Here is a 119084-nt window from a genome sequence, read left to right on the forward strand (position 1 = left end):
AACTCTAGGATACCATTATACATTATGCTCCACAGAACTGGTCTAAGGACCGAGCCCTGGGGAACACCAATTGAACACCTGTGTAAAATGATGCCGGAAGTCACCCTCCTGTCGCTCAAGTAGTTCTGTATGTATTTCTTTAAGTATGGGCTTATTCCTTTATCATTTAGGGTCTTGACAATTCTATGCAATTTAGCGGTATTGAAAACATTTTTGATGTTTATAGCCACAAATACACCCCATTTGTGGCTAGTATTTTTTACAGTTTCGTACAAATCCTTTATTGCAGACACCGTTGATCTATTGGGTCGGAAGCCATGCTGGTGCGAGGATAGAAGGTTTTTGTTTTCAATCTACTCAGCTAATCTATTAGTTATCATGCGTTCTAATAATTTTCCAAAAGAGTTAATTAGGCATATAGGGCGATAGCTGCCTGACTCGTTTGGATCTTTACCCTCTTTCGGAAGTAGAACCACTTTAGCTGTCTTCCAGCTGTCGGGGAAGGAATGTGCTGGCCATTGTTTTTTACTACCCATTCTGTTTGGTATTCCATAGCGTTTATGTTTGATGAGATATACGTAGCCGTCATGTTGATGCCTTTAGCTTTGATTAGCATGTAATTATCGCCTCGGAGCGTCCTGTCTATTTCTAGGTTTTTGTTCACTATGGCTATCGCCACACCTACTTTCTTATCTACGAACCAACCCGTTTTTATGATGTTCTTGTTAGGTTCGGATATTATCATGATATTGATGTCGTGTTTATTAGCTTCGTCAAAGGCGATGTCGTGTGCCATTTTAAACTTTCCTAGGTTCACTTGTAGTACGTTTATCTGGCTTTTCCCAGCTCTTTTGTTGTTATTTAAGGCGATAGTGTTTAGATGTAGTCCACCTTCTCACCACCACATTGTGCAGCAAAAACGTGACACCGACAGTCACATAGTTTAGGAAATAATATAATTTTACTTTTGAATTTAGGTTTAACTTTTAGACTAAGTTAAAAAAATAAAAACTAAATAAATAAAAAACTTGTTATAAAAATGGTTAAAATCTATAAATATAAATAAATAGTTAAAATTAGTTATCGCCATGATGATTGTATATGGATCACCTCCTAGCGACGCTCTAAAATTTCTATTAAAATAGACCGGTGTATATGACCGGGACCTAACGACAACAACCACAGAAACAGAAATTATTAACATATAAAGGGTTAACACCTGGACATAAAAGTTGTAAAAGGACCTATTTCCCATTTTGGCTAATTAAACCTTATAGATCTACAACATTGGTAGATTTCCTATCTATTTTCCTAAAACCAGTTTTCTAAATTCTGGACACTTCAGAGTGTCCCTTCTATGCCCTTCAACCTTGCATGCCATACACTTGGGCACGGCTTTGCAGTCGCGAGCTCTATGGTTGAGCTCATCACAGTTCAGGTATTGTTTCGTCCTATCCTCCCCTTTACAAGAGGTTAGGCTATGTCCGTACTCCAGACACCTGAAGCACCTAAGAGGGACTATTCGCTCCCTCACCCTACGTGCCGATTATCCTACTTTAATTGTTTTAAGCTCTCTGAGCTTGTCGGCCTTAGTAGTTGGTAAGGAGAGCACTACACATCTGCTCCCCGAATTTAGTTTTCCTTGGTGTTTTTATATCTATTAGGCCTGTTAGGCCAGTCTGTTTTTCGACCGCAGCCTTAACCTCCTCAGAGGTGACCGCTGTATCGAAATCGTTTATGTTAAATACGGTTTCTATACTTCTAGTAGAGACCGTCACCTCCCCCATTTTTTCTTTCATCGTGTTTTTTAGGGTCTGCGCCTGACCCTTACCCTTTAAGCGGATGAGTTGAGTTTCTCAACATTAACGTTTGTCTTCATTTCCTTGATGACTTCAGCGAATGGCCTGTCCCCTGTCCTCACTAACACTGATTCTCACTCGTCGTGTTTTTGTCATTGGTTGTCCTTAAGTGGACAATTATATTATAATTACCATTTTTAAATTTCGAGCATTTTTCTCGTGAGGGCTACCTCCCCACCGAGAATTAAGACATTTGTGACTTCACCAGGGTTCCCTCTGACCACGGCCCTGATCGTTTCGAAGTCATCTTTTTGTTATTCCATGTTTTTTTACGTGTAAGGTCTTTATTGAATTCTCAATAACCTCGTAGTCCCCAGGTTTTAGGTATTCCACCAGCTCCTTCATTTCAGGAGCATAGATGTTTTTTTCTTCTGGATATATTAGGACCATATAGTCTTTTCTATCCAACGCCTCTAGCTCTCTTAGAGGCAGGATCTTAGTTTTGGAGAATATCTGATCCTCCCAAAACTTGTTTACGATTCCTTCGAATTCCTTGAAAGAACCTCCTTTCTCCAACGCCACTTTAATGGCTTTGGCTAATTCCGTTTTCTTTATTTTTTCATTCTCTTTTCGGCACGCTGTACATTTTATGTAGCTGGTGCCGATACTATTACTGGAGGTATTTATCGACCTGTCGAGAGTTTTAGTCATGGTCCTCATTTCCCCCATTCTCCTTTTTATTTCAGGGTCGTTTAATACAGCTTTAGCGATGATTGCCTCAACTTCACTAAGTTTACATCTTAGTGCATCGCTAATGGTTTCTTCGTTTCTGGAGTTTTCCTCCTACCACGCTTTTTTTTCCTGATGTCTATTTGTTGGTGTGTCCGTATTAGCTCATGTTCGAAGAGATCAACTTCGTCGGCTCTGAAATCCTCATCAACACTTTTTTTCCAACATCACTATCGGATGATGTACTACAATCCTTATCATAATTTCTTTTCTTTCTGTCATGAGACAGACTGTCTCAGACGAAAGGTTCCTCCCCCAACGGCGTTATTTATTTTTTTTTTTGAAATTAAAAAATCCATACAATTCCCACGAGTAGGGCCGAAATAAGAGTCCGGCGAGGCAGTGTGCCCTTACCTCGCTAAAGCTAGATACTCTGAGAGGTCGCCTGGTATCCCAGAGGCACCGTTGAAGACTGTCTACGCGCAGCCATTAATCCCATAGCCACGGTGGCTAACAACGTAGGATTGCGGATTCTTTTACCCAGGTTTACTCCTTTAGATATTGAACTGTTTCTTAGCTTCACTCCTCCCTCCTCATCCGTCTTCACGGCCCAGGAAGAGAGGAAGTTACTAAGCCACTCCCCCAACATCAACGTCTTACAGCTCCCAGGAGTGGTATACAGTTAGGTTTTGCGTTTAACAGGTACCGTTTAACCTTCTATTAGTGCCTCTGCCTAATTCCAACCCTATTCGGATTCGGCTTATCCGCCATAAGGGGAATGGTGCCTTACCTAAAATTTTTAGACCTTTATAGGTATATTTGTTTAGTTTAATCAGTATTTGCCGTTAAGCCGTAAATAGTGTTCACAGTATTATAAGATTAGTAATAAAATGGCGACATTTACACCAACGAAAAGATGTTCCAATGATTCTCCACTATCATTGAATGAAAAACTTATTATTTTAAATGTACACGATTGCATAAAATACGATTACTCGAAATTTACTGTACAAGAAACTGTCGACCGATATTCCCGAATGGCTGGAGTTGTAAAGTCCACCGTTTTTAAATTATTGCGGGGGTGGCGGGATAGCAGGCCAAGTGGAACCTCCCAAGAAAAGTCCAGGCAGACCAGTAAAAGTCCTTGATAAAGACACCAGAAGTGTAATTCGAAGAAAAATTCACTCTTTTTATTTAAAAAAAAAATACCCACCCTATATAAGATTTTAATGGAGCTTGGCCAGGATGACAGTATTCCGTTGATAACAAAAAAACTTTTATGGACCACTTTGAGAAATATGGATTTTGCCTGGGAAAAGCATAACCGCAAAGCACTTTTACTGGAAAGCGATGAAATTGTTTGCTAGCGACGAAAATACTTAAGAAGTATAAAGCAGTACAGAACAAAGCAGAAGAAAATCTTTTATATTGATGAGACGTGGATTAATGAAGGTTATACATTATCAAAGACGTGGCAAGACAAAAATATAACCAGTGCTCGCCAAGATTTCACTGAAGGCCATTTAACGGGTATTAAGGTGCCTTCAGGTAAATGGAAAAGACTAATAATCGTCGATATTGGAAGTGAAGAAGGAATTTTAAAAGAAGGTTTGCTAACCTTTCAGTCGTCCATACGAGAAATTACCACGAGGACATGGAATCGGATGTTTTTGAACACTGTTTTGGTGAAATGATAAAATATAAAGTGTTGAATACCTGCACGCCTTTGGCACACTATTTTCAGTGTTTGTGATTGGATAACAATAGGCTAAATCCATATATTGACCGCAAACCGGGTGGTACTACCTGCACTTAATAAAAAGAAAGAGTTTTACAATGAAATCAATACCAAACTATGAAAGTAGCTTCAATATTCGTTGGTTCACTCTGTGGTTCCTTTACATACCTACCATATACCAATGAGGTTTTATTACTCTATACCTTTCTGAAATAAACTATAATGCCAAAGTTTTTGGACTGCAACATAACGTATTTCGACAAAACCAATTACCCGCGAATAGATTACCAAACCTAAACCGATGTCTACAACATCTAGAAATTTCACTTTCAATAATAATACCTCGTAGGAATTTAAATCAACCTAATTATAATAATCAATATTTCCAAAATAATAATCAAAAACTAAATTTCGTATCAGAAGAATTATATGTTAATGATTTTGAAAATTAATCTGAAGATAAAATAGTAGATAATTTTGAACACTTTGCTCATACGGTAGAAAATAATAAACAAAACCAAAATTTTCAGAAAGTTCCTCAAACAAAGAATCGGAAATAATTGAAATGAATATAGCAACAAATAATCCACTTCCATATATAGAATTTAACGAACCAAAAGTAAAACTTCTTATTGACACCGGTAGCAGTAAATCTTTAATTAGGCCATCAATCGCAGAAAAATTTGATCCATAATGTATTTATTATTCAAATGTTGATATAAAGACTTCATTTACTAATAGAATGATAAAATATGAAGCTGAAATACCAGCATTCAAAGAATTTAATTATAAAGTTAATAGTCCTCATGTATTGCATAATTTCCATGCATTTTTTGACGGAATACTAGGTGTAGAAGATATGCTTAAAATGAATTTATATATTATAGACCTCAAAAACAAACGATTAGCCGGTAATCACACTTCTATTCCAATAAAATTCAAGGTACCAACAGATATTTAAATTGAATGTTCAGCAGGCCCAACAAAAAAATTATTAAAATTTATAACTGTTAGTGTAACAAATGGACGAATTTTGATTAATGAAATGTAATTAGGATAATTACATACATATTCCGGAAACTTTAACTATAGTTAAAAACGGCTATGCAATAATAGATATTCCCAACAAAACTGATAAAACAGTTGAATCTTCTCAATTTGAAATTCAGAATTTCAATTTTAGAAATAAACTGAATAAAAAACAGAAAATAATTATGAATAATTTAATGACACTTAGTAATGAAGAATTACATCAAAACGAACTTGAAACTAATAACGACCATATTGATATAGATATTAAAAACAAACATATACCTTGAATGAAGTACACGATTTTACTGTCCCTTAGAACCAAACTAAACAGAAAAGAATTTCGAATATCTTGAGAAAACGATTGTTGACACAATTTTAGAAAACAACTAATCGCGAATTGATAACAACTACAAAAAATTAGAAGATAAATTCTTGGAAAAAATACATATAAATTGTAAAAAATATATGTTGGAGATTTTGAATCAAGATATTGGATTAAGATTTTATAGTTTTTACTCATTTATTATTTTATTTGTATTTTGTGTTAATAAAGCTTGTTATGTGTTTATAAAAATAGTGTTTCATCGCGCAAACACGTAATTAAAAGTGGAATGGTTGCTAGTCGGCCCACGAAAATCATTGCTTTAAGACAGAAGGGATATGATTGAAAGACAATTGAGGATTGAAGATACATTGTAAATCGGCAAAAATGGCTAACGAATGTATCATTGTATAGAAAAACGAAAATTAAATTTCCACCTAATCATTGGAAACTTTTAAAAAGAAGAAGAAATACAAACCAAATCGAAGTTAATTGACGAAATATTCAGTAGATAAGATAATATTCCCTATAAAATGTTATATTAGATTAACAAGATGAGTTACTAAATTTGGATTTGTCACCCAAAAGGGAAAGGCCTAGGTGCTATTCTCAAATAAAAATAAATCCTTTACACGCAATGTTTTATCCTGTTACTTGATTTTATATTATCTTTATATTTATCATCAATATTTTTAAATAAAGTAAAACGTAAACCTAAAACGTAAAGTGCTCAATAAATAGGAGAACAAATGATCAACGTCCACACATAAACTTCTTGAAGTGAAAGACTCAGTAAAACCATGGTCTTAACTACCGAAAAATTGCAGAGATGAAGTTCTTCTAACATGTCTCCGTCTAGGCCATACGCGACTGATCCGTAGCTAATTATTTGATACGAAACCTGAACCAAAATGTAGCAACTGCAATTGCAAATTGACTATAAAACACATAATCGCAGAGTGTCCATCTCTTAACTCAACTTAAAATATTTAGTTTTTACTGAATCGCTAATAACCAGTATACGGTTGATGCGAATTTTGTAATAAACAAAGTAAAACGCAAACCTTCAAACACATCGATTTTGGAACAAAGTGACTTACGTCGCTTTGAAGATAAAGGGGCATTATGATTACGCAATTTAAAAATGTTCTGGAGCGTTTGAAGTACCTAAGAGACTACTATAGATCCAAGGATTGTCTATAAATACTGAAGTGTACATAATTGATAATATTGCTGCTAAAAGCAAAAAAAGGATTCACAACACAACTTGTATTGTATTGTATTAATCTGACTCATGAAACACTATAATCTGAAGTTCTCACAGAATCATTTTGTAGTTTATGTATAAAATACATTCCATATATGATTCAACATTGTCATAATTATTATTGTGCTTCAAGGTATGTTGTGAGCATCGTGTAAGGTCACGTATTTTATTTAATAAGTAATATTGATTTTTTTTAATTTTCCCATACGCAAAATAAAAATGATAGAACAAACCAGTAATTTTTTTGATTGGTCAGATATATTTAACAACAGCTCATTCCCATACTGATCAAGAAGATCTATTTTAATCGCTTGAAAGTTTTTCAAATATTTTGTTTTCATTCAATTTTAGTTAATAAAACAATAGAGATAATATAAACGAGTGAAGACGATTTACAGAAACTGGTTTTATTTATGACGCTAATTAATTGAGTGATTTGTTGATCCTGGTTTTTGTTTTATTCACGTTTATTGTGCTTAAGTGTTGCAACCAAACATGAATAGAAGTACGCTCTTCGTTATTAGTCTTCATTTTTCTGGTAAGTGTTCTAAGCAATGATGTGATAATACAAACATTTGCCATTTATGAACTTTGAACGTTTAAATTTTTAAGATAACTTATTTTCCGGATACAGAGATGAGATCATCTAATTAGTTATCATCCATTTTTTTCTTTTCGTTCGAATAATCTTACGTAACAGAATTATCAACAAGGTAAACAAAAATGTCATTTACAACGTGATAAAATCAATCAATTTAAGTCTAAACAATAGAAAAGAAGCTCCAGCAATAAACTGATGAATGTCTTTATAAAACCTAAAAGTTATTCAAAGAATAGTGATATAATTAAGCACGAGGCAACTTGAATAGTATAAAAAAGAAAGGCAACCTAAGCCAATTCTTGTTAAGAGCTAGTTAGTTTGAAACTGCTTGAATGAATCAATATTTACTCAATCGATAATTATTCTGTGACGTTTATGACATTACGTTAGTTGGCAAATTTATTCCATTGAATATATAGTATGATATATGGCACATGCATTTTAAAATTTTATACTTAACTATCATTCCTCAAATATCAGATATTGTTAGTTATATAGTTTGACACAAGCTACAGAGCGTTTATAATTCTGAACTTAAATATTTCCGATATTCCAAAAATACAGTTTACTTTTCTATTCATGACAGTTAAATAAATATAATATAATCAAACTTTTCAGCTGAAAACATTAAATCTTATGGAAATATTTATGCTTACTTCAGTGTTATACTTTTTTTTGGGTCATATACCTGATGAGGCGTAAGGAACGTCTCACATTTCTACGAGGGATGTGTATTCTCCAATTACCAGATACACGGAACCTACAGTTTAATGACGTATACGAATATCTAAGTTGAGGCAGAATACTATGGATGGTCCATTCTATTCCCACCAATCTGTCGGAAGAGAAAAAATTTCATGACCCCAGTTGTCACATTATTGCCCTAAATTGTTATTTTTGCAAATGAATGAAACAGTGTTATAAAAATCAAAGTAGTTACATAAACGAAACCATCTGATGAACATGGTTGCGAAATCATATGTGTAGTATCAGAATATCCAGTACATGTGGATATATCTGACATACTCGTTACTTATATGTCGCTGTATTTATACCGAATTATTAAGAATGTTTTTTCGGGTGAATGTAAAAAAGATCTCTTAGGGATCTCGACGATACGTATACACCATGCCTTCCAAAAAGTCAACAATTTTGATACAATTTTGTGTCTACTTAAGAACGTTCTAGATACTTTCCGGTTATTGTAGAGTTGCGATAAATGACGAAAAAATTTAACTATTTATTGATTCTATTATAGCAAGAATTTTAACTACCAGAAAAAATTTTGTGACTCACCTGATGTACTAAAGTGGTCTACAAAATATAAATTACCAAAATATGTACAAAATAGTAGCTCTTTGAAATAAGGAACGCAAAAGGTTATATGCGACTTATCATCCAAAAGTAGATCAAACAATCTGCAGAACAATTCTATAGAGAGGTGACTTAATCTACTTAATATTTATTTGACAATAAAATAATATTAAATTCAAATCAGCGGCGTAGATGCAATTTAAATCAATTTAAAAATGCTGCTCAATCTCTGTCGTCGGGGTGAATACCATAACACTCAAATCGCGCTGGTGGCTACTTTTGTGATTTTAAACACCATATACTCTTAAGTTAAAAAGTAGAATAAAACTCACTGATGCCATTCTTGGACCACAAAAAATTTCGTAAACTAGAACTTTCTTGTTAAAACTTTTTCTGGGAAGAAATTACTCCATATAATTATGAAAGAGCAATTTGGTGGAGCAATTGGTTGGATAGATCTATTAATTTCCACGGAGCTTTAAAATGTTAAACACCATATTTTGAGGGATTTTTTTAAATAAAATACAATCATTCATACAATTTATTAGATAATATCTCCAATATGATAGCAATATTAATATATAACTATGATAAAGTATAAAGGTATTTGATTAATATATTTTTCCACAAAACCGAATTACGCTTAGTTTTCTTGTCTATTGTTGAATAAATTATATGCAAGCTTATCACGAAATAACGAATACATGAAGTATGGCCTATATATGAAATGGACATTATCATTTACTGTCCCATTTGTTTCCTAGCTGCAAGGTCAAATTGGATAAACGTTACTAAGTACACAGTTACCGCGCCGACAATCTGTAACAAAAAAACGATGTACGATATGTTATCATTGGATTTAACTTAACATATTGCCATCTTATATAAGTCAAATTACTTACTGATAATAATAAGGAACAATTTATATCAAAGAATCCACAAGCAGTTATATCGAATTTCTTATGCAAAATATGCAAAGAGAAGAAATTGATCTAAAAAATAAATTATTATACGTAAAAGTAAGATAAAATTGAAATATATATATATATATATATATATATATATATATATATATATATATATTTCTAAATATTTTTGATTTTAGGTCTCTTCTGTTTCAAAATTAGTTTTTATTTAATATTTTTTTATCTATCTTTTAAAGAATAGATATAAAATATCGAGGTTGAAACGCTCCGTAATATTTTCTACTCTAGACCAAATTAATAAATGAACTGAAAGGGGGTATTAAACTTCGTTGGTGAAAACGTGCTTAGGAAGCGGTATTAGCAAAAATGACGACTAGTTGGGTCTAGATTGAGTAGCTGTAATATCCTTCAAGCGGAAATCTATAGAGAAGGCTGCCACTGTCCCTTTATTGTCTATGAAGGAACAATGGTGAATCAAGCAGAAATACAACAAAGTACACAGATAGCCAAGCAGCCTTAAAAACAATAGCATCAAAAACAACAAAATCAAAAATGGTGAGTCTCTGCTGGGCACCTGGACACTATGAATGCTAGGGAACTCTATAAAGGGGCTTGCAAAAAGTGTAACGAGGAGAGATGATGCCGAAAAGACAGTTGCAGTGCTACTACCGATGAAATTGTTAAAATATGTTATTGACAAAGGAATCAGGGTCAAGAATAGATGAACAAACAGAAGAGATTGCACGATATTCAGAAGAGAGTACAAAGAGATAATAAGATTCATGTAACCATTAGAGTGATCACAGAATATTGCACTATTGACACAAGTCTCCAAAAATGGAAACCAATTTAGGTCGTGGTAACCTATACCTAGTCTAATGACATCAGACCCAACATATGTCATATTTTTGATTTAATTTTTAATTCCTTTATATATTTTTAAGTAGTTGGAATGATGGTCTTACTCTTTTTATTAATGTCTTGTTAGTTCTGGTGACTGGTATTCTAAAGATGAGTTTTCCGGTCCGTTTACATTCTGATATTGTCAACTGACAAATGATTGTTGTAGCTAGCAGCTGGCCACCAGGATGTATCAATGATAACAGCGGAACTAGTAAATCTTGTATAGAATTTGGTTGTATGAATTCACCGTCGATATAATAACCGAAGAAACAGTTATACAATGAACTGAATATTGAAACAAATTGATTTGTGATAATAAGTAGTAGAGAAAATGAATAGATGCTGCTCAGTTCTTCACCGATATTGAGTATGTCCTCATATAATTCTTTCAGACTCTCTAATGTATTAATTTTTTGTATTTCTTTAAGTGAGCTAAGAGAATTTGGATATGTTATTCTTTCTTTGGATAATTGTGTTATGTTAATATTCACAACACAAAGCTTATGCCAAATTAGACTCATGTGAATTACAAATCTTATCAAATTCACATCAAATATCTTCGTAATACTAAATAGTAATACCCAAGAACCGAAACAAATAAACCATTTCTTGCTACAAATAAGCATATAACTAATTAGAAAGTAAATCCATGAATTAAATGTACAAATTATACAGGCATAAGCAAATCTTCGGATTAAATCATAATTAATCCATCTAGGGTGATTTCTAAGCCGACTATCAATATCATAAAGTTTTTTTATAACCATAGTTATACGATTTTCAAATAGTAATCCTGTTAAAATAGAGCCGACGGCAGCAATTATACTTGATATCCCATTCAATATATCTCCAGCCTGAATAACAACATTCTTTTTTGGATCAATTTCAGTAACAAAATTCATTGCAGATAAAGAGATTGTGATTATAATAGATATGCACCAATATAATAACCTAAAAAATATTCGTTTTTTTCCATAATTATTATTACTTAATTTTGAAGACGCTGAACTGAAACAGAGACCGAAAATTTGACCCAACACCCATACCGAATTTGTGCTGCTCACCACATTGTCATTTTCAGACATTTTTAATACGAAAACTAAGGTAATACTTCTAACAAACACTTATAGCGCAATATTTACATTATAATTGATGCATATAAAATTCAATAGGGTAGCTTCAAAACAAACAAACAGTTTGTCATGTGGTTAGTAATTTATCAGAAAGGTGACATGTGATTGAAAATACATCACCGCCCCCAAAACCACCAAATACAGGTCAGATTTTCATGTTTTATAACTTTTCATTCCATAAATAATTTTATTGTTTTCTATTTATTAAAATTAAATATGCTTGCTTGATTAGCTTCACTCAACAGCAGTTCCTAATTAAAAATCAAAATATTGACAGTACCTTATCGTATACTTTCTTCTTCAATATTCATAGCTCAGAGTTTCGGTGAAGGTTACTCTACTTGTATTACTAAGAAATATTGACCATCATCCTAAGTAATTTTTTCGTAAACCGTTAAATAATATTGCTATTTTTAGTAATATATCAAATAAAGAGCGATGGGTACCGGAAGTGCTTAAGGCTGATTCGTTACTTTCCCTTCTTCCAATAAATTATCATTATACTTACATCTAATTTGCCCAATTGTCATCATAAATGGTTCAAAACTCTTCCTTCTTTCAAGGTTTCTCGTCTTTGTTGGTTTCATTTTCAGTGTGCATTCAATGATATCATATGATTACTAAATGGAATTATGTGGGTGGGATAAATGTCAATATATTCAATTTCTAAGACTGCTTGAAACTTTCAGTACTTAATTTCATTTTTATCATTCTTTTCTCCAGTTTTTCAAAGTTTGGTACCTGAGTGTTACCTGAGTTTGTGTTTTCACTACCACTACATAACATTTTGAAATATTTTTTCTATGGCTATAACACAAAACTGCTGTATCTTAGCTGATCTTGATAGATCAATAAGGTCTTCAATTTAATTTCCTTACCTGACTAAACAATGACTTCATTGTGTTATAGTTGTAATTATACACAATAAATCAAATCTTGTTAATGTTAAATTTCATGTAATGAAAGCTCTATTTACTTTAATTGTATAGTTTTGTTACAATGTAACCATCAATATTGTGAATAATTAAATATTTGTTTAAAAATTTCTAAAAAGAATGAAAACACCGTTTCCTTGTTATTCAATGTGTAATTACTATTTTTATTGTACCTAATTGGAAAATATGAATCACATTATATTGAAAGTTCATTTTATTTGTTACATATAATTTCGCTATTATCTATTAAAGTCGTCGGAAAAAGTATATTGTATAGCTCGCGTGGAATGCTAAGCCTACGGCTCATGCTGTACACTTCACACTATCACTACTTGCTTCTTAAAAAATATCCTATTGATTGTCTCTTGTCACGATTGTCACACAACTTAATAATTGAATTTGAAATGAGCCCCTATGGCCTTGATGTTACTTTGATTTTTTGATTTGTTATAATTTACGGATTATCTATATTATCATCAATGTGATGTTTCCACACAATCTTCTAGTGCCACAATTTATATTGTTTACGTGAAAAAAAAATTGAAGTAACCGAGGAAAAGTTACTTAAATATTATGCTAAAAGTGCTCCCTCCCATGGAATAATTTTTAAGTGATTCTCTACTTTTAAATGTGTCTATATGACCACGGATGATGATGTAGATTCGGGACCGTCATTTATTGCAACTACTCCAGAAATGCTTAATAAAATACATCCACCTGTACTAATCAATTGTCAAATGAAAGTAGAGTAGATATTTAATGATGTAAATATTCGAACTTAACGTGCATGCAATACCTCTCATGAAAAATGAAATATGACAAAAGTATCTATATAAGTGCCGAAATTGCTCAATACTCAACAGATGGCTCGCATCAAAAATATAATAAAAAAACGAATATTTTTATATCTTAAAACATAATCTAAGTGACTTTTCTTATCGACGTATATAGTCTAAAGGAAATTAAGCTGAAAAATAAAAAACTACAGTAAAGTAAATTTTTCATTGCATAGTCCATCTTTCGCGAAACCACCCTCGCACGTATTTGTCCGTACACCTATATATTTACTTATTGATAGCTGTGGTTATTTATTTGATTGTGATTTTTAAAATAATGCCATAGAGATTTAAATGTATTCATATATTCGTATGTTGAATTATTTTATGAAACAAAAATATAATTTTCAAAAATAAGCGTTCCAATCAATATAAATAAAAGATAATATATTATTCACATATTCATGTAAACTAGAACACTGAATCCTATGATAATTTCTGCAGTACAAATTATTGAAATGGCTAAACGTTCCTATTAATTGCATATTTAACATGTTTTTAAAATTTAGTAAGCATCATGTACGAATTATTTTAAATTTATAGCAATATGTACAGTTTCATCCTATATATTTTTTGATATTCCTAAAAATGTACCATCATCCAATATATTTAATATCAATGTTGATTTTTAAAGTAAATATTTCTTTTTCAGTTCTAACATCTATTTATACAGCGTCGATATTCACAGATGGAACAATTATAGAGATAGGATCCAATGAGCCAGAAAAAGCGGACCGAATCAATGTAAATCAAAGATTAAATCCTTTTATTGGTAGTAGAGTACAAGATGGAAGAAAACAATATCAAACAGTAGTGAATGGAAATCCCGTCACTATCGAAGTTATAAGAGAAGATCAGTTAAATATACCTGGGCAAATTGAACAAAATCCAAATTATTGGCAGCAAATGCAAAAACGTTTTCCGATCCAAACCAATCAACGCAGTGTTATTATAACAAAAGAAAATTCACCTTATCCAAACATAGAAATTTATGATGTTTATACCAACCCCGGTACCAACAGTAACCCTTATCCCATGGTTCCCAATCAAAATATTAATAAACTTCCAAATAATATGCCCTATCCTTATCCCTATAATAACTTATATTCTACAAGGCCACATATAAATTTTAATAGAAATTGGGTTCCACCTTATAACTCTAACCAATATCCAAATGGCAATTATTATCCTAATCAAAACCAAAATGAACACAATATTAACAATCATAAAATTGATGGATTTTATAATGACATAAAAGAAGGAGGTGAAGAAAATATCAATTTAAGCAAAGTTAACAAAAATCCATATAATCAGAATGAACAAAACCATAATTCAACAAATAGAGATGATACCAATACAAAAGAACCCGCCGAAGATAATAAAAATAACGTTGCAGGATACATTGACCAATTTCCCATAATTTTATTGAATAAAAATGAAATAAGACGATAATATTGATACAACCGCGAAAATTTTAATTGTCTATTACTTGGATATGATGAAAAATATTCCATAATCTCATCTTTTTTTGTTTTTTTTATTAATAATATGAATAAAATATTTTTTAACAGTTGTTTTAGAATATCACCAAAAGATGGAAACCGTATATGTAAGAAAAAAGGTCTTCGTTGAATATTCAACTTTTATCTATGGAATTACTCAAATGTTTTGAAACTTCTCATACCTAAATGTTTCTCAGTTGTTTAACGTTTCGTTCTCATTTAGTTTAACTTTCTAAAATATTGTCTTATGAATTGAGATATTTCAATATACAGCTTTAGTGTAACGTAAAAGATGTGTATTGAGATTATTATTTTGCTTACTTGAGAGATTATTCTATATAAACTGTTAATAAGCTGAAAATATCCAACATTAACTCTATTATAATTTGATTCACATTTATAACTATAAGCCTTCAAGAGGATCTAATTGGAAATATTATCTAAAGGATATCAGTATTTTCAAATAAAATATATGTCTTTTAATTATTGTAACTCTCTAATTTCTTAGGTTCGTCGGTTGTTTGGATAAAATAATAAAACTTCGATGAAATATCACATTTATATGTATAACTTAACGTTTCGCTCCTTCCTTGGAAGACGATGAATACATAAGTATTCGAAAGCTTGGAAAATATATTAAAGTTAGTCCACTTTGGTGTTTCCTTGCCACGTTCCCAATAAAAAACCGCTCATAATCTAGTTGGCAAAGTCTTCGTTATAATTAATTATTATAATTAATATATATATATATATATATATATATATATATATATATATATATATATATATATATATATATATATATATATATATAATATATATGAATAGGTCGTAAATAGATCTTCATATTCTGGGCTCGATTAAATATAAATTACCTTAATGCAAATGTTTATACTAAAGAAAATTACATTCCTTACTTACCAGGAATTAAATGCATATCTGCCATTCCTGCAAATGTGAAACATTTAAACCAGCGTACAGAAAGTATTTTTCTTAAGACTTTTGACATGCACAATAAGCGAAAGTACCTATTGACAATATGTAATTGCTAAAGAAATTATTTGTTATTTATACATCAAGTTCAATAACGTAATTATGTAATGTTTTTCAGTATCTAACTAATCATGAATTATTCACCTGCATTCACACTTCTTCAATAAGACAATATTGAGAACAATATGTATAATAAAATGGAAAAATAATATGCGACTCGGATCCACACTCATGTTTCGCGATTTGCATGCGATACGCGCGCGAATGCAAAAACGGCTTGAAAATAATACTAATCTATTGAGTAATTTAGTGGATTCAAACTGTAGCAGGGATATTTTGGTAGGGTTACTTTTAAAAATAAACTGAAATTCCACGGCATTAATTCTAAGTAACTATATGTAATTGGTCCAAATTTTTGATAATGATAATCTGCTGAATATTTTGGCGATTTATAGATATCAAATACATGCTTCAATGCATTAATTCAACAATATATCATGAACAAGTTCGAATACGATATAATTGCATGGGATTCACCGTTAAAACTTGTTTTGAAAAAGCATCAAAGTATTTGAAATAGCCAAACATATTCACATTATTCATACATATTATTCTATACACAAAAAAGTACTAACTATCCTCACTATATTTTGAAAGTACCTATATCAGAAAATAAACACATAGCATGTAATATCATAAGATCCACTAAAGAATCATTCATCCTGGCAACATTGATCTACAGATGTTATAAATGTCTAAACAGTATGCGCGCCAAGTGGAAACTACGTTCGAGCTATGTATATAGCCGTTAACATTGTATGTATTAATTTACGTCGTAAATGTACAATAGTTGTCAAATAAGACTCCAATTCAATAATATTTCTGTCTACTTAATACTAGTATTAAAGCTTTTAGTATCAACAGCTACAAATTGATTATCTAATTAATCCATTTTTCTCAATTCTAAAATAGATAGTATATTTATCTACCCTTTGACATTTTAAGATCTTGGTAAGTATAATGTACACTTTTTAACGAATACAAAAAAATTATATAGATACATTTGAACGGGATGCAATTGAATTTACCTGTTCAATAAAACTTGATTTCATAGCTGTATTATAATTGATATCCAAAGAGTAGTTACCAAAAAAATAAATTTAGAGAAGAAAAAATACACAAAAATTCCAATCGTTGAAAGAAGAAGAGGAACACAAAAATTTTTCTAATACTTATTACAATACTGAATTGAATACTAAGTATTAAAAGAATAAGCAACAATTCAAATTTAAATCTAAACTGATTATAATGCAAACTGAATTTTTCACCTGCAAATATTGTGAATGTGACTTAACTTCTAAAGAATATTTGGAGTACCATGAAAGATACTGTAAGTTGAGAATGGAACGAAAACAGAAGTAAGTGAATTAATTAACCTCTTACATACTTGTTAAAACAAAATACCATGTCCTGCAGGAATGTTTGAGTAGGGTCAAACTTCATTTTTCTCTCAGTATCTTGCAATCTTTACTTTTTCTCCACAGATTCATTTGCTATTCTAGTTTATTTGAAAATTTTTCTAAAAATTTCATTTTCATTGCATCTATAGGAATTAATTGTGTTATGTTTAATATACATGTCTCATAACTGTAAAGTCTCATTAATTTTGCACACTTTCAGTTCTTCTGTATTTAGTGTGATCCATTGTATTGAATATTATTTTACTTAGACCAATTTTCCATCTTCACATCAATTTTTTGATTTAGCAATGCAATTAAGTACTCTTTTTATTTCGAATATGTTATAAATTCTTCCCTTCTCAATTTTTCTTTGTGTTTAAGTACTGTGTACTTTATATTCATTTATTGTTACTATACTGACAATTTTAATATTTCATTTCTATATTCATTATTTGCAAATAATATTGAAAATATTGTTATAATTTTGCTTCTCATTCCATATTCATGCTATGTTTATGTATTATGAATAAAGGATTTTTTGTAGGTCAGATGAGGATGTTAAAGTTGAAAAAGTATACAAATGTACATATTGTGAATATTCAAGTAAATTTTCAGGTAATTTAAAGAAGCATATTAGTGGTAAACATGAGAAACAGAACAAAGAAATGTTTAATTGTAAAATATGTGGTTATAAAAGTTACTGGAAATCAAGTCTTCAACAGCATTTTAAAATTCATGAAGAAAGTAAATTTGGATGTGTGAAATGTAATATTATGTATAGTCAGAAACAAAATCTTTATGAACATTATATACAAAAACATCCTGAAAAATATGTTAAGGTAACATCTAGAATACATCAATGCTACTATTGTACTTTTAGAACTGTTTGTAAAAGTAAGTTACATCAACACAAATGTCTCAACATATTTGAAAAACAAAAACAGAATAACAAAAAAGTTTCATGTACTCAAAACAATTATTCTACTAATAAGGAATAATATTTTACTGTATACATACAAATTCTTGATGACAGAAAGATTCCTCTAAAGAACATTATAAATGTTTTCAATTATGTTGAATATAACTGCTACATTTGTTTTAAACAAACCATATTAAATAAATATCTCAATTTGTCAGTTATAAAATACCAATACTGATAATGCCCTTGTACCACAAAACCAACACCAATTCTCGTTTTTTCTTGTAGTTCATTTTTCTGAAAATTTGTTGTCAAAAACCATAAATGAAAATTTACTACATTGTTTTCAGTAGAATTTTTATTTGTTTCTGTTGAGAATTATATTTTAAGTTGTAGAAGTTGGAATACCTATTTTTCAATCAAGTTTTTTTAGTTCCTATTAAGAATACATTATAAATTATAAAAATGTAATTATGAATACATCTTTTTAGTTTATCTGTTCCTAGTCATTTTAAGTTATTATAATATTTAATTAGTTCATATATTTCCATTAGATGTTAAAATATGGCTAAATAAATTGTTAAATAAGAACCATTAGAATTATATTTTCAAAACCTAATGTTGTGTAAATAAATAAACGAAGATCTTATTTCCAAGAGACCACAGCAAAATAAGAAAATATACTCACTCAAAAGATTATTCTATATACTTATAAGCTGAAAATATCCAAGAAAAAATAATTGACCGCAAAATATTCGGTTTACATTTATAATTATGACACCAGTATTTTCAACTATGCCTTTAAAATAATGTAACAGTAAGATATCCATTGCTGTGTTTGGAATCCCGGCATTCTAAAATGGCTATATGATATCACCGATAATACGGCGTATTCGTATAACATTTTAAAGATTCTCGAATCCTGCGTCAGATAGATCGCGTTCGTTTAACCCAGAATTAGATGTTTATATACACAATAATTATTAATGAGCAATTGATAGCGATTTACTCACTTACTTGTTTTTTCTTGTAGCTGGTATATTTTTCTGAAAATTTGGTTTTCACAAACCATAATTGTTCTCAGTTGTATTTTTATTTAATTCTGTTAAGAACTTTATTTTAAGTTTTTATCTGTTTCCAGTCATTTCAAGTTAATATTATAATAATATTTAATCAATTCATATGTTTCTATTAGATGTTAAATAATGGGTAAATAAATTGTTTGGAAGAACCATTAGATTTATATCTTCAAATCCAATATGCAAATAAATGCACGTAAATTTCATTTCCAAGAGACCACATGAAAATAAGATAACTTTGAAATAGGCATATTTTTTGAAAACATTCTATAAGGCACTCACTATAAAACTTTGTTTTTTTTGATGTCCCATCTATTTATCCAAAGTGTTTGTTGATCCCTTTTTGATTCTTCCATTGCCTTCGACATAATTACCATCATATTTTTAAGATGTGAACGGATTTATGTAAATGTTCGAAGTTCATTTTTATTTTTAATTTATTAACTTATATCTGTCTAGAAATCTTTTGCTGTAAATATTTTCTATAATTGGTAGGATATACTTCTGAGTAATTTATATACTTTCCTGATTGATAATTTTCATGAATTTGAAGTACATTGGATTTCTGTTATTGGACTTATGGAACACAACAAAAAAAAACTAAATAGACTGCAACTAACGAATCCTTCTGTCTGCACTACTTAAACGGGTAAAAAGAAGCCAATGTATTTACCACACACTTAAAACAAGTCTTCAAGCCGAAACCCTTAGAGAACAACTAGAACATTGAAGCCTAAATGAAAGATTTTCAGGAATCTCTATATTAACTAGAACTCAATAAAGCGTGTGTACCCCAAAACAATCTCCCGGCTGATATGACCTAATTAGTGCCAAAATTCTGGAAGAACTATCAACAAATATGTTGATATTTCTAACACAATTTCACAATGCAGTATTGGGAAGTTATTTCTCAATTTTGTGGATGGTAGCCGGTACAGGTCATTTAGAGTATTACCCGTTATGTCAAAACTTCTAAAAAAAATTACTGATTGAGAAAATAGAACCAATTCTAAAAGCCAGCACACTAATACCTAACCACCAATAAACAACATTCCCTCATAGAACAAGTTCATCGAGTCGCAAAAAAAAGTGTTCGAATGTTTTGAAGAATGATACAAAATTAGAAGATACCTCCCGCACAACCTTTTCCAAATCCTAACTCCTACCTGCAAGACAGATACTTTTAATTCAAAATCCAAGACTACATGACTACTTTACATCCAATTATGTGGGTCGTTTCACCGAGAAGTGCACTTGGCCTGATTCTCTATCTTACGTACACATACAACAACGTAACTATCGCCACATATGCAGATGAGCCTGCTGCGCTAGCATCTCATCAGGACTCAGCTATTGCCTCTCATATATTGCAGAAAAACTTGGACGCTATTTCTTTGTGGTTAAAAACGTGCGAGAATAAAATTAAATGAAAATAAATCTGTTCATGTTACCTACACACAACTGAGAGCTCCCTGTCCAACTGTAATATTAAACGGGCATCTTCTGTCGCAAAAAAGAGTTTAAATTACCTTAGAATTCATCTCGATCGACGAGTAAGCTGGAGCATACACATATTAACCAAGAGAAAGCATACTGTACTGGTTAATAGGTCAAAGACCCCAACTAACAATCAACAGCAAGCTTTTCATACAAAGTCACACTAAAACCCATCTGGGATAATGATATTCAACTATGAAGCACTGCATATAGCAATTCTAGACAGATTTCAGTCAAAAGTGCTTTTGTTGTTAAAAAAAAATTTTTCTGCATTACTGCTATTCTCACTTTCACTTGCTTCATTATATCTCATTCGTACATTTATGCCACGTACATTATAATATAAGACATACATGATTAATGCTGTTGATACATTTTTCTGTGTCGTCTCCCTCACTATTTATTTTTTAAGTTATTCCATTCCTAAATCTATTATCATTAAAATTTTATTATGTTACATTACAGTCTTTCGTGAGCACTATTTTTTTTACTTGAAACGTTAATTTCTGGTTATTTGACACTTTCCATCCTTATCAAGAGGAAAAGGAACCAATATTTTGGGTTTCGAATAATAAAAGCGAAGGGTAAGTTTCTTAAAAGAGGTTTAGTTCAACTGATAGTCATATATTGAGATACGATTTAATGATGGTCCACTTTTAAACTCAATCCAAATTATTCCGTAAGTTTTCTTCGATATTACAACACAACAAATTTCCTTTTTATTGGTATAATATGAATTGAATGCGAAATAATGCTCTGTTATTTCATAATAGATCGTAGAAAAAAATTTCTTTCATTATTTTTTTTAACATTTATCCCATTTATATTGCAATCAGTTAATGCAAGGTAAAATTTGGAAATAAAATAATTTGTAAAAAAAATTTATTGTATAAAATAATCAAAACCACTATAAAGATATTTGAATATGGAGTAAATATACACATTATCACATATTTAAAGCCAAACAACAAGAGTAATTATAAACAAATATAATTAATAAAGTGATGTTAGATTTGGGTGAATTATTGAATAATACATAACTATATAATCGATAAAAAATGTGAATATAACAGAAAATAACGTAAAATACATAAGCACAATAGCTGATAACGTATCTTTGGTTCTTATTTACGGTTTAACAAATTCTGTTGGGTAAGTTTGCAGTATTGAGACATTCACGCCTGTTATAATCAATAGTAAAAGTACCAATACCCATACCATCGATGGCAGAGTTGAGTTGTATCCTGCGAATGTACCTACCAAACTACGTTAATATACCGCAAACCCCTAAATCCAGTAGGTGCTTACAGTATATGCCACAATAATTTTTTTCCTGTAACTGTTGAAACAAACAATGAAATCACAATCCTCAAATTACTATTAACCTAGTCAGAGGTCCAAGAAAGTTATAAGGAAATGTTCTTCTAACATTGTACGCCACTTTTATGTCCAATTATCATCAATTAAATGCAAGTTCAAAGAATTCAAGTGTTAGGTTTGAATCTGCTGAATTTAACAAGAGCCAATAAATTTAGTTTTTTCACTATTAAATTGGGAATTAATATACAAATATGTATTGGACAATGAGAAATTAAAGAAATATATATAATACCCTGCACGATAGCATCGCCAAACTAGGATTACCAAAAAACATCTTTGCTGACATCCAGAAGGCTGTGACATTAGATACTTCCACACAGTGCGCAAGTTTATTATTTGAACCGAGTCTAATCCTTTTGATACTTTGTACCGGATAGGTAATGATACCGGCTCTAAGATGAGTAGTGCATAAGTACATAATAATAGGCAATAATAAAGCAAAGCAAGTAACTACATTTAAACCATTCAATACCTAGACAACATGAAAGGACCTAGTACTACTAATTTAAGTTGAATGCAAAGTTCGCAAATGAAACGATTACAATCCCATTATATCTCGCATATTTTACTGAAAATATTTATTTTTGAATCTAATATATCAATACTGCACAATTACTACATCAAAAATTCCATCAACTTGTGTCATTTAAAACTAGAATGCTTCCATTTGATCATATCGAAAGATGCGAAAATGAGATTCTTTTTCACTGAAACAAACATTTTTTGCCTCATAGGTTTTAAAGATGAGAAAATATCTGTATGATAATAATAAATCAATCAAAATAATCCACAGTGAAAAAAAGAAAACTCATTATGGGCAACTTTCAGCTAGGCATTGAAGTATTTAATTTTTGGGATGTGATTGCTTATGTGAATAACAATGAATATTGTAAAAAAAAGGTTGTAGAAATTAGCTTAGAAGTAGAAAACGGAGTTTAAAATAATAAACTCATCACATTTGCTAAATAGTCTTACAGAGAGTAATGAAAATTGATAAAAAATGTGATTAAGAAACTTGAAATATTAGATATAGAGATGGCGAAACGGGTTGAACGATAAAACAAGGAGGAGAAACGAGATAAACTGGCTGAAATAAATAGAGAAAGACTTGTGAGGACAAATATTGCAATATTGAAATACAGGGTCATATAGAGAAAAAGTGAAACGAGGGTGAGTACTTTGTGCAACTGATTTCCTCTATTTTCAAAAACATCCAGTATCTTCACATAACTGAGGGCCACTTTACTTTGATGCTGATCATGTTCAATAAGATTATATGTAACAAATTTAATTCAATTCAGTGAAAATTAATTTCAAAGTTTCCTTTATGTACGTATTGAGTTAGTTCCATGAGTTCTTGGCCGCATATAGTAAATAAAATGCGTTTGCAATATTCTTTATGCACACGTCAGTAATAAGTCTCAACAAGCTTCACGTAAATTTTTAACTTGCTTCTTCAATCCATTTAATTATAGTAGAGCTGGAACGACCACTCAGTCAAGTTGTTTTGGAAAGTCTCAAATTGAGATTCGAGCTGTAATAAAGAAGGATTAAATCCAACACAAATTAAAAACACAATGTTTATGGTGACTAGTGTCCATCATTTTCAACAATGGAAGAAAATGAAAGTGACAGGCACCTAAAAGCAAAATAAATTGCAGTACAGACCGGTATTTCCAAAATAAGTGTTCTAAGGATCCTTCATGGGCTTTTAAATATGATAAAAATTAGTGCAAATTGGGTGCCTAGGATTCTCGGCGTAGCGTCGAGTAAAATGTGAGTTATTTTTAGAGCATTGCCACGAGGACCAAAAAAGTGTAATCCGATCAATTGTAACGGGTGATGAAACTATGATCCAAGATCTAAAAGAGATTCTATGGAGTGATATCGGAAAGGTAAGTCCATGCCAAAAAAACATAGGGCACGAAAAGAACCCAACAAGTGATGGCTAGAATATTTTGAGGTTGTGAGGGTATCCCTTTAATTGACTTTAAGGAATCCCCGTGAATGCGGCTTAGCTTATTAAGGCAGTTGCGTCAAAAAATTATTGAATAAAGGTGCAATAAAATCAGCCGGGGTGTGCCCTTGCTTCATGAAAGTAATTCAGTCGCTTTCTAAGGCTACTGTATACGAGCATACCTTCACAGAGATTGAACACCCACCATATTACTCTGATCGGGCCCCGTCCGACTATTTTTTGTTCGCAAAACTGAAGGCCTAGTTAAGGTGTAAAAGATTTAATAGCGACGATGAAATTGAAAGAGTGTACGAACATTTTGACTCTAAGATGCATCATATTTTTATAGTGACTTAAAAGCATTAGTTTTGCAAACTGTGTGGAAACAAAGCGAGAATATATTGAATAATAGTCAATGGTCGAATCTCCAATGGTAAGTATTTTCTTATTCTTCTTATGCAAAGGAAGACTACTATAGCTGGTTTACCATTGCTTTCCGACAGATGGCGCGTCTCATTTGTATTTTTCATTTATTAGCACCATTCTGCTCGACTTCGGCAGACATCCTTATGCGTTTGATTACAAAATGTTAATTGTGTGATTTATAAAAATTAAATTTAAAAGGACATTGTAAATGATAGTGACAAGTTCAGCCATCTACGAAATTATTAAACTCTTACCAGTTTTCTGCATATGAAGCACATTCAAGTTATTTTTATATAAATTATCCAAATGACACAAACTGATGCCCTATACTATAAAACAAAATTAATACGTTTTATCTCTATGTTTCTTGGTTAACCTTCGACCTATATGTAGGAGAACAGATCCTTGACGAATTTGTTTGAAAACATTGATTGCTTCTTTGTGAGAACATCCATGAAGAGGTTTGCTATTCACTGCAAGAATTTCATCACCTAAAAAGATAGATCAAAAAATTATTATAGTTATAACTTACCCTGCCCTAACTGCACAAACTACTAATTTAAAATATAAATTGAAAAGCAACTTTGAACACAGAAGTAACTTTATTATTATGTGTATAAAATAACATAACTTAAATGGTATATACTAATTTTAAGAAAATGTTTCGGTTTGTTTTTATTCATAAGTTTTTAAATAATTTTATTAAAAATACAAATATGCCTGAGCTAATATACCTGATATGAAATAAGTTGTAAGTTTTTATTGAAAATTCGACTTGCTTACAAACAAACAAATAAGTACCGGTAGCTTTTTATTACTTTTTAGAATATTTTTCATAGCGGTTATCATCGAGCGTTTGTATACTACTTATGGATTTCCCTCTTCTTTTTCATTCCGATGGAGCATCTTGAAACTTGTTTCAGCAGCTCTTGATTTCAGGAGCTGCTGAAATACTTTTTGTTTTAGGAACCACCTTACATCTTAATAAATCTTTTTCAAATACATCGACTTTCCTGTTTCCATTGCAGGATCTCGTTTACATAATTTCATAGTACTTTCGAAAATACTATACTTAATATTTATCAAATAATATGACATACTTAATGTTATTATTATACAACAATCAAAACAGGTTTTGTTGGAATAAAACCATCATCCAAAAGTTTGAAAGCAAATTGCTAAAGTAAAATCAAAAGTTTGTGCTGTGAAAATTGACACACAAATTAAATTATATATTTTTAAAGAGTGGTTATACAAACAAAAAAGGAATGTTAAACCCACATTCATAGTTTTAATAAAGTTCATCATTTTAGCGAAACACCTGCCGAACATTAAAAAATTTGTGGAAAGTCTTAGAGAGCGACGCTTGGAAAGAATAAAGATAAGATGAGAAGGAGATTAAAATGATTGAAGAATAGGATTATTTTACTATGTGGTGGGGTGAATAGAATAAAAGTGTAGGCACTTTGATTTTAATTCATATCATGTAATGAATTGTTCTTTTGTTAGTAATTTTCATTTGATTTTACCGTTCTTATGGACAATAGTTTATATTTATTTATATAAACATTCAATTGAGACAATTTGTAAAACTCATATGCGCATCTAGTTACTAAGAAGCGTTAGCGCATCAGTTGTTTATAAAAAAAATACTCACCCTCTTTCAAAGTCCCACTGTCAGCTGCCTGGCCGTTAGGGAAAATTGTTTTCACATAAATGCCCATACTGCCCTTTGGGGAATCCCTCCCTCCAACAATACTAAATCCTAATGGTTTAAAGTCGGCACCTTTTTGGAAAATTACTTGTCGTATTGTGAAAGTGTTGCCACCTCGAGGTAAAGTACAAAATTTACTTTCCTCTTCTTCTACCTCTTCTGACTCTTCTATAGATTCCTAAAATATTCAATAATTCAAAATTATATTATAATAATTTACCTTTGCTTGGCCTGTTCAAACACTCTCACAATCTCACCTATAGATAGAAGTAACTGCTTAATCTTAAATTTCACAGATTTCTCAGACACAGATCTATAGTTATATGATTCATTATATGTACATAAAATAACTAACCAATGCAGACAATACAATCACTAGTTTATGGCGGGCAGTTATAATTTATAGACTTATCCGTCGAAATCACCGAAAATACCTGTTACTATTTAATGAATTGAACCTTTATAATACAAACAATTAATACGGAAAATTTTTAACAAAAAAGCCTAGAAAACTAGGGTCACAGCCTTTTCAGTCTCACAAACATCACAAAAATATATTAACATAATCAAGTGTATCTATAAACATTTACAAATGTGCGATAGACAAGACTTTTGAGGGTATCTATTATTGAAAATCAAATCAAATCTAACACTACTAAATTGGGAACAAATACTTCATGTAATTTAAACTATAACATTTTTATTATTTTATCTTCCTAGTGAAGTATTTAATACCTACCGGCATTACTTCCAAAGTAAACCAAGAAAACCGCAGGCTTGGATTATTTCAAATAGTGAAGAAATGTTTATGATAGTAGTTGAAATATATATGATTAGGATCAATAAAAATTTTATCCAATATTTCATGTAGTCCGGTACTGCTAACTATCATCGGAATTGTCAGACAGGTCCATGTCCTCTAAATTCAAGTAATATGTATATAATACGTAAATAATATCTCACATTAATGGTCGGTGGGTAGTAGAGATATGCCCATAACTCAACAAATTTTCATTATGCTTGTTAAATTTCATTTTATGTTTGTTTGATGCTAATGCAGAATTGATAAAAAAAATTAAATACTGTGTGGGACGGTAAGAAGAAAGCGGGGGTCGGTCCGTTTATGTAACCATTAACATAAGTTACTTTGCTTTGTTGGCACCAAATAACTACTTGGTTAAGCCTGTTCAAAGAGATAAAGATCAATAGGTATGTTGTTTACACAAACAACTATTTTATTGTGATACCTTTTGTTCTTAGGTCAGTCTTTAATTGTTATACAACTTCTTGGTAATATGACTGTAGAATACCGAAGGGCAAGTTGATTTGTACTAAAATATGTAATAAGGTTAAACAAAACAAAGCTTAACCTGATATTACACGTTGTGACTTTATATTATTAAAAAAACATTTTTATTAAAAAAGAAGAAACTTACCAAATGAAATTTTTCTTTCTTTTATTTACACGGGAAAATCTGTTTCGGTTAATTTTTGTTATATATGAGAGGATCTAATCTGAATAAATGTAATGAACACATTCTACCACTATTTAAATACTGTCAAATTAAACAGATAAAATTTAGAGCGAAGGATTAAGTAGAAACTATTTCAACAATATATTCCAAATGTGTAGTAGCTCGATTTTGTCAACATAAAAACAAACTGGACTTTTGTTTTATTTCTTTGAGGCATTGCAACAGCTAGAATTCCTAAAAGGAGGCCGAATAATAAACATTGTTTATCAGTGGTACATCGAAACACATCGAAAATAGTGATGTTGCATAATTGCGTACCAAAAACTAAATGTAAATCGTTAATCAAAGTGGATATAGATGATAGCATTTTGCGAAAAAGTAATAATAAATAATTACCTACACGGAGGAACCATATATTCATTTTTCTCATACAAAAAAACACAAAAAGATTGGTCTGATAACAATAATGAAGAGCTACGGGAATTAGTGTCAAAGGAGCCGCGGTTAGTCATATTCATGCTGAATGAGAAAATGTTTCGCTTAGTTTAAGTAAAAAATAAAGTCGGCTGATATCATGACAACATGAAGATTATCTTCTACAAAAAATGGTTTGATACCAAACTGATACCAAATTAAATACTGCGTAGTGTTCTCGTCTTTGAGAATGCATTGTACCACAATGTGTAACCTGAAAAATCTCCTACATTCGCATCTCCAAAAGATGAAATGAAACGATGTTTACGCTTCAAAAATATCTCAGTATCAGATGATATGCTAAAAGATTTATATAATATGAAGATGTTTAGCCGAGGCTTATAACATAAAGTAGTAAGGAAGAAGCGTCTGCTATCTCACATAATAAATAAAAGAAACAAGGTCGGCCATTTTGGATAATCATTTTATGACTCACTGTTTGCTTGGTCATTGTTGCAAAGTTAGTTTTTATGTTATATATGTCCAATTATTACTTACCTATCTGTTTTTAGTTTATAATAGTATTTTCTAAGATTAAATTGGTTTTTTAGTTACGTTATACATATCATCAGTGATATAAATTAGTTTTCAGGATAATGGTTGGTTGTAGTGTTTGTGGACGTTCAAAAACTGCAAAACCCCGTTTTGAAAATCACTTTTCGTCTAAGTACATATTATAACAATAACTATGATCTACAGATGTGGATATGTTGAAAATTTTTAAAAATACATCATAGTTTCACTCGATAATTGTATCATTTTTATTTTTTAGTTCAAACAAATATATCAAATTCAATTTTAACATATCATTATTATTTATAAAAAGCTTCTAGCTTTAATTTCATTTAATAATATACTTTTTACAATATTGTCTATTCTCTCAGTGCGGTCCTGCATCCAATGTGAGAAGTATACAGTTAAATTGTGGGAGTGACAAAATAAAATTGTGAATAAAGTAATAATCTATAATTATCAGAAAGTTCAGGAATATCTTGTGTAAGTGTAAGCTATCATATAATATTGGTGAGTAATTCCATAACATTAATATAAGGGAAAAACTAGATATAAAACAAATCAGAATTATTAATATCGATAATACAAATAGTGATAAATATCACTATTTTTTTGTATTTTTAGTTCAGTTCTAGCTACCATTCTGATGAAGCTGCATTTGATGAAACTGCTTCAGTAATTGTCCGACCTTCAGACTCTCAAAATTTGGTATTCTCTAAAGTTAGAAGATACTCCTTGTAGAAAAGAACTTCAAAAGCTCATGGAAATGCGAAATAAAATAAACACAATCCAATTACGGAAATTACTGGAAATTGTATGGAGACAACAAAGAGTCATCAAATCATTAAAAAATATAACAACAGAACTAAAGAAAAAAATTTGATTGTCGATGAAGATGAAAACATTTTCTGGAGAATTTTGGAAATAAAACAAATTGTTCAGAGGCTACACAGGAAAACTGTAGGTAACGCCATGTCAAAAACTTATTGACTACAGTTGAAATGTTTGCAATCATTTAGCTTAGCACTTTTTTTCTCCCCGCGCATATGATTATCAGAAATAAATTTGAAAATTGTTTACCTCGCCCTAAATGAAACGTACTGTTTAGTTAAAGCATATATCTAGGATTCGCTTCAGAAATTTTATATTTTCGTAAAATTAAAGTTCAAGATTCTTCTAAGCCTGTTATTTGTAGTTTAGTTATGGACGAGATGGCAATTAGACAGTACCTTGAATACGATGGCTCAAAATATGATGGATATGTGAATTATGGAAACAATTTAGATAGGGACTAATTGAAATTGCTAAACAAGTATTAGTACTTTTGTTAGTATCAGTAAACGAAACTTGGAAATTACGAATAGAATATTTTTTCATTAGTAGTATTACTAGTGAAAAAGACAAAAATCTCTTAAAACAGTGCCTAACACTCTTAAATAATATAGGAGTTTTTTATTACAAAATTTGCATCAACCATATACTGGTTATTAGTGATTCACTTTTTATAACAGTAAGTTGAATATTGCTACTTTATTTATAGATTTACAGTTTATGATCAAAATCTGTCTGAGGTGATATGTGTGGTTAATAATATTGTATTTAGGTCCCAAATTTTTAGATATTGTTCTGAGTGGTAGATTTTATGATGATCTTTCTGCGTTGAAAGATGGACACTGCGATTATGTGTTTTATAGTCAATTTGCAATTGCAGTTGTCACATTTAGGTTCAGGTTTTGCATCGAATAATAGCTGTGGGTCAGTCACGTATGGCCTAGACCAAGACGCGTTAGAAAAGCTTAATCTCCATTTTTCGGTAGCAATGACCATGGTTTCACGGGGGCTTTCATTTCACGAAGCTTGTAAGTGGATGTTGACCATTTGTTCTCCCAAGGGATCCAAAAAAATGGACAGTTGCTGCTTAATTTTGATTGAATTTGAGGTTTGAATTTTTTGAAGAGTTTGGATCGAAGTAATGGAATACAAGTATGTGGTGATAAGGTGCGTCTGGCGATGCAGCTCGACATTGTGCATATAATTTAGAAGAGAAATTGGTTGGGGCTTTGAACATAACCTAACCTAACCGTACCATATTGAGATTTCGATGCATCTATGTAAATATGTATGAAGTTTTTGTATTCATCGAGAGTTACTAAAGTATCCTATGTTTAGCGTATGGTTGGTGTGGTGTTTGTCGAATGAGGTTAGCAGGGTATTGAATTTGATGATTTTTATTGTCCATGGTGGAGTCTGGAAATATTCGATAGGAAGGCATTCGGGGAGGAATAAATTTAATTCGCTTAGATAGGATCTAATTCTAGCATAGAAAGGTTTGATGGTTCTGGGTTCATGAGAAAAATATTTGAGAATTTCTTAGAAGCAATTTAGGAGGGTAGGATTGAAGGGATTGGATTTTACTTTTGCTGCATATGTAAGGCTCAAATATATTCTTGTGTTTGTCTTTCCACTGGTGTTGTTTTTAATGCACTTGTTGCCAAACGTAAGGCTGAATTAGGAGAGGAGTTGAATTTTTTTAGAAGTAATTTGTTAGCTGATGAATATAAAATTTACCAACAGTCTAGTTTTGATCGAATAATTGTTAGTAATTTCTGTCGATCTGCACACCATACTTTGTTCGTTCGCGTTTTCAATAAGTTCAGTCGTTTGTTGCAAGCTGGGAGAAGATTTCTAATATGATGATTCCAGCTCAATGTGTGGTTAAACAGTATACTAAGAAATTTTATTGGTGTTTTCGATTTTGTCTAACATTTGTAGTATGTTTAATTCGATAATAAAAAATGTACGACTGAAGATTAACCTTGAGTTATACCATTTTCAAAATATATTTTATCGGAGATGGTACCATTGGCTTTTACTTCGATTGTTCTTTTTCCTATGAAGTTTTGAATAAAAACCAGGTAATGTCCTTGTATATTAAATTCGTATAACTTTTTTATGATGTAGTTATGCCATGTGGAAAACTCGGTTAATGTCAAAGAAAATAGCTAAACAGCTGCTTTTTGGGGCAAATGCTTCACTGATATCACTTTCCAAGTCTATCAATTTGTCCAGGGCTGATCTATGTTGTATAAAACCGCTTTGTTTTAGTATAAGAAGGTTTCGTTTTTCTAAAGCCCAGAGCAACCTGTTGTTTATAATTTTTTCTATTAGTATGCACATAGAACATGTGGGGATTGGATTCAGGATTGGTTCTCATGTTTTGTGATTGTAGTATTGCAATTATTATGGATTCATGCCAATTTTCAGGAAATTTATACTGTAGCCATATTGTTGTGAATAACGATTTGATAGTGGTCACTATAGTCCAACCTGAACCAGGAAAGTGTCGGAATTTTAATTGGATTCACACATAATGAGGTCAATACATGAACCTTGGCCTGACTGTATGTTAAATCCAGTTGGTCTTCCATCATTTACGATAAATAGATTTGCGTTTTCAAATGTATCTCTTAATAAGAGAACTCTGTCGTTTATTGATGTGGATATCCACGTGATGTTATGGGCGTTGAAGCCACGGACTATTAACCTAGGTTGAGGAATTTGTTTAAATAATTCAATTAATACTCCATCATCTACTTGATAAGCTGTAAGAATATATGCATTGCAGATATTTACTTTTGGATTGGTGTGTAGTTCGATAGCTACGGCTTCCAGGTTTGTATGGATTGTGATTTTTTCAGCACGGAGATTTTTTCCCAAATATTGCTACTCCTCCGCTAGCTGTTTCAGTATCTATTCAGTTCTTGCAAAAGTTGTTTAATTGCATGAGCGGTTCGTTGTTATTCTATTTGAAATTGGTTTCTTGAAAACAAACAACTTCACACTTCTGTTTGGATAGAATAGCTTGCTAGCAAAAAGTTGTTTGTTTGAGAGAACTCACTTTCTGTTTCTAAAAGGTATGTTTCTGATATGTTTAATTGCAGGTGAGAAAACAATTTCTTCTCGAGTTTAATGCATCTACGTTTGAAATTATATGAAATTATAATTACAATATTTGTTTAGCCCTGTAAACTTTCACATTTAGAAGTTACCTACAATGGTTGTTGCCACGTCTTCACGGAAGAGCAAGAAATATTCGTCGACGTTCTCATAATGTGCAAATAGTCCATAACCACCGACTGAACAGAACAATATAAGAACTAATGTCAATGTAAGAGAACAAATAGCAAACTCACGTGCAAATGAGAATTCAGAGCAACGCAATCAATGTCTTCGTGCTAATACATTAAGGCAGCGAGAGGCGCGTCAACGAGTGACCGACCTCACAGAGTAAATGAGCAACAGCGGGTGCAAAATCATCGAGCACTGGCACGAGCATCGTTTAATCGCCTTGCGTTTGAATCTGACCCTGAAATAGACTATTCATCACATTCTCTAATTATGATTGGTAGTATGGACCAAGAATGTCAATATTGTCATGCTTTCAAATACAAAGGTGAATTGGCCGGTTTATGTTGCGCATCTGGAAAAATTCACTGCCATCACAAAATCCGCCACCAGAACCTTTGAAAACGCTATTAGGTAGAAACACATCTCAGCCAAAGTTGTTTTTGCGTAGAATCCGTAAATTTAATTCTTGCTTCGTGCTCGAGAGTGGGAAAACCATGGAATTTATTTGTTTATACCTCTCAAGGATTAACCAAAATATTGTACATCCAATGGCATTACGATAATTTCAGTATTTGTAGATAATAAACTCTAAGAATAAATACCCGTTATAGAGTAGTTTAAGATTCAACCTTTTCACCTTCAATTAACACGACTTCAAGTTTTCCCTCGCTATCAATTGGTTGATTTGTGATAAATATATATGAATGACTTTAGGTATTGTAATAAGTTTCTGATAAAAATTTTCATCAATTTTCGGTGGTTTTGAATCATATTCTTGTAAAATTTTTTTTGAAATTCATAAGTTTCAAAATTCAATATTCAAATTGACGTTGGTAGAATTATTAACAAATTGAAATATTGATTCGGATTACTATAGGTATTTTTATCAATTTTTAATTGGTTAGATTATGAATGAAGTTGAATTTTTTTAGGTTAGAAAGGGTAAGTTGTAGTGAATGATGTTCAATATTGATTGGTAAATTTATGGATAATATTAAATTTCAATAGGCTAGGTTGTTATGAATGTAGTTGAATATTCATTGGCTAGAATATAAATGACAATAAATTTATTAATTGGTGTTTTATTTTTTACTTTAGTAACAATATATTGAATATTAAAGGTTTGACTATACGCTATTTTAACATTATACTGTTTAAAGGTTCCACAAAGTTTAGTAACTGATTTTATATATGGTAAAGGTGTATAAATTTATGGAATAGAAATGTTAGAAATGACGTTTGAAAATGATGATTCAATGTTTTTGTTAATGTCAGATGTATTATACAAAATTCATTTTAAAAGATATGGAAGATATGAGTTTTCATTTAAAAAGTTTGTAAAGTATTGTAATGTTTTTTTTTATGAAAAATTAGATCAGAAATTTTGAGTACTCTATTTTTCATCTGTTTTAATAATTTAATGATTGGTTTCATATACCAGTCAATTAAAATTTTATTATTTTCGTTTTTTATAAATTTAGTATCAAGAAAAGGTACCGATGTTTCAGTATTCTTCTTTTCTATAGTAAATTGTATACAGGGATCGAAACTATTGCAGGTAATGTTAATGGATTTGTCTGGTATATCAAATATGCAGAATCTATTTTATACAGGTCACCGTTTCAGGCGATTTCCTGCTTCTCTACTCGCCGATTCGCGATTAGATATAAAAGTAGTTGAACGACACGGCGCGGCGGGTAGAAATCTACTGTCGCAGGGGTAGAAATCTACCATCGCAGAAGGCTACATCGAAAATTCTCTTAACAATAAAAAAGAGAGGGCCCAAAAAATTAAGTAGAAAGCCAAGAATTTGAACATATGCCCATAGTAGAAACTTCTGAACTGGAGGAGCCAAAGCCCAAATCGACACTTGTCGATTTTCTCGATACTGGGACACCTTCAACCTCAAAAATAGAAACTATAACGTTACAATTTTTTAATAGCGAGATTACAGTTGAAGAAAAAAAAAATACCAAATGTAATAATTGATAATATAAACAATTGTTCAAATTTCATGGTGAATACAAATTTGAGTTATTGAAATCAGATTTTATGTTAGATTTTGTAGCTACGCTCGTGCCTTTCATTTTCACAAAAGCGAGCGCAAAAGTATTACTTCATGCACTGTAACATAAATCACTATTGTATCATTAGACACCTAACTTCCCTAATTATTATGGTTTGAAAAACTCCTTAGAATTTTTTATAGACTTTTTAAACACTCTACATGAACAGCTTGTATTTTTGTATTCAGAATGAATAATAGCTACCTAATGATGACACATGGTACGTTTGCGGTTACAGATAAATCCATTTTTAATTTGTATGTTAAATATATGTATATATATATATATATATATATATATCATGTTTTTTTAATGTGTCATGTATGTTAATATGTGTTAATATGTATGCATAACTTAGGAAGTTCTAACAGTATATGAATGACATTAAGGACATTAAATGAGTTCTAAATCGTAGTTAAGATTTCGTTTAAAAGCCTATATAATATTGACGTTTTGACTACTTTCAGTCTCCATCACAATTTGCGTATTTATTTTAATCAATAGATCACCTACATCATAAATATCAAAATAGAAATCTGTTTTCAAGAAAAATTAATGTTCATTAGTTGTACCGGATTTTCCAATAAGAATGGCTCTCGGCCATATCTCGGGAACCGTTTATAGTACAGCTTCGGGAAAAAAATTTATAACAAAAGTGACCTCGAGAAAACCTGGAAATTATTTACAGAGTTGTAGGTCCACCGCCAGAGGGCATAATTAAATACCAAAAAAATTGATAAATTGAAGAATAATAATTCAATAAGAATTGAATTTTTTATTTATGTTTGCAATTTATTTTTTTGGTAGAGCATTAATGCAATCATATACATAACGGAAAAAATGGAATATTTATATTTAGTTTGCTTAAGACAGTTTCCTTAAGAATCTTCATTACTAATTATGCCATAACACTTGATATTGATGATCAACAACGTAACCATCAATTTGTTTCTATGTTCGTTATATGGTGTTAGTTCTACAGCTTTGATGAATTCGTTGTGAGGTATTTCCGTGTGTTCTTAGATTTTTTTCCATTATTCCATAAATACATATTTCAAAATTATAATAGGAATATTTGTATAAAAATCTAACGAAATAATACATATTCGTTAGGAATTTTCATATTTTTAATGTTTTCTTTGTAATTCCATGTGTTCAATATATTGTATTTGTTTTGTTATAAATCTTTTTTCAAATAATTATATAATTGGGTGGAAGAAGTTTGAATACTTGAAACAATTGGTCGTAGATGTATGTCAGGTTTATATAGTTTTGGTAGACCATATATTTTAGGGGGTAGTAATTAACAGCTTTATTAGATTTATCTGCTTTAAAAATTTTGAGATTTTTTTGTTTGATAAATTCTTTAGTTTTAGTTATATTTTGAGGTTTTATATTGCTTGTTGTTTGTTGTTTTTTTTCCAATCATAAAATCATAATAATAAAATAAAATAATAAAAATAATTATAAAATGATGTAATTATTGAATGATAAGACAACTCACAAACAAATTAAACAGGACTCCACAAATTCATATCAAAAACAAATAAATAATTATCTCATTCGATCTTGTGAAGAACAACTTTTAATTTCGCCATCAGATGCAAAAAAATTGAAAATCGATTAGTTAAGATTTGCGGCATTTTAAATATTAAGATAATTATTATGATACTCAATACCTTAATATAACTATCAAATGTCTTCTTGATTTTCGAAATCGATGTATTTAACGTTTTTTAATAGAATTAACACAATTTTAAACCGCAGCAAATCTTAACTAATTATTTCCCAGACGATGAACACATAAGTATTCGAAAGTTCGAAATATATTAGAGTTAGTACACTTTGGTGTTAAATTTTGCCATATTCTCACTACGAAAACACTTTTTTTAAATTTAAAAGCTATGCAAGAGTATGTAAATGTCATTTAAGAAATAAATTTAAATAGGTATAAGAAGTATTAACAGTGTTCAGTACAAATGTATAAACACCTCTAGTAATTGTTTGGCTCTTGATAATTTATTATTCCGTATATTAAAAAAAAAACGGAAATAATCTCTTCAACCTGCTAAACAGTAATATTAGGAGAATTATAACGAGTATCAGATAATAAAATTATTTCAAATCTCAATCTCAATGAAATATCATAGTTACAATTCAAAACTAAGTTGCACCGTTGATATTATATACTGAAGTATACTACACCAAAACTGTTTGTTCTTCACACGTTCATGTGCGTTTTAATAATCATGTTATTGTATACAATTCACTTTTACTTAGTTAGGTCGATAATGAATGTTAGTAAAAAGTGTGCGTATAAAAAATAACATTATTCCATTACATAGACTACCTTTTAGTATACATAACATTGTCTAAGTGTAATAAAAGTAAACAGCGAATGGTGCGAAAATTTTAAATGATTTTATAATTTTTATGGCTATAAATGCAGCATCGACATCCTGTGTATTGGCAATTAAAAAGTCATTGTTAAACTTTCATACAATATCTACCCTTCGGTCAGTGCAGCGCAGATGCTTTTTCCGTCTGTATATCCGAACCAAAATATATTGTAGTAGCAACAGTCCCTCTTTAGTAAACCTTCAATATTTATTATTTGGCATATTTGTAGTGAAAGAATTAAAATATCCAACCAGAAATAAGAGTGACACAAACATCTAAGCAATCAGTTGTTCAACAATAATTTTCTCCAGATGTGGGTATTATTCTAAGATTAACGGTAAACTTTTACATTCATACAGAAGTGCTTACATATTCTACGAGTACAATGGTCATTTAACATTACTTAGAGAGTTCATAGGCGTACCGAGAAGTGAGCAGCAGGGGCTGTATTCGAAGCATGTACTCTGGTCATGTTCTGTGTACCTGCTTCTTCCCCCCCCCTACTAGATGTCACAAACAACAATAGAGTTTCAAGAAAATAAATATATCCTAATACATATAATACTTTTGCCTACATTTTCTTTTAGAAGTTCAGATAAAGTAAAAGGAGGCGTACTTTTTCTATAAATGCAACAATGCAACTAAATTAATTTTTTTGTTTTTTTGTTATTTCTATAATATATATATATATATATATATATATATATATATATATATATATATATATATATATATATAATTATGTATTACATTTACCTAAGTATACCGAATTAAAGAAAATTCATTTGTATCAGCAATGTTACTAATGAAAGGAAATAAGTCCGCCTATGCAATATAATAAAAACGAAGCTTTCAAAACAATTAGTTACCTGTTGCTCACGTCCGCGGTCTCGTCCGCCTTCCGGTTTTTTCCTAGCACCTATGAGTTCATAATGACTTTTCGAGTTGGCCACTCGTCTATTCTCGCTATCAACCGTATTCGCGGCTGATTTATTCCAGCTGGGTGACTGTGACCTTGCCCGGTCATACTGTTTATTCAGCTTAGTCTTCGGTATTTTTATATTCACATTCTCTATTTTTGCTTTTGTTTTTTCTGCACCCTTGCTGAAGGCCACCACAGACCATCTACGGGTAGGAAGTTTTTCTTCCACGTCGTAATCGGGAGGTGGTTCGTAAGGAAGGTCATCCCATTCCCCGCTTTGACATTTTATGTACTCCCTACTCTGGGTTGGAGTGAAGGAGAGAGAATTGACAGCTCGTTGACGGGACCGGGGTCGACGGTTTTGCGTAATGGTGGTATCTGGATAAGGGGACGGAACGTAAAAAGTTGTAGGTTTTTCTTGGTTAGGACTATGAGAAAACTCTTGAACTGACAACGCTCGTCGTTTTCTTAAACCTGAAAATATTTCCTGAATAAATGAATAGATTTGATGTATATATATATATATATATATATATATATATATATATATATATATATATATATATATATATATTCATTCATATTTATTTCACTCCTAAAAGTATCGCAGACTGTATTATATTGTGTCCATCAATAGGTATTGTTTAAATGTATATTATTGTAGATACCTTATATACGTGTTACGTGTGCTGAAAGGTATGTAACAATTGATATTTGTGTGCTGTGAGAATCCTTTGAAATTAATCAAGGTCATTGAAAAGATAGACAGGAAAATAAAAAAAAATGGTTACTTTTTATTCGCCTATATCGTTTCAGTATATTACAGGGACGGACATGTTAAATATGATACAAAAAATATATACAAAATTATAATTTATTAAAAAATAAATAATAGTATTTACTTATTGCTTATTATTTTTACTATCTCATATGGCGATCAATTGTATAATTCAATTGAATTCTATTAATTTTAATACAAATTATCCATTTCTTGTTTATAACGTAATAACAATCATATTATTAGTTAAACGATAACTACTTGCCATTTGCGATACTTTAGAGTTTTCTACCATTAGGCTATACCGGGTATTCTTGTAAGAGTAACTGTGGTTTCTTGAAAAGTGGCTCTCAACTACATACGAAATGGGGCATCCGAATATCAAAAATCATCTTTTACAAAACCCATAGTCGCTTATCGAAATTTCACTTTTTTTAAGGCACGTCAATCCTATTTAGAATTTAGAAGTATTCAACACATGAATATTTTTATATTAGAAATAACTCTTACTAGCTACGATAACGACTCGATAAATTTGTGACTTTGTTTGGAACAAAAAAAATCATTTCATCTTTCAAACTTCTTTTAAACTCTATACTACTTCTAAAATGTTACTCTTATTTTTTGCAATCCCTTCCAAAATAATAAGATTTGTCAAGTCATCAATATAGGAATTTGTTTGTAAAATGACATCACCGTGGATTCAAATCTCTTTTTGTCTAGGAAAGTTTTGGGAACTAGTAATAATCGCTAGGGTCCAAATATAGAGAATATGACGAATGAGAGAACATGGAGCAATTCTAAGTTTGCCTAATTATTGTATTTCCACTAACAAAATTGTACATGTACACACCCGTGCAAAAAAAAATTTTCTTGGCCAAATATGGTCGTTTTTTTTCAAATTTCCAATAAATCGATTCAATAAGTTGGTGTAATATTGATTGTTTTGAAAGTGGTTTATGTGAATTATATAAAAAAGGGCACAAAACTTATCAATATAGAGGTTGTAAAACGTCAAATACTTCGGCGAAGTTATTACATGATAGCATTTGAATTTGAATTTGTATGTAAATTTTTGAATAACTGAGCTATGTGAGATGTCAATGGATTCCACAATCTCTCCAACTTTCAATATCTGATCAACGAAAACCCTATCGTGAACTTTTTCAGTTTTTACCTCAACTGGGTGATCAGAATGTTCAGACATCTTCTGTGCTTGTACGGCCACATCTAAATTCAGTGAACCACTTTTTCATCATTATCAGTAGCTCTTTACCTTTCAGTTAAGAGGCAAAGAATTCAAAAATTCAATGATATATTGACGCAAATTTTATTTTATATGAACTTATTCAGTATCAGATACCTTTTATGAAGTGAAAACAAATATTCTAAAAAAAGTAGAAAAACAACAATTAATTCAAAGGCTAGATATCGCCAATAGAACCCAATTAGAATTTGCCGAAGACGTATCGACGAAGATTTATCAATTCTTTGGCTAATGAAAGCGGAGTCAAGAAAACCTGGTCTATAAAGAAAAGCAAGAAACGTCCTAAGATAATAGGTAATATACAATCGCAGAAATACATACTACAATATAGAAAATAAACTGTAAACTAATAGTATGGCTAGCACTTTCTTTAAATTCAGCAAAAGTCTAATTCTTCAATTTTTAGACCTTTTTATCTACGTTTCTATAAAGATTTTTAGAATTTTTGGTCTAACCTAACGAAACGTGTGATTCTAATGGAAAAATGTTTTTTGTTATTTCGGCATAAGTTTGACCTCTATCTATAAATGAACATTATTATGTGCTGCATAAATATTAGGTAACTAGTCCATCAAAGTGTGAAATATCTGGAGTACAAAAAAAGGAACTCCCAGATAAATGCACATATATTTGTAAAGAATGAAAAGGTTTACTTATTACATTTTTGTGTACAATTACCCTACTCAATGAGAGACTCAATGAAAACCAATTTTGTACTTACCTACATGGATTTGACTCAATTTTGCTCTAAGTACATCTTGGACGCTGTTCCTTTTAGTGCTGTTTGGTATACGTAATGACGAAGTAGTGTGAGGGGTACTGACTAGAATATGAGGTGATGATGACTCGAGAAGTGTATTTTTAGATGTTTCTGTATGGTGTACATTACTACCTCGAAGGGAAGCGCAACACTTTCTAAGTCTCTTCCATTTTTGGGATATGCTGCCATTTAAATCTGAAATAAAATTACCTAATCTGAAATGCCGTCAAGTTCTGTTACCTGTTTTTTAGAAAAGTTCAATTTATCATTTTCCATAGTAAAATTTAAATTTTCAGTGCAAAAAAGACTGTTTGCTGGCATTATCAAAATAGTCTTGAATACTAAATATAGTAAGGAAACGTTTCCATCATTCTTGCAATCTACATGTTAGCTATAGATTTTTGCAATAATTGATGATTTCAACTAATTTTTATTAGCCTATCATGTTCGGAGAATTTGGACTTCTAAAGATTAATGCAAATTATTTTCCAACTGAGCTTGGATCATGTAAACAACATCTAATATCAATATCGGAAATAAAACCTCAACAAATAAAATAATTGCAAAATTCTCTAAAAAAAACTAAATTATTTTATGAATATTATGAATGAAAATATCAAGTAACCAGTTAACTACCTTTAACAGATTTGGAAATTTACCAAATAAAATTCGTTTTTGCAAAACTCAAAAAAAATATTCTTGATTTACACTAAAAAAATGTGATCTTTTTTATCAGATGGTAACTTATTGATTAATCAGTAACGAAATTATTCCAAATAAGCGTGAAATTTTAATCACTCTATTTATAATCGATGTCAATAACATATAATAGGGGATACACAAATTTTATTTTTGTTAACGAAAAATTCCTTTTCAAAAAAATATATTTATTAAAGCAGTTTCGAGTTTAGTGTTATTTGAATTTGAACAAGACACCTGCTATTAAAATAATGAATATTATCGCTAAAAGGCTTTCGATTGTTGTTGTATGACTCTGTGTATTGGAAATTTCTTAGATCGGCTTCAATTTTCTTGCCAATTCGTTGATTTGGAAAAGATTGAGATTTGTATATTTTTCGTAGTGTTTTGAAGTTGATAATTTGTTTGTTTCTAATTTAGGCAGGACAAATGGTTTACAGTAACTAATTTCTTCGTCATTGATTATTGATCCATAGTTCAAAATTTTTTGGGATTTTCACTAGTAATGGTTCTTCTATTTCGAAGTATTGATCGGATTGACATTTTTAAAGTATTTTTTCTTGTTGAATCGGCATTATCAGGACTTCTTTTGCTGTAACTTGTTGAATGATTGTTTCTTCGATATTGACTTCTAGAATTGACTTCGAAAATACAACTGTCTTCTCAATATTATCTATCAACGTTATTGTTGACTGACAGTCTAAATTAATCTGATACAACATACCTTGAAACGTTAGATAACTTTCTAGTGTTTCAATTCTGTTATATACATTATTAAAGTTTGCTTGATTTTTATTTAAAATAGTAATTGTCTTATTGTAATGATCAATGAGTTTCTTATAAAGAGAAATTTTTAGGTTAGTTTCATGGATAATGTTCTTTTGATTTTGTTGTAATAAAGTAATTGCGTTATCGTATTTTATCTCGTCATCTGAATCGAGGTTTCCAAATAGCCATTTGTTTATTTTACCTACGTCATTCAGTAAGCCTCTTCGATTTCTGATATGAGGATTCAAATTTTCGAAGTTTTTCTGTACAATTTTGATCAAATATTCGTTTCTTATTAACATGTTTTGTGCTAAAGCGTGATAGGATATAGTGTTTGTAGTGGTTACAGTAGTAATACTATTTTTTATGTACTTGAAATGCGTAACTAGACTATCTATTTGCTTAATAAGTTGACTTAAATCTAAATAATGTAAAAACGTATGTTTACTATAAACTAATCTAGCGTTTCCTAATTGGGTAGGAAGAAGGAAGTTTTGAATTTTCGTAACCTACACTACAGGTCGCTTGAAATACGCGAAGAATCAGGTAAAGCATCAGGATTCGCGTGCTCGTCGACATCCTGTAACAATTTCCAAACATTACTTCTTGATTTTCGGACAATACTTTTATGATGCGTACCTTTATCGGTTTTAAGCAGTATACCTTTATCTTTGATTATTTTAGATTGTTTAAATTTCTGGAGTTTCTTATTTCTTAATTTAATTTTTACGTAGGCGGTTTTTTGTTTTGAATAGTCTAAAGGTTCGGACCTTTTTGTATTTAATTTCTCTATAACCTTTTGTTTAGTTTGTTCGTTTTGTTGTTTAATTTTTTCATATAAGCGTCAAACGGGTCAGGATTGTTTATATGTCCTTTTATAATTTCGAAAGGCGTGAATTTTGATACGGTATGAACTGAATTGTTATAAATAAGAATCGCGTGTTTCATTTTTTGATCCGGTGTCAAATTTTTATTATCTTCCTGTATACATCTAAAATGTTCTAAAATACTTGAAAGAAACTGTTCAACTGGCGAATTGAAATTGCTATTTTTCGCTGTGGTATGATGCAATTCTATATGGTGAAGTTTGCAAAAGTCTTCTAAATCGAAATCTGTTGTTATTTTTTGAGGTAGTCCATGGTGAGCTATGAAATTTAGTAAAGAGTCTACTGTGGAAAATCCTGTAACACTTTTTATTTGCAATTTTAAAAACATCCATATGTACATGCTCAAACGGTTTAGACGCTGTGGGTGTTAGGCTAAATTTGACTACAGGGGGATTCCTTTCATATTTATTTCTTAAGCACATATACAGTTATTGATAAAATTTTCTACATCTTCGATCATTTTTGGTCAGTAATATCTACAACTAAGAGATACTTAACTTAACTTAACTATGACCTTATTTATATATATGATGATATTTAATTTTTTCTAATTGCTCTTCTTTTGTTTGAATATATGTTAATGATTTGGTACACATTGTAAATTTAAATGCAGAATTCTTAAACATGCAGTGCAGTGTCAAGGGTTCGTTCTGGAAATAAAGTGCATAATTTTTTCTGAGGTCAATATATTCTTTAATGAAGGTTATTATATTATTTTCGATGTTAATTACCGGTAATGTAACGTATAGACGAATATTTTCGAATGCTTTCTCTCTTCTAACCTTAAATGTATTTATTTGACCATTACTAAGATATATTTGATTTTTATACATATTTAATTTTAATTAATTGGTAAATCATTGCTTACGAGATTTCTTATATTTGAATCATTTTGGTTAGATTTATTTAAATCTAACATATTTGTAAGATCTAAATTATCTATATTCGGGAGAGTACTGGAATTAATTCTTTCAAATTCTTCATTCATTATTTCATCAATTTCACTTAAATTGACATCCATTGACACAGTTCCTAATGCATTTATATCGGGATATCGAGATAATGCATCAGCTGCTTTGTTACTTTTACCTTTCAAATATTTTATATCGTACTCAAATTCCTTAAGTTTAAGGCGCCAGCGTACAAGGCGTGAATTGGGCTCTTTTAATGACATGAGCTATTGCAATGGTTTATGATCTGAAAAAATTGTGAATTTTTGACCAAATAAATACGGTCGAAAATACTACTAGCGCTCGGTACCTAACGTTTTTATTTCTAAGACTAGTAGATACAGTAGTATCAGAATGATAAATTGTATCTGGAAAGTATTTTTCGGCAATAGAAGGTCTTATTATTGATTTAGAGCTACCAGTATCGATTAGCAATTTAATTTTTGGATTTGCAATTTCTATATATGGTAGCGGATTAACTGAAAGTATATTTATTTCTATGTTTTCCCGTCCGATGGACAAGCTGCTTGAAAATTCTCATCGCGATTAGCTTCATCGTTTGTGAAGTTTTCGTCAAATTATATTTCGTCATATTCATAATATTGATTGTCGTGATTATAGTTTAAATTAGCACATTGATTTAAGTATAACTCTTCGGAAACGAACTTTGGTTTAACGTTTGGATTTGATCGGAAAAATCTATTTCAGTTCAGTAAAATTACGTGATGTCGTGGACATCCGTTCAGTTGTTGGTAATTGATTTTGTGGATTTTTTTTAGGTTTAAATACACTTTAATATATTTTCCGAGTTACGAATACTTATGTATTTATCGTCTGGGAAATAATTAATGCTTGTATAAATTTTTAAACTCATACAATTCATCAAATTGACGTTGATAGAAATATTTCTTCTTGTTTACATTGTTTTAGCAAAACAATGTAAACAAGATAACATATTTTGACCCACTTACGAAACTAAAGGTGGAAGTTCAAGGAAGAATTGAGATAAATCGTTTTCGCGATACATGAAATCCGAGGAAAAGTTTATCAAAACCAATGAAACAGACAAAATATTCCACATTATTTGAATACATGCTCACCAAGTAAAAAGCATAATTTATTAAAAAATCACAGAGTCACTTCATTAACAATATCGACCTGTAATGTAAAATAAATAATATTCTTGCAACTTTTAGATTATTTTGACTACAGTGTGTCATAACCTGACACCATAATTATTCTGCTCATGTCTCTCTAGTTTTCGCGCATTATTATATCAAGTTTCAATTTTGAAACCATTTTCAGTCATACAAAATTAGTACTTAAGTTGAACAATTAACAAATTCCTTGAAGAATGTCATTTGAGCATTAATTAGTAAGTAAGAGCTGCAACTTTACTAGAAGAAAGATTTTTTTTATATTTCTATTAGTAGCAAGATTAAAACTTGATCATACGTCACAAAATGTGGCCAAAAATAAAACTTATTCGTGATTTTTACAAAACTTAATAAATGTAAAATAAGTAGTGAACTCGCAGCTGTCAGAATGTTTCCTTTACTTCCCGAAGACTAAAATAAGCCAAAATCTCTCACCAACTTGCTGCCAGAGATAACACAACAGTGATTGTCGATTATTCGAACGATTCAATTAACAGATGAACACCGAATAAACTGGATATATCATGTCGAATGTACGGTTTTCTTAATGTACCATTATTTCGCGGAAGATAAAAACTGTTGTGATTAGGTGATTAAAGCTTAATAAATTATTAGGAGTTATGATTATCTGATTCTTCGTCTGTTTAGTTATTAATTACTTACATTATAATTTTTTGTATATTTTAAATTTTTTAAATTCCTAGGACATGATCACCCTAATATTCAATTACTTCTATACACGTTATCAATGAGCTAAATTCACAGAAAAAATTCAATATAATATCAATCTTTGTAGTTGTGCGATAATTTTGAACAATGATGAAATTTTTTGTTTTCAACAATATTCATTGTACCAAATAGATAAGTGAACAAAGTTACAGTATGCCAAGCAGACAAATACATAAAAGATGACAAGCATTCCTACACAATTTGGCCATTTTCAATAGATACTCTATTATCCGAATTTTAGTTAAAGTCCCAGGAGAACAGACAAACGCTTGGTCGTTTTTTGACGAATAATCTATTTTCCGGCATTTAGCTAATATTCCGGGAGAATAGGCATGCGTGACGCGCCATCAGCCAACTGCCTATTGCACTGGGATATTAGCTAAAATCCGAACTTTTCTATTAACCTACGACATATACACGCTACAGACGGCGACGCGACGTTCAGTTGATGTACGAAGGCAAACTTGTACATGTAACCTGTTAAGTGTAACGTGTATATGGCTTACTTAAAAACAGCTTCGTATTAAAAGTTAAGATAAGATAAAAAACCCTCAAGTACTTAAGGTTATAGTATTCTTTTCAAAATTTACAGGCTTTTTGTACTAATGGTACTTAAATGTGAATTTAAATAAAAGAATTTATTACACGTATGCTGCAGTTAATAAAAGTGGTGAATCTGAATGTAAAATTAGATGTCCATATTTCCCCATTTTACTGTTGGTGCTGCTAGTTCAATTTTTTTGATATTTATCCGTTGTTTCGATGATTTTGTTAGTTATTTTCTGTATTATCTTGTTGCTGTACGCTTTATGTATTCTATGGCTGTTAGTTCCTATGCATCCACTTGTATTTCAGTTTTTTCTTTGTGTAATTTTAGGTCATGGTGTCGATCACCTGATGGTCTTTTCATTTCATATTTTTTCACATATTTTTTAATTCCTTTCCCATCTGATACTTCGACCCTATTAAAATTGATATCCTCTACATTAAGTTTTTCATTGTTGCCTACATTTTTCTGTCATATAATCCACGTCAATCATTATATATTAATATAATTATGAATAATAATATATTGATATCTATGAAAGAATTTGCGGGATTATGTTTTTTTATGATTTTCTTATTAATTTACACTCTTTCTATTCGTACGGTGAATTTATAAACACTGTCTCTTACATTTTTAATTTATTTAAAGACTTTACACTACACTTAACTAACTTATAATAATCAACTTTGCACTAACACTTAATTAACTTATGATTTATTTGAATTCTTCGATTACTTTTCTATTTTGTTCCGTTCCCTATGACTATTTATTATAAACTGACTAATTCCGCTAAACAAACTCATTCATATACTCAAAAAGAAATTTCCAATAGTTCTAAAAAAACCAAACAAATAAATAAATAGACCTTGCTAGAAATTAGTTAAAAATAAATAATGGAAACAAAACACCTGCTATGATAAAATCTTATATAAAAAACAAAAATCAATCGAATTTCGGGTATATCAAACATGCCGTGCCGTCGCCGAATTTTAGAATTCCGCTACAACCGGATAGCTGCAAATTGATATGTAAGTGTCATAACTAGTTTCTTCTTTGAAGTGTTTCCCAGACATCGCGATAGGTGGATTTATCTTGAAATTCATTTTTGATTACCAGGTAAAAGATGTATCGCGGATAGTGTTTGATTCTCAGCATCTTGTCGGGGACTGGGATCTGCTCTTTAAGTTTCTCTAACCGACCAAACCTTCTCCGGAAGATGTTAATCCTCGTGCGTTTTTTATACGGGCAGAGATGTTGCAGGCCAGCGAATAATTTTCAAGCAGACCGAACAAATCTTGATGTTGTTCTGTAGTGACCTCCATACGTATCCATAAATCCTTCGAAAGAAGGATCAGGCTCTTCTCGCAACTGGTTCCCCTCCCTCCTATTGGTCATGGTCTCCTTCAAACGGTGCTAGTCGATTTTGTTGGATTATTGTCGGGTTTCCAGAATTTTCGCAGGTGTTTCACTGGGGGACTCATTAATACCGGATTCTCTCGATCATTTCATCTGATTGTGGATGTAATGCGGTCGTCCTGGTCATCTTCATTCCCAGCTGGTTACAGATTTCCTGAAACATATGGCTCTCGAAGTTTCTTCCTTGATCGCTGTGGACTTCCAAGGGCACACATATCGGCTGATAAATTCTTTCATCAATACTTCAGCAACAGTTGTGGCCTCTTGAATCGGGATCGCATAAATTTCAACCTACTTTTCAGTATTTCAGCTACGCTTGTTCTTGGAATAACTAGATGTCTTCTCACCTTGGAATCGTTTCCAAGGTTTCTTTTCGAAAGGCCTCCTTCCATGCCAAGGGAGTTCCACTGAGCCCAATATAACTTTAGAGCCTTGAGAATCTTGACACTTCTTGCTAGATAAGTTGCCCATTTTCTTTCATCGATTGCCGAATCATTTTTAGGTTATGATCATTCTCCTGATCCTCTTTGTTCCTTGTGGGTGACAATTCTTCGTTGACCACTGTAGTTCTTAAAATTAGGGCTTTCTTTGAATAGGCTTTGTTACAGTGGGGGAGTAGTCTGCTGAGCACGGTCGTCTAGATAGGGCGTCGGCATTTCTACGGCTGACACCGGCTCGATGTTGGATATCAAAATTATAGTCTTGAAGACGTTCAATACATCTAGCGACCTGGCACTCGGGATTCTTGAACTGTATCAACCACTGAGTGCTGCATGATTAGACGGAATAAGTAACTTCCTTCTATATACTGGTAAAAGTGTTCCACGGACTTCACTAACCAGCACTCTTTTTTGCCTGCCATCAGAGGCTTGGCAACATCTCCAAATTTTCTTATGAATATTCGAGTACGCGCAAAGTCCAAGGACACTCCTAACTTGATATTTATCGGTTGGTTGCTGCCATTGCTGTATGGAGCAACTCCTTCATTGCTCACTATATGGCCTAGATAGTTGATTCGGTTTTAGAATAACTGGCACTTCTTTGAGTTTAACATGAGTTGGGCAGCTTAAAGTCGCTTGACTACGACAATGTCATCCAAAAAAATTAGGCATGTTTTCTAAGGTAACTTTCAAATGTTGCCGGCACGTTACAAAACCCGAATAGGTCTTGGACTTCAGGTCCAACGTAGAAACAGCTTGCTGCCAGCTAAAGTCCCCAGTATATCGTCAATTCGGAGAATAGGATAGCTGTCTTTCTTCGTAACATTGTTTAACTGACGATAGTCCATACAGAATATCGTAGTTTTATCTTTTTTCTTGACGAGTACTAATGGAGACACCCATGGACTAGTAGATGGTTCTATTACTTTCTCCTCTCGAATAATTTTTCCAGATTCCTCTCTAGTACAAGATCTTCCTGTACAGATTTAATGGTTTTGTTCCTAAAGCCCAATTGGACACCATGAAGATTCATTACGTCCATTCCCAGAAACGTATCTTCAATGTCAGCTACGATAACCTTATGTGTAAACTTTCCTGTACCAATTCCAATTCCCAATTGGATTCTCACCTGTGGCAGTCTGTAGTCGAATACTGGTTGGTACTAGCTAATCAGATCTGGTCTTATGATGGTTCTAGTTGCTCCAGTGTCTACTAGCAGGGTATATTTCCTCCCATTCACTTCTTCATTCACATATACACTGCCATTGCGAAATCTAGGAGAAGCTATCAGTATGTCAGGGTTTTTGGAACGGGGTCAGTTTTGTCTCCACGTAGCCAACCCGTTCTATTTTACCTGCGTCTGTGTTTCTTAAGACGCTTACACGAATTCCGTACATGCGCTAGCTCTCCACAATTCGAGCATCGCATCTTCCTGGCTTCTTCTCAACCATACCTCTGATCATGCTGACGATGTGAACAAGTTTGCTCTCATCAATTTCTTCATGTATGATTCTAACCTTATTTTATGAAGCCATAAGGTTTTTGGATGGGTTAATCTAAGCGTCCTGTGCATATAATCGTGAACTTCGCTAAACAAACTTATTCATACACTAAAAAAAAATTCTCAAAAGTTCTATGAAATAAAGAAACAAAACAAATAAATAAATAGATCTTCCTAGAAATTAGTTCAAAAGAATTTTAGAATTCCACTACAACCTGACAGGACCGGCTCTAGTGCCCATATCACTTGTTCGTAACATTATATTTTATTTGGATGTATGTATAATAAAAATGAATGTTGGTAGAATCCACATTAACGTGCAAACCTACCTTCCTAGTTATTGTTTTATGAAAGAATACAAACAAATTGAAACAATGTCTGGGAAAAATCGCATAACAAAAAAAGATAATTCCCATATCATCTTTCTTTTCTGCCACTATAATTTTACATGATAGAAACGTGAGTACGGCAATCTTAGCGTAGATAAATAAGGTAAGGAAGTACCATGTTTACGAATAAAGCAGATGGTACAAATGGTTCTTATGTTTAGACCTAAAGTTGACATATGAAATTATCAAGATTGTTAACATATAAACAACTACTCAACAAATATTAAATTTAAATGGTATACAAACCTACCGAAAAAAACTGTTGAAAATGAAAAAGTAAGCATTTGCACAAAAAGGAAATGAGTTATAAATTTTAAATAGTAGTATAAAATGTGCAATAAATATATTTTTTAATTTACTTTTTGTCAATTTACATAAAGACAGTTTAATGAAATATCGAGAATGGAATACTTTTACAATTTTGTGGATATAATCAGTGAAGACTACTGTGCATATCGACTCATTCCGTCAAAACTGATACATTGACTACAAAAGGTTTCTCATTGCTTTGCAAAACATGCGATCTCCTTAATAAAAAAGTCTTCTTAGCAAGTGTAATTTCCTATTTCAAACTAAAGAAAACTAAAAAAAGAAACTTTGTCTGTAATAAGTAATTCTGAAAAACACTACTACTTTGCTGATACTTCGAAAATTCTGAAACTGCTTCCTTTCTTTAGTCTCATGGAATGTAAAGTTTAATTCAGATTATATACCGACTTCAATCTTCACGACTTTCTATCAAAATTACAGGAATATTTCTGGCCTTTGAAACCTCTAGCTAACCTAAGCTAATCCTATAAACAAATGTTCAGTGAATAGGATTTTTTCTGATTTCGCCTGAAAACAACCCTTTATAAACCTTGCACAAAGGTGATAGAGATTTTTCGATGAAATTATAACGACTACCTGATTTATCAAAAAATATCACAATGGTTTCTAATTTAAAGCTTATGCTTTTACTTACGTTAAATTCAGAGAATTGAACAAAACTAATATCTAAGTCTAAACTAAAAATATTGTATGTACCCTGTGACAATCAATATAATATTATTCCACACAATTATTATCAATAAAATATTCACGGTTTCTGAAATACGATGCAGTTTAAAAGTCAAACTGTAGAAACTGATTACTCCAATATATGTAGAATGTAAATGATACATTGTCTTAGATAATACAAGGGCGCTTTGACGAAGAATTAAATTTTCAATGAAAAGTTACTTTAATATGAAAAACTTTATTTATAGTATAATTTTCTAACTGTACACACTCAACCTAGCAACTTTCTGATTTTTTCAAACCATTCAAAAAAATTAACAAACGAACAACGTTTTCCTTTACCAATGGTATTCGTTTATTTTTAAATTCGACAGCAAAAGGTATTAGATTAGATGAGCTACGACGTAAAGGTCGTGAATCTACCTCATTACCACTTTGACCTATTGATCTATTGTGTACTCCGGACTCTAAACAAGCCAGGTAGCAACGACTCTGCTAAGTGAGCTATATGTCTGAACACTTTGCGGCTTTTCAATTCTGGTTTTAAGAGGCTTGAATACAAGTATCATAGCATTTGTCTATGGACTGCCTCACACTCACAAAGAAGATTTTTTGCGGTTTCCTTCGAGAAGAACTGTGGTAAGTTTCTTCTATGTTCTTAGGATGGTAGTGTCCAGTAACCTATAGAAGTTTGTGGTCTTATGAAAGGAGGTATTACTATTCCCCAATTACTATACTGTGGCCATGACATTATTGACCGAAAAAATGATTTTGCTTTCTAGAGAGCATCTCCATTGTTTCGAATGTATTTCTTTTTCTGTGATATAATGGTGAGTCCATGTCTACCGCGACATATGGACAAAAAAATTTACTTGGATTAAGTGTGAAGTTATCAAGATATATGATTGAGATTTCGAAACGACCAAGCTTTCGATCACCATTAAGCAATCGCGGCACTCACCTTGCAGGTAGCTTTTTCATACATACCCATTCGGTTGAAATATTTACATAATTAGTAATCTTATGTACTTTTATTTGACGATAGCTAAGTACAAGTGCAGGAATTTCGTCAAGCATTTCTTAAGTATTTACATTAATGGTCTCGGGCGTTCAACATCATCTGTGTTCATATGGCGACCTTTAAAAACAAAGAACCACTTACAAATGATTCCATAGGAAGAAAATTTTATAGGATAATATTCACCTAACTTGTCCATAATTTCTTCAATTGATTTTTCACATAAAAATATTTAATTAACACTCGAAAATCTTTTTTGTGCATATTAACTCAAAAACAAAGACATATTTTTTTATATAAGTATTGAAACTAATCTATATGTCAGATGTATAAAAACTTTTGGTGAAAACTAAAATTATAACTAAAGTATTGTCAACCAAAGAAATGTTAATCTTATACCAAACCGCCCTAGTATAAATAAATACTTGTATTTCGATGGATTGAAATTTCAATTCAACTCGCAAGAGTACTTAGAAAAGGATATGTTCAATGAAAATGAATGACACATTCTAATTGTGTCGATAACCTAATCAGAAAATTTTCACTGTTTAAATAATGCAATTAGTACTAAATGAAATTTAGTATTATATACATAAAAAAATCTTCATCGGAGTATAAGAAAAATCAGACGTAAAATCCTTACCACACCCTTCAACATGACGATATTCAACATTAAATATAATATCTTCTCTGTCCAACTAACCCTTCCGTTTGGATATCCTAATAAGTCAACATTGCAGAAATAATCTAGTTAATGAATCTATTAGTAGAATCATAAATGACACCAATTTAATGAAAAAACATATTAAGAATAAAATGATACCCTGATTATATGAAATTATGGAAAATTAGGGATACGTCTATTTTAGGACAGGAGGTTCTACATTTGGCATTTTCAATGTTTTTAAAGCTGCTGTTCTTATAAATCACTTAGTTAGTATTGAACGATATTTCTGTTTACCCGGTACCTATTTTGATTAGAAAATTTGAAAAGAAAAATTAGGAAATTGTATCGAATTAGGAAACTGAATCAGTAAGCATACCTAAAGGAATATATTTTCGATAAATCACGATTAACGTCTATGAAATCAGAATTGAATAAATAGAAATACACTTTAAGAGTAATGAGCTGTTAATCTTTTTATACAAACAACGGAATGTGCAGAATTATCATTTTAATAATGAATATAAAATTTAAACTTACTTTAAATAACAATGTAGACGAAGCACAGATGTTCTAATTATGATATTACAAAAAAATAATATGAAACCAAACAGGTGAAAATTATATTTGTCTGCAAAGTTGTGGACGACCTCTGGTGCAAATTCATTATCGTTTGAAAAAACGGGAGCACCCTGAATACGATTCGGATTAACCTAATGATTTAGGTCAATGTATTAATTAGTTCAAAAGAGAAATGAAAGCATATTTAGCTCCATACTTTTTTCTATTCATTAAATACATCTTTTTCAAATACAATTGTCACAAATACCAATAATTTGTGGTTCTTAATTAACACCTAATCGAAAACCAACAAAATTGGAAAATGTGTGGGAACATAAAAAGACATTATCTTGGACCGAACATAGTCATTATGTACAAAAGATCAGCAGTATTCTAGTTCAATTTTACCAGTCCTCAAATATAATTTTAGAATGCCTAAAAAGATTAAACCAAGTAAATAATAGATAATTAACAAAATATCAAAAACAGAAAACTGGAAATAGTTGAAGTACAAAAAAGTTCATTTCATATTATACCACTTCCCATTTAAAAAAAAAAATTGTTCTCTATTGCAAAAATTTGAAGTCAAAATCACCAAGCGCTCCACTATCAATTAATTTAAATTGCAAAATTTACTATGAGAGTTTCAAAACGTTTTGATTAAATTGAATATTAAGAATTATTAAAAGTATCACTTTTATTTTAACTATTCTTCAACTACTTACAATTTATATTACATTTTTTTGGCATTTTCAAATCAATCAACTGCTAGTAATTCATCAAAACAAACAATACCAAAAAAACTTAACTATCCGTAGTTATTTAAAAATTATGTCAAGACGGATTTGAAAAAAGTTATTGAAATACATGTAGAATTTTCTTCGTCCTTATTTTTCTTTTATACACTTTTATACAATTCATTTTAAAGTAACGTATTCAATCGCTATAATAATTTTGTTTTATTCAAAATGAAAACAAATGAATAGTTTTATGCCTTCCTACAGCAGGGAGATTGATTTATAAAATTAATAGCTGATCATGATGTTCCAGGATTTTATTTAACATTCGTTTCACCTGCCTTTTGCATTGTGCCCACAATTGATCCTGTCAGGATATCGAAGTTTTTTTCAGAAAATGAGGCCTATTAAGACTAGTTCAAAATATCATTCTAATGATGTTATAAATAATATGAAGTACTTTCAGTACGTAACTTCCAATGAAAAACTCAATATTTCATGAAACCTCACACCACACTAAAATCTTTTCAAAAAATTTTCGGTACCTATTGTCTCAATTTTACATTTTTTTTTTCGACCCTTCATAAATGATGATTAACACTTATTTAATCATTTAATCTCTTATCAAAATTTTATATAATGAATAGGATACACGATAAATATATACTACAGACATAAGAAAAATAAACGTACACTAAAAGCAAAAACATTCATCAAATCGATCATACTATCAGCATACATAGTTTCGGTGAAGAACCGTATTAATACGAACAGAACTACTCAAATTCCATTTCACACATTCGCTAGTAGAGATTTATTATAAGACATTGTATTTCTTTAGAATATGAAAATGAACGAATAAATACTGAAGTCAGATAAAAGTAATTTGAAAATCCCACACATCTTGTTCAACTTCGTTTTTGAGAGTCTGCAGCTATTTTCCAGAGAAAAAACAGAAAATCATAACTATTTTCAAGATTCTACATAGTCTGCTCTTATTTCATCACACGTTTTTATAGGTAAATTTTATACACCACACGACAAACTCGTTTAAACCTCCTTCGATAAATTCTGATTCGCTACCAAATAGGTTGGCGTTTTTCCTTTCTCAATAAGGCTTTCAAAAATGACAATGAACCATCTAGAAAAGGTTCATGTTTGTCTTTTACATTGGAATCCTAGCAAATTTTCATCACATTACGCCCTTCATTTAAACTTCTGTATATTTTTTTACCATTCCTTCGAAACCCTGCTATTTTTTTCAGATACTGTCTGCTCTTTGTCATAATCAAAAGCTATTTTTTTAACAGGGTAAACAGCCAATAAAATATCTTTAAATCCTGAAACCTATATTTCAGTGTCATTGTATCTCATTATTAACTTTCTATTAACAATACTATTTGTCTCATCGAATACACACTAAAAACCATGCAGGGCATTATCTCAATCAAAATCACGAAACTAGAACTAGAGAGTATCAAAGATAAGGTGGGATAAGTTATAATGCAAAAAAATCGCACATATGTGTGTAAATATTCATCGCGACCTAAATCTAAATTAAGTTCAAATTCAAACTCTTCAGTTAATGGAATACATGAAATATTTAATTTATTAATGCATTACCAAGATCAACAGTCCATTCAAAGTTCATCTCTTCAGATCGCCGACCTTCATTTCATGCTCAGAGCAAATATAAATATGTACATTATTATTTTCATATTAGTAAGCAATAACATAAAATAGAAATCTGATATATGGATTTGGTAGATAGTATGGAAAGTATAACTGCAGAGGTCATATAATTATCAGCGGCGTAGACAGAGATAGTCAAGAGTTTTATTTTTATCGCTAGCATTTTATTTATAGCCAGTCAATTTGCTTCGAGAGGCTACATAAGTAACTAACATAACTACATAAGTAACTAACGGTAACGAGAAGTTAATTTTATATAACAATTTTAAAATTACTCGGATGAAAAATTTGTGTACGACACTGATAATTATGGAATATTTAGTATATGATCGACTATTTATTTACCCGTGTAACTTCAAAATGTGGGCTGTGGGTACACAAGAAACGGAGAAGGTTCGCTTACAAGTGGGTCAAAATTTTTAGTAGTGAACTACTGAAGAATTAATCGTTATCATAATTTTAATAGCGTTTAAATTAAATTGTATATAATTGATTTGTTGCATTTTACCTTAAATTAGGATCAATGATGCCCCAGTTATAAAAAATCTTGTTCTGATAGTTTATTGAAAGTTTATACCATTTTTTAAGTTAAAATCCATCAACGTGTTTTTACATTAAATTAACTACAGACATATTTTCAAATAGCCACTGACTGGAAACAGAATTCTCGAAAGAAGAAAATTTCGTGGTAATAGTATGATGTTCAATTCCTCAATCACTATGGAATGGAAACGATTATGGCTTCTCCAAACCTAAACAATCAAATTCCGATTATACTATCCTCTTTCTTTATTATCGATTATTGAACAAATTTAAAAAAAGCTTCTTACTTATCATCCAATAGATAATGTCATACAACGAGTTGTAAATAATATAATTATATTGCACATGAAGAAAAAGTTTTATCGTTACACAACGGAATGGGTGAGAAAAAGAGATACTATGCCTAACATAATTCAAGCAAAAGAAACGCAATCGAATGAAAAATAATGCTGTTTTTTTTAACCTGGGACTACAATAATAACTCTGCCTTCATAGGAAAATGGAGCATTGAAGGGAAAAAATAAAATTGAGCCGTATGGAGTTTTATCATATTTATAAGAACTTAATATAATGGCAAGTATGCTTTAAAATATACATAAAGTACAGACATAAATGCAAAAATTAAAATTTATATAACTTATATATTTATGAATTCATATATTTATATATGTGTGCTACAAAACTAAGAAGGAAGATTGAACAATATTTCAGATATTTTCCTCTTAAGTTTCAGAGTCACTCTATCATAACCCTAAAGTTGTTGCTAGTTTTTTAGAGTTTTAGGAGAATGGAACTTTTACTTAACTTCGATTCATAGCTCTCGATATAAAAATCAAATGCAAAACATCTTATAATTTACAATCCAATATACACTTTCATTTCATAAACAATCACTACCATGAATAACCGACGCCCTTAACACTCACTAAACCCTATATGTTACACCAAACATTCCTAAAACTGTATAAATTTCGAATACAAACTTAAACATCGAACTAAATGTAGTGATCTGGCATGACAACGTTTTTCATTCTATGAATTAGGAAGAAATCGCTCTATAATAATGATGTATGGACCAGAAAAGCAATTTCTATGCGTAACATCTCCACCTATAATGAATGATAACAAAAATTTGAATAAGATTGTTATTTTTGTTTCAAGAAACGAAGGAATTAGAATATCAAAATTTCTTTGTTCAACCAATGATTAAAGTGTGTCCAAAATATCTATCAAAATGAGTTCAAAACAGTAAATCATGTCATTTTTAATCATTGATTTTATCATCAATCAACACTATTAGATTTTTGTAAATGTAATGATTTTGACCTTTTTCATTTATTTTATTTTCATTTTAAACTCAAAGTATTTTTAAATAACGTTGAATATTTATTTTAAAAATGAAAACTTGTATCGGCTGCTTCTGGTGTTAGCCTTACAAACTGTTAATCGAATTATCGGTGAGTCCAAGTCAGACGAAAAACACGAAATAACTATCATCATTTACGCAAAATATAAGGCCTGGCAAAAATCAAAAACCATGTTAGATAACGCTGACCAGTATGGATAATATATCAAATTTGTTGTTATTTTGTCCCTCACAACCTTTATAAATTATTACTTATTAAGTACCCACTATAATACATCTACTAATAATTTTACTGTAATGCCTGTTTATATTTCTGTTCAACTCAATTTATGTGATATTTTATCTCTTGATAAATTTGCAAACAGCGCAGAACAGGGGGAATATTATTTTCAGCCTATTTATTTTTCAGATAGTGATGTGAGGATAACAGGCACTTTACTATTATGAATGTCAATATTTTAATGTTACTTGGAACATGAGGATTATCATAATAAACCTAAAAAGCTCTTCCTTTCTCGTAGTAATTTATTTATAGATCTTGAATAACCGAACATTTGAGTAACTTCACAACCATTGTTATTCTTTTATTGGTGGCAATAACGACTCCCTAATTGTTTATAGTGACCCATGTGGGTAATTAATGATATTTTGAACCATTATTTACTTGAATAATTAGATGATGATAATTAATTACACATTTATCTATTGGTAACACAATTATATTTAATGAGTTATTAGCTTCTTCTATATGAACAGATTAAGCCAAGGGATACTGGACGGTGAACAGCAAGGCATTCATCTGGACGAATTACAGTTGTTGACGTTGTTATTATGACAGAAAAATTTAAGACAAGAATTAAAAAGAATTGATATTTTTATACTGATGAACATTTCATTTTAAAAATTTTCTGTGATTAAATAATGAGAAATATCGGAATTTACCTCCTGTGACATTACGCAAATTTTTGAATATGCGTTAATATAGCCTATTCATATTCTCGTTGCCCAAAAGGGTAGATTACCAACATATGCTGATCAAGGAATTCAACCTTAAGTAATAATAATCCACACTGTTTCGTTTTAGCTCGGAAAGTATAAATTATCTTTCCCAAATATTTGTCGTAGTTACACTGTTCATATCTGTAATGCAATATTTTCCAGCTAACATTTCTCCTTATTATATAAAAATATTGTTACAAAACTATGCCAATATGTTGTTCTCTGCTTTATGTTAGTACTCCTTCTGTTATTTGTCTAGTGGAAATATGCTGCATCTTTAATGTATCTACGAATTTATTATTTTTCACATACGTTCTTTTTTTTTAATCTTTTGAATTTTAGGGATAATAAGTTGCACTTCTGTTTATTTTAAAGGACATATTAAAAATGCAAAAATAATTGCATAAAATGAGACCTACGCTAGGTAGAAATTAGTAATCAACCTTGAATCTTGGTTACAAGATACTTCCTACAAGATGTTATTGAATGTTGCCAATGTATGGTTCATTTTTTGTTTAGATAATATGGAGTGTCCTAGTTAATATGATTAATGAAATTGGCAACGTTTTTAATAAATATATAAGTGATAGTGATTTTCGATATGTGATTAATGCAATTACTCTAATTACTAAATCTATTGTATTAAAATAACTTTCAAATCCTCACAAAATCTGTTAAAATTATATTTTTATGATTTACATCAATTATTGGTAATTACATAAAAAATTAAGAAAAACTATAATGTATCTATTTTTTGTGTGTTAAAACGGAAGACTCGTTGACTAATAATTTGTTAACATCTGACCTGTTTAACGTATGAGTCAAATTTCATTAGTTCACTATTTTCTGTGGAAGAAAATAAATTAATGTAATTTGAAATCTGAAATTTGTATAATGTTATAATAATTTCAATTAATTACTTCATGGTGTCATTAGTAATTCCCCGATTTTTTTAGTCTCTTATTTTTACCGATGCCTAACTGTTAGGCACCGTGTCCAATTAGGTATTTATCACAATGTATTTGGAATAAACTTTCCTATCAATATTTACATAAATTTTGTCTATTCTAAGTTTTTTAGAGCGATTCTTTCTATTACTAAGTTTGTATAGCTCCCCTGTACACACTTTATGACTTAAAACATATTTTGAGAAGGATAGCCAGTGAAATTTCTATCTAGCGAACATTTGTTGCCAATTGAAACGACTGCTTGGTACCAAGATAACCAACAATGTCACGAGTTTCTGGCCAATCCTGCAAACCCTATCGAACAACCATAATATTTTTCTGATATTATTCCAACTGACTTTTTCTTTTCCAAAATTCAAATTAATTACCAATTTGTGTTCTTTCACGTATTTCTCTTTCTTATGGGTCCGAGTATCACTAAAAAATAATGTGAGGAGAAATTGCTTCACACTCTTCACGACTGGTAGACTGCTAGAGTGTATTTAAAATCGGTCAAAATGGGATGGAAGATTTGCTTCGTACTAAGCAGTCATCAACGCTTAATTTTAATGTGGCTAGTGTAAGGATATTATGACTAAAATAATCGTTTCAGTATGAGAACGATATTCACTTCAATATCGCAATTCAATTTTTCTTAAGACTGTTTTGGCACCAAGATAATCCACAATATCACGAATTTCTGACGAAGTCTAGAAAAATTGTGAATCAAATTGTATAAATTTCCAATATTATAGCTAAACTTAAATAGTGTAATTTAAATCCAAACTGTTAAATTAATAAATATTAACTTCTACATATTTGATAACATCATCACCTAAATAACATACAAGATGTAACATAAAATTAACAAAACCGCAAATTATAATAATATATCTTTGAAGGGTGAAATAAGTACCAACATACCCAAGAACATTTTATTACTTTTAACTCTGAAGGAACTATTTTTTATCTTTTGTACCCTTCAAGTCATGAAATATCAAAAGGTATCACTGACATGGTTTTCTTGGAAGGGCGTATTCTATAAATATGTCGGACTTCCTTGTAAATAGTGCGTTTCTAATGAAAAATATTTCGAAAATAATGAAAAAAATAGTCTAAAAATTTGATGCAAGATTATCGAGTAATACCCAAAACTAATGAATATTTATAATAATTAGCTAAAATAAATTGGTAGTTGTCTATATTTTTAAAAATAATTTTTTATGTGTAAAAAGTCAACCAATTGAAACTGTATTGCTGACGCCAGTGTAACTACTGTACACAATTAAATAGATAATTATATCCAAAGTCTACATATTAAAACGAGTAATAAATGGTAACAAAAACGATATACTGAGGAAAATAAGTACCTAGATTTTATATCGGAAGTATGGCTTAAAAATAAAGTACTGCTTACCTGTATTTATATCTGTTTTTTGCTTCATTTGTACGAAGGAGTAAATAATAATGTAAATATTAAATCACTAATGATTGTCTAAGATAATTTTGTGATGTTCTGATGTGAAAATCAAAGTCTATTCCAACACTAATTCATTTTCATGGTTGCAAACACCTTCACAATGTGGGTATGTAACCTCCTCTTCATTAATGTTTAAACTTATGAAAATAATATAAGTAATATGAAGAAATCGAAAAAGTGATAAGTTATTGAATATAACTCGCTTTTAAATACAAAATAAACAAAAGCCGACAAATGTCAAATCAACAAGTAAATATCTAGTTTAAATATAAAAATTTACATTTAATCAGTTCAAATAAGTTGTTTTTCAAGAAATATAAAGCAATAAATTATTTATAACATGAATTGATTCAATTTCAATCAAAAATATATTTAATTCACTTACCAATTTCCGAAAAATCATTAAAAAGCGCCTTTGAACACATAAATAAAAGAACTACGAAACATTCACAACTTATTTGTCGAAATATACACTACACACAGGAAACTCACAATTCCACGATACGCCTGTTGAGCGTAAACAGTAAATCAGGTCCGTAATAGAAATTTTGTAGTAATGGTTAACAGTAACGGTATGCAGCCAAACACCATATAAGATCACGTTAGAACGTGACATTTGCTTCAAATGAAATAGAAACATGGATTTTTTTAAATGACTTATTTGCTTAAGAACTTGAAGGCATGGCTGACGGGATTGGCTAAATTTATTTCAACAAAGTGACAGTATAGTAAAATAATATATAGTACGGGAGACGGGGAATATGTTTGATTTTTTTTCATTATAGTTAGTTGACATTATCCTGTTCTTTTCAGAGTAAGCTAGCACGAGAGAGTACACTGATTTTTCATTAATTTCAAGACATATTTTCGTCATATTTGGAATCTAATTTTTTTGGTACAGATAATTTGTTGTATTGGTTTCATAATCTTGTTAATATAATCTTGGTTACAAAACATAAATATCCTCTTTTCTGCAAAAATATTCGAGTTCAAAATTTATGTAATCTTTTCAATGAATAACTTACCTATAGGCAATGGATCATCCATCATATTTATAGCTGTTAGAATTTAATAAACTTGCTGAAAATAAAAGAAAAATTTCACTTTCGAAGTAACAAGGTTGTTACGACAATTTGATGATTACAACATCAATGAAACTTTTTTAAAACTTATTTATTAAATAAGACTTGTATTAATTGTCACGTATTGTATTAAAAGTCTCTTGACTGCTCCTTCCATAACATATTTATATGATACATTTATTTTGGGGCACAAAAAGGATTAAATTTCTAAACAAATGTATTGTTTTATAACCATTTTGGCGCTGATAATAATTAAAATGAAAAAAATAGAATGGTTCAAAATAAAATTTACATATATTGACCAAAAATTACCTATCCTAATTTGCTGTTTTTTTTTACTTATTACTTATTCACAAAGTTATTGAACAAGTAAACTTTTAAATTTATTCTGCATACTTGCAGTATTTTATTATTATTACAATTATATAGTATGTGCCAAATTATTTCTTAGGTTCAAAATTCTCTTACCTTTCTTGTAGGTAGGTATTGTAGTTCCCAGTCTTCCACTTGTACTGTAACTGTAAGGCCTGTCAGAACGGAACTAAAAGAATGTTTGGTAATAAAAAATTCAAACAGTGTACTTATATCAAAGTTTTTCTATACATCTACCTCTTATTTATCAGACATCGGACGGAAGTACTTAGGTATAAAATTTCAGTGTTGCTTTTAGCATAATTATTATTGACTATTTGATAAAGTCGTGATAACCATTTCAAAGTCATTTTTTTGCGAAACTTAGAAGTAATCGAAAATAGATTATCAAAAGGAAATAGGTACTTACTTTTATCATACTTAAAGAAAAACTGAAATGTATTAGTGTAATCGAATAAATAATATATTACAAATTATAGGAATAGTTGTTTTAATTCAATTCCTTATTCACTTAATATCATATACTACACAATTGTCAATTATGTGAGCTTTCTTAAGGAACAGTTAATTTTGAAACATCTTGTTAGCCCTATTACTTATGCCACTATTATTACAATAAATGTAAATTGAATTTTTACACACTTTTTTTTCTTTGCACGGAAATATTTCTGGTAGATAAATATTCAAGTAATCTTAGTAAATAAGTAAAACCTTATTGAGGGTAAAGATGCTAAAGATGATGAGAATAATTTTCTTATAGTATTAGTTGAAACTAGACATAAAGTCAAATACTGTCAATTAAACTAGTGATCTCTTTAAACTAAACAAAAATATTGTTTCTCATTTAGAGTAACGAATCCAGTCTTTGTAGGAAAAATATAACTTCGACAAATTAGAAATATATCGATGCTTCAAGGCAACCAACATTAGGAAAAATAGTATAATCCAATTCATGTTTCACAATATCGTAATTTCACAACTTTACAAATTGAAAATAAAAAAATAAAACTTTTATCTCATTTTAACATATTGCAGAAACGGTCCCCTTTTCCATTTAACGATTTAACAAGTCAACTTTACAATCTACTTAGATACTAACTGGTACTAAGTAGTAGCTGAACGATTTGGCTCTTGCAAAATAATCCAATGATGAATATCCAGTTTTCACTTAAAATTGGTTATAGATAAGCACTAAGTGGATTAAGTAATTTTATGACGATAGCTTATATTTCAAATTTTCCAAGACAATGCTAGAAGTAATTTACTGAAGAGGTGATGGGAATTTTAGGGTGCTTTCAAGACTCAAGGAAAATGAGGGTAAATTTAAGAGTTTATGGTACTATTAAAAATATACCAGAAACCATTAAAAACTAAAAGCTTTGTCGAAAATTTTGAATACATAGAAGAAATATTTAAACAATTACCAATCGTGGTAGCCATATCTTTAACTATCCACATTCAAAGTTTTAGAAAAGAGAAGGAAACATTTTTGGAGTCTGGTAAACAGTGGCGTGACAGTTACAACTTACAACATACTAACGAAAAGGTCAATACAGTGAAGAAAAAAGGGATGGAACAAGTGAAAACAGTTCTTCTATGTAAAAACTGCTTGGAGAATATATTAGAAACAATACATAAATGTAGCTAATGCTGTATCTGACTGCTGTAGTACGGAGAAATGCTGTTATCGTCTTAAGAAGGTCAAGTAAATAACAAAGTCCTCTCATGGAAACCTTGATCTCCATTTTTGTTATAGATAGAACTCTACCACAATTCCACAGCATAACTTGATATAACCAAGCCCAGATGTCGCTTTCATCATAAATGCCACCAATATAAGTTCAAAACTAGTTTTCTCTTATATAATTTTATTCAGTTCGATTTCCAGATATAGATGGCAAAGTGATCGCTAGCTGGAGCTTAAATTTGTCTCCCTGTTATTCTATATTTAAATGTGGCTAGAAGTGGAGGTTATTATTATATTATTCAAAATACTGAAAATTTATATAGCAAAGTAATTTCAAATTTGAATTGTTATCATAATAAATGGATGTTAGTACTGAACGAATATTCCCAATGAATGTTGCCAAGGAACAGGTAGTCCAGTAACGGTTATTTTTTAACGCGTCTGGTTACTGACAGTGGTTAGTGACAGTATGGTGACAGTTTTGTACGTAAACGGGGGTTGAGGATAGATTAGTTGTGAATTATTTGTTCGATTTTGACACGGCCATTGTGCTTAGGTGATTATTTTTTTTTTGAATAATTATCTTTTAATAGTACTAGCAAATTGATGGTGACAGTTTCATGACAATTTAGAAGATGTCGTCCCCCAGTGCTGGTAAAAGACGTATGGACACTGATGTTATCAAACTGTATCCTTTGTGTTCTTTTATATTGTAAACAATAACATCTTTTCTTTGTAACAGCTGATGGTGTAGAAGTGAATTTTTGTCTTGAATATGTCTCCAAATATATCTAACTATTAACTTTTGCTGTAGAAAATTTATGTATTTACATTTAGAATATATTTTTGTTCACTACGCAAAAACAGCTGATTGTCAACAATATGTGCGTTTTCCTTAATTACCAATTTAGCATTGAGAGTAAACATGAGGTAACTATCCTTGGTGGACTTAATGAATTTTGCGTGAAATTTTATGGTCCTAGAGGAAGTAAGTATCAATTTCTATATATTGCTAAAATTTTAAGTATCACTGAATAATTTTTATTTTTACAAAGTCTGCAAACAACAAAATTTGATATATACCTGATAGTATCTGAACTTGTGGAAAATTCTCATCAGTCAAATATAATAATTTAAGTGCCTATTTTGTAATAATAACTTTCTCTACTTGCTATTTCTATAACTAATTATAATTTAATTAGATTTATTAAGTAGTCCAAAAATGATGTATTTATGTTAATATTTTCATTACAATCTATTATTGGGTTTAGATAAAAATCGACCTGATAACTGAAAAGTTATTTGAAGTTGTTCACCATTTGTTATTATTACTATAATTTCTAACAACAGAAATATCTTCAAATTAAGATAAATTATATGAATCCCACTGTTTAAAAAAGCAGTTTTGAATATTATCAACTTATAAAAGCGCCATTTTTAACTAAAAAACTGTCTTTGAGAACACTGCATAGACCATGATTTATTTATTTTAATAGCTCCTTATGAAGGAGGTGTTTGGAAGGTAAGGGTACATTTACCTGATCACTACCCCTTTAAATCACCAAGCATTGGTTTTATGAATAGAGTTTATCACCCAAACATAGATGAAGTTTCTGGTACAGTCTGCCTGGATGTTATAAATCAAGCATGGACAGCTTTATATGGTAAGTTACATTTTGTTTAATTTGACCATGAAAATGTGCATACTGAATCATATAAAGCTTAATGAGAAATCAATAGTTTTATTTTTGCAAATAAACTACATTTTTATTTTGTTTTCCAATGATTACAATATTTGGATGGTTTATGTTTCTTAATTTTATGAAATTTATTTTATGATTACCTACTTGTCCATATATCATTTCTATACAGTATCATTTAAATATATGTGTACAAATTTAGCTCTATTATTGTTATCAATTCTCAGTTTTTGTATTTTCATTCTAAAATTTCTACTAAGACTTTAGAAAGCTGTTAACTCATTTAATTGGAATTTCTCCTTTTAAATACCAATAAAAATAAAGTTACTAATTTGAATTGAATTAACTCTCAACAGCTTCATAAATTGTTTAGTGGGATTAAGTCATTTCAATAAAAAATTCTTTTCAACTGTTCAAGATGTCACCAGATTTTTTTGTTTATATATATATATATATATATATATATATATATATATATATATATATATATATATATATATATATATATATATACCTCCACAAAAATTATCGAATTTTATTATTATTTACGACTCAAAACATCAATAGGACAAAAAGTTTGATTTACCAAAACAGAAAATATCAAAAAAATTATACAAAACATCTATACAAAAAAAATGAACAGTGCTTAAACTAAAACCAGCCAATGAATTTCTAATAGCTTGTGTTGCCGCCTCTCGCTCTAATTACAGCTTCCATTCGTCTTGGAAGGCTTCTAAATAGGTTCTGGACGTATCCTTGAGGCATGTTTTCCCAGAAGTTTAAAAGAACATATTGAAGAGCATCTAGTGTTCTTATTGGTGCCAGATGTTGCTGAATTTACCATCCTAGAAGGTCGCAGACATGCTTTATTGGGTTAAGGTCCGGGCTACGTGCAGGCCAATTCAGGGTGGGTATCTCGACCTCTTCTAAATACTGCCAAACCACTCTAGTAGCGTGTGGACTATCGTTATTGTGTATTAACACAGAGTTGTCACTAATATGAGGCATATAGGGCATTACATGGGGTTCTAGGATATTGGTTATGTACCTGTCAGCATTTAGCCTTCCATCAATCATTGGTACTATCTCCTTGCGACCCTCGAAAGATATTCCTCCCCAAACCATGATAGAGCCAGTTTGACAAAAATTAACCTGATTGTGCCGTTCACCACGTCGCCTATATACTGGTGCACGCCTATCCGATGAATAAAGACAAAATCTTGATTCATCTGTGAAAAAAATATTGGAGCAATCTTGAATATTCCAATTTGCGTGTTCTCGAGTAAATTCCAATCTTGCTACTCAATGTTCTCTGGTAACACGTGGACTTCTAAGCTGGCACTCTAACTCATATACCTGCTTCTCTCAGCCTATTTCGAACTGTTTGTAGGCTTATTCGGACATTACCAGCAGCCAACAGATCTGTTTGCAGCCTTCGAGCGCTGGTATGCCTAATTCTTAACGCCGGTAACTTCAAATAACGATCATCTACTACCGAAGTTACCCTTCCGCTGCCTTATTCGGGTCTTCTGGTTAGCTGCCCTGTTTCTTGGTAGCGAATAACAACTCTGGATATGGTGCTTTGTTGAACTCCAATTACCCCGGCGACGAGCGCGATGATTCTAGCGGCTTCCTCATTCGTCACATGTCTTGTTAAACGTTGAAGCACATCCATTATTAACAAAATAAATTTAAGTTTTCACTATACAATAACACAATTTGCTTAGAAAGTTCTCGATCTCAATGCATTCTCCAAGACAGAAATGACTTACTCGAGCATTTTTGCTTTCAAAAACATTTGTAATAAATTGTGATATTTTTTTGCCCATGATAAGAAACCAGAAATATCTATTAAGTTGATACATATACAGATTGTCCCAAAAAAACTAAAATTAAGTATTAAAAATATCCTAAAATACCAGTGATGCGATAATTTCTGTGGGGTGTTTATGTATATATATATATACATATATATATATATATATATATATATATATATATATATATACATATATATATATATATATATATATACATATATATATATATATATATATATATATATATATATATATATATATATATATATAAATTTCAGATTATTCTTTGATTTGTCAAATATCATTGCACATGAGAAATTTTACAAGGTATTTTGCATTAACTGTTGGGTACAACTCCATACTATACTTCGTTCGTTCGTTCGTTACATTAGAAATTTTTCCTCCGTGGTTATTTGTGGGTTTATATTCATATTACTTTTTCTAAACTAAACTCATTTATATTTGGTCTCTACTTGTTAGATTTGTGTACAGTTGAACACTGCAGTGAGAGATACATGTGTTTATTGGATAGTTGGTGGATGTAGTTTCATTCATTCATGGTCCAAATTTTCAACTTTTAGATATGATTGCAATAGTTTGAACTATTTAAATGGGATAACTGATATTGGCATGTATGCCCAAGTGCCAATGTTTGTTGAAAGATAATAATAAGAAAGGCTTCATGCATTTTGTTTTGTCTTCTAAGGCTAAACTTATAATGTGAACAATTCTGTGAACTTGTTGTGCCATAAAAAATGGAAACTCATCATTTATTTTTTATTTGTTGAATTCAGCTCTACTAGTTGTTCAAGTGTTTAAAGTGAAATTCAGAAAAAATGAAAGCAATTAAAAACTTTCCAGTTTCAAAAACTTTAAGTGAACTCAAGTCAAATTTTTAATTATTAGAATACAACAGTGAACTTTTAGTCAAATTAACTTTTTAAAATATATGCAAAAAGGAATGCTAAAATAGATATCAGTGATCCTTTATATATTAAAACTTTTGAATATTATAAAGCTTCACCTACAGACCAACCTATTTGAGCGCATCTCAATAAACCAGCTGTATCACACAGTATTGCTTATCCTTTAGTTAGAAATGTTTTCTTCTATGTCATCACTCTTTCATAAATGGAAATAATTATAAAAATACTTATTCTATATTCCAATTTAAACAACACATACATAACTGATCCAAAGTTTATTGTTTCGTGGCATTTATTTGTTACCAAAAAATATTTTAAGCTTTAAACCATAAAATTTTTCAAAGAATAAGTGGTTTCTAAAACTGATAGGTATTATTTGTTATAAAAACAGAGATAGATAGATATGCAAAAGCTCTTTGAAAATCTTAACAAGTTTTCGAATCAGAAAAAATTAACATTAAACACCCCAAAATATGTGCAAAAACCATTATACCTCTTAGAATGATTACCTTTCCAATGGTAATTTCACAATCTTAAATACAACATGGCGTTCTACTATTTTTACTATTTAGAATAAAGATAATTGTTCATACACATTTTATTTTCCTTATATGCACTCAGACTCCTTGATCACTATCATCTCCATACCAAACATAAATCATATATTTCTCCATTATCTCTCCGAATATTAAAAAATTTGGCACAATAAAGAACGCTTCATATCTTTATATGTATTAAATTGACTTTTACCACAATATAAGAAAGACTGTGTCAAATCTCTCTTCTAATTTAGTGCCACTCCTAAAAGTAAACAAACCCAGGCGTTCAAAATTGCAATTATAGTGATATAAAAATTACACCAGCAAAATTACTGAAACATTTTTTCCAAAAATGAAAGTACAAAAATTGAAAATATGAAAAATTCAGTTCGATAGGTTTCATCAAATCCTCCTTCAAGAGAATAACATTCATCCATTCCAATCCAAGGAAACATTTCTCAAACTTCATGATATTAATATCATTCATTTGCAGCATTTATATATTTAGGAAAACACACTTCATATTCAACCATTGCATGAGAAAGAAGACCACCAATACACTCTTATGTTTCACTGAAGGCGGGAGGAGCTATGGATATCATACATCTGCTAAATTATTTAACCATTGAACATTTCAACATAAATTGTACTCCCACTTAGAATTGAAATTAGAGAAAGTTTTATAAATAAATTGTTTTATTATAAGATCTATCAGATGTATTCAATAGTTATAGAAAAATAGAATTGTATTTATTTTATCCTTAATATATTTGCTGAATGCAATACAAAAAATTCAATAATCCCATATATTAATTCTTTGTATTACGTAATTTTTATTATTCTGTTGTGATGCTCATATTATAATCAAATTTTGTGCGCACTGCTACTACCTTCCAATGATAGAATTGTTTCTTTCCATATTGGAGCAATTAGGTCATTATTTTTCGATTTGTCTTTCTCTCTGATCAAATAGATAGTGTTATCGTCAAACGCCTGTGTTTGATGTATTTGATTTTTTATTTGACCACCTTAAAATAACTATATATTTCCTTTTGGATCAATACGGTTCCACTGTTGTATTAGGTTTTTGGGATATTCATTTTTTTCATCCTCTATCCTTGTATAAAAAAATGTATATTAAATTTGGTTTTACATTCAAAATAAAGTTCATACTTGGGGATGGGATTGTAAGGCATAAGAATAATCAATTTCATCTTATCACTTTCTACAACCTTTATAAATAATATTTTTTGAGGCTTAGGATTTCTTTAATATTTCTATCATGGCTAAATAGTAGCTTCTGCAAATAGAGCAGATTTAACCGAGAGATGGTAGTTCCCAGAATTTCAAAATATTTTTCAATTAATATATAAATCTTAATTAACTATTTCCCAGTCGATGAATATCAATACATAAGTATGCGAAAGCTCGGAAAATATATTAAAGTTAGTCCACTTTGGTGTTTCATTTCCACGTTCTCAATAAGAAACCTCTCTCTCTCTCTCTCTCTCTATATATATATATATATATATATATATATATATATATATATATATATATATATATATATATTTCTTATTTCTTAGACCTTTTGATATATAAATGCATCTAAATAATCTTGATTTTAGGTCTCTTCTGTTTTAAAATTAGTTTTTTTTGGTAATTTTTAGAAAATTAGATAATTTTAATTGAAGAATAGCTAAAATCAAATTTCGTGTAAAAACAGTTAAACCTTCGACGTTTCGACCTATTGCTTTATTATATTGCCTTATATCTTTATTAAAACATAATTTGACATTGAAATTTTTCACAATTGAATTAATCAATAGATTACCTTCAACATGAATATCAAAATAAAAATTATTTTCAACCATACTATTTTTTTTATGTTCAGTTGTTTTATCTAGCAACATTTAATTAAATTATTCATAGTTATATTGAAATCCATAAAATAAAGTTATAAATTTTAATCAAAGTGTTTAGGTCCTTTTTATCATGGATAACTGCTTTATTTCTATGTATGTACTTGATATACAATATTACATATTTTGTTTTTGGGCGTTTTAGATTTTAGTTTGATGAAATGTGACGATAACCTTTGTGACTTTTTCTAATAATATATTTATTGAAATAATTTGCTAGTTTTTATGAAAGTTCTTCTACATATAGGAGATAAATGTGTTCTACTTTTTGATGTTTAGGTTCTGTTTTGTTCTTTAATTGATTATAATATTTGTTTATCCTCCTTTTGAATATGTTATTTATCATTTTATCAGGATAATTATTTTCTCTTAATGCAGCTTTTTCTTTTTTAATAACTATGCATCTAACACAGGATCTGAAAGTTAGATGGATCTATCTTGTGACATACGATGATATGAATTGAGGTTTAAATATTTTGAGGACCAAGTTGGTTTCATATACCATTCTGTTCATATGTTATTCTTAATTTTATATAATGTGACATCAAGAGAATTAATTCAATTTTTTTTTTTCAATCTCGATTGTGAATTGAAGGTTTTTATTATATGAATTGAATTTTTCACTTATATTTTCAATTTAATTTTTTAGTACAGCAGTAATACAATCATCTACATATCGGAAAAAGAATGGAACATTAATGTTAAGTTTGCTTAAAACAGTTTCCTTAAGATCTTCCATTACTAATTGTGCTATAACACATAAAATGGAAGCTCCCATAGTCCAACCATCAATTTGTTTATATTTTTCAATCTCAAAATGTTGTTCTAAGTGTTAGTTCTATAGCTTTGAGGTATTTCTGTATATTCTTTAATTTTGTCCCATTTTTTTACTAATTGATCTTTCACAATTGTAATAGGAATCTTTGTATATAGAGAAGCTACATCTAACGACATAAATACATATTCATAAGGAATTTTGATATTTTTAATGTTTTCTTAGAAATCCCAAGTGTTTTTGATATAGTATATATTTTGGTATAAAATGTTCTTCATAATATAATTATGGGTGAGAAGAGTTCGAATAGTTGTTATAATTGGTCGCAGAGGTATGTCAAGTTTGTGCAGTTTTGATAGATAATATATCTTACGGGGTATATCATTATAAATTTTCAATTTCTTTGCATCGTTTGGTGAAATAAAAAGTCGTTCTATAGAAGGGTTTTATTTTTGATATGAATTTGTAAGTCGAAACGTCAAGTCTTTACGAACTATTTTGTGAGCGTTTTCGTGGTGGGAAGTTGCAAACAAAACATCAAGTGTACTATTTCTAATATATTTCTAAGCTTTCGAATACTTACGCGTATGTGTTCATCGCCTGGGACTGAAATTATGTTCAAGTACAATGTAAAAATATGTGTAAAAAAATTACAATAATGAAAATTACTTACATTGATTAGTTAAGAATTGTGGCGTTTTAAATTTCGTTGTTTAAAAGACATTAAATTCATAGATTTCAAAAATCAATGTTCAAATTGAAGCCCGACAGAAATTTATTTAAGTTTATTGCTTATGATTGTTATATAAATCATTTTTTTAATTTTCTTTAGTGAGATTATGAATGACTTTAAATTTTTATAGTTTAGATTAGGCTAGGTTGTTATGAATTATGTTGAATATATTAATTGGTTAGTTAATAAATGACATTAATTTTAATAGGTTAGCTCGTTATGGATGGAGCTGAATATTTATTGGTTCGAATAACATTAAATTTGATAGTTTAGGTCGTTATGAGTGAAGTTGAATTTCATGGGTTGATTGGTTGTCGATGGCGTTGAATTTCTTCTAAGAATTTGTTTTTCTCACATCTGAAAGATTTAAATCAGTTTCCTTTCTAATAAATTGATCATTTTGGGTAAAGAATGTTGTTTCATTTTTGTAACTTTTTTCAGTTGTCGAAACTTGGGCAGATTCATAATTCATATTATGTCCTTTATGAAAGACACGTGTCGCTAATGAACACCTATCAGGATATAATTTGCTATCGATTTTGTGAGAGGTTATCCAATTGGTTAGTGACCTCTTCAACTGACCAGTGTACTTGTTACAACTTGAACAAGGAATTTCATATGTTAGGAAATTAATTGGTTGGTGTCTTATCTTTTATTTTAGTATAAATAGATTGAATATTAGAGGTTTGACTGTACATTATCTGAATGGTATAAATGGTAAAATAGGTGAGATAGTAATGTCGGAATTGACGTTTGAAGGTAATAATGGTACGATGTGAAGTCAGCGTCAGAATTCGCTTAAAAAGATATGAAGGATATAATTTTTTTAGGTTTTTTTTATTGTGGAAGATTAGATCAGAGATTTTAAGGACTCTATTTTTCATGTTTTTGATTAAATGAATCTTAATGCTACGTGGGTTGATCAATTAAAATTTTATTATCTTCGTTTCTAATGAATTTAGTTTCAAGAAAACGTAATGATTTTCAGTATTCTCCTTTTCTTTATTCAATTATATATGAGGACAGAAACTTTTAAAGTAAAATAGTAAATTATCAATTTCATTATATGGAAGGAATAAAATTATATCATCTACGTACTTTATAATGAAGAATAATTTGAAAGGTAAAACAGATATTACAAAGACTATAACTAATGACACTTCCACTTGGGAACCAAAAGCTCAGGTGCTCTGCTGTATCCGCATTATATTCTATTATCACATCTGTACGTTTTAAAGATAATAGCGAAACATAACAAGGTCTGGCCATTGTTCATTGATTGATACTTAACAATATAATTATTATTAAAAAAATACATGTTATTGTAGATTTTTAAAAGTATGCTGCAGCTTCAAAAGAAACTTCTGAGAAATACTATATGTCACTCAAATAGAAAAACATATTATGTATAGTTGATTGGCCCTTTGTTGGGAATATAAACCGGATGTAGAACAAATAGGCACATTTTCTAGAAAGGTGTACTATAAGATTTAATAGAATAATAGATATAGTGACTCCGTTTGATATATAATTAAAAAAGACATAAGTTGGAAATTGCTTTTCAGCTGAATGTGGCAAAACTTCTAAAGCTATCCATCAAGTAGATGTTCATATAGTTACAGTTAATTAACCGAGATTAATCATTAGGGCCGACTTGAGGTGTCATGTGAAGTTTAGTTGGTTTATGGAGCTTTACAATTTATTCAATAAAGAACCCGTCTTAAATTTTTTAATGAAACTGAATTAGTAACGTTTTTACCGCATTTGACAAATTAAACAAAAAGATCATTGAAAATAATCCTTTGAATATAAGGGAGATTTTGTAAGATTGTGTTAACACGTCTTCTTACAAAGCAGTCATTGTGAACGAATTTCTAGATTGGGACGAATGACACATATTTTGTTGCTGTATATATATATATATATATATATATATATATATATATATATATATATATATATATATATATATATATATATATATATATATATGCGGTATTAAACAACTACCCGACTACCCGAATATTGCTTTTTTATTATGAAAACCGTAGATCAGAAGTTAAATAACGAATCATAGATCTTATTAGAAGTACTTCGAGAGATGTATACTGCACCCATTAAGTTTGACTATGTTTATGAATGTTATATTTCAAGTGGGTTACCTACTGCGGTGGAAGTATTGAAGTTTAATGTGTAATGTATTTACATATTTTAGTGAATTTCTACATGTCATGAAACTAATTTACGACCATTGAAAAATAATGCATGAATATCTTTAGAAACGCAAGTTCTAATAAACAGTAAATATTTAAAATGGATTTCAATAACATTACTCCTTGTCATTGTTTATAACCAGTGGTACGTGACTTTTAATTCAGAAGTATCATAATTAGATATATATCATGTCAATTATAACAGTACAAGGTTATGAACTAATATGTAACAATCACAAATTTTTAAACGTTCGCAAGACTTCCTAATAAGAATTATAAAATGTCTTCATTTTTGTACAACTAAGGAAAGCTATTTGTACATTTTATTGGAATGGTTTGCATTTCTCATTGAATTGTGAAGCATACATAATTATTTATACATTAGCTTACACACTTATGTATAGTATTACGTAAATAAATTTCATTATCAAATCTAAAATTATCACTAAATTTGATTTTATTTTATAATATAAATAATATCGAACCGCCTTTTAAATATATACCCTACACTGACACTGTATAAAGGTAATTGCAAACCTAAACATAGCAACTTATATCAGATCCCTCTGGGGAGAAGACATTCAAAGCAGTAACACCTTGGACAAAGAAAGAAGTATTGCTTATATAACTATGTTTTATACATTTTATAAAGAAATTAATAGAAAAAAGTCGCAGTGACATATGAATGAACAAATTAATTTTTTTTACATTTTTCTCATTGCTCACTACTTGTTTTTCTATATTTCCAGTTCTTTAACGCTGTTTACCAGTGTCATTAACAGTAATATTGAACTAACTAAAATTATTATAGTCAATTTCAAGGAAACCAATTCCTCCCAGTACAACCAGAGTAATTCATATTCAATGGATATGCTTAAAATTAACATATTTTTTATGATAGGAGGAATATATGCATTCGATAATGCTCTGCTAATATTACCTCGCCAGGCGTTAGAGGTTGAGGTATACTGTCACATCATTCAGTTTTATTTTTGTTTTTAGGTAAAAAAATCTTATAATTAGTGCCGATAGAATACCGTTCACATGTTTCACACTTTTTGGAAAATATATATGTATGTACTTATATGTCTACGCCAATTTGAATCATCATGTACAAAGACATACTTGATATAATTATAAAAATGAAGCGATGTTTCAAAGTAATATAGGCTGTAATAAAAATGATAATAAGGTATTTGGTAACATAAAGTGCTCCTATTCCATTTTAAATTACTATTTTTTTAATTCTCATCAGAATATCTATATTCTTTTTTACAATATGTATTTGGCATCATTCAAAGTTAGAAATGTAACTGGGAAACTGCACCTTATAGTTTATAAGAATTGAATTTTAATCCTTCAAAAGTACTTTTATGAAGTACTAGTATGTTTTGTTTTTAGATCTATCAAATATATTCGAATCATTTCTTCCACAACTATTAACATACCCAAACCCAATAGATCCTTTAAATGGAGATGCAGCTGCCATGTACCTTCACAAACCAGAAGAATATAAGAGGAAAGTTTCTGGTAAGTACTTAAACGAACGTGCACGCGCATCCACAAACGCATATATGTAAATACTCAATGACATATTAGAAGTTTTATATCCAGGAGGAATAATTAATCAACTCCATTTTGCAATACTACCCCAAATAGACACAAATTGTGATAGGTCACCATAAGAAATATCTCCCCCAAACCATTACTCCAATAGTTCTGTGCACCAGCATTTCAAAAGCAAATCAACAATCATGGGAAGTACTAAGCGTGGATGGATGAAACGAGAAAGGATTGAACGCGGCGATAATAACAGGCCTACCCTCCTCTCTAAACCATTGGTCAAAGTAATTTGAAGCGTTTAGCTAATTGTTTAAGTGCTTATCTTCACGCTGGATGGTATGTGTTAGTTGACTAGTTGGTCTTCTTTGTGTTCCTATACCTCCTGCAAATTTGCAAGGTCAAGAAAATATATTTCTTTTAGTTGTAAACACTTCTAATGTTACCGAATATATATATATATATATATATATATATATATATATATATTATGTTTATATTTGTATGGTTTATTTAGAGATTGTATATTTATATTCATATTATTAGTAATCTTTAGAATTCATATATCAAAGTTGTTAATGTCAGATAATATTTCGATACAAGCCAGAGTTGGACAAAACGTCAAAAATCATTTTTATGATAAAATTACTAATTCATTAAAATAGACCTTAAATCAAGAACATTTATTCAAGAAAATATGTAAGAAATTAGACATTTTTATATGAATTTTCTTGATTTTAAGTCTATTTTGATGAAGAATAAGAAGAGAAGAATAAAAATACCTGATTGGAATTGTATAAGGAAACACATGAATAGATTAAAAAAAATCGCAAGGAGTTGTAATATTGGAAATAATGATATCCTGGATACAATATGATTGAGCAACTTATTTTTGGTTTGGTTTTTATTGTACAAATTAACCCTGTAAAATTAATATTGAACACAAGTCATTCGGAGTTTCCTATAGACAATTTGGATTTATTTATACAATCAAGCACAGCACATGGATAAACCCCTGTCTAAATTTTATAAAGCTGCCATATATACATTAGATTAAATTACTTATATAAGTTTTTATTTGGAGTTTTGAAGACTGATAACTTAGAAACAAGGGTTTGTATAACAAAAGTTTATATGAACTAAATATCATTTTGATATTTACTACTCGCTTTCGAATATTTTGATGAACTTTCTGAAATTCTTCATAAACCTACATATGCATGTTGAACTAATTTATATTTTGTTGTTAGAATACGTAAGAAAATACGCCACAGAAGAAGCTTTGCGGGGCCAAGAGAACGTTAGTTCAGAAAGCGAATCAAGTATGTCAGACTTTTCTGAGAATGAAGCTGAGGATATGGAGTTATAACGCAGGCTCTCTCTCATTTTCAATAAAAGCTCGCTCAATTCAACTTCCTCTTATTTAGGTGACAATGACGATTCAAAATATGTGATGTGCTTAAAAAGTTATTTATATAATCTTGGTTGCTTTACGTTTTCATAGTTTATTTTATTCAGAGGCGAGGCCTTCGTCAAATTTTCTCAGGTTAGAGTTTATCTATTATTCTCACATATTGTTCAGTCATTTGCTGTATACAGACATCTTTAAAATATGAATTGAGAAGATAATCATATCATAATCTTATTAAAGGAGACTATTTTTTTAATTTGAATTCAAATATCTGTATACATGTGGTAATTTATAAGAATGAAATAGAATAACAAAACAAAAATGGTTATTCGACATATTTATATTCCAGAAATGTGATGTTTTTAACAATTACCTCATTAAAAAATAACTAAAAAACTCTTGAACGGTTATGTCACTGAGTTTAGAGTCCCAGTGCTAATCAAGTTTTAGTAGCAGTCATATATTCAATATGTTTATCCAATTATGTTTCAAGAAATTTCATGTATCATATTTGGTGTGATAGAAGTTTACATTTTAATAAACAGGTGTCTACTTCAAAATTATGTCATTAATTATTAAATACATTATTAGTTTCACATTGTCATGATAATATATGCAATGAAAATTAGAACTCTTCTCACAATGACAAAGTTATTTGGAAAGTAAACTCGAATTTGCTTGTATATACTTAAAATTAATTAAATATAGATATACTATAACATTGTTGTTGTATAACGTAATATTACTACATTGTTCATTTTTTAAAGTTACATTCAGTCATTTACAGAACGACATTAGTCACACAACGTGAATTGTTTTTTTTTTTGGTTTTTCCGAAAAATGTAATAGAACAAATGATAGTAATGATATTATTATTCAAAAATAGTTAACAATTAGAAATATTATGGAATTAATAAGAATTGAAAAAACAATTATAACGATATCTCAATGATTATTTCAAAAGTTCATCTCAAGAATCATATAACTATAACTTCATTTATATACTTATCATCAACAGTCATTTGCCTTGACATAATAAAATTTTTCATAATCAGGCAATAATGTACTTTCAACTGATGAAAAATGCAATGTTATTCTTACTAGTGTAATCATGATGAATAATCAATATGCATATTGATAATATACAAGATGTTTCAGAATTGTGTAAATTAATTCCTAGAGTATATTCGAAAATAAGGATACAAATTAATTGAAAACGAATAATATGAACTCAATTTACTCTCTTGAAGGGTTGTATCTCCCTTTATATTATTGTATATTAAAAAGTGTCTTTACACCATGAGCGTTAATAGATACACAAAAAGTTTGATAGGAAAGGTACCATTGAAAATGTATTCTAATTTTAACCAGACATAGTGACCCATTTCTTTATACATTAAAAACAGAAACCCCAGTCACATGAAGAAAATTCTTTAAAATAAAATGCAATAAGATTAAATTTCATAAACATTTGTCAGCATTTATATTATTATAAATAAGATTGTTATAAATAACTTTTAAGAATGAATAAATTTTTAAAAATAATTTTCGAGTACCGAAAAATATAATTCCCCCACATATTTTAATGCTTTTTTATACCCTGTTAACTCACTACTATATACACAAATACTTTTTATTGTGAAAATTATCATAAAACATGAAACATAAAATATGGAAAAGTTAATGAAGGGAAATATAAATTTAATTTAATAATTAATATTTTATTTAATTACGATGTTGAAAATATCGAAATATCGTTAATTTAGATACATCACACTAGTGGTACTGCACAATCTTGATATAACCGTATTTCACTAAAATTATTACAAGCAACTTTCCTAATTACAGAGATGATTCGATCTTGTAGGGTTTCTAAATATGTTTTGCAATCAAGTATTAAAATATCAACGTTTTCCCATTACTAGTTACGGTCAATGGTCAACTGCTTTTATGGCGACTTGACGTACTTGCATCATTTTGCATTTGTGTCCTTGATACATGCAACTTCTTGATAAAAACATATATATCCAAATTATTTAGGCCAAATACTAATTCAAATTAAAAACTTCATTATTTCGAAAGTTATTGCATTAAGTGTACACCTTGCCATTGATAATTTGACAGCTTTAATGAAAAGCAGACTAGAGACAGAAATAGTCCGCGAGCCAGCGACCTTTTGAGAGTGGTCATTTCACCAGGGCTGAAATTTTTTTTAATCCTTATTCGGTGTCACTAGTAAGTGAATGGACCTCCAGATGCCTAATACCGGGTGTTGTATCTGCGGCAGCCTCCCACACATGTAAAATAATAATTAAACAAAATTAATACCGCAAAAGCTGAAACTTTGTTAACATTTACATCATGTTATAAAATAAAGAAAAAACGTATCCAGCCGAATGTAGAGTGGGGGATTATGCCCCAGCTTTCCACGTAAAGAAGTGATAAATGCGCACTGAGTAAACTGATACCGCAAAAGCTGAAATTTGATAAATATATAGTTAAGTTAATAATTTAAAAGAAAAAAACATCCAACTTAATATTTAGTGGGGGAAAAGTGTCCAGCCGATGCAGTCAAAGACGCTGCGCATCGGTATGCGCTTGGGCGCATTGCATCTTTGAATGCGTCAACTGGACACTTTCCCCCCACTAAATAGAAAGCTAGATATTTTTTTCTATTAACTTATTTACTTAACTGTCATATTTCAGTTCTTATGGTATAAGATATCTATACTTTTCTCATTAAACACAGCGCGCCCATGTAGTTATTATACTGTCTCACAAGTTTTTGAATTTAAAGGCTATTAGTAAATATTTACACATTTGAATATACATAATAAACCGTATAACACATAACATAAACGGGAAATATGTAGACATCAAAATAAGAAAATTAAAAAAAATAATTTTAATTATTTGAACTTTTTACTATTAATTATTATTTGAACGTTTTACTATTAATTATTTGAATTTTTTTCGTATTTATTTACAAAACTATATTCTAAAAATAAACAAACATATCATGCTATTACGCATAAAATAATATACGAATTTATAAGAATTCGCCATCTTCGGATTCAGTTCCATCGGACTTGTCGCTTTCATTATCCATGCAATTGATGTCGACTCTTGAAATATCTTCGTCATCATCTGCAAACATATATAATAATATATTTCAAGGCATAAATAATAATTGGATAAAAATGTGAGTAATATATCAATATTATTCTAACCTGCAGTACTTTGTTGACCATCATTACTGGCTGTGATACATTTGAAAACTGTTGGTATTTTTCGGCAAAACAACGTTAGAGAAAGCCAAACCAGCTTCTTTTCGAATTTTTTAAATATCTGTACACTTCTTTAATTTATTCGCATCAAACAGAATTAATTTTCCGCTCTTTTTGGAGCAAAATACACAGAAGGGATGTACGTTCGACATTGTCGCAGCTCCACTCGGTAGAAGTTTAACGGTCGCACTGGATAGCTTGGCGTTACTCTGGCAAATTTGGAGTAAACAGATGCTACATTTGAGTAGGAAAGAGGACCGGACCGGTTAGCAGCTGCTCTGTTGTACGCATTTGATGCCGGGCTGTTAAAGTGGGGAGAAGGCCGAAATTTCTGCTGACTGCTGTGCTAGAAATTTATAGACTATTTGCACTTTTATGTAAATATTTACTTTTCTTATTTTGATGTCTACATATTTCCCGTTGCCGCAGATACAACACCCGGAAGTGCCCGAGCTGGAGGTCCATTTGTTTAATAGTGATACCAAATAAAGCTTAGGACAAGTTTTCAGCTTTTGTGGTTTTGGTCATCAAAAACGATCGCTGGCTCCCGGACTAAAAGTAATGGTATCAATTGTTTTGCTCTTGAATGACAGATGAACTTTGGCCCTAATTTAAAAAAAAGTAAGTGAATTCTATGACAAAATTTATGATTAAAGTCTTGAGGCAACTTCATATACCGTTAACAGGTTCTTTTACCTTAATGATAGATGTTCTCCCTACCTTTTCGAATGAATATAAACTTGATATTTTGAAAACGTAGACCTCTAGGAGAATTCTTAAAGAAAACTTGATTATTCAGAAATTCTCTTTTCATATAGGTATAACAATTGTTGGGGACATCACAGAATGATAAATGATAGGAAAGTAAAATATGGAACTCGTTAAAAGTAGAAAATTTTGAACTGCAGCCGCCGTGGTTAATACGACGGTATGTAGAAGAGAGAGAGGAAAGTATTTTTTCTCATATATTAAAGGCAGATCAATCGGTAGCTGTGAGTTTATGATTTTTCCCTCACTTCTTATGAACCACATATTTTCAACTGTATTAATTTGTATAATATGTAGTTAATACTATGTGTTTATCAAGATTTTTGTCAAAAATTATTTTAAATGAATAACTTTCCATATAATAATGCCGAAAAAATTACAGTTATCAGATATTTCAATTCAGAGAATTATAATAAAAAAGACATTTGGAACAGAATTGTATTTAGAATATGTCAGCATTTTTATTGTTTCATAAATTCTTTAGACAGGAAAACTTTGATTAACCAAACTTTTTCCATAAAAATTAAGCTGAGATAATTTATCTACTAAATAAAGTTAAATTATCATAAAAGGTACAAAACTTTTTAAAGATATAACAATTCTTCCTATGTTCCGGTTATTTTATTAAATAATATAAAGCAATTCTTTTTTCCCCATTTCAAATTGATTCCTGGTCCTGTTTTATCAATATTTTCATAAATTGCAATTCAATGAATTTCCTCCCTACTTTTTCATTTTTTAGTTATCTCTATATTATAGCTTAACCTGGTAATAATTAATTTTGTTTTAATCATTTTCATCAGTTTCATTTAATCATATCAGTTTTTATTCATGCTATTCCATATATACCTTCATTAGTACCAGCATAAAGGTGTTATCAGAATATGAATAAAATTTACTAAAATAATTTTTTTGGACTATATAAGAATCAAAATTACTTTTTTAAATACAAATTATTTTAATTAAAAGTTAATATGAAATTTCTGTGAGGACACTAAAAATCCTTGTATACCTAATTATTATTTTAAATTTTGAAAAATAGATTGACAGAGCAAAAACATTTATAAACTTTATGTTGAATGTAGACTATTTTGAATTAAAATTAAGTTCTTATAAGTTGCATGCTTATTCAAAAATACGAAAAACTGAGAAAGGAAATAAATACATGAGCTTGTGTTTGTAACATGCAACCTCTGTGGCCATAGATTTGTAAAATACTATTATTTAAGTCATTTTTGTGATTAACATAATTGTAGCCTGAAACTGATAAAAAATCGATTGATTGTTGCTTCCTAATGCATCTAAGTATTTCTAATATGTCTAAATGCAATAATGTGTGCCTCCAGTGCAACATACTGTTAACAGTATCATTTTATTTCAAGGAGTAACAAAATTTATTGACAATCTGAAACTTCTAAATGTTATCATAAATCTAATATGAAAGCTACATAAGATACATCATTACTAGTTCAATAAATTTCGTAACTTATGCTATCTTTAATCGTGTCCCAATTCCAAAATCTATCTGTTTAGTTTTGAAGTCATAAATTTGAAAAAATTAAACAAAAAAAGTATCTAATTATTCTAAGTAACTAATATAGAAGCAATTTACTAAGTGTAAGTAAACACCAAGCATAAATGTATTCTGCATAGTTTTCTGTCTTGTGTATGATCGTCTATTAATAGGCCAAGCATGTTATAAAGTGAATCCAATACTAATTATTGAGTGGATCGTGAATTAAAAATTGCTGTAATTAGAAAAATGTTATAGAACTCTCAATACTTTTTTGGCTCTAAATACAAACGGAGAACAACCATAACGTTCTACAAAGATATCCATAAATAAAAGAATTGTGTTTAAAAAAATTTGTAGTTAGAGCATAACAAAACTTTATTTAAAAGAACAATCTGAACTTTTTAAATATTTTAAAAAGGTTTAATTTCCAGTTAATATTGATAAATTGTTGATTGCTGTCGTGTTCATTGGTGTTTTTGTATAGAACGACATGTATCTGAAGTTAATTAATTTATTGAAGAACAATATTTTTGTGATAAACATTTTCTTCATTTGTATGAAATGTTTCGAAACACATTTTCTTTATATGTCCAATATACAAACATTCATTTTAATATATCAAAAAAAACTTTATACTATATTATTTTTTAGTGGCCAATTAATGTGATAGGCAAATTTGGATTCATTCTTTATATTTTCTTAATTGGTATATGAATTAATTTATACATGAAAGGGAAATTCACTCATTACTGCCAATACTAATGACAACCTGAACATATTGCTTGGTACAATTAGTTTTATGTATATTATACAGTTGCCTTACTGAGCGAGTTTAAATAAATTTATTTTTAGTTTAATTGGAAAATGATCGCCACTATATGCTGTAAATCTTACAAAAGTTTTTTAATTGTACCTTTAGGTTGCCTTACCAAAAATAAAAATCTAGAATATCTTTAAACGCTTGAAACAAAACACATACCAAAGATGTTTCACACTTATTATTAATAATTTCAGTATATCTATTGATAGTATATTGACTCTCTTAACTTCACAATCTTCTTTCCCTGCATTATTGAATCATTACTTATCCCTCTATTGATAGATTTTTTGAAAAGTTAACATCGTAATTTATGATGTTTCATTTAAACAATCTTCACCGTATCCCTGGAATATAAAATCTTTAAATTGTCTCCCAAATAATAATATTTGAGTGCTTTCTACTATAACTCTCATGTGATGTAGATACTCCTCAATCTCTTCTATCTTACTCTCATTACTTGTATACAAAAATTATGAAATGTGTTTCATCAGAAAAGTGTCCATGACTATGAAAAATAAAATATGCTAAATCTTTTGTTATAGTATAAATTTAGAGGATCATTTAATAAACTTTTGTAAGGTATTAAGCGACAATGAGTTGTAATCTTAGATTTTTAGTGCAATAGATTTATAAATTATAGAATTTTTTATAAAAATTGATACTTCATTTTGTTAACTGAGGTTTCATTTACTTAGATACTGTACATATATTAATATTTATAATTATTTACATATACCGTCGTCAAAACTTTAAGATGTATTTTTTTTAGAGTAATACGTGTACTAAGAATTTTTTCATATTTTAGTGTCGTATAGTAGATGTAAGTGCGTTTCTCATCTTCGGACAGTTTATAAACGTGTCTTACTAGTTATCTAAGTTATGAAAATTAACCTGCTGCACAATAACATTAACAGTTTTTAAAAAATGTGCTAACCATTTTTACGTTTGTTCGACTTAATCTATTCCAAGAATTTAATTGCAAATCTTTGCAAAACACCAAAAAATTAGTAGTTGTCTAAACCACAATTATACCTATCCTTATCTTTTCCAAACCCAGTTTAACCAAATTTTGAATTCTTCTAGTCGAAAATTTCACAGCCGCTCTTAGAGATACATAACGAATCCATAAATTAATATATATAATTTTAAGGATCTTCACATTTTTTTACTTTTCTAGAATATTTTCATCAGATATTGAACAAACATATATCACAGCTATAAGCCCGTCTGCTATAAGAATTGAATACTGTTTTACTGTAGCTAGTTCTAATTAAATTTGTATCCTTCAATTACTATTATCAAAAAAGAAATCTTACAATGACATTTAAGGTATCTAACCTTGTTGTAGTTGTAGTTGAGTAGTGACTCATTGGCCAAGTTTTTATACTCCTTAAGTATTTTATAGGCCAAAATAAGTCATATTTGGCAGTGATTTTTTTTGCTTCTACCCCTTAGTTAACTTGTTAACCCCTGGCTTATTGCCAAGCATAATTATCTAACAGTATATCTGGATGTCTTCTTTTATATTAAATTTCCTAATCAAAATTATGTAATAAAAAAGGGACTGATTAATTTCCAACTGAAATTTGTATAATTTTATATAATGTGTACTGAAACACAATATCAAAATTTCTTGGATAGGTATGGTTTTTAGTTGTAAAATTGGTTGATATAATTTTCGTAAAACTGAATGTTAAGAATATTTATGGTAAAAAAATAATGAGAATTAATAATATTCATTGACCATTTTCAAATACATCACGGTTTCTATTTTTAATGAATAATGAACTTTTAAATGTAGATCATTTGGTAGCGTTCAACAATAATAAAGAACTACATTTATTTATGTTGTTTTATTTCATCTTTTGCAGATAATCCAACTACCTTTATAAAAATAGAAAACTTTCCATGATATATTTATAAATTAAATTTTCTTCTAACATATTTTCCAAATTTTCATAACTAAGATTAATTTAAGTTCCTTATTGAAATAATAAAAACTAGTATCAGAAATAATAAATAACACAAATCTCAAAAATGCATCTGGGATCTTTTTCTATTATAACCTGTATAATTACAAAAATCTAGTTTAGGTTATAATTATTTTTTTTTTATATATGTAATAGCATTGTATAAAGAATAGGATAGTAGGTTAACCTTATGAGGATATCATTTGACGAGGTGGACGCCACCAATAGATGGCAGTGGAGGGTTGGCATCCACAGCACGTCTTTTCTTACTGTACGTCGGAGCTTGAATTACGGGTTTTCTTAGCTTTGGTTGCCAAATTACCCCAATAACAGATGGCGCCAAAATTATTTAAAATCTTATATTCCACCCTGTGGATGTAAATTGTGATGTAAAATTTCTTATTTTGGGTGCCTATATCAAAGTTGCAATTTAAGTTCATTATTGTATTGTGTTATTGTTAAGTTTCGTTGGTTGTGCATTTGGATTATTTTTTTATTTGAGAATCTTTGAACTTTGATATATATTTCATTTTTAAGGTAAGTGGATATTATTACAATTAATACACATCACTACTCTCTTAGTTCATATATTCAAATTATAAGAGGCGCTAGATATATAAATGCTACAGCTTACAATTTCGAAAAAAACTGTATATTTAGCGATCTACTTACTATAATATATTTATATAACAAATAATCACTTTTTTCGCAATTTTTCAGAAATGGCTGGAAATAAGTGTGTTATTTCAAATGTGGACTAAGTAAGAGATCAGATCCTACAATTAAAATGTACCGATTTCCTGTGAATCACCTCACCAGATGTCAAAAATGGATCATACACTCGGGTGTTATTCTTAGACAATTATTTCTCATAAAGGAATAAAAAATAGTGAATGTGAATAAATGACTGTTTACAAATGTTCAATACTAAACATAAGTAGGTATTTAATTATCGTCAAATAAAAGATAATTCGTCCAATAGTTTTTTCTGATAATGAGTTTATTTGTATTATGGTCACATTACATATTATACGAGTACAATGATTTACTACAAATTCCAAATCCATTCAATCTTATAAACTTATCAAAAGTACTTGAATCATACCTAAATTTAAACTTAGAAGCCACCTTTATAGTAAAGACAAATAGAATAGAATAAAACATTTTTGAAAATATTTCAAACTTATACATAAACACAACTAACCAAGTACAAAGGACTGAACTTTAATATTTCACAAAAATTTAGATAGTATTTTTTGTTATTTTTTTATGTTTATGAAGTAAGCACATAATAATAAGGTAGTTTGTCTGTGTATTTATATTTGGAAATTATCCTGTAAATGAGGCAAAAATTTCACCTGTTCAAATGTATATAGACTGTTTTTTTATCACATATTTTAATAAGGTTATAATACTATATTCTATGCCATAACAGATTGACAAAATAGTAACAATTAGGAAGAAAATTATAATTTCCTACATTCTCAAGTTATACATGAAAATTATACTTTTATTTTATCCAGCATAGAATGTTTGAATGAAATAATATCAAATACTAGTTTTATTTGAGTACAAATTTACTATAGACATGTACCAACAAATTTTCGATACGATGTTTCGTGCCTCTCGAATAACTAACATCACTAATGATTATTCTTAAATACGTTTCTGTCATAGATACTCGTTTTGATTTTGTCAAAACACTTGTACTGAGAGCTTTACTTTAAACATTACCTGGTGTTTTCGATATAAAAAAAACTTTTTTAACCAATGTAAGGTCCATCCATAATATCACCATTTTTGTCCTCGTATCTATTAAGGGTAAGAATATAGTAATGCCATATACCATCTTATGATTGTTGAATACTTTTAATAAAAAGGAATTTTAGTTTCAATTTTATTATATATATTGCAAAAAACACATTTAACAAGAGATAATTTTATTTGCTAGTAAGAACCCGCTTTCATGACCATACATACTTGGTTCAGATAAGTAGACCTTTTGCCTGCTTTTATTATACCATTAAACAAACAGATGGTTTTGTAAGCATTTATGGTCTCATTGTAAAATATAAATTCTGAAAGTTGAAGGTAGCAACAAGCTCCTCAAGTACATTTTTCCAGTTGCACATTATGAATGAATTTATCATCCCAACAAATATTGATGTTAGTTATTTATTTCACGATTTACCTATCCATAACTTCCTACAGTGATAATAGAAACAGCCTATTTAAAACTATAGAACATATTAATGATTTAACTCAACAATGAGCTGAGTTTTAACATTTCCATATTATTTTGTGGTCAATCCAAATAGTACTGGCACTAATAATAGCTGAATATCAGAATATAAAAAAAATTTAAAAACAAATAATTAAAATTTCCTGCTAATTAGTTGATAAACAGTCCACACCAGACTAATTCAAGATCCACTTTAAAATCAATTTTCTGTTTATCGTCAGAGGAGGGTATAACAGAAACCCAACAGTGAAAGCATTTCGAGTTGCATTTAAAATAAATATTGTCGCCAATTTAATGAGGCCACCTAGAAGTCCTAATGCAGGCAGTCGACTGGATGATGATAATATACTGCGTTTACCAACTGATGACAATGAAGCACTCGCTTCATTAAATTTTGAAGCAGAAGCATCATCCGAACACCAATTCAATTTCTTCCGATGTACATTCAAATGATATTGCGACGTTAGAAAATTGTTCTGTAATATATTTTGGGGTTATTTGATTAAAAAATGTTTAGATCGCTTCAACTGCAAAAACTGTAAAGTCAGTTCAGAAGCTTCTGATGACATAAACAGTGGACAAGAGCTTCTTATATTCTATAAGAATTATTATTTAAATGAAGTGTGGATTGAAAACTCCAACAACATTATTGAAAAATTTCACCATGATAGTACTTAATAGCTTCAACAAAAATATAGGGAAAATTTCAGATAATAATATTGAATTTGAAAAAGAAAATTGTTGGAAAAATAAAAAAAATTCTTCTCTAGTGATATGCAACAAATACAATCTGTTGTAGTCATAGGCAATACATTTTCAATTTATTATTGTGAACTCAGATTTTCAAATATTGTAAAAGTTCATTACAAACTAGACTAAAAAAAATTATAAGTTATCAATAATTCAGCCTAATTGAACAACCAATATATTTTGTATTTTTCTTGTGGTAAATAATGGTATAAGTTGGTCCTTAGCTGACATTAATGAAAAAATTCGAAAACTTGAATATCAATAATATTTATTATATATTATTATATATAATAAAATGGTTTAAGACTGATGCAAAAAATTGTCGTACATTTTTCAAGGTCCATTCACAGTAGATTATATTTTCGATAAAAGGTGAATATTGAAATATTTGTGTCGATTGTGGTTTGATTTCCAATATTCAACAACAAAAAGAATAATTAATAAGCAATAATAATCAACGTTTTTATTTATAGTAGGTGTTTCAATAGTAAATGACTGATTACTTGACTCAGAATATCTAGAGGTCATCGCGAGTAAATTCTACATGTACTACATTTTTGGGGTTTTACAGTCTTCTTAACGGAGATTCAGGTTGTTTAGTGGATTTTGTCAATTTCTTTCTGTGGTCAAAATTAAGAGCTGCTTTGTATATATTTTCTTGATAACACACAGTCCAAATGGGTCGGGTACTGGTTATAAAAAAAATAATTTCCAGAAAACAAAAATATTAAAATGTGAATAATGTTCCGAAGAAACACCATCATACTTTTTAAAAAACTTTTTGAGAATTTGAAAAAGTTTTAAAATTACAATAAATGTACTCAATTTGTTGGCCATTCGAATTTCCTACTAACAATGTTGTAGCTGTAAAATGCACAAGGAATATATACAGGACCGTACAACTTGTATTTTCGGATAATTTTTTCAAACGCTCAGTTTATAATTATTATAATTTTATATCAACAATTTCATAAATAGTGTAGTTATTATTGTTACTTTATTTAATTTTTCTGTTCGATATTTTATAATAAATTCATTTACTAAAACTTTGAGTGTTTTATTTAGTTATCTAATATGAAGGATGCAATTACCTCAGAGCAAAATCCGTCATTCCTGACGTCAGCCAAGGTTTTTGTAAGTGAAAAATTCCACCGTTGACTGGAGAAGATGGATCAGTAACCTCAGAAAATAAAAATTCGCAAGGATCGTGTGCTTGCATCCCATTGGATTTTTTTGCGGCTATGTACTTTTTTGCCTACTTTGATAAACTAGAGACAATTTAACATTTGGAAATTTACATTCGAAGAGTTATTGGCACATATACTGCGAAGAGTTTATGAAAATTGGTCAGCATCATAATATTTCCCATTCAAGCCCCAATCAATATTGAATCGCTTTGTAGCTGTAAGAAACACCTGTGATATCAGCCTTGATACCGTTGGCGATGAACGTGTTGAAATATCGAGTTTTGTTTGTTAATATGTAGTTTTTTGTTCATTAACCGAGATGATATGAGCACATTTATAATAAACTCGGCTAACACCTAAATCTGTAGGCAGCATCAGATCACCAACATAAATACCGATCTTAAAAACATTCTGGAGAGGGGTGGAAGCAATCTGATTGAGTTTAATACAGCAAAGATTCAGGCTGCTGTTTTTACAAAGCAGACTGGCATGTGGCTCTGAATTTGGCCCTATCTGAGCATAAAACATCACCACCACCGCAAATTCGCTTGTTGGGTGTTGAGGTTGGAAGCAATGTCCTGGCATAGTCACGTAACCAAATTAGCTAAAGCAGCTTCACAAAAACTTGGAGCCCTCTTTAAGGCCAAACATCTATATACTCTGCAACATCTCCTAATCCTCGACAAGGCTCACATTCGTTCATTTTGGAGTATTGCTCTCACATTTGGAGCTCGGCTGCCAAGCATACCCTGAGGATACGTGACTCAATACTCAATAGAGCAATTCGACTTATAGGCGATCATGAGTTGACCAGAAAATTAAACAGCTTAGAGTATAGAAGAAAGAAATACCGTCTAGAGCAATATTTGTAAGATCTACTCTACTGGCAGACGTGGCACATGAACACCGAGTTCGCCTGCTGACGCCAAGAACGTCAATTTATCGGGACTCATTTCTTTGAAAGGTGTAAGCTCGTGGAATCAGCTACCAAGACACGTCTTGCCCGAGCACTACTACCTACAGAAGTTCAAGATCAATATTCACAGGCATCTCCATACCGCAGACACCACTCCAACTACTCGAGTGCAATGGGGTTTCTCCTCTTGTGCTTACTTTTTAAATAAAAAACGTATCAAAACGTACCTGAAGTTCTGTTTGATTAGAAAACCACAATTTTCTCTGTAAAATTTTAAATAAATATTGAAAGAAGCTCAAAAGATCCTCCTTTTTAATAGACAACACAATGTACACGAAAAGTGTCATAGCAACTGCAAATGAAAACAAAATCTTTTTAAAAGGCTAACTATAAACGTGAAAATGTTTATTTATCTGAGTAAAAAGGTGAAGATATATTTAATTATTTATAGCACAATATATAATTATTCTCAAAACTTTCCAGATTGCTATTCCAAATAATACTAAAATTAATGCAATAGCCTGGAATAAGTTAGATGGTTATATTGCTGTTGGAGGAGAAAATGGGCTTTTAAAAGTTCTAAAACTTGATTCATGTAAGAAATTGGATATTTTTTTATTTCTGGATAAACTAAAAATATGTTGTAGCTAATGATAACGATGGAAGTGTAAAAAACAAAGGTCTCGCAGCCACAAGCAATCTTTCAATGAACCAGACTTTGGAGGGGCATACCGAAAATATAGAAGTGATAGTATGGAATGAATCTCATAAAAAATTGACCACAAGTGATGAAAACGGTGTAATTATTGTATGGATGCTTTATAAGGTGTAATTTCCATGTTGTGTTACATATCATAGAATATAAAACTCATATGTAAATTGTATACCTATTCGTAAAGAAGCTAACGAGTAGGATGTTTTAGAATGTCTGGTATGAAGAAATGATAAATAACCGTAAAAAGTCAACAGTAGTTGGAATGTCATGGAGTGCTGATGGTCAAAAAATATGTATTATTTATGAAGATGGAGTTGTTATAGTTGGTTGTGTTGGAGGAAATAGAATATGGGGTAAAGAGCTGAAACCAATACAACTATCTGGAGTACAGTGGTCTCCAGACAGCAAGTTATTGTTATTTAGTTTGAAAACTGGAATGTTACACCTATATGATAATCAAGGCAACTTTGTGGTGAGATGAAATTACTATTATAATATTTTTGGATCCGTTTTAATTTTTCCTTATATTTTATTGAAATTGCATTTATCTTTTTTTTCAGATGAAACTGAATGTGCTTTGTCATGACCCTTCATTTGAAGCAATTCCCATAGTTGGACTTGACTGGTACAATGGAATAAATGGAAATATGTATTCACTGTGCCCAAATCTAGCAATAACTTTTGAAAATGGAAAAACACAACTTATGAAAAACGAAAGTGATATATGTAAGTGAAATTCATGAATTATTATGTTTTTTATTCTAATTTTATTTCAGTAAATGAAGGTGTAATTGTGTTATACTTCATAATATTAGATTCAAAATAAGAATTTACTTTTCTATGAAATTTTGAAGCTCAATTGTTTTCTATTGATCTTGATATGTTAATTTTATACAATTTTCCACCCATAGTTTAACTTCATTTTTATCGGAATAGAGCTATCGTCACGGAAGCTTTGAGAACTTTTTTCCATGCTGAATGTTACTTTAGTTTTCAATTAGTCGGGGAATTTTTCTAGAAGAGATGAATACATTTGAATATTTTTCAATTAATGTTTAGATTTTCATTAGTCACTATTAATAGCATGTTACCAACAAAATTACAAAAATGATTGCAATATGCTGCCTTGAGGTACACATCATTTTTCCCTATGGTAACTGGTTTGATATCTATAAAAACTGGTACTTATAGTCTAAGATACCACTTCTGGATTCTGCAGCTATCTATTTTTTTGTTAGGAAATTAATTTTAAATGAATGTTGATGGAGTATGCAATAGATTAGCGATAGGTGATATTGACAAAATAAAAATTTTTTTATATAAACTGTTACAATTCTTCATGTTTCAATATTTTGCTTTTTATATTTTCTATCCTGTGACAAATATTTTGTGACAATAATAAATATGAACTAATGTTGGATAACATCATTTCTTTTAGCTCCCATTATAGTAGATACAAAAATGTTTGCAGTCCATTGTTCCTGGAATCATAATGGATCACTCCTTGCTATTTGTGGCAGACAGTTTGCAGAAGAAAAACAAGTGAACTTAGTACAATTTTATAGTCCTTTTGGGGAAGTAAGTATACATATAACATTGGAAAAATATATAACTTTATTAAGTTTCTATCAATTTCATAATAATTATTATTTATTTTTTAGCATTTGAGGACTTTGAAAGTACCTGGAAATTCAATAGCACGCTGTGTTTGGGAAGGGGGATCCTTAAGAGTTGCTCTAGCTGTTGATTCATTTGTATATTTTGCTAACATCAGACCTGACTATAAATGGTGTTATTTTAAAAAAACGGTAGTCTTTAGCTCGTTCAGACCTCATAAACCTGGAATATGTCTCTCTTTTTGGGATACCAGTAACAATCAAGTAAGTTTACAAAATTAAAAGATACATTTGAAGTATTTGCAACTAAAAAAACCAATGTTGGGAATATATAAACAATTTTCATTAACGATTAAGTATGGTTTGATCTGTTTTTGGTATAACATTTGATCTTATTTACTGGGAAATAGTGACTGGATGTGAAAATATCAGAGCGGCAAAGCATTCGTATTGAACAAATTATCCTAATATAAAATTAATCTGGTTTTTATAAAAAATAGAGCAATAAATGTTTTTCAAATAAAGTATTTCATTTTAGTGTCATACTAGATGGGTACATACATTGCTAGGAATAGCAGGATATGGTGATCATTGTGTAGTTGCTACAAAATCTGATAATGAGGATCCTTTAGGAAAATATGGTCTTATACTTTATAACACTTTAGGAACTCCAGTGGATGGTATATATTGGATTTTAGTATAGATTGAAAAATTTAAAAGTTTTAGATTATGCAATTTTTTTAGGGAAATACATAAATATTGAACCCATTGCAATAGGTATGAGTTCTTATCAAGTTTTTGCATCATCAAGAAATAATTTTATTGTTTGGTATTACAAAACGCCAAAATCCATGTCAGGTGATTATTTTTTTCTGTTTCTCATTTCATATTTCAACAAATAAAGAATTTTTACAAGTATGCTTGTAATGATAATGTTTTTAGCTAACAGCAACAGAATAAAAATGTTCCACATAGACGATAGTCCCTCAGGTGCAGTTGAAATAATTCAAGAATTAGAGGGTGGAAGTAGTATACCAGTTAGTACACATGAAACTATAGATCCAGTGTGTTGCTTAGTTGCAAGTGATAAATGTTTAATAATTGGAAGAGATTCCGGTCTTATACAATTTTATGTATTACCTCATCTTGTACTAACTAACAGGTTTAAAATTAGTACCCGGCCTCATAAGATGGCCATTAACTGTAGCTCTACGTAAGTACTTTTTACTTTTAATTAATACATTTCATATGTATTTTAAACCTGTTGTTCTAAGATGATATATTTGCGAGTGGCTGTTACTTAAACTGTAGTCATTCTTATAAAATTATCAACCTAGACGATGATGGACAGAAATTTCAAGTTTGTAGTGTCTTTAAAATAAAGTAAGAATTGGCTTGTTTAATTATATGAAGAAAATACTGAAAAATCCCATTCTCATTGTAATTCTCTGAACTTAATATCTAAAATGCAATTTTTCAGACGTTTATCAATAATTGATATATCTGGTTTAATGACAGTACTTGATATATCAGAAGGCGTGAGTAGGCCTGCAACCTCATCCACAGATACAAAATTAGAACGTAAAGATGTATGGGCAATGTGTTGGGCTTCTGATAATCCACAATTATTAGCCATTATGGAAAAGACTAGAATGTATATCTTTAGAGGAATGTACCCCGAAGAACCAGTAGCTTGTTCTGGATATATATGCAGTTTTAGTGTAGGTATTCTTTGGATTAATGAGGCTGTATTGTATCATTTTTATCAGCCATAAGTCTAGAATTCACTAAACATTTGCAGTTGCTAGTTGCTAATAATGCCACAATAGCTACCCAAAATAATCTTTCACTAAGGGTAGATCCCGTAGGAGCTCTATTTTCCTGTTTTCTAATTTGAAGTTGTGATCAATGTCACTTGGAAACTACAACAATTTGAAAATTTGATAAAAAATTGGATAAAATTACCATTCCCTAACAACTCACTTTTATTTTTCTTTAAATACCATATCAGACAATGAGGTCTCGTTTTTTTCTCATTTATATAAGGTGGTCCAAAATTATATATGTTAATTTTTAGTGCTGATAATTAATATATCAGGTTTCAGATTGTTCTATTGTTTTATTAATGATTGTGATGAGTGCATCCAAGTCTCTTTGAATTAATAACTTTCTAATTTGAAAATTAAATTTTTTATTAAAAAAAATAAAACTATATTTGTACTGAGTTAATTATTTTTAACAATTCTAAACAACTATAATGTGGTTTTTGGTCCATTGAATTATAATAATGAAACCACATTATGCTGAACTCAGTATTATCGCCTTTTCTATATCATGATTTTATTTGGTGGTCTGTGAATAGAGGAAAAATTTACTTCTAGAACCCAATAAAATAAGAAATAGCTTTAGTTTGTAAAAATGTGGTGGTAGACATTTATATAAATCTTCAATTGGTTGTTTCAAGTTATCTATACCTAAATTAAAATTAACGAAACTTTATTGTCATTACAAATATTTGTGGTGAAGTAGTTGATGTTAATAAACTGTTACATTCACATTCTATGGGCTAAGTATTCCCATAACTACAAATCTTTTTAGGATCTAGAAATTCAAGCTGTTCTCTTAGACGAAGTAATAGAACAGCCTGAGAAGCCTCACAAAGACCATATCGTAAAAATAGAGGTGAAGAGTTTAAGAGATACCCGACAACTGCTAGAGAAAGTTGGTATTAATGAAGCTTGCCAGTTTGTCGAAGAAAACAGACATCCTAGGTTATGGTAAGATGGAATATTAACTAGGTAAATAATAACATTTTGTAAACTTGACCAATTTTAGGCGACTTATAGCAGAGGCAGCATTAAAAGAAATGAATTTAACAATGGCAGAATCTTGTTTTGTGAGATCAAAAGATTATTCAAAAGTTTTATTTGTCAAAAAACTTCAAGAAGTGAACAATTATGCTATAAGAAGGGCGCGCATTGCTACTTATTTCAAAAATTTCGATGAAGCTGAAAAAATTTATATGGAAGCAGATAGGAGGTAATTTAATTTTTACAAAAAAAAGTAAAAATAATTTCCTCTTTTTCAGCGACTTAGCTTTAAAACTGCGTCAAACTTTAGGCGATTGGTTCAGAGTAATTCAAATTTTGAAAAATGGTATAACAGCTCCAGATACATTACTCCAAACGGCTTATAATGCAACAGCAGATTACTTCGCTCATTTTAATAACTGGTAATCAATAGAAATTTTGAAATTCTCTTTGCTTATTTTTTTTACTTATTATCATATATGAGGGTTACCAATTTATTTGGACTTTAAATTTATTCTCTTAAATATACGAAGAAGCAGCAACTATGAGTTTGATATATTTTTTCTGGAATTTATGTAGAATTTGAAGTTATTATTGTTTCTTCCAGGATAAGATGCATTTTTGTTGAAGTGATGTTTTTGTCAAATAATAAAATTTACGCTCTGCTTGAGGTCAAATCCAGTGTAAAAGTAGAACGGTGTTGACATTGTTACTCATAGCAAAGCGTTAAAAAACGATATATAGAACATTCTTCTCTCATTCATTTTAAAATATTAAGTACTTAAACCTATTCCAGGGCTTCTGCTATTGAATATTACGAATTAGCCAAAAATACTTCAAAAGTAGTAGAATGCTACTATCATTTAGAAGATTGGCAGAACCTAGATGCCATGATAGATTGTTTACCAGAAGGTGATCCTCTTCTAGAAAGAATAGGTGATATGTTTGCTTCAAACGCAGTTCATAATGAAGCAGTAAAAGCGTATGTCAAAGTTGGGAAAGTGAAATCAGCTATCAATTTGTGTATCATGCACAATAGGTGGGATGTGGCTATTGATCTAGCAAAAACTTATAAGATTCCTAAAATTTCAGATTTGCTGGTGAAATATACTAGTCATCTTGTAGAACAGGGTCAAATTATGAATGCAGTACAAGTCAATGTACAGGCTAAATATTATCTATTAGCTGCAGAGTATGTTTTTAAGGTAAAGTGAATATTTCCGTTTTATCTTATTTCAATATTTGACTGTAGAAGCTTAAAATGTTTATTAATATTAAATAGATACTTTAGTGTTCAAAGTGAGTATTTCCTTCAGGTTCAACTTGAATAATACAGCTTATTTGTTACAGCTTGCCAAAAAAGAGTCCCAAATATACAGTAATAAGTTGCTGCGTATTAAAAAATACTATGTTTATGCTGCCAGATTGGTCGAAATAAACAAAAATCTAGATTCTGGTATGTGAATAATACTGTTGATATTTTTCTTCTTTCGTCGTTGATACTGTTCCAGTTGCAACAAACTATACTGTTTTCTCTGTCTTAGGGGATTGGCAACCCACTGATGAACTTATGGTTGAAAATGCCTGGAAAGGAGCCGAGGCTTATCACTATTACATGATGTGTCACAGATATTTATATTATGAAAAACCACACGAAGCATTGTGTACAGCTTATAAGTTACAAGATTATCAGGATTACATTTGTCCCGTCGATGTGTATTCGCTTTTAGCTTTTGCTGCATACCTTGATCGAAAATTTGGAGTGTGCTCTGCAGCTTTGATAAATCTTAAAAGCTTGAAAAATGTGAGTATAGTCACAAAAATATTCTCTCTAATATTTGTATGTTTTTATGAATTCCAATAATAATGTTATGGCTACATTCTGTTTTTATTATTTTTAATTGTTTTTTTTATTTATTCTAGATTTCAGAAGTGGAAAAAAGTCGGTATGAAAAGCTAGCTCTGGATATATTTGCCCGTAACAAACCAATTAATCCTGACACTAATATGATTTGTTGTGACTATTGTGCTCATTCAATTCATGACTGGTAAGTAGTGATTGAAATAATTAGAAATAGTTTTTCGCTTTATCTCATTTGTTAAAAAAGTTTATTAGGATATTTCAATATTTTGTGATATTCTTACATTTTCTTGAAACATTTAATACTATTAGCCAGGAACAACTGTTGAGTTTTGAAAACGTAGGTTTTTGAGGTATGACTTTTAATGAATCTTACAAGCAGTTAACAAATTATTAATCGTTCTTTTTTTCTATTGTTTGCAACACATGATTACTCGAGCTTAAATAAGCCCATCTTTTTTAGTTGGTACGATCTTTCGCAATCTGTGGCCGGATTTCTACTTTTTCTACAAAGTTGTTTGTATTATAAGTGTTGCATGACATGTAGTAGTGTATGAACCCGTGCATCCTATCTGACCTGCCATCTTTCAATAGGTTTTATATATCTACTTACCGTTCTACACTATTGCAATATGTACAGCTTGAAATGACAAAAAGGGAAAAATCACAGTGGTACTTTGATGTTACAATTCGATTTATATCATATTTTTTTGGATTGTGCTATGTTCGTGTCGTTCAAAAAGGTGAAAAAAGTGCTTTTCCATTAGGACTTTCTCACACTTCGAAGATTGCCATGGCTATAATTCGAGATTTACATTTCGAATTCGTTGACTATCCACCATATAAAAATCAAACTTTAACCAAATTTATTTTATTTTCAGGTATACACAGTGTCCTAATTGCAACATCCATTTTCCTACGTGCATAGCTACGGGTCGTTCGATTTTGAGTAGAAAAATCTGGTTTTGTAAGTTCTGTAAACATTCAGCAATAGAATCACAAATGATGAATGAAACTGTATGCCCCTTGTGTCACTCTAAAAACTAGCTACACTAACAAAAAAAATATTTTCATCGTTGCCGTCCAAATAACATGATCTCTTGTAGTTTGTAGTTTTTAGTTTATCAATAAATATTTTTTTCTCTGTCTACAGTTGTTTTTTACACGGATTTCAAGATGTGTAAACACATTGGTATACACACATTACACTCCACATATGTTCACCACGCGCTGTGTGGTGAAAAGGATAAAAAAGACCTTTCTAATAAAGATAACAGCAAAATCGCTGAAGTGCAAATTCACATCCATGTGAAATAAACTACTAGAAACAATGGTAAAATGAACAAGAATAGTTACAATCCAGAAAACAATGAAAATCGTTTAGCAAAACAAATACGCTAAGAAATTAAACAGTCGCATTCGAATCACAACAGACACATAAGGGTGTGCGTGCGTGATAAATCCAGTCCAAAGCCATAGATGGATTATAAACAGAATATTCCACCACCCCCTGTTATTCCGACAAGCTCTCATTGTATGTTAAGACGTAATGTGTTAATGCGTGCGTGCGCGTGTGTTTATGAATCGCTGCGTTTCTAACTTCTTCGCCTTTTTTATAGCTGTTACTAGGCACTTCCTTATGAAACACAGAGGTATCGTGTCTGGAAGTGTCCTTCAATGGATTAACTCGAGTTTTAGGATATTCTTTTCGTCTTTTTTGTTAATTTTATGAGCTTTTGCTTTAGTTTAGTGTGTTTTAGATTTTTAAAGTTATTGTTACTAAACTAACTTAATCTATCGATCCAATTATCTCCCGAGTTTCTTGTAATTTACTCTGGTGTACTTCATGAATTTTTTCACTTCCTCATTCCTTGAATATCTTTTTTGCCCTGGCGTCCTGTATATTTTTGTCTATTTTTGATAGTTTATATACAACTTTGTTATATGTTTTTTAATTCTTTGATCAATATTTATAGAAAAAAAATTATTTTATATCTATCATGTCACGCAATATAGCGCCCTTACTGAAAAGTTTAAACTACCTACAAAATTTTTTAATTTCCAATAATTTTTTTACTGAACATATGATACAAAGTAAATACGACAGTTATTCTTTCGATTATTCTAAAATAAGCTTTATTATTAAACTTTGATTAATCTGAAAAATGTTATATGAATCGTATTTTGTAGCAGAATGTAAAAATACCCCGACCAAAACACCTGATAAAGATTTTTTATGATGCCTTGAATTTCAAATATACAAAAAAATGTTTTGAGGGTGTTGGTGGTTTTAACGATCCTGCGAGATGTAATTATTTTTGTTTACAGGATCATTTTAATGTTACTAAGATTCAAATTTGATTTATTTTAATATTTTATAGTGATTAAGTTTATTATGCTTTTAATTTTTAACGTGATTGTGTAATAATCACTTTATTATATATAAATAATGATAACTTAACCTATAAAAGGTTTATTCACTTTATTCTTATATATAGAAAAATGTTTTTTTATATGTAACCAATAAATGAAAACTGTATTATAACAGCACACGCTACGTTGCCGGCAACGATAATTTCGTGATCATCAAGCAGATAACTGCTCCTTTTTTATTGAACATACGACGTCACAGTTGGGAACCAATGAGAATCGTTTTTTTATTTAGTTAAAATTAAAAATTTTTGCGATTTTCAATTAAATATTTAGATATTATTTTTTCACCTTTAATTAAATATTTTACTATCTAACATTATTTCATATCAAGAACTTATAAAATAAACAAAAAAAAATAAACTCTTTTTAAAAAAGTCCCCTATACTGTTCCCGGCAATACACCTGATGACTGCTATCAAATGTCTTGTTTGCTACCTTTACCTGAAACTTCCTCTCATTGAGATAACAATTCAACAGTTTTATGAGAGGTTTCGTGTATTCTGCACCTTTCATCTTCTAAAGCAAGTCCTCGTGCCATAATTGATCGAAGTCTACCGTTTATTATGTTTGTGTGTGATACCTTTTTTGGTGTACTCTTAGTGCTCTGTTTCAATTTTCATTTTTTTTATCAATGCGAACCTAAGTAGTTCTCTCACTTTTATCGGTCTTGTGATTCCTAGAAGTTCTTGATCGACCTCATTTAGGTATTGGTTTATATTTTTTTCTACTACGTCTGAGAAATTCATTTCTTTGTCGGGATGAGCTATAAGTGTAAAATGAATTTCCTTTTTGTTTTTTAAAGCTTCAGCATTATATTTTTCTGAATATGCCATCCTTTTGGTTCTGATTATTTGCGACATTGATTTCCTCGGCTCTAATAGAATTGTCACTATATTCCATATATCGGATTTTTGCGGGTCTATCTCGGTGATTCTTTGTTTGTTTGCTCCTGTGTTCCTGAATTTTTCGTATTTTCGGCTTTATTGCCACAACTCTCCTTTCTTTATTGGGTTTTCGTATCCTTGAATCTGTTGTATTTTCTGCTTTCTTAGTAGTGGTACTTTGTTCTATCGCTTCTGATATTGCTTCTTCGAAGAAACGGACTTTTTATTTTAAAGTTTCCTGACTAATAATTTTCCGTAATCTGTCCAAACAGTTGTTCTGTTGGCCTTCTGAATTTTGATCAGTCGGTTTCCTTATTTTCCTCTTTGTTAACTTTGGATTTATTAAAAAATTATTGTTATCACAAAAACACAATGGTAAATTTAGCGAGTGAAGTATACACACTTTATGCGATGAGGATTGCCCAGTTTTTTTATTGTGGTATATTCCACTTTCTCCGGACACTGCTGTACTCTAGGGGTCAGTATGGTGGTGACGAATACGTTGAAGTCAGCTAAACAGATTTCAATTGCCCTCCTGGACTGGTAACCTAGTTATTTACTGCTAGTGATACTTACGAAACTTTTGAGGTAAGAAGTCTTATCGAAATAATAAATAAAAATAAACTATACATGAAAATACATCAATATATAAAGAAAAATAAAGCTGGGAAAAGCAACGATAGGAAAAGCGAAAACTCTACGGTTACTACCTAATAACTGCCAAGTGACGCACGAACGGCTACTAAACGGTGCAACAAAGTGACAGAGGTGCGTGCAACAAGCGAGGTTTAGCGGCGTGCAAAAACTAAACTCTCGGTCATCCAAACTCTACGGTATAAGCTGCGGTTCTCGCGTTAGCAAATTACCGCATGCGCATTTATTAATTCTGGTAACAACTTTGCAAAGTGTTTTCATAGTCGGTTGGCTGAACACGACCACTACTGAAATCTGAATACTCAGTGCCCTCAACACACTTCTACGACTCTTACTGGAGTGTAAATATTCAGCGCTTCCAGTAGCAGTTTCCCTACCCCCGGTATAATCGGTTGTCTGTTGCACACACTATTACTGACCTACCTCTCACAATTTAAAGAGTTATATCGGCTTACCTGGATTTCTTCCACTTAAGTTCAGAAGGACTGGCGCAGAAACCCTTTTACAGACTTAATAAAATATCGGACACTTACTCTGCTCCGGCTCTTGTCTTAGCTGTAAAATGTGTGGTGGAGGGGGTTCTGGTTCTTCGAGAACTCCTTTTCTCTTCCAAATATTAAAACGGCGGAACGATTTTCGTTTTAATATACTAGAGGTGGGATCGCCTTGGCCTCGCCTCCCAAAATCGTACTTAAGTTTCGGAGCGCGGCATGAATCGTAAATAGTAATTTTACATTAAAACCTCAATATCTTCCTGGTAATACTAGAGAACAAATTATATTTTCACGTTACAAAATAGCGGAGATATAAATTTACATCTAAAATCGATAATATCGTGCTTTTACGTTTAAGAAAAATAGTAAAAAACAAAATTTGGTATTGTTTTTGAATATTACCCATAAAAATAAATTTAAAGTGATTTGTAAATTAATGTTACTTTATATAGACAACACAAATTACACGTAAAACGCCATACTTGTCATACTTCAAAATAAAACATTTTTAAAAGTCCAATTCTAAACGGAAAAATGTTTGCTTATCTGAGTAAAAAGGTAATAAAATATTTCATTACTTATAGTGAAATGTTTACTTAGTCCTAAAATTTTCCAGATTGCTATTCCAAACGATACAAAAATAAACGCTATTGCTTGGAACAAGTTGGATGGTTATATTGCAGTTGCAGGGGAAAATGGGCTTTTAAAAATATTTAAACTCAAGTCTCGTAAGAAATAAAAACATTTTTGATCCCTGAATAAACTAAAATTGTTTTGTAGCTAAGAAGGACGATCAAAAATTGGGAAACAAAGATCCTACAGAAACGAACAGTCTTTCAACAGACCAGATTTTTGAGGCCTATATAGAAAATATAGAACTAGCAGTATGGAATGAACTTCATGAAAAGTTAACTACCAGTGATAAAAACGGTTTGATAATTGTATGGATGTTTTATAAGGTAAATATGTCGTTGTATATTACATATATTGTATATTTAAGATTCACTATTAGCCGAAACTATTTTAATTAGGTTATATATTAGTTTGTAGTCAAATTATTGAGTAAAAGATATTTTAGAACGTTTGGTATGAAGAGATGAGATATAATCGTAAACAGTCAATAGTAGTGGGAATGGCATGGAGTGCAGATGGGCAAAAAATATGCATTACATATGAAGATGGTATTGCTATTGTTGCTTGTATTGAAGGATATAGAATTTGGAGTAGGAAGTTATTATCAACCCCACTATCTGGAGTACAGTGGTCTCCAGATAGCAAGTTTCTGTTATTTAGTTTAAAGACTGGGGATTTACATCTTTATGATCATCAAGGCAACTTTATGGTAAGATGAAGTTCTCTCTGATTTATGTAATAAGATCTCATTTTTTGCTACTTTTTATAAACAAATTCACTGTTTTTTTACAGACTAAATTGAATGTATTTTGCCAGAATACTTCATCTGGTGTAGTTCATATAGTTGGACTTGCTTGGTATAATGGAGTAAATAGAAGTGTCTATTCATCTTGTCCGAATTTATCAATAACTTTTGAGAATGGGAAAACACAGCTCATGAAAAATGAAAGTGATACATGTAAGCTCATTGTTTTATTAATATTTACAACCTTATTAAAAAAAGTAGTTTGGTTGTTGAAATATGCTGTCGATCATCATCATTGGATAGCAATATTATCAGTGAATTTTCATGTTTAACAGACATATACTTATAAATAAATCAGTTATTTTCTAGGCTCTAAGTAACTTCTTGTTTAGTAGTTGGTACATTTATATTATAATTAATTCTCAATTGTTGTGACTTTCATGATCCAAGTTTTCATAAAAAATTACCCAAAGATAATAACTTATTAAACTCCAGAATTGTAATGTTGAAATGAGAACGTTTAATTTTATAAATAATAATTTTGATGCTAAATGCTAAAATGTTATACAGGGTGAGTCATCAAGAACTTTTCATACTTTTACCTTATAAAGAGCCCTCAGGGACAATTTCATGAAGCTACTAAAAAGTGTCAACTTCTTTTCTTTATTAATTCACAGGCTGATTTGTGAAATTGACCATCATTTAATTGGTTTACACAGCTCATTTGATATTTGAAATTTTTTCATGATGCAACAATACTATCAAGCATTCAATTGGTATTAGCTAAGCATAGAAATTGAAGAAATGGCTTTAAAAAAATCAATTTATGGATTCGTATTGAATACTACATCCTGTATAATATTCAATAATTGATTTTCAAATTACATAAATAACTAATTCTGCATATGCGAAAATTTTTCCTCACTTTTATTCCATTTTTAGTGAACAATCAAATGTTACCAAAAATAGAGCAACCATAATGACTTATCACATAATAAGGTATTAATTTAAATAGATTTTAAAAATTGCGAGTGTTTAAACTGAAATGAGTACCTAATTATATACATGTATAAAGTCAACTACATATTTAATGACACTGTGTATCTTTAAGGTCACAAACAATTGTTTTCCAATTTTGAATTTTTAGATAAAAATGGCATTGGGGTATTATTTTCGTTAAACAATAAATTATATTGAATGAAAGTGTGTCTGTTAATGTGTGATGACTGTAAAGGATTAAAATTTTCTGTCAGCTAATAACACATTTTATCAACTGTACCACATAAAAATGAAGGGCAACTTTAAAAAGTTTTGGAATCAAGATTGGCGTTGACTGTTAAACGTCTCTTGATATTTTATACCCATCGCTATTATTGTCATTATGAACCATTATTTATGTGTACAAGAATACATATTTCTTCTGAGTGTATTAACGTTACATACCATTGTGTTAGCTTTGGTAGAGCTTTTGTTACTTTCTTTCATAATGCCATATCAGTTTTCGACCACAGAATATGCAGACATAGTTTTTGTGATAATCAAACTCCCATTCATACAACATTTGGGTCAGTTTTCAATTATTTCCGAGAAAATGTCACTTTTCTTGACTTTACTATGAACCCTACAATAAGCACTAGACAAGAAAGTTGAGAACTTAATGTTACTTAGTCAAAAGTAAGTAGAGTTTTAAAAAAATCATCTGTACCCCTATCATATTCAGATGGTTCAGCTACTACATCCTGAAGATGAAATCATATGTTGGAATTTTGCAGATGGATTAACAATCATTTACTAACGTTGTACAGGACACTATGTTCAGATAAAGTCCAATTACAAAAGACGAGATAAATAATTCTTGTAATTCACATATGTGGGCAGAAGAAAATCCCCAAGCTATTCGAGAATGTCATTCCTAGTTACGGTTTTTCGGTTAATGTGTGGATTGGTGTCATAAATGATGAATTAGTAGGTCCTTACTTTTTTAGGATCCTTTAAGAGGACAGATCTCTTTGAAATTTGTACAAAATATTTTGCCGAATTTGCTTGCGAACGTTGTTATTCGAAGGATGTATTTTAAGCATCTCCCTACTTTTTGCTGGCAGTGAGGCGACATCTAAATAATGCTTATGGCAACAGGTGGATAGACGTGAAGGTCATGGCCTTCAAGATCCCCTGATTTCAATCCCGTACCCACATTTGGGGATGCTTGAAGCAACTAGTTTATACAGGGAATATTGATAACCAATAAAAATTAATTGATAGAATTTACTTTTTTGTAATATTATTTGAAATGATCTCCAGAGTATCTATAATTATTAAGGCAATCAACAATTCGGCAACAAAGTGTGTAGAGGCTGAGTTCCATTTTGAGAATCTACTTTAAATTATTTTGATTTTTTTGCAATTATTGTATTTTTCTGAGTTCTTATTTATGTGTCTCAACTACATAATTTTAGTTATTGTTCTTAAATTGTTGCTTGTTATTAGTTATTGTATTTTGTTGTTTGTGATTTGTCGTTATTGTAATTCAATGAAGTTTATCATTTTAGTCTCGAAATTTATAACATTTGTTTATATGAATACCTTATTAGGATATTATGGTGGTGCTATGTTTGATGAGATTCGATCGTGCACAAAAAATTGAATAAAAATGCAACAACTATGTCGCATAGGTATGTAGTTTTCATTGGTTATTTATGTAGGATGCAATATAAATAATATCCCAAAATTGATTTCTCCAAAGACGGTTCTGGAATTTCTAAGTTTAGCTAGATAAACAGATAAACACTGTAGCTAAATAAAATTGAAGATCAATTTTACAAATCACCCCCTAAATTAATAAAGCAGAGGAGTTTATACTTTTTAATGGCCACAGGATGTCTTTGCTGAGAGACTATATATGGTAGAAGTAAGAAGTATATGAAGCTCCTAATGAGTCACCCTGTATATAAACAAGAGAAAAATAAATTTGAGATTATTTTTGAAAACGGTTTGTTTTAGCTCCCATTATAGTAGACACAAGAATGTTAGCAGTGCATTGTTCTTGGAACCATGATGGATCCTTGCTGGCCATTTGTGGTCGACAATGTGTAGAAGAAAAACAAATGAACTTGGTACAATTTTATAGTCCATTTGGAAGAGTAAGTGCACATATAGAATTGAAAAAATGTATAATTTCACTACATTTGATTATATATATATATATATATATATATATATATATATATATATATATAAAAGGGTTCAAATAGTGTCTTTTTTTTCTAGCATTTGAAGACCTTGAAAGTACCTGGAAATTTAATAACATGTTGTGTTTGGGAAGGAGAATCCAAGAGAGTTGCTATAGCTGTTGATTCTTTTATATATCTAGCTAATGTCCAACTTGACTATAAATGGTGCTATTTCAAAAATACTTTAGTGTTTAGTTCATTCAGACCAGAGAAACCTGGAATATGTATAACTTTTTGGGATACTTGTAACAACCAAGTAAGTTTGCAAAATAAAAAAATACATTTTAAGTATTCGCTACTAAACAACCCAATGTTACAATATATTAGTTTTGCTAAATGATAAGTATAATTTGGACTGTAATGTGAACAATTTTCAATCAGGTTTTATTCAAAATGACCAAAATTAATAAACAAATTTCGAATTCGTGGAATAATTTAGAAATAGAGTCTTTTTTATTGTTAGTTATAAAATAAAATCTTGTGTGAGCCATTTTTTGACAAAAAAATACTGGTTTTAATATAAATTTTTTTTAGTGTCGTATTAAATGGGTCCATGAATTGTTAGGAATAGCGGGATGTGGTGAATATTGTATAATTGCTACAAAATCTGATAATAAAGATCCTTTAGGAGAATATGGTCTCATACTTTATAATACCTTAGGAAATCCTGTGAGTGGTATGTGGAGTTTTAATATGAATTAAACAATTTCATAAGTTTAAGATATGATATCTTTTTTAGGCATATACATAGATTTTGAACCCATTGCCATAGGAATAAGTTCTTATCAAGTTTTCGCATCATCAAAAAGTAATTTCATTGTTTGGTATTTCAAAACACCCAAATCCATATCAGGTGAATACTCGTTGCGTTTTTTTTTATTTCATATTGCAGCAAATAGATAGTTTTTACAAATATGCATATAATAACATCGTTTTCAGCTAGCAAAAACAGAATAAAAATGTTCCATATAGACGACAGTCCTTCCTATGCAGTTGAAATAATTCCAGAATTAGAAAGTGCTCGCGATATACCAGTAAATACCAACGAAACTATAGATCCAGTGTGTTGCTTAATTGCAAGTGATAAATATTTAATCATAGGAAGAGATTCTGCTCTTATTCAAATTTATGTACTACCTGCTCTTGTGCTAACTAATAAGATAAAAATTAGTACTCGGCCCTATAAGATGGCCATCAACTGTACTTCAACGTTAGTATTTTTCAAATAACCTAATTATAACACTATAATTTGTACGAAAAATATTTCAAACCAACTGTTGTTCAAAGAAGATACATCTGAAAGTGGGTGCCATCCAAACTTCATCTCATAAAAGTTCTAGGGGATCCGTAGGAATTTTTTTCATACCTGCAGTTGATTTTGTAAATACAATTTTTCAGACACTTGGCAATAATTGACATATTTGGCTTAATGAGAGTACTTGATATATCAGAAGGCTTAGGTAGGCCTGTATCCTCATCTACTGATTCGAAATTAGAACGTAAAGATGTATGGGCAATGTGTTGGGCTTCTGACAATCCACAATTATTAGCTATTATGGAAAAAACTAGAATGTATATTTTCAGAGGAATCTGCCTTGAAGAACCAGTTGCTTTTTCTGGATATCTTTGTAGCTTTACTGTAAGTATATATTCATATCAATATAGCTTTTCATCTAGAATTGAAATAAATGTCATCTGTATTCTTAATTATGATAAGGATTTGCCAGAAGGTAATTGAAGAAATAGACTTAATTAATTAATGTACTAAAACAAGGCGACCTATCCAAAACCTAAAAAATACTTGATATTGTACAGTACAGAGTATTTATAGACATAAAATTTCTTAGGATCTAGAAATTCAAGCTGTTCTTTTAGACAAAGTAATAGAACACCCTGAGAAGCCTCTCAAAGACCATATAATCAAAATAGAGATGAAAAGCTTAAGGGATACCAAACAGCTACTGGAAATAGCTGGTATTAATGAAGCTAGTCAGTTTGTCGAAGAAAATGAACATCCTAGATTATGGTAAGATGAAAAACTCACTATGTAAATGATAATATTTTTTTTCTTTGTGTATCTTAGGTGTCTTATTGCAGAGACAGCATTGAAGCAAATGAATTTAATAATGGCAGAAACTTGTTTTGCTAAAGCCAAAAATTATTCTAAAGTTTTATTTGTCAAAAAACTTCAAGATACTCATAATTACCTTATAAGAAGAGCACGAATTGCTGCTTATTTTAAAAATTATGACGAAGCTGAAAATATATACGTGGAAGCTGATAGGAGGTGATTTTGACAAAAATAATAATTAAAAATAATTTACTTTTTTTCAGTGACTTGGCTTTAAAACTACGTCAAACATTAGGAGATTGGTTCAGAGTTATTCAGATTTTGAAAAGTGGTGTTACAGCTTCCGATACTGTGCTCCAAACAGCTTACAATGCAATAGCGGATTACTTCGTACAGTTGAATAACTGGTAATTTGTAAATTTGTTTAAAACCTGTAACTTTTTCAACCTCTTGAGGAACTGCGTATTAACTTTAGCATCTTTTTTGATGCCTGCTAATTTGTTGGATACATTAAAACATATGATTTGAAATTTTGTTTAATTATATTGTTAGACAATTTTCTCTCGTGAAATTTAATGTACTAATTTTCAATTCGTTACTCCTTTCACATGAACGTGTGTATTAGTTTGATTCCTAGCTTTTATGTAATGTATTAAATCTCTTAAATAGTGAAAAGTATTTCTCAAAGCAGTAATACATTAGTCTAGAGTATTGGGTACCTCAAAATCCGGAAAGTAACCTCACCCATTTTACAAATCAAAACAGATGCATTTCAGGTAGGGTGGTTATAATCGGAATTTTTTTAAAAAATAATCACAAAAATGCTTTAGTGCTAAAAATGAGTACAGAAGATAAATAAGATAAAGAAAACGTTTAAAATAATTAATAAATACATACTTTATATATTGAACAAGAATTTAAAATGTAACTAAAAATAATTATCATTTATTATTTATCAATTATAATATGAAATTTCTCCTTTTTGTACGGGGGGGGGGATTCGAGATACTATAATGATTTCAATTTCGACGAGGTTATATTCGAACGGGGGCTATTTGCGGGATTTTAAGGTAGTAACTTTGTTACTGTGGAAGTAGAGAGAATGGTCATAGAATACTCCTAAATTATATTTTAACTGATTTTCACATATGATTATATGGTCTAGACATTAATTCATTATTTTAGGACATCGGCTATCAAATACTATGAATTAGGAAAAAATACAGGAAAATTAGTAGAAGGCTACTATCATTTAGAAGATTGGAAAAACCTAGATGCCATGATAGATTGTTTACCAGAAGGTGATCCTCTTCTAGAAAGAATAGGTGACATGTTTGCTGCAAACGCAGTTCATAATGAAGCAGTGAAAGCTTATGTCAAAGTTGGAAAAGTAATATCTGCAATTAACTTGTGTGTCATGTACAATAGATGGGATGTAGCAAGTGATCTAGCCAAAACTTATAACATTTCAAAAGTTTCCGAGCTAGTAACGAAATATACTACCGATCTTGTCGAACAAGGCGAAATTATTAATGCAATACGAATCAATGCAGAGGCTAAATATTATCTATTAGCAGCGGAACAGGTTTTCAAGGTAGGTAACATGAAGGTTTCCATTTTATCTTATTAAATGTAAACAATCAATTTAGTCCTAGGTATTTAATTTTTAACTTCATTATTTGAGGGTAAAATAACCAGTATACATTAATTTTTGTCTTCACATAATTTCTGTCCCTCCGCTACTTCGGAATATATTGAATATGAAGCTGACCCAATGGCCAAAGATCACTTTACCAATATGAGATTTAAAGTTATCAATAAAAAAAATGCAGATTGCTTTGCAGTACATTCACAATTGAACAATGCTGAACAAAAATACCTAATGAAAATTATACTCAAGGCATTTACTGATGACATATATGAAGACATTGTTAAGACCTAGGCTTTAGAACTTAAAGCCTTCTCTTCAATATGATGAAAATTGGGTTGGATATGTTCAAAAATGGTATGATAAAGTAGTTTATTTTTATGAAAAAAACTGGTTTACAAAAGTAGAAGCACATAATCTGTTTTCAAATAGCAAATGTAACACCTAGATAAGCAAAATAATTTGTCTAGAAATTGTCACTCTAGTATGAATACTGAGACAGGCAGGAATATAGTAATGATGTTGCTAAAACTATCTATAACTATCAAGCTCAATGATCCGCGAAAACTCGATAGCCGGAATAAGAAAAGCAAAAGAGGACACTGTCACGATTTGCTAAGATTGTGATGGTAAAAATTAAAGCTATAAGAAATGTCGACGATATCTCAGTTCTAATAAGATCGAATTACAATTAATTACAGATTACATGCCAAAAAAGATGGTTAAAAAATTAAAAGTTAAAAATGGTATTAAGATTGATGAATATCAGTGTTATGGAAGCATAGATGGCGGTATAAATATTATAAGAGATAATGCACTTCTATTGAATACATACCCTAAGACTGCAACTTAACAAACATTCCTATTTTTTGCAGCTTGCTACAAAAGAATCCCAAATGTATGATAAGAACTTATTACGTATTAAAAAATACTATGTTTATGCTGCAAGATTGGTTGAATTATACGAAAAACCCGAATCTGGTAAATTAACAATACTGCTAACATTTTCCATCTTTCAGCGATATTCTTTGTTTTAGGGGATTGGCAATCCACTGATAAACTGATGTTAGAAAATGCTTGGAAAGGAGCCGAGGCCTATCACTATTACATGATGTGTCAAAGATATTTATTTGAAGAAAAACCACATGAAGCCTTGTGTACAGCTTATAAACTACAAGATTATCAAGACTACATTCGTCCCGTCGATGTGTATTCACTTTTAACTCTTGCAGCATACCTTGACCGGACATATGGAGTGTGCTCTAAAGCTTTACTGAAACTCAAGAGCTTGGAAAATGTGAATATAGTTACAAAAATAATAAATGGGCTCTATTATTTCCAGTTTTTATAACTTTCAATGACAATTTTTCAACTAATTTTTTTACTAATTCAATTTCTTTGGATTGTTTCTAATCACTTTACTGTAGTTTTTTTTTCTGATAATTCTTTTGTTTTAGATTTCCGAAATTGAACAAAATCTATATGAAAAACTGTCTTTTGATGTGTTTGCTGATAACAAACCAATTAATCCTAACACTAAAATGATGTGCTGTAACCAATGTGCCAATTTAATTCATGATTGGTAAGTAATAGTTGAAATACTTGCAGCTGTTTACTTTCTTGACATTTAAAAATTTTCCCATGTGAAATATTCATTATACGCAAAAAAGAGAAATCATACATTCCAAAACGATTAGGTATATTTCAAAAAATATATGGAAATTTTGAACAAAAAATTATAAAAAACTCATCAGATCTTTGGTTGTTGTTAATAGTGTGGTTTATACAAATGAATTAAAATACTAATACACTCTAAGATGGTAACAAAATTCTATCTGATAAAAGCAAGTCCAGTAGTCCAGTAAAAAAATACATCAAAATTTCGTAATAATCTTTTTTAGGAATACTCAATGTCCTGATTGCAACCTACATTTTCCTACGTGCATAGCTACGGGTCGATCGATTATGGGTAGAAAAATCTGGTTTTGTAAAGTTTGTAAACATTCAGCTTCAGAATTGGAAATGATGAATCAAAATATATGCCCTTTGTGCCACGCTAAAAATTAGCAGAATTAACCACAATATTTGTTTCAATATTGCCTTATAAAATGTTGTTTCCATGTTTTTCAATAAATGTTCCATTATTTGTTAATATTTAATTTAATTCTATAAACTATAAAAATAAATGATTTTGAGCCATTATAAGCGAAACCTGCTTCAGTCATGAACTCACGTTTTTATAATTATATTGCTAGCCAAGATCAGTAACTTGAAGGAGATTATTTTAAATTTCATATTACTTTGTTTAATAAATCATAGTTTTTATTACACCTCGAATTTTTGGATAGTTATTTATCACCTTTTGCTTCGAAGATAATTTGGTAATGAAGGTCTGAGCTCTCCTTAACAAGATTGCAATTGATCGATCCTCCATAAACTTTTTGTCGAAGTTCGAAAAAAGCTGAAACTGTATATGAAAAAAATGCAAAAAATTACAATTTATAGAAGAGTGATTTGCAATTTCATGTTGGTGACAGGTTATAGAAGAAGAATTATATTCTTTCATCCAAATCTAATACATTTGCAGCTAAATTTTCTCCTAAATACATTTCTTCTATTGTCAACAAAGTTATCTCTAAATTAGTTTATAATTTAAAATATCTTTCTGATAAAACCTAGTAACTGGCATATTTCAGATTTAAAAAATCATTTTATCAACGTTGATGAAAATCTTCCTGATGATGATCATTCAGATCAACATTCTGGTATTGCAAATTTATCTAGCAATAATTATAATTTGCTAATCAGATCAGAGAGTGATACTGATTAATTCAGAGATTTTTCGTTTCTTTTTTTATTTAGACTCATTCTTGCTTGATAATTTTTATCTCTCTTATGATTTAATATTGACATGTTTCACGAGTATTTCGTGAATCTTATTATTTCTAGTCAACAACAATGTTAGGTTATAGAAACCAACATTTTTTTTGTTTATGTCTGGTGGAATATACTGTTCTACATTTTGCCGCTTATCTTTTATTACCGTTGTGCGAGAGCATATATGTCGTTATAGTGTATAAATTATCTATTGATCTGGTATCGTGAGTACATTGGTTTGTATTTTTTCTTTTATGTTGTGTATAATACAGTGAGTGTATTATATTTGAGTGTTATCGTATCGCATTAGTTTTTGGGTTTTTTGAAACTCCAAAAATTCTGTTCTGTAGAGAACAAATTTCCATGAAATGGAAATGGAATCAAATGTTCTGGAATTTTCTTGCTTTACGCACTCTTAGAAAACCAGTTTAGTTTGGAACAAATCTTATGCTCAAATATTTTTTGAAATTCCTTGCTATAGGCAAATCTTGGATTCAGATATTTTGTAGTTGTCCGTTTCCCTTTTAGTATTGTGTAAAGAATAGGATAGTAGAACAGTGACAATGTTAAAACCATTTGAGGCAATTTTGCACGCCATCTGTTTACTTTAACGCTCGTTTTTGAAAATAGTGCTGTTTATTTCAGATGGCACTAAGCTACGGGTCATTTTTATGAAGAACGAGCGTTAAAGTAACTAGATGGCGTGCAAAATTGCCTCAAATGGTTTTAACATTGTCACTGTTCTACTATCCTATTATACAAGGCCTTTACCCAAACAATGAAAAATGCGTGAAACTATTTTATCTGTAGATATGTTTCTTCACTAGTAAAGCTGAAGGTATTTTCAATGATAATAATAAAAAATAATAGCTGCAACTGATTTGGTTACTTCTATTTACACTAATAATACTGCAATTATTGATAATTTAGGTAATTGATGTATGAAAATAATGTATTTTGATTTTTGTGTAATTGATGATTCTTAGCAAGTAGTGAATTGATGATGAAATAGACATTTGTACTAAGAATAATTAGAACTTAGTAAATATTGGTATTTGTGATGGTATTTTTAGTACATTTGTAAAAAACTTGAAATTTAAATCTTTCTGTGGTAATAAAACATTATTAAAATATTATTTTTTCGTTTGTTGTCTAAAGATACAATTCCTTTTTATGGAAGAATTGTGAATCCAAACTAAATGGAGAGTTATAATCAGTAGGTACAAAATTGGAAGAAGCAGACGTAGTATGTCATTTGTTATTGTTGTTACCAGAAAGTTATAATACAATTGTTCCGGCTCTTGAGATGATAGAAGTTAAGAAATTGACATTAGACTTTGTTAAAGAAAAATTATTATACAAAGAAATGAAGAGAAAACATAATAAAATTGAAACTCTCTGCTCGACTGCCTTCTTTAATTATTCTGAAAGAAATGAAAATTTCAAGAAATCAGGATCATCTGAAAAATTCAAATGTCATAAGTGCGAGAGAAAAGGACATACAAGATCAGAATGCTGGTTTCAAAAACAAACCCATGAAGCAAAACATTTGTCAGATGAAGAACATATTGCAGTAAAAATTTTCAAGATGATAAAGGTAGAGGTGAGATTATTCATTGGTTTATAGATTCTGCTGCAACGGATCATTTGGTAAATAACCTGAAATATCCACATAATATTGGAAATTTGAAAACTACTATAAAAACTTGCAAAATCAATAGCCATAGCAATATTATTGTAAATTTAAAGAATTGTGAAACAGTGCTATTAAAAAATATATAGTAAAGATCTACATCATAATTTACTATTTGTTAAGTGTTTAGTTAACCAGGGATTCAAAAATATGAAGCATAAATACATAAGAAATCTATGTTGTCAGCTGTATGAAATAAAGAAAATAATCCATTTGAAATTGAACTTAAACTCAATAAGAAACATCAGGCAAACTTTTGTTCAGATACGGGTATGTGGCATTTAAGACTTTGTCATTTGGGATATAATAACATGTCAAAATTGTCTAATAATAATATGGTAAGAAATGTAACTTTTAATAAAAAAATAATGGAAGTAATGAATATGAAATTTGTGTAAGTAAAATGACAAAATTGCGTTTTAATAAAAACTTGGTCAAAAGAGCAAAAAGACATTTAGGATTTATACACAGTGATGTATTTGCGCCAATAATCCTTACTTCACATGATAATAAAAAGTATCTCTTAGAGAGAGTAAGATTAACCATCTCTGCAACACCATTTAACTGTGGTTTATATAATATTGTATTTTTAATTTGAATATCCTTTGGTTGGGCAAAAACTCAAAAAATTATTACCATTAACAATTGTGAAATGAGTAAACACATCAAGAAAAGTAAATCTCGTTACTTTATCAATATCATCTTTTCCGCATTCTGCAGTAATTTGAGAGCATATTTACTACACTGTAAAGACTTCTATTCTAATAATAATATTTAATTCCGGGCATGCTGCATATTGGTTTAATTTTGATATGGACTTATATACTAATTATTACCTATAATTTTGTTACTTATTGTGGTTTTCTTCTGTATATTGAGAATTTATTTTATTTGTATCTTTATTTAGTTATTTTTATGTTTGTTTTTTAGTTTTCACAAGCTTTTGTTTACAAATTGTAACAATTATTTAACAATAAAGCATTTCTCTCTGTCTCTCTCTCTTGAATAAATCAAGAGCTAAGATGCTACAGTCCAAATAAGTTAAGGAATTCAAGGGTGAGGCTATACTCTGTACTACTTATTTATTAAATAGACATTCTTTCTTAGCCTTGAATAATAAAATTCCAGCTGAAATATTTCTCAATATATAACCTAATTTAAATAATTTAAAAGTTTTCGACTGCCACAATTCCACAAGAAAAGGTAAAAAATAAATTTGAGCCTAGAGCAATTGCAACAATAATTATGAGTTATATTCACAATGGTTATAGGCTGTGTGATCCTGGAAATATTGAAATCATCATTGCAAAAGATGTTATACTTTTTTTGAGATAAGAATATCCATAATTTGGAAGTGAATATTAACGAACTCAAAAATGGACGACAGGAAGAGAAAAGCTTAAATCAAAGACAAGATAAACAGTAAAAAAGGAACATAGGAGAAGTGAGACAAAGACAAAGAAACGACTATAAGATGTGGAAGAATGCTGTAGCAGAAAGACTAACATCATTAAACAAACATAATACTTAGTCCCTGGTAAATATCACCAACCAAATAATGTGTCATTAATAGATAGCAAATGGGTATCTCATATAAAAAGAGATTAAGAAGGAAATACACAGAAACATAAAGCTCCACTTGTAGCTCGTGCGGTTTATGCAAAAGAAAATATTGGATTTTGAGAAAACATCAGCTCCTGTTTCTAGACTTTCCACATTTAGAACTCTCCTTGCAATTATAAACCATAAAAATCTCCGTGCAACAAATGGACATCAAATCGGCTTTCTTATTGAATGAAGGATTAAACCAAAATTAAGCTTAGCATGTGAACTCAGCAAACAATTATATGGATTAATACAAGGCCCATATTGTTGGGCAGAGAATTTGATGACTATATCTAAATCAAGATTAATTAGGTTTGAAAATGATCTTTGTTTATATTTCTATCATAACCATTGTTTAGAAACTTATTTACTACTCTATGACATAATTATTGCCAGTAACAATGAAACTGATGTGTGAAATTCAAAACCAAAATTGGAAATGCAAGATCTAGGAAATTTGAGTTGACCGGAATTAATGTTGAAATTTTAAGAGAAGGCATTCATTTAAATCAAAGGCCCTATCTTGAAACTGTTTCAATTACATTTAGAATGAAAGATTCCTATGAATATTAAAATTGCATTGACATATTTCATATCATTTTTAATTATCTTATGCTAAAGAATTATCACTTTATATTTCGTTAAAAATAAAATATAATCTCTCATTTCTGCCTTTTTCAACAATAACAACATAATTTATACTTCCTTGATAGATAATTATAATATTATTGAATTATTCAAGTTGACAGACCTTCAAATAATAAACTAACCTCTAATTGTAATCATAGTTGTTGTAAGTTGAGTAGTATTCTTATGTCATAACAAAACCTATATAAAAAATATATTTGTCTCGTCCTATCTTGAACAAACAGTCAAGATCTCTTAGTAAAAATTTTGATTAAAAGAAATAAGAAATGACACTAGTTTTATGAGTTCAAAGAAAAGATTTATCATAAGTTTTGTTCAATATGTAAAACTATTAGTAATAAGAGTTACATATTTAGAATTTAGGTTGTAGACATCTAGTTATTAGAATAAATATGAACTGATATCAAATACTATAAATGAATTAAAATTTGTATATGTATGAAACGAACTATTGAAATACTAAATAATTAATTAATTGCCTAATAATTGAAATCTTGAGAGAGATGACAAATTAAAAATACTTGTAATTTATTAAAA

At 30.0% G+C, this 119084-nt stretch overlaps 5 protein-coding genes and 1 long non-coding RNA gene across 13 annotated transcripts; 4 read left to right on the forward strand and 2 right to left on the reverse strand.

Moving 5' to 3' along the window:
* Positions 1 to 9543: 9543 nt before the first annotated feature.
* Positions 9544 to 11533, reverse strand: LOC130451082 (putative gustatory receptor 2a). Its single transcript, XM_056789879.1, has 3 exons — positions 10694 to 11533; positions 9705 to 9794; positions 9544 to 9621 (listed from the first exon to the last, which is right to left on the reverse strand). The coding sequence occupies exons 1-3, from the start codon at positions 11531 to 11533 to the stop codon at positions 9544 to 9546; spliced, it is 1008 nt and encodes a 335-aa protein (XP_056645857.1).
* Positions 11534 to 15885: 4352 nt separating this feature from the next.
* Positions 15886 to 19000, forward strand: LOC130451306 (uncharacterized). The gene is made up of 2 exons (XR_008910705.1): positions 15886 to 17448; positions 18035 to 19000. It is a non-coding gene; the product is annotated as an uncharacterized LOC130451306 (long non-coding RNA).
* Positions 19001 to 21850: 2850 nt separating this feature from the next.
* Positions 21851 to 63503, reverse strand: LOC130451013 (uncharacterized). Of its 8 annotated transcripts, XM_056789806.1 has the most exons (7): positions 63426 to 63503; positions 63285 to 63357; positions 62760 to 62814; positions 41207 to 41440; positions 38388 to 38914; positions 26406 to 26640; positions 21857 to 25239 (listed from the first exon to the last, which is right to left on the reverse strand). In XM_056789806.1, exons 3-7 carry the CDS (start codon positions 62782 to 62784, stop codon positions 25091 to 25093), a joined length of 1170 nt encoding a protein of 389 aa, XP_056645784.1. In that variant the 5' UTR covers positions 62785 to 62814; positions 63285 to 63357; positions 63426 to 63503; the 3' UTR covers positions 21857 to 25090. The 8 variants fall into 8 exon arrangements, 6 of the variants coding, with proteins under 6 accessions (XP_056645782.1, XP_056645781.1, XP_056645779.1 ...); XR_008910663.1 differs by lacking the exons at positions 62760 to 62814; positions 63285 to 63357; positions 63426 to 63503 and adding an exon at positions 62120 to 62262 and having other exon boundaries at positions 21851 to 23899; positions 25003 to 25239; positions 41207 to 41455; XR_008910664.1 differs by lacking the exons at positions 62760 to 62814; positions 63285 to 63357; positions 63426 to 63503 and adding an exon at positions 62120 to 62260 and having other exon boundaries at positions 21851 to 23899; positions 25003 to 25239.
* Positions 63504 to 65090: 1587 nt separating this feature from the next.
* Positions 65091 to 86707, forward strand: LOC130451112 (ubiquitin-conjugating enzyme E2 H). Its single transcript, XM_056789919.1, has 5 exons — positions 65091 to 65563; positions 65787 to 65863; positions 66372 to 66539; positions 76905 to 77033; positions 78314 to 86707. Exons 1-5 carry the CDS (start codon positions 65511 to 65513, stop codon positions 78430 to 78432), a joined length of 546 nt encoding a protein of 181 aa, XP_056645897.1. The 5' UTR covers positions 65091 to 65510; the 3' UTR covers positions 78433 to 86707.
* A 5524-nt stretch (positions 86708 to 92231) lies between these two features.
* On the forward strand, positions 92232 to 100080 carry LOC130450847 (WD repeat-containing protein 35). The gene is made up of 19 exons (XM_056789512.1): positions 92232 to 92355; positions 92414 to 92525; positions 92578 to 92756; positions 92854 to 93117; positions 93206 to 93371; positions 94084 to 94223; positions 94307 to 94525; positions 94800 to 94941; positions 95006 to 95119; positions 95204 to 95474; positions 95742 to 95982; positions 96860 to 97038; positions 97097 to 97300; positions 97350 to 97493; positions 97868 to 98276; positions 98422 to 98527; positions 98616 to 98875; positions 98995 to 99119; positions 99814 to 100080. Exons 1-19 carry the CDS (start codon positions 92332 to 92334, stop codon positions 99977 to 99979), a joined length of 3465 nt encoding a protein of 1154 aa, XP_056645490.1. The 5' UTR covers positions 92232 to 92331; the 3' UTR covers positions 99980 to 100080.
* A 3824-nt stretch (positions 100081 to 103904) lies between these two features.
* Positions 103905 to 113876, forward strand: LOC130450826 (WD repeat-containing protein 35-like). The gene is made up of 19 exons (XM_056789472.1): positions 103905 to 103955; positions 104014 to 104125; positions 104178 to 104356; positions 104476 to 104739; positions 104823 to 104988; positions 107776 to 107915; positions 108043 to 108261; positions 108540 to 108681; positions 108745 to 108858; positions 108945 to 109215; positions 109404 to 109644; positions 109853 to 110031; positions 110089 to 110292; positions 110340 to 110483; positions 111262 to 111670; positions 112600 to 112705; positions 112762 to 113021; positions 113182 to 113306; positions 113626 to 113876. Exons 1-19 carry the CDS (start codon positions 103932 to 103934, stop codon positions 113789 to 113791), a joined length of 3465 nt encoding a protein of 1154 aa, XP_056645450.1. The 5' UTR covers positions 103905 to 103931; the 3' UTR covers positions 113792 to 113876.
* The last annotated feature ends 5208 nt before the right edge of the window (positions 113877 to 119084 follow it).

This window comes from Diorhabda sublineata, chromosome X, assembly GCF_026230105.1.
Source record: "Diorhabda sublineata isolate icDioSubl1.1 chromosome X, icDioSubl1.1, whole genome shotgun sequence".
NCBI classification, from domain to species: Eukaryota; Metazoa; Arthropoda; class Insecta; order Coleoptera; family Chrysomelidae; genus Diorhabda; species Diorhabda sublineata.

Bases quoted from the DNA above. Each gene is read 5' to 3' on its own strand.
- LOC130451112 (XM_056789919.1), top strand. From the start codon at position 65,511: ATGTCGTCCCCCAGTGCTGGTAAAAGACGTATGGACACTGATGTTATC. The intron at 65,864-66,371 runs GTAAGTATCAAT...TTATTTTAATAG, and splicing joins ATTTTATGGTCCTAGAGGAA to CTCCTTATGAAGGAGGTGTT. The intron at 66,540-76,904 runs GTAAGTTACATT...TTTTGTTTTTAG, and splicing joins AGCATGGACAGCTTTATATG to ATCTATCAAATATATTCGAA.
- LOC130450847 (XM_056789512.1), top strand. From the start codon at position 92,332: ATGTTTATTTATCTGAGTAAAAAG. The intron at 94,526-94,799 runs GTAAGTTTACAA...ATTTCATTTTAG, and splicing joins GGGATACCAGTAACAATCAA to TGTCATACTAGATGGGTACA. The intron at 94,942-95,005 runs GTATATATTGGA...CAATTTTTTTAG, and splicing joins TTTAGGAACTCCAGTGGATG to GGAAATACATAAATATTGAA.
- LOC130451013 (XM_056789801.1), bottom strand. From the start codon at position 62,159: ATGTGTTCAAAGGCGCTTTTTAATGATTTTTCGGAAATTG. The intron at 41,456-62,119 runs GTAAGTGAATTA...ATTTCAGATTAG, and splicing joins TAATGATTTTTCGGAAATTG to GTAATTTTATTTCAGATTTA. The intron at 38,915-41,206 runs GTAAGTACAAAA...AAATATTTTCAG, and splicing joins ATTGAGTCAAATCCATGTAG to GTTTAAGAAAACGACGAGCG.
- LOC130450826 (XM_056789472.1), top strand. From the start codon at position 103,932: ATGTTTGCTTATCTGAGTAAAAAG. The intron at 103,956-104,013 runs GTAATAAAATAT...AAAATTTTCCAG, and splicing joins TTGCTTATCTGAGTAAAAAG to ATTGCTATTCCAAACGATAC. The intron at 107,916-108,042 runs GTAAGTGCACAT...TTTTTTTTCTAG, and splicing joins TTTATAGTCCATTTGGAAGA to CATTTGAAGACCTTGAAAGT.
- LOC130451082 (XM_056789879.1), bottom strand. From the start codon at position 11,533: ATGAATTTTGTTACTGAAATTGATCCAAAAAAGAATGTTGTTATTCAG. The intron at 9,795-10,693 runs GTAAGACCATCA...TTTATTTTTTAG, and splicing joins ACAAGACATTAATAAAAAGA to ATCAATTTCTTCTCTTTGCA. The intron at 9,622-9,704 runs GTAAGTAATTTG...TTTTTGTTACAG, and splicing joins ATTGTTCCTTATTATTATCA to ATTGTCGGCGCGGTAACTGT.